The 144,179-nt window shown below is 36.3% G+C and overlaps 6 protein-coding genes across 13 annotated transcripts; 5 read left to right on the top strand and 1 right to left on the bottom strand.

Moving 5' to 3' along the window:
• The first annotated feature begins 2,528 nt into the window (after positions 1-2,528).
• On the top strand, positions 2,529-14,298 carry LOC114266423 (Tetratricopeptide repeat (TPR)-like superfamily protein). Of its 6 annotated transcripts, none has more exons than XM_028207312.2 (4): positions 2,529-4,841; positions 4,913-4,952; positions 5,693-5,813; positions 13,733-14,298. In XM_028207312.2, the coding sequence occupies exons 1-3, from the start codon at positions 2,679-2,681 to the stop codon at positions 5,782-5,784; spliced, it is 2,295 nt and encodes a 764-aa protein (XP_028063113.2). In that variant the 5' UTR covers positions 2,529-2,678; the 3' UTR covers positions 5,785-5,813; positions 13,733-14,298. The 6 variants fall into 6 exon arrangements, with proteins under 6 accessions (XP_028063113.2, XP_028063114.2, XP_028063115.2 ...); XM_028207313.2 differs by having other exon boundaries at positions 13,791-14,298; XM_028207314.2 differs by having other exon boundaries at positions 4,925-4,952.
• Positions 14,299-38,247: 23,949 nt separating this feature from the next.
• Positions 38,248-50,107, top strand: LOC114266422 (protein CLT1, chloroplastic). Its single transcript, XM_028207311.2, has 10 exons — positions 38,248-39,018; positions 44,779-44,924; positions 45,742-45,779; positions 46,236-46,351; positions 47,284-47,383; positions 47,474-47,509; positions 47,925-47,975; positions 48,141-48,264; positions 49,192-49,317; positions 49,563-50,107. The coding sequence occupies exons 1-10, from the start codon at positions 38,552-38,554 to the stop codon at positions 49,733-49,735; spliced, it is 1,377 nt and encodes a 458-aa protein (XP_028063112.2). The 5' UTR covers positions 38,248-38,551; the 3' UTR covers positions 49,736-50,107.
• A 765-nt stretch (positions 50,108-50,872) lies between these two features.
• On the top strand, positions 50,873-56,756 carry LOC114266421 (rhodanese-like domain-containing protein / PPIC-type PPIASE domain-containing protein). Its single transcript, XM_028207310.2, has 8 exons — positions 50,873-51,318; positions 52,241-52,357; positions 52,585-52,676; positions 53,156-53,256; positions 53,352-53,462; positions 54,766-54,874; positions 55,544-55,594; positions 56,412-56,756. Exons 1-8 carry the CDS (start codon positions 51,063-51,065, stop codon positions 56,490-56,492), a joined length of 918 nt encoding a protein of 305 aa, XP_028063111.2. The 5' UTR covers positions 50,873-51,062; the 3' UTR covers positions 56,493-56,756.
• Positions 56,757-75,632: 18,876 nt separating this feature from the next.
• CPK34 (calcium-dependent protein kinase 34) lies at positions 75,633-80,209 on the top strand. The gene is made up of 8 exons (XM_028207305.2): positions 75,633-76,676; positions 77,615-77,758; positions 77,917-78,069; positions 78,145-78,260; positions 78,584-78,751; positions 78,862-78,989; positions 79,087-79,186; positions 79,687-80,209. The coding sequence occupies exons 1-8, from the start codon at positions 75,968-75,970 to the stop codon at positions 79,783-79,785; spliced, it is 1,617 nt and encodes a 538-aa protein (XP_028063106.2). The 5' UTR covers positions 75,633-75,967; the 3' UTR covers positions 79,786-80,209.
• LOC114266420 (transcription factor TGA2.3) lies at positions 79,549-90,565 on the bottom strand. 3 transcript variants are annotated; one of them, XM_028207307.2, is made up of 10 exons: positions 90,067-90,535; positions 89,277-89,404; positions 89,052-89,117; positions 88,886-88,945; positions 86,523-86,600; positions 86,309-86,360; positions 84,577-84,738; positions 84,368-84,432; positions 82,226-82,471; positions 81,122-81,692 (listed from the first exon to the last, which is right to left on the bottom strand). In XM_028207307.2, exons 2-10 carry the CDS (start codon positions 89,340-89,342, stop codon positions 81,546-81,548), a joined length of 942 nt encoding a protein of 313 aa, XP_028063108.1. In that variant the 5' UTR covers positions 89,343-89,404; positions 90,067-90,535; the 3' UTR covers positions 81,122-81,545. The 3 variants fall into 3 exon arrangements, with proteins under 3 accessions (XP_028063109.1, XP_028063108.1, XP_028063107.1); XM_028207308.2 differs by lacking the exons at positions 81,122-81,692; positions 84,368-84,432 and adding an exon at positions 79,549-80,267 and having other exon boundaries at positions 84,467-84,738; XM_028207306.2 differs by lacking the exon at positions 84,368-84,432 and having other exon boundaries at positions 84,467-84,738; positions 90,067-90,565.
• Positions 90,566-90,856: 291 nt separating this feature from the next.
• Positions 90,857-92,603, top strand: LOC114301799 (PKS-NRPS hybrid synthetase cheA-like). Its single transcript, XM_082897250.1, has 3 exons — positions 90,857-90,919; positions 91,300-91,377; positions 91,461-92,603. Exons 1-3 carry the CDS (start codon positions 90,857-90,859, stop codon positions 92,601-92,603), a joined length of 1,284 nt encoding a protein of 427 aa, XP_082753376.1.
• Positions 92,604-144,179: the final 51,576 nt, after the last annotated feature.

A 144,179-nucleotide genomic window follows, 5' to 3' on the forward strand; every position in this document is an offset into this window, starting at 1 on the left:
ATGGCTTCCACATACTCCTTTGCGAACCTTATAAAAGGTCTTCAACCTGGCTAACTGTAGTCCGACCTTGTGTGTTTTCTTTTTTATCTTCTGGGATCTAAGATTTGCTCACTGAGCTCTTCTCTTTTCGGACTTAAGTGCCGAGATCTTGTTTGCTAGAATCTTGGATCTGCTCACTCAGGTTGAGCTCTTCTTTTCTCGGACCTACTCATCTAGGCCGAGATCATGTCTTCTAGGATCGGGGATCTGGAATCCGAAATCTACTCACTTAAGTTGAGCTCTCGTCTTCTTGGGCCTACTTGTCTAGGCTGAAATCATGTCTTCTCGGATCCGGGATCTGCTCATTTAGGTTGAGCTCTCGTCTTCTTGGGCCTACTTGTCTAAGCTAAGATCATGTTTTCTCGGATCTGGAATCCAAGATCTGGAATCCGGGATCTGCTCACTCAGGATGAGTTCTTCTATACTTGAATGTTATTTCCTTAGGAGCGCTCATGCCCCCTGTCTTTGCATCCCTTCTGGAAGGGTCTTCGTTCCTCCGCAAGTATCTATTCTTCTATACCTGGAGGTCATCTTCGTTGTAGTATCCGTTTCAATCTGTTGTCTTCAATGCGTCACCTTCCTGGCCGGTGTCTTTCACTCCGTGACTCTGGTCACGAGTTTCTGTGTTGCTATTGTTCCCTTCAACGTTGAGGTTGATAGATCCCTCATTCCCATCAGGAGCGTTGTCTGTAGTCTGATCCTTCTGTCCGTTATTAGCCATCTATTATTCTTTCTTTCCCACAGACGACGCCAAATCGTGTGAGTGATTTTCTGACCACATTGCCCGCCTAGTAATCAGCTGGAAAAGCACTGGCAGAATAGATGGCCTCTAGCTAACCTGCAACAGAAAGAAAAGTCTCCGGCGGTGGTTCAACCACCCGGGGACACTCCAACGATCAAGTCAGTATATCTCTCAAGGATAATCAAGTGCTAAACTTACAAGCTTAAGCATAAAAAGCACACCTTAGACCCATGGGGGTGCTCTCTTTTATAGCCAACATAAACCTAGTCCCAATAGAAGCCTAACTTTTATGGACTCAGGATTACTGCTAATCTTGGACTTCCAGTAAAATTAGGATAAACTCTCTAAGAGTCTTATCTTAATACAAACTGAAGTCTTCTCTCATTCTAGGACTCTTGTCCCTCATCCAGGTTGAGTTCCCTTTTCATTATAGGACTCTTGTCCCTTATCCACTTATCTCGGATTTCGATATCTTCGGAGATAACCTCGGCCTTGCCGAGATCACCTCGGCGTCACGACCAGGACACGTGGCACCTCGGCTGACACGTCGGCATCACCTTGCCACGTGCTGGTTCTCAGAAAATATATCCCCACAATATATTATATAATAATATATAATATAATTATTTTTTGTCTGAATATATTATATAATAACATATAATATAATATAACTATTTTTTGTCTGAATATAAATATTTATTAGGATTATCATTTGCTGATACTTTATCAAGGTTAACCTCACTGTACATAGCTCAAGCCCACATTTATACGGACAAATAATGAGCCCAAAAGTCCATACCAAAATAGGCCCAAAATAACTCAATTCGTATTCGGCACACTTAGCTTGGGTTGGCCCGCAACATTTACATATTCTTAAGCCTCGTTCGACATTTTTAAAAAGTCTTTTTAAAAAAAAAAAAAAAAAATTGTCTTTAACTTGTGTCTAACGATTTTATACTTTTTTCCGTCCATTTAATGTAAATTAATTTCACAATTACAAAAAATTTTAAAAGGCTAAAATATTTTTAAAAATCAATTATGTTTTACTTCTTACTTTTTTTAGTGATTTTTTTCAATATCTTTTGTACTTTTCTAACTCATCTTAGTCAAATATAATTTACAAGTATCAATTTTTTTAAAATGAAAAAAATATTTACTAAACATGAAAAAAATTTACTAAAAAAATAATCACAATCACCCACTTGACGATGATCAAATTATTAGGCAGAGTTTGATAATTATTTTTTATTTTTAATCTGAAAAGCTTACACGTGGCAATGGTTAATTTTTTTTAATTGAAAATTTGAGTGAGTTCTTAAATTTTTGGAAAATTTACATACTTTTTTATAAAATATTTATAGATCAGTAGACAATTTTATTAATTTAATTATTAATATTTATAAACCCTACTAATTATTTGATTTTTTTTAAAATAACTGAATTATAATTCTTTCTAAAATTTTCAGCCAAAAGTAAATTTTACTCGGTCCTCGTAGATTCAAACTGAATAATTTGATCATTATACTTTAAATTAAATTTTGAAATTGATTATTTTTTTTAACATTTGTTTTTCATGTGTACCTCTTAAGGGAGGTGTTCCAAAATCATTTAATTTTAATCTCTAACTTAAATGAAAAAAACAAAATTAAAAATATCTAAATTAAATTGTTTCATTTAAAAGTTAGTTAAAAGTTAGTTTTTCAAGTTTTTTTTTTAATCACACACCTCTCTACTTTTTTGTAGGTGAAAAAATAACAGTGAGTTTGCCAAACAGGGCCTTCGTGAGATTGTGTGGGCTGCGGAGGGAGGCGGGGAGGAAGGAGGCGTGTATCAAAAACACGCGCGCCGACACACACACAGAGGAGGTTGCAGAGGCATTGTTGTGTATCAAAAGACGATGATGAAGAAGTCTCTCTTCATTCCTCACCCTCAATCGTTCTCTCAAACTCAATCCCTTCACCGTAACACCTTCAACAATCTCTTCTCTTCAACCACTTCCACTTCACTTGCCATAACCGACATAGAAACCAAACTAAGGTCACTCTGCGAAGAACCCACTTCTCAATTCACCGATGCGGTCTCTCTTTTCACCCAATCCATCGATTCCAATCTCATCCCATCTGGGTCTACCTGCAATTTCCTAGTTACCCTCCTCACAAAGTCCAAACAGTTCAATTCAGCTCTCAAAGTCTATGCCTTGATGACCCGCGTTGAAGTTTCCTCCTCTTTTCTAACATTGACTGCTGTGATTGAGTGCTTTGTTCATGCCTACAAGCCTGAATTTGGTATTGGAGTTTTAGGGCTGTTAATTAAACGTGGGTTTAGTGCTAATACATACGTTGTTAATGTTTTATTGAAGGGTTTGTGTCGAAAAGGCGAGGTTTTTAAGGCAATGGAGCTTTTTCGCGAATTGGGTAGAAATTGTTTGTCACCTGATGTGGTTAGTTTTAACACTCTGATAAATGGGCTTTGCAAAGTGAAGAAATTGGAAGAAGCTATGGATTTGAGGGGTGAAATGGAGGGGGTGAATTGTATCCCCAGTTTGGTTACTTACAGTACTCTAATGGATGGTTTGTGTAAAGTGGGTAGAGTGAATGAAGCAATGGGATTGTTGGAGGAGATGAGAGTGAAGGGAATTGATGCAGATGTTGTCGTCTATGGTACATTGATTAGTGGGTTTTGCCACAAAGGGAATGATGATGATGATGATTATGTTATTAGAGGGAAAGAACTTTTTGATGAGATGTTGGGGAAAGGAATTTCACCCAATGTGATCACATATACTTGTTTGATTAATGGGCTTTGTAAGATAGGGCAATGGAAAGAGGCAACACAAGTGTTCGATGAAATGACTGAAAGAGGGATTCGTCCTGACGCGGTTACTTACACAGGTTTAATTGATGGGCTTTGTAAAGATGGGAGGGCCACAAAGGCTGTGGAGTTGTTCAATTTGATGCTAGAAAAGGGTGAAGAGCCGAGTATTATGACCTACAATGTTTTAATTTGTGGACTATGCAAGGCAGGGTTGGTAATGGATGGTTTTAGGATTTTGGAATTGATGATGGCAAAGGGCAAGAAACCTGATGTGGTTATTTACACCAATTTAGCTAGCGGATTTTATGCAAATGGGAAGGCTGATAAGGTGATGGTGTTTTTTGATTTGATGTTGCAGGACCAGAACATTGTTGAACTGGAGGGTTGGAAGTTGAGTGTGCTAATCCAAGGACTTTGCAAACAAGGCCGTCTCGATGAAGCTTTAGAGATTCATCGTAAGATGGTTGAGAGTAGGAGTATCACAAATATGGTACCTTATAACATGCTGATTGGGGCTTGTCTAAAGGCCGGAAATGTTGAAAAGGCTATGGGGCTTTGGAAACAGGTGCTCCAATTGGGATTGGTTCCGGATTCATTTACTTATAGTGTTACAATTAATGGGTTCTGCAAATTGCATTTGGTTAATATTGCAAAAGGCTTTTTTATTCAAATGAGAGCTTATGGGCATAACCCTACCTTGTTTGATTACAATACATTGATGGCAACTCTATGCAAGGACAGCAGTTTGGAGCAAGCGAAAAGGCTGTTTCACGAAATGAAGAGCACAAACTGTGAACCTGATGTTGCCTCATTTAATACAATAATTAATGGAACTCTCAAAGCAGGGGATATTCAATCTGCCAAACAATTACTCATGGATATGCATCAAAGGGGTTTGGCCCCCGATGCTCTGACCTTTTCCGTATTAATAAATCGGTTTTGCAAACTAGGCCAGTTGGAGGATGCGAAAAGTGTTTTTGAGAGAATGATTGCTTGCGGCTTTACTCCGGATGCCTTTGTATATGATTCTCTACTGAAGGGCTTTTGTTCGAGGGGAGAAAAAGAGGAATTCATTAACTTGCTTCATAAAATGGCTGCTAAGGGTGTTGTTCTTGACTCAGAAATAACTTCGACTATCTTGGAATGTATCTGTCATATCTCTGAAGATCTCAATATAATGGAGCTTTTACCAAGTTTTTCCCAACAACCTTCCGAAGGATTAAGCATTACATGCAATGAATTACTGGTAAAACTCCAAAAGTTACACCCTGAGCTTCAATTAAGTGCAGCTTGACATTCTTTCTTATTTATTGCAAGGAACGGTTGCAGATGCCTTTGTCATATGCTGCTTGCTTAAGTAAGTTTTGTATTTTATTTGAATTCTGCAAAACTTTCTCAAGGGGTATAGTATTACTTGTTTCTAATGAAATAGCCTATTAACCATGTAGAAAAGATCTCTTTTGGAACAGTCTATTACTTGGAAAGTTTTTCTTGCTTGTATCAAGTTTTGGAATAGGAAAAGAAACTTCTGCTTTGTTTGTTTCAGTAGAAAACATTTTTCGACGGAAAACATTATAAAAAAAATTTCTATGTTTGGTTGCGTCCCTAAAACTAATGTACCAGTAGTTGTATTAATGGTGGTGGGGTGATGCCGGCAGCGGCAGGTTAGTGGGAATGGTGGTGGTGGCATGGTGGAGGTGTTGTTGGGGTGGTGGCGGAGGTGTTGTTGGTGTTGGTGGGGTGGAGGTAGCAGCGGTGGTGGTGTGGTGGCATTGGTAAGACTTTAGTTCGAAAAAAATGTTTTCCTTCTTTCAAAATTGAAAAATAATTTTTGCCTAAATAAGCTTGTTTTTCTTGACCATGAAAAACATTTTTTGTCGACTTTCATTTTTTTTATTGTACCAAACACCAAAAAATGTGGAAAACATTTTTCAAAAAATGTTTTTCGCCCAAACAAACGGAGTGTTACTAACTCGCTCCTCTATCCATAGACTGATCCATAATGTGTTTGAAAGTTTAAGAACCGACTACCCCTTGCTATTGCAGAAGTTGACAGTATTGTACCTTAATCCATAGTTGTATCTATTTTCATGTCAGAACATAATTATCTGATTACTGCATGGCCTGTCTTCACATATGGGGAAGAAAGAGTACAGCATAGCCCTTGTCAACCAAGTACAATTGTATGACCAGCAAACGAAGTAACTATGGATCCCAGGTTTGTCTCCTGAAATTTATCTTAGCAGATTGATCTATCGAATAGCTTATAGACGATCAGCCACCTGCCAGAAAGTGACATCTTTGCTCTCTTTTTCTAGACTTTTTGAGAAAATTTAATTTTGATGTAGGACTATGTCTATGTCAAGAGTTTGATAATTTATTGTGAGACATGGCAATAAAAATGCTGTTCTTGTTCTGCATTAATGAAAATGTTGACTTTGGAGTCCAACAACATGTTTTACTGTTCATGTTTTAATTGTATGGGATGTGGGTTATGAAGGAGGAGTAGAAGGAGGATTGTAGAATTCCTGAATGTGTTAAGCGAACATTTCCACTTATTATAGAAAGGAAATTTATTTGCTTCATATATCACTACTAAAAACCGAACCTTTTGCGACGGTCTCAAACGTCGCAAAAGGTTCACATATCGTCGCAAAAGTCTTTTTGCGGCGGAATAGCGACGGAAAATGGGGGGTGGCGGAAGGGGACGTGACAAAAAGTATTTGCGACGGTTACAAACCGTCGCTTTCTTGTAGCGACGGGTAATCAATGGTTTTTGCGACGGTTTAACCTGACACAAAAAGGGAAAAAAAACTTCACTTTTAGTGACGATGTTGGTAGCCGTAGCCAAAACTTTTTTAGCAACAGTATTTAACGTCACGAAAAGTATTATTAGCGACGGTCTAAAATGTCGCCAAAAAAATATAGTTAAATTAATATCATATTTACGACAATTTAAACCGTCGCTAAAAATTTGAACTAATATGCATGTGCAATAGGTTAACCCGTCGCTAATAAAATGTAAGGAAATGATGATTACTTTAGCGACGGTTTATTATTGTCGCAATAAAATTATTTTCATGAATCAAATATATAATTTATTAATTAATTCCCTGTACAAATTATTAATATTTTCTAAAATAAAATACATCCACATTCACATTCACAAAATCATACCAAGAATAATATATATGTACCCTGTAACAATTGTCAACCAAATATTCTTTACAAAAATATATAAAACATCTTCCAACAATACTAATAATTTTTTATATTCAAGAACTCAAATTTTTGTATCTAAAACAAACAAAAGTATCGACAATACAAGTAAAAAAAAAACACATATATTATAGCTTGTTTTGATTCCATCAGTAAGCTCCAATATCGATATGCGAAGATATCATCGCGTGCTCAAAAGGATTGAATCTGCAAAAAGAAGCAAAAAAAAAAAAAATCATCATTTACAACATAATTAAGGGAAACTTCTATTTGTTTCAAGCTCCATTTGTTTTGACGTGAAATAATTTATTGCGAAAATAATTCCATGTAAAATAATTTACATTTATTTTGTTTTTCAATGTTTGGCTGCAACTCTAAAAACATTTTTTTCCAAACAGCAACATTTTTTATCTACATTTAGCAGAACTCTAACCATTTTCCCTTAGGCTCATGACACGCTTCTATTTCACCCAATCTGTCTCACATAGTTTTTGCTGTAACTTTTCGATTTGGAAGTCGGAAAATAACTATCGATTTGGAAGTCGGAAAATAACTATTGATTTGGAATCTAAGTTATTTTCAGCCATTTGATGCAAATATTTGGTAGTGTGGATACCCATTTATAGGAAAAAAATTGATCTCAAGTACCTCAAGGTTTTGGCTCTCGAGGAAGTTTTTTCGAATGAAACCCTCACCATTGCTTATAGAAGTATTTCGGAGTTTGTTAATTTATATTGCCAAAACAATGGTGAACTACCAAAATCACATTGATCCATAATAATTGATATAAAAAAAACATAAAATCCGAACCGGAGAATATATCAAGGACTACCAAACTCGTCAATATGAATCCTTGAAAGTAGAAAATATAAGTAAAAAGTAAAAGCAAAATACCTAAAAGTGGCTCAACAAATGCATAAACCAGATTTACTAATGCAATTGATATTTGCAGGACTAAGGACAAGATAGAAAATCAATTGTAACCATCTAAAATTTACAATTGTCAAAGCACCAAAAGAACTAACCTGGATGCGGAGATTCTGAAAATCATCCATAGCTGCAGCCAACACTACTAAAAACCGAACCATCGATGGATAAATTGAGCCAAGGAACTAAACAGAAAAGCAGCAACTAACAATCTACGAAAATGATATGCTTCCAATTAAATGTCATTTACTAGCCACTACACAGCATTCAACTCCACCCGCATTTCAGAACCTAGAATTTTAATAAGAACAAAAATATTTTTAAAAAATTATAAAAATAGAAATATAATATATATATATACATGTGTTGTACATTCCCTAGAATACTAACTCCCGTAACAAAATTGAAAAGGAAAAACAGAGTTAACGGCTGGTAGAAAGCTCTCAATTCCCAGACCATAATCAGTATAGAAAGCAAAATTTTACAAAAAAATAAATAAATTCAAAGATGGTAAATAAGATAAACAGCCTCTAATGTGATCAAAGCAAAAATTAGAAAAAAGCAAAAAACTAAAGATGGCACCGAGAAGAATTGGAGATTGGTCAACATCATAACTACCCTGTAAAACCATAAAAAATATGCTTTAGTACAAGTATCCATCAATCAAAAAATATATATATGTATATATAATGCTTCTAAATCGTTCAATTACAATGTCTGTGGAAGAAGACCATAAATAAATTAGATGGGCATTTGTCAATCAACATGAGAATCCTGCAATATGTGAGAAGAAAGACAGTGAGAATGCTCAATTTTATTTACAAACTCAAAGTATAGCATTAGAAAAATATAGCATACTCATTGGCTGTCATTGTGAAAAATATAGCATTAGAAAGCCAAAATGCAGCTACAGAACAATGAAGAAAAAGGTGATCCGCTGATTCCGAACTCCTCTTGCACATCACACACCATTGAGGGCAAAGATGGTGGTTTGGCCTTCTCCTTTGGAATAGATCGTTGGTCATAACACCTTTATGAGCTAAGGACCACATGAAAAACTTTACTTTATGAGGAACACCCGCTTTCCAAATTCTCATGTGAAGAGGAAACAGAGGAACGGATGACTTATCAATGAGATTGTCAAACAAGGATTTACAAGAAAAAACCCCTGAAGAGCTGATATTTGGTTTGTGTAGCTATTCAGTTATGGCAGTGTCTATTTGGTTTGTGTGATGTTAACTGGGTTGCTCCACGGGATTGCACACATATGCTTCTTGTTAAGTTTGACGGGTTCGGCGGTTCTAAGCGAGCCAAGTCATTGTGGTCTTGTATTGTTTGTGCTATTTTCTGGATCATATGGCTGGAGAGAAATGCACGGATCTTTGATGGAAAGGAGGCTGATGCAGATTCGTTGTGGGATAGGGCTGGATTTTTGGCATCTTTTTGGGCATTTGTGTCTCCTCCTTTTAGGGGAATCCCTCTTTTCTTGATTTCTAGGGATTGGGCTGCTATTTGTAACCCTTAGGGTTTGGGTTTGCTTGTTTTCTCTTTTTATGATGGCTGTGTTTTACTTTCATCATGTTCTTTTCTCTGTATGAGGATTTCTCGTCCTCCTTTCTTTCTTCTTTAATAAATTATATTTCGTTGTTGTTTCAAAAAAAAAAAAAAAAAAAAGAAAGCCAAAATGCAGAACTCCTCAATGCACTAATTATCAAAAGTGTTTGTTTGAAGAACCTGGTGCAATTAAAAGTTAGTCTAAACAGTTAAATGGGCCGGCAGAGTCCCTACAGTATATTATTTTATTAGAACAAAGAAGTATAAGAAACAAGCTCATCATAGAAATAACATCAAAGTAGGATACTGAACCCAGCTAGGCTTTAAAAAAAAATTCCTGGCCCTATCCCATTGGAAGAGGCATGGCCAAGAAACAAGTCCAGCAGCTATTGCCATACAGAAGTGAAAGGGAATATCATTGATAATTAAGCTCCACTAAATGCAATACAGAATCCAGGAAAATTTAACTTAAAGCTTATGCGTCCATAAGCTGCAATATTGACCATATATAATAAGCATGTGTCACGGAGTGATGCCTCATCAGATGCTTCAATAGCATATAAGCAAGGAAGTGGCTACATACAAAACAGGCACAATCATCATAAACAAAGTAGTTACGGTGAAATAAGGCTTTTCAGCAAACAAAGCAAATACATCATTCAATCCTAGGTCTGGGAAAAACCATCCTGTAGTTTCATCACATCAAGTGCATTATTTACCTGGCCAAGCATCGCTGTCTCTGCTTCAAAATATTCGTCGGTAGATATATATACCTTGGTTAGAATGACGTCAAGAAGCTCCATACCTGCTTTAGAGTCGGAAATCTCAGTTTGATGACTGGACTCTATTCAATAAAAACAATGAAATCAGAAGGCTTAGTCATAATAATAAAGCAAAAGCAAAACAATAATATCAATTAAATCGTTGTGATAAAGGTCAAAGAACAAGGAGCAAACCCTGATACAAAAATCAAAAAAGAAAAAGGCTGTTAAACAATTTATTCAAGTGATAACAAGTGAAATTTATAAGAAGCATGTATTCCCTAAATTGAATCAAATAAAAAACAGAACAAACATAAATCTGATTTATCAAAGAATGACTTGTGGAATTGAATGTGAATTGACTGAATTATTGAGTTTTTTATTTAAGTGCTATGGAGCTGGTCTGGTTGGCCCAAATTATCTCAGATTGTAAAGGTTGAGAATTCTCAAAAATGGGTAGACAAATAGGAAAGTTACTCTTCTATCATTTGAGCCAAAATATTTTATAATAAATAAAATAAATCCTTATCCCATTAGTTGACAGCACTTTCTTTTGTATCCCTTCAATATATTATAAAGACACTCTGCCCAATATATAGCTTCAATTTGTTTATTCAAGTAATCTGATCAGTAACTTTTTTTACTCTATAGTGGAAAATTGTAAATAACATAAGGGAACATTCAGGGAAAGAGTACTATATATCAATAAAATTATTTACCTTCGCTACAACATTAAGAAAAGTTGCATCTTGAAGATTACCTGTTTCAACCTGTTAAGAAAATACTACAGCTTAAGTGAATGCGGAGTTGGCAGCTCTGAATCATGATGTTTAGCATCCCTATTTCTCTCATGAAATAAAAAGAATGAGATAGTTGTGGTCACCACTAGATATAGAAGCAAAGAAAATGTTATCAACATAATTATACATCAAAAAAAGGATGCTGACCACCCTAAAGATTCTAATCACGAAAATAGGAAGCCAAAAGAGTAATAACATAAAAGTGATACAGCATGCTGTGTAAGAATGCAAAATATATCCACTATTACCCAAATTGCTCCAAAATTCAAGTCTCAAAAAGGCAAACCAATCGTTTATTGTACATAGAAATAAGCACATAAGTACCAGACCATTAGTGGCAAGGCTGCTGCCATTGTTGGGAACAAACCTCCAAGCTAGTGTCGCCGCCAGCTTTGCTGATGATTTGAGATCTTCAGATCTGCCTTCAAAACACAGTCACAAGAATAAAGCCTCCTGCAAAACACCATCAAATTTTGGGACCCAAAAAAAAAAACAAACAAACAAATTTGTGCTTACCAATTTGTCCATAAATCAACACCAATTGAATTAAAATCACTTCAAAGCAAACAAACCTCAATACATTCCTCAAAAGAATGGGAATCAATCCAAACACACATGAATAGCTTCAGATCAAATCTAAATTACAAACATACCAAGAATGTCACAAGCAACTGATCTATAAACCACCTCAAAACAACTTGTTACCGGATTCATCTACACTAATTATGATAATTAAACACTATTAAAACCCAACTAGAAGCACAATGTAGTGCCTTGATTGAATTTATGGAATAAAAACAAAAACCCAATAAATTCCTGTGGGATTCAACAGAATTCCTCAGAATTAGCTTAGCAAAACAGTAGATCAACATGTATTGATATCAAAGCTCCACTTCTACTCAAATTCAATAGAACTTGAAAGGCTACAAATGAGAAATTGAACTAGCAAAGGCACAAGCAGTAGTGACTAACATCAAAATCAATGAGAAATCATAACATTTTAGATACTCAAGGAGAACAGGATCTTAAGAAAAAACGAAAGAAATGTATGAATTTGTTTAATTAACTTTTGAGACGATCGAAGACAAAGAAGGAAGTTGAATAGACTGTGTGAAAACAATCTGCAATAAATGTAGAGAGAGAGAGGGAGAGATTGGGAAGATCGGAGACCTACTTCCCAATATATTTAGAGAGAGAGAGAGAGACTGTATAGACAATCACTCAATGTAAAGTAATTTAAGAAGAGCCGCAATGGCAGAAAGCTCAGGATTAGGCTGGTTTGTTAGTAGATCCTGTTCTATCCGTACTTACTATGCCGATGTAAATAGAGCATCCCTTCCCTTCCCTTCCCTCCACAATCAATTTGACAAAGGTGGAAAATCATCTTCATCCTTTAGACGGTACAATGATTTTGCCATAACCCTAATGTCCAAAACAGAAGGGCTCAAACACAATCCTAAACCCTAGGCACGAGAGAGAAGACTGATATATTAGGGGAAGGAGAGGAGAAGAGAAGAGGGTTACCTGGATGCCGGAGATTTGCCAATGTCGGTGCTATTATCGTTGCGAGAGAGAGAGAGAGAGTGAAGGCTGGGCGTGAGAGAGACACAGTGGAATTAGGGCTGGGCTCAAGAGAGAATTGAAATATTAGGGACAGGAGCTTAGGGAGAGGAGAGGAGGGTTACCTGGATGCCGGAGATTTGCCCATGCTGGTGCAGTTGTCGTTGCGAGAGAGAGAGAGAGAGAGAGTGAAGGTTGGGCGTGAGAGAGACACAGTGAAATTAGGGCTAGGCTCGAGAGAGAACTGAAATATTAGGGACATGCGCGATAGAGGGAGAGAGAGAGAGAGAGGCGCGAAAGTGGAAACTTAGGGGATTAAGTTTTTGCGATGGTTTGAAAGGCCGTCGCAAATTAACAAAAATGCAAAAAAAATAAAATCTTTTGCAACGGTTTTAGGTTATTCGTCTCTAATAATTGTATTTATCCAGTATCTTTTTTGGCAACAGTCACTTACCGTCGCAAAAGCCTATTTTTTTGCAACCATTTTTAAACCGTTGCAAAAAGTTCCGTGTCTAAAGCTCTCTTTTCTAGTAGTGCATGATGCTTTTTAGAGGAATCATAGGCTAAAGATTTTAACAAAGTGAAGTTTCAGAAGCAGGTTTGGGCATTGAGTTGCTTAAAAATAAACTATGAGCTTCTTGTAAATAAAAATAGAAAGAAAAAATAATCCTGAGCTTCAGTTAAATGTTTCTTGATATAGTTCATATGAAAAGTCCTTGTAGATTCCATATTGTGTCTTGTCTCCTATTTTCCATGCGTGAGTTTCTGTTTTAAGTGAATTTTAATTTACTTTTGTTGCAGTGTACTTTATTTACAAATTTCTGGTGGAATTTCCAACAGGTTTCTATTAAGGATCACTTTTGACGCACAAAATTAATCAAAGAAGAACAGCTTTGTCATTATTTACTATTATTTCATATGATTTTAGACCTTTTTTAAAAAATTAATCATAATAATAAATCTGAAAATATGGGATATTGCTGCCTATGATTGGATTTGTTGGCGGGTTTAGGGCAAGGAAAGGTTGTAGGTTTAGGTTTAGGGTTCAATAGGCTGGAAGGTTTGTAGACGAATAGATTTGAATTTGGTTTGATTTCTAAAGCAACAGATTGCTGAAATTGTAGAGAAGCTCGCTTGAGTTTTCTGGACAACAGCTATTAAAGTATTAAAGTTGAGGCCAAGCGGTACAGGAAAGGATTGTGTTGAGAATGAAAATCACAGTTACTATTTCACAGCGGTTTCAAGTTAAGATTCTAGTAAAACTGAACCCACAAAAAAATATTTGCTGCTTTTGACATTTATATCTAATTCTGCAGTTATATACACTGTGGTGTGTAAACAAATATGGTACTCACCCGACATGTGCTTCTTCAGAGATATGCTTATGATGATGCTTGCAAGGAACAAGATAGCAGATGAAGCAAAACAGGTGTGGGAAGATCTGAAGAGAAAAGTTCTTTATGACCAGCATACCTTTGGCGACATTATTAGGGCTTTCTTGGATAGTGGCTTGCCCTCAAAGGCAATGGACATATGCAATGAAATGAGACAATCTGGGAGCTTTTCCCAGAAATGGTTGTTTATGACCCCATTGAATGCCGGTTTGACGATCAATATTGGAAAAGGGAGAGTGAAGAGGAATGGAGAATGCTGCAAATTTACTGTCATTAGCTAACGCTGGAGTGTGGACTCTCCTGAAGGAATGAGCCATGACAAGGAGTCAACAGATAGGTAGTTCATGCGTTGTCTCAATCTTTTTGATCTGATCGACACACTATGATTGACGAGGAGTTATTTTGTTTTAATAATTTTGTATTTATTTGGAAAATGTTTTTTGACTACTTTTCCAATTTTGATAATTATTTTGATTGATCGTTTCTTTAACAGACTGTGTAGAGAGAAACTTGTTGGCTCATTTTATGCTCATTGTCATCCCCTGTTGTTATATAATTGTTATATTGATGCACAATTGTAGCACCTTAGAAATGAAAATGGCGTATGGTGGCTTCTTTGTTTTCTTTGACGAAGGCAATCTCTCGACTGGTGCGGATCACGAAATGCATACGTGAAATAATCCAATTAGCTTTAAGTTTGCTAATAATACAATACCCGAAATCACCTTAAAAAATAAAATGGGGGCATGGTGGCTTTTTTTAATTTGAGCTTGGCTGAAAATTGAAATAGGAATCTCACCTATTTATTTGCCTTTTCCATGGGATAAAATGGTTTTTACTTGAACAAATATCTGGCAAATTTATAAGCATCCTGTTGTCACCAAGAAAAATCCAATAACTGAAAGGGAAAAAGAAGAGAAACTGGTAGTATAAAATTATTCTAAGAGCATTTTTATGGTGGAGTTAAAAAAGTGTGTTGAAGTGTTATGTGATAAAAAATGTGAAAAATAGAATCTACTTGTGTGTTCGTTTAGGAGATCATGGTTTGGGCTTTTTTGATTATTTTAGTCACAAAAAATAAAATCGGCTATTTTAGTCATAACAAACAAAACATCACATCTAACCCATAATCATTACATTCTTCTCTCATAAAAAAACTCAAAAAAGTCAAAAAGTTAAAAAGTCCTTCCCAAACCAAGCTTTTAAGCCCAGGTTAAAATAGTCAAAAAAATCAAAAAGTCAAAAAATCAATCCACTTCCCAAACGGAAGCTTAGTTAGTTTAGAAAATATAAGGCTCCGTTTGGTAGAGTTTTGTAATTATGATTTGAGAATATGAGTTGTATTTTGAGTTTGTGTGTTTTAGAATAATGATTTGAGTGTAGAAAATTTGTTTGGTTATGGTTTTTGAATAAAGTGTTGAATTGAGTGTGGAATTGAGTGTAGAATTGAGTTTTGAAAGTTTGATTTGACATGTGAAGTAAGAAAATTTGTTTGGTTATGAGTTTTGAAAAGAGTTTTCAAAACTTAATTCAAATTGTTATAACTCATAACAAAATACATTACTTTCATATTATTGAAAATTTTGATCAACACTCATAACCAAACTCTTTTTAAAATTCAATTAAAAAAATTTATTATTAACAAAAAATAACATTAATCAATTTTTTAATTGAAAATACTACAAAGAAAATAATTTTTTTTCAAAATAAATATTCAAAAAATTTAAATCATAAATATTTAAATAATTTAAATAATCTAAAAAATTTAATAAGTAAAAAATTAAAATAAATATTCAAAAATTTTAAATCGTAAAAAATTAAATAATTTAAATATTTAAAAAATTAAAATAATTTAAAATTTTAAAATTTTAAATTTAAAAACAACTCTACACTCAAATCGTAACCAAACACATAAAACAAAACTCAATTAAAAAATTATTTTTAAAACTTATAACCAAACACATAACTCGAAACTCCATACTACTTTCACAACTCTACACTCAAATCGTAACCAAATACATAACAAAAAAATTAAAATATTTAAAAATATTTTTATAAAATAGAGTTTGAATTTATTTTTATAAAATATTTTAAAATTTAAAAAATTAAAATCGTAATATTTAAAAATATTCAAAAAATTAAAAAATTAAAAAAATCGTAACATATTTAAATATTAAAATATTTAAAATCTTAACAAAATTAAAATATTTTTAAAATATTGATTTGAATGGAGTTTTGAAAAGAGTTTTGAATTATGTGTTCGGTTATGAGTTTTGAAAAGTAATGATTATGTTTTGAATTGAGTTTTGAGAAATGAGTGTAGAATTATGATTTGAAAACCCTAAACAAACACCACACTCAAAAGTAAGTGTGGAACTAGATTTTGAAAACTCCACCAAACGGAGCCTAAGTGTGCGTTCTAATAGTATAATTAAAATGTATATATGTATGGATAGAATAAAAAGAAAATAAAAAAATAATTTGAAACCTCTTTCTTCTCTTTAATGTTGCTGGGACATTTCTGGGACAACTCTTGCTTGGCAAGCCATTCTGTCATTCTGTCTCTCTCCCTTGCTCTCTATCTCTTTCCTTCCTTTTTCTCTCTCCACTTTATTGTCTTGCTCTCCGGGCTATGTACAGATTGTGTTTATAATTATTTATATATATAAATTATGATTTAATTTTTTTAAAATATATTTTTTCTTTTTTTATATTATATTAAAATTTAATATTTTGATAATAATCATATGTGTTAGACTTTTCAAATTTTTTTTTATGTTTGTTCTTAATGCATTAAAGTATTATTATGAGGAATAATAATCATATGTGTTGGGACTTTTCAAAGGATTTATATGTGCTGGATTTCAAAAAAAAAAAAGAGTAATGTTAGAGACCCCAAATATTCTACCAAAAGTTTTACCAAATATCTCACATGGGTGTGGGACCCACACAATGTGGGTCCCATGTGGGTCCCACACCCATGTGAGACATTTGATAAAACTTTTAGTAGAATTTTTGGGGTCTTGAAAAAAAAAATTATGTCTGCTCTAAATGCATTAAAGTGTTAGTATGAGGGTAAGAGTTGGGGGTTGGGAGAAGTTAATAAATGCTAAGGTTTTTTTTTTTAAATCAAGAAATTTAGATTGAGATATTGAAACTCTCACAAAACTTGGGGTTAAAAACCCCATTTTACTTAATATATAACTAGCATATCACCTGTGCTATACACGGGATTGAATTTTAAAAAAATTATTTATAGGCATGTTAAACATATTTTTAAATTGTTAGAATAAAATATATGTAATTTTAAAAGAAAATGTTTTTTCCAAATGTGAGGGGGGAAACTGTAATAAACATAAATCTCAGGGGGTGTCAGTATAATTTAACCTAAAAAAATCTAAAACAAATATAAATATCTATAATTATTCCATGCACAACACGGGTGATAGGCTAGTTATCTATATATGTGAATTGTGATTTTTAAATGTCTTTTTTTTTAATGCATTCTTTTTTTTCTTTTTTTATATTATATTAAAGTTTAATACTTTGATAATAATCATATATGTTAGACTTTTTAAGGAATTAAATATTTTTTTATTATTATTATTATATTATATTAAAGTTTAATATTTTGATAATAATCATATGTGTTGGACTTTTCAATAAATTTTTTTTATGCTTGTTGTTAATGCATTAAAGTGTTATTATAAGGGATAATAATCATATGTGTTGGAACTTTTCAAGAAATTCATATGTGTTGGATTTCAAAGAATTTTTTTTTATACTTGTTCTTAATGCTGTTATTATGAGGGTAAGACTTGAGGGTTAGGAGAAGTTAATAAATGCTAAGTTTTTTTTTTTTTAAATACCCTAAAAAAATCTAAAACAAATATAAATATCTATAATTATTCAATGTATAGCACGGGTGATAGGCTAGTTATCTATATATGTGAATTGCAATTTTTAAATGCCTTCTTTTTTTTTCTTTTTTTATATTATATTAAAGTTTAATACTTTAATAATAATTATATGTGTTAGACTTTTCAAGGAATTAAATGTCTTTTTTTATTATTATTATATTATATTAAAGTTTAATATTTTGATAAAAATCATATGTGTTGGACTTTTCAATAAATTTTTTTTATGCTTGTTGTTAATACATTAAAGTGTTATTATAAGGGATAATAATCATATGTGTTGAAACTTTTCAAGAAATTCATATGTGTTGGATTTCAAAGAATTTTTTTTACACTTGTTCTTAATGCATTAAAGTGTTATTACGAGGGTAAGACTTGAGAGTTAGAAGAAGTTAATAAATGCTAACGTTTTTTTTTTTTTAAATCAAAAAATCAAGAAATTTAGATTGGGAGATTGGAGCTCCCACAAGGCTTGAGGTTAAAAACTCCCTTTTACTTAATATATAGTATAGATATAGATAGATAGATATATCTTTTTATTTTTATTTTTATTTTTGTGTGGTTTTTATTAGGGTATTTTTTTTTCAATTTATTTAAGATGGAGTTGTGTTTTTTTTTTTTTTAATTTAATTTATCTGTGGTTTCTATTTGTTTTTAATTATTATTATTTAGGTAAGTTATAATGTGAGTTAGATATGTGATAGATATGTGAGTTTTATTGATTTAAAGTTTATTTAGATAAACTTTAAAGATTTTTTTTTTAGTATTTTAGTTTTTTTTGTTATGTTATAATATAATATATAAAAGATAGGTAGATATCTACAACTTTAATAAAAAAATATTATCTAATTTTTTGGGGAAGAGAAAAGGAATGCAAGTTTTAATATTTTTTTTTTTTGAAAATTTGTGAGAGAGATTAGGAGTGAGAGATTATGAAATGTTTTTGTTATTAAATAAATAAATCAGTCAATAGTTTTTTTAATCTATTTTGTAAATTAAAAATCAATAATTTTGAAAATTTGATTAATTTGTCCTATTAAGTGATTTAAAATTTTGATAGATATACATAAAAAAAATATATAATTATATTATTAAATTATAATTCAAATTTAGATGTTATATCTTTTTGAGATCTATAGCTAAATTTTTATTTTTATTTTTATTTTTGTGTGTAACCATAGTGTATAGGAGAAATTAAAAAGGGTGTTGCAATAATTATGATAGAAGTCAAAAGGGATTGTGGGTTGGGAGAAGTTAATAAATGCTGAGGTTGGGTTGAGAGAAGTCAATAAATGCTGAGATTTTTTTTTTAAATCAAAAAATTAGAAAATTAGGATTTGGAGATTGGAGCTCCCACAGGCCTTAGGGTTAAAAACTCTCTTTTGCTTAATATATAGTATAGATATAGACTAGCCTATCACCTGTGTTATGCATAGAATAATTATAGATATTTATATTTGTTTTAATTTTTTTTAATATATAAATTATGTTTTTTTAAAATTTTTTAAAAAATAATTTAACAATCTTATCACTAACTATAATGTATAAAAGAAATTAAAAATGTAACTGCAGTAACTATGCAAGGGCTATATCTATAATTATTTATATGGGAGGATTTTAAATTTTGATCAGGAATTTTGACCAAATTAATAAATGTAGGCATGTGAAAAGACATGTGGATTGAAAAAGTTAATAAATGTTTATCAGAGATTTTAATCAAATCAATAAATGCTGAGTTTTTTTTTTTTTTAATAAAAAATTTAGAAGATTCAGATTGTGATATTTAAAATTCAGATTTTAAATTTTGATAAGAGATTTCTTTTTTTAAAATGTGAATTGTGATTTTTAAATGTTTTTTTTAATGTCTTTTTTTTTATATTATATTAAAATTTAATATTTTGATAATAATCATATGTGTTGGACTTTTAAAAAAAAAAATTATACTTGTTCTTAATGCATTAAAGTATTATTATGAGGGATAATAATCATATGTGTTGGGACTTTTTAAGGAATTCATGTGTTGGATTTATAAAAAAAAAAATTATACTTATTCTTAATGCATTAAAGTGTTATTATGAGGGTAAGACTTGGGAGTTGAAAAAAGTTAATAAATTGTAAGATTTTTTTTTTAAATCAAAAAATCAGAAAATTTAGATTGAGAGATTAAAACTCCCATAAGACTTGGGGTTAAAAATCCCTTTTTACTTAATATATAACTAGCATATCACCCGTGTTATGCACGAGATAATTATAGGTATTTATATTTGTTTTAGATTTTTTTTAATATATAAATTATGTTTTTTAAGCTTTTTTATAAAAGTAATTTAACAATCTTATCACTAATCATAGTGTGTGGGAGAAGTTAAAAAAGATACTGCCGTAACTATACACGGATTATATTTATAATTATTTGTATAAGGGAATTTTAAAAGCTGATCAGGAGATTTTGACCAAATCAATAAATGCAGGCATATAACAACCCAGATTTTTAATTATTCTGTAGAATTTATACTAATATTATTTAATCACAATTAGAAAAATATAAATTTATTATATATTATTATGTGTAATTTTGTAAAATAATATAATTATTAAAAATTTAGGGATCAAAATATAAATAAATAATTAATTTACGGCTGGTATATAATAAAGTATAATTTAATTATGAATTAATTAGCTTATATAATTATTTATAAAGAATTAGGGCCGAAAGGTAATTATAGGAAATTAATTAGATAACTATGGATCTAAAAGGATTTGAATCCAAATCTGAGGATGTTTTGCCGTGAGCACGTGGCACGCTTGGAGGACTCCATGTGTTGATAGTCACAGTTTTTCTTCTATAAGGCCAAGTTTGGAAACTTGTAAAAAAGTCAAAAAATTACTCAAAAAGTTAAAAAGTTAACACTATTCACCAAAAGTCAACAATTACGGCTGCACAACTCCCAATTTGAATTTTTCCTTACAAATCAATTTTTACAATTTTTTATTACATATTTTTCCATAAAAAGTCAAAAAGTTAACCCAAACATCTATATTTTCAACCTCAATTTTTTAGTCTAAAAAGACAAAAAGTGCACTTATTTAGGACACTCCAAAATATGGAGGATGTGCTCCGGGTTAGATAGAAAGAAAGAAAATAAGGAAAGAGAGAGGGCGGAAGAAGGAAAATGGTGGAAGGCAAAAGGATCTTTGATAGTGGAAAGTAAAAGTAAGGTATTATATTATATTTTGAATCACTAAAATGTATTTTATGGATCTTTTGACTTATAAAAATTTATTTTATAGAAGTTATGTTTTATTAGTATATTAATAAAAGTTATGTTTTATAAATGTTTCAGTGACATGGATTATTTTCTGAACCCTATTTGTTTAAAAATAATCTATGGATATGTTTGTTTATATTTTAAAGGATATTTGACTATGACTTTACAAACAATTATACTTTGTAAGTACCACTATGGAAGTCCCACGTCTTGAGGGACTTAAATAACCATTGACTTTTGTTTGATCACTTTGTGGTCCTTTGTTTGTCATGGATCCATTGACCTCTGTTCTGTGCGAACCAAAGTGCTGTGCGAAGCTAAGTGCTACACTATTGTGGGAGCCACCTCTTGAATCCGTACCTCTGTTCTGATTGTCACACCTGTGACCTCTGTTCTGTACTGTGGTTATGGTCATTTACTTACATAATTTCTGTATTTTAGTTTCTGCCACTTGAATTGGTGGTTATATATTTACATAATATATGTATTCCAGTTTATGCTACTTGAATGATTTGGTTACTTAAATGATTTATTTACCAAACTGAGTTATGTAAATGTTTTGACCTAACTAACTATTCATGGTTATTTCGTGTCCCTTATACTCTTGGTATAATATTTCTCACTCTGCCATGTGTTTGTAGTTGTTTACTAATTTTCAGGAAACAATGCAATTCAGAAATATCTTTTGGAAAGTCTTATATGCGATGTTGCGGAATAGACGCACACAGTGCTTTTATGATATTTTTCTATGTACATATCGGCTTTTTTGGTCAATATATTTTGTAATAAAAATAGAAACTCCAATGATTATTTTGGTACCCTTATTTAAATATTACTTCCGCTCGCGTTATTTGATTTGCTTAAGAATTGGCCGTAGGTAACCTCAGTTACTGGCCATCATGATGCTTAACCCTTGGGTACAGGGAGCGGGTCGTGACAAGGCATGTGGAAAGATATGTGGATTGAAAAAAGTTAATAAATGCTGATCAGAGAATTTTGATCAAATCAATAAATGCTTAGTTTTTTTTTTAAATAAAAAATTTAGAAAATTTAGATTGAGATATTGATGCTCCCACAGGTCTTAGGGATTAAAAACCTCATTTTACTTAATAGATACTAGCATATCACCCGTGCTATGCACGGATTGTGTTTACAATTATTTATATATGTGAATTGCGATTTTTAAATGTTTTTTTTTTTTAATGCCTTCTTTTTTTCCTTTTTTATATTATATTAAAGTTTAATATTTTGATAATAATCATTTGTGTTAGACTTTTCAAAGAATTAAATGTCTTTTTTTTTAATATTTTGATAATAATCATATGTGTTGGACTTTTCAAGAATTTTTTTTATACTTGTTCTTAATGCATTAAAGTGTTATTATGAGGGATAATAATCATATGTGTTGGAACTTTTCAAGGAATTCATGTGTTGGATTTTAAAGAATTTTTTTTATGCTTATTCTTATTGCATTAAAGTGTTATTATGAGGGTAAGACTTGGGAGTTGGGAGAAGTTAATAAATGCTAAGTTTTTTTTTTTTAAAAATCAAAAAATCAGAAAATTTAGATTGGGAGATTGGAGCTCCCACAAAGCTTGAGGTTAAAAATCCCCTTTTGCTTAATATATAGTATATATATATATATATATATATATATATATATTGGCTATTTAATCATTTAAAAATTTTATGTTTGATTTTGGTTGATTTAGGTGACAAGGGGGAAAGTAAAAAAATTATTTTAACAGAAACGGCCATTTGATAAATGAAAAAAAGAAAAAGAAAAAAGAGAGAGAGAGTTGCATTTTTGTGTTTACAATTATCTATATATGTGAATGGTGATTTTTAAATATTTTTTTTAAATGCCTTCTTTTTTTTCTTTTTTATATTATATTAAAGTTTAATATTTTGATAATACTTATATGCGTTAGACTTTTCAAGAAATTAAATATTTTTTTTTATTATATTATATTAAAGTTTAATATTTTGATAATAATCATATGTGTTGGACTTTTCAATAAATTTTTTTTATACATGTTCTTAATGCATTAAAGTGTTATCATGAGGGATAATAATCATACGTGTTGGGACTTTTCAAGGAATTCATATGTGTTGGATTTCAAAGAATTTTTTTATGCTTATTCCTAATGCATTAAAGTGTTGTCATGAGGGTAAGACTTAGGGGTTGAGAGAAGTTAATAAATGCTAAGGTTTTTTTTTTTAAAATAATAAAAACAGAAAATTTAAATTGGGAGATTGGAGCTCCCACAAAACTTAGGATTAAAAACCCCATTTTGCTTAATATATAGTATAGATATTAAAGTTTAATATTTTGATAATAATTATATGTGTTGGATTTTTCAAGAAATTTTTTTATGCTTGTTCTTAATGCATTAAAGTGTTATTATGAGGGATAATAATTATATGTGTTAGGATTTTTAAAGGAATTCATGTGTTAGATTTCAAAGAATTTTTTTTTATGCTTGTTTTTTATACATTAAAGTGTTATTATGATGGTAAGACTTAGGGGTTGTGAGAAGTTAATAAATGTTAAGTTTTTTTTTTGAAATCAAAAAATCAAGAAATTTAAATTGGGAGATTGGAGCTCTCACAAGGCTTGGGGTTAAAAACCTCATTTTGCTTGATATATAGTATAAAGTATAGATATAGATTATCTATATATGTGAATTGCGATTTTTAAATCTCTTTTTATTTTTATTTTTAAATGTCTTCTTTTTTTCTTTTTTTATATTATATTAAAGTTTAATATTTTAATAATAATCATATGCGTTGGACTTTTCAATGAATTAAATGTATTTTTTTTATTATATTATATTAAAGTTTAATATTTTGATAATAATCATATGTGTTGGATTTTTCAAGAATTTTTTTTATGCTTGTTCTTAATGCATTAAAGTGTTATTATGAGGGATAATAATTATATGTGATGAAACTTTTCAAGGAATTCATATGTGTTAAATTTCAAAGAATTTTTTTTATATTTGTTTTTAATGCATTAAAGTGTTATTATGAGGATAAGACTTATGGGTTCGGAGAAGTTAATAAATGTTAAGTCTTTTTTTTTTAAAAAATCAAAAAATCAGAAAATTTAGATTGGGAGATTATAGCTCCCACAAGGGTTGGAGTTAAAAACTCCCTTTTACTTAATATATAGTATTAGCATATCGCCCGTGCTATGCACGGATTGTATTTACAATTATCTATATATGTGAATTGGGATTTTTAAATATTTTTTTTAAATGTCTTTTTTTTTCTTTTTTTATATTATATTAAAGTTTAATATTTTGATAATAATCATATGTGTTAGACTTTTTAAGGAATTAAATGTCTTTTTTTTATTATATTATATTAAAGTTCAATATTTTGATAATAATCATATGCGTTGGTCTTTCTAAGAAATTTGTTTTATACTTGTTCTTAATGCATTAAAGTGTTATTATGAGGGATAATAATCATATGTATTAGGACTTTTTAAGGAATTCATATGTGTTGGATTTTAAAGAATTTTTTTTATGTTTGTTTTTAATGCATTAAAGTGTTATTATGAGGGTAAGACTTAGGAATTAGGAGAAGTTAATAAATGCTAAGATTTTTCTCTTTTTTTTAAATTAAAAAATCAGAAAATTTAGATTGGAAGATTGGAGCTCCCACAAGACTTGGAATTAAAAATCTCATTTTGCTTAATATATAGTGTAGATAGATATAAGGGGTTGTTTGGGTTGTCCTAAATAAGTGTACTTTTTATCTTTTCAGACTAAAAAGTTGAGGTTGAAAATATGAATGTTTTGGCTAATTTTTTTATTTTTTATGAAAATATGTGTATTAAAAAATTGTATAAATTAATGTGTAGGAAAAACTTAATATTGGGAGTTGTGCAGAATAGTGATAATTTTTTAACTTTTTAAATAATTTTTTTAATTTTTTGAATAACTTTTTGAAACGTCCCAAACTTGGCCTAAATTCTTGATTCGTTGGCTAAACTAATGTCTCCATTGAAGACCAAAAAAAAAAAAATACACCTAAGTTGGTTATTTGTCTCATGTCGGCTAATATTGACACCAAATTCATTGGAGATGCTTTAATGTTTAGGTTATATGAAGATAATAACAAGTGAAACCCAATTTTAATAAAAATGTGAAACATGCATATGCTTAGATAGATAGATGAAAAATTTGTTGATATGGCAGCTTAAAAGAGCTTCTTCCAACAATTTGAGCTTTCTTATGTTAATATAGTAAGAGTTAATTATGAGTGTTTTAAGGAGATACTTAAAGGTTTACTTTTTGACTTTTTAATTTATTTTTTTTAAGAGAAAAATGTTAGATAATGTCTCAATGAGACCACATAATTAAATGTGGTGTTATCATTTATAAGAAGCCTACAATTTAAGTGATTCAATTTAGTTAATAGACTTAAGGGTATATGTGTTATGGACCTAATGTGTAGATACTAGTTGTATAATTTCTATTTCTATGAGGGGCAGAAATAGAAATTAAAACATATTGGTTAAAGTTGGTTTTCATTCCTTTTGAACTTCCACAACCTTTCAGTTTTGAAAACCAATTACAACCTTTAAAAGGTTATGGTCCCTATTCCTTCCCAGGTGGAAATAAGAACACTGCCATTTTTCCTAAATCCTCTCAAGGAGAAACATAAGGCACCAAAGGGGAAAGGATTAGAAAGCAATAACATAATCAATAACAAAGAGTTCATTGATAATCACGCTTCCGTTTAACCGTTCATCAATGGATTCAGGTATGTCATTTTGTCTTGATTTCTTGATAATACACATGGTAAATGATCCAAAGTGTAAGGTTTATGTTCTGAAATTTATGTTGACAAAAAAGTGATTCAAAATTGAAAAGTAACTTTTAATTACTTTCCAAAATAGGCTTTGCATGAAAATTCCTCAACTATTACTTGGGCTCCATTTGGCTTCACGTAAATAAATAAATAATTAGATGAAAATTAAATAAATAAATAATTACATGAAAATTCCTCTAACTCTTTTGGTTGTTGTTTTTAACTTATGAAAAATGATCCGGACAACCTCTAGAGGTGACCTCTACGTCCCCCTTTGGCCTTTGATTGGTTAAATTTTTTTTTTTTTTTTTTTTCTTCTCCTCCTCTAATCACCAATCTCCCGCGTGCGTGCGTGTGTGTGGGTGGGGAGTTGGTGATCGAGGGGTCTCAATCAAAGTCCTCAATTGGGCTGATAATTGTGTGGGGAAAATTTAACAATAAATAAATAAGCATGTGATTTGAGGTGTTTGGTGGGGTGTGGTGCAAAATGTCCCCAACACAGAAAGGCGTAATTTATTTTGTATCATTACAACCAAGCTCAAAACCAAGAGAGAGATTATATTTAAAAAATAAAGTGGGTTCACTGTTGTTATGTGGCTCCAATTATTATGGAAAATGATTGGTGGCCCTAAAAAATTTGCCCCTAATGCCCCTAATTTCTATTTTTGGAAACTGTTTTCTTTTTTTCTTTCTTTTTTCCTTTTTTTTTTTTTTTTTTTTTACCAAAAGTGGAATTTCGGGGCATTCGAGCCCCGAAATTTAGGGCCCTCAAGCAGCGCTGAATTATTATAAGGTTTTTCTTATAAGACTGGACTGTTTTCAGTTCTGTCCAATCGGCTTATTTTTGAGTTTTATTTTGATAATTTAAATTATTTATATTTTAATATTCGTTAAGTATATTATTTTTGTAAAAAATTAAATCGATCGGATAATAAAAATCGAGTGTTTAAATTAATTTTGTATAAACCGTTTATTTTCTTATTGTCTTTTTTTTTTATACAAAATTAATCTAAATATATGATTGTTATTATCCGATCAACTTGAGTTTATTAACAAATTTTAAAATATAAATAATTTAAATTATTAAAATGAGATTTAAAAATAAACGCACGAGATCTAATGACACTTCTCAAATTCCATAGAGAAGCGGTAAGAAACGATAGCCTTTTCTTATTGTAGTTTGGATTCCAATATTTCTGCTAGGTTTTGGGTTTTTTAGCTTGAGAAAGGAAGTTGTGATTTGAATAGGGTCCCACAATAATCTTTGCCACATTTTGCATCTTGGTTCAACCATTTTTTTCATTAAAAAATTATTCTCCCAAGTCAATTATTTGTATTGATAGGTAATGTTTGGATTAAAATATTTAAAATCAAATCCAATTTTGATTTTTTATTTTTATTTTTATTGAAGAATGGAAACTGATTACATAAAAGGGCAGATTTGCGACAAGATTTTTAGAGTTTTATATAAATTTTTATATGGAGAACAAATGAAGAAAAAATTAATATGATATCTATTGTAAATATCTATATTTTTAAATTTTACTATGAAATGTATATCATATTTTAATACTAGAAGAGTTAAAATATAAAATCTATTTAAATATAATATTTTGATAAATTCAACCGGTGCAGTTGTTAGGAAAAATATGTGATTCTCCATAAATAAATCAATCAATGGGAATTAAAACTAATGTGGAAAAATTAAATCAAAAGCAACACAAGAATTTTACGTGGTTCCTTTAATATGTGGTACGTCCACGGAATCGAAATTCGATTTCACTATCAACCAAAAAAGTTTCCAAACGATTACAAACGAGACACGAATGGTCTCACAAACCACTCTTAGGTGAATTCCAAATAATCATAAATAAACAAGAGGAAAGATCTCACCAAATAAATGAACCAAAGTCTTCAAAACCAAAGTTGAAAAAAGACCCAAAATAATACTCCAAATCAACCCACACAAAGCAGCCGAAACGAAGCAAACTGACCCAAACTTTTTGATTCCACCGAATTGTTTTTTTCACCTAGCCAAACGGCTGCCTCTGTATATCGATCAAACAAAGCCAATATATATATTGTGAATCCAGGGTTTTTTTTATCAAACCCCTAGTTGTTACCAAACTGAATTAGCTCTCCACAAATTAGATATAATATATATAAAATTTATTATATCCAAACCAAACCAAACCAAACCAAATTAGAATTTTTTTAACAAACTAATTGGTCTCAAACTCCAATAAGAAGATATACCCCAACAATTCTCTCCCTATCAACTTAGGTGGAGACATCAACCTTATCCGCCAAAGTTCGACACTTTAAATGTTTGTCCCTCGACAAAGTCTTAGTCAACATATCTGAAATATTATCATCTCTATGAATCTTTTCGAGTTGTAACAATTTCGAATCTAACACATCATGAATCTAATGGTACCTCACATCAATGTGTTTCGATCTCAAATGAAAAGTAAAATTTTTGCTCAAATGAATATCATTTTGACTATCGCAATAAAGCACATACTTTTCTTGCTTCAAACCCAACTCTTGCAAAAAATTTCTTCAACCATAACTCTTCTTTGTAAGCTTCCGTAATGGCAATAAATTCAGCTTCGGTAGTTGAGAGAGCAACACATTTTTATAATTTAAATTGTCATGCCATAGCTCTCCTTGCAAAAGTTATCAAATACCCCGAAATGGATTTCCTAGAATCAACATCACCGGCCATGTTAGAATCCGTAAATCCATCAAGCATTGGCTTACCATCCCCAAAACACAAACGCACCTTCGAAGTCCCTCGAAGATATCCTAGAATCCATTTTACCGCTGGCCAATGTTTTTTACCCGGATTAGAGAGAAAACGACTCACTACACGAACGACGTGAGCAATATTCGGCCTTGTACAAACCATGGCGTACATCAAAGAACCAACTGCTGAAGCATAAGGAATTTTCAACATCTCTTCTTTGTCTTTCTCACTTGTAGGACATTGATTCGAACTAAACTTGAAGTGGACAACCAACCGGCTTTGCTTTATCCATGTTGAACCTCTCAAGAACTTTCTCAATGTAGCTTTCTTGAGACAACCAAACCAGTCCCTTTTTGCGATCACGAACAATTTTCATACCAAGTATTTATTTTGTCGGTCCCAAATCTTTCATAGCAAAAGATTTACCCAACTCTAACTTCAACTTGTTAATCATGATAGAATCTTGACCCACAATTAACATGTCATCAATATAAAGCAAAAGAATAATAAATTTATCGTCCGAAATTTTTTTCACAAACACACAATCGTCCGAAGTAGTTTTAGAAAAACCATTATTCATCATGAAAGAGTCAATTTTTTTGTACCATTGCCGCAGCTTGCTTGAGACCATATAAACTTTTCTTCAATTTGCAAACAATTTTCTCTTTCCCTTTTTTCACAAAACCTTCCGGTTGCTTCATGTAAATTTCTTTTTCAAGATCACCGTGAAAAAATGCGGTCTTCACATCAAGTTGCTCAACTTCAAGGTTCATACTTGCAGCTATGTCAAGTACAACCCGAATAGAAGACATTTCACAACTGGTGAAAAAATGTCATCAAAATCAATGCCTTTCTTTTGCCCAAAGCCTTTCACAACAAGACGTGCTTTGTATCTCAGATTCTTGCTATCATTCTTCAATTTGAAAACCCATTTATTTTTCAAAATTTTCCTCCATTTAAGCAACTTCACTAAATCATAAGTGTGATTTTCAAGTAAGGAATTCATCTCCTCTTCCATGGCCTTTTTTCAATCACATTTCTTTGCATGCTCAATTGCTTCTTGGCAGCTCTCGGGCTCCCCTTGATCATAAATCAACACAAACTCATTGGGAGGATACTTTTTCGAAGGTTGTCGGTCCCTTGTAGATTTCCTCAACTCAAGTTGTGGTGGCGGTTCTTGAGTTGGATGCGCTTCCTCGATTTCTAGCTCAATTTCATTAAGATTAGCATCATCCTCTACATCGTCAATAGGTGGCTGCACATCTTCCTCATTTTCATCATCAATTGAAGACGAAGAGGATAGATCCATGTCAATGAGATCACTAGTTTTTTGCTCCGGTTGATCACCTTTGCCAAAGTCTTCAATTGTTTGGTCTTCAAGAAACACAACATCACGACTTCGAATGACTTTCTTGTCGACTGGATCCCACAATCTATACCCGAATTCATCAAGTCCATAGCCAAGAAAAATACATTGTCTTGACTTACTATCAAGCTTGGACTTCTCATCATTTGGAATGTGAACAAAAGCTCGGCAACCAAACACTTTCAAGTATTCATAAGACACATCTTTACCGGTTCAAACTCTTTCTGGGACATCACTATTCAAAGGATAGGAATGAGACAAATTAATCACGTCAACCGCTGTTCTCATTGGCTCACCCCAAAAGGATCTTGGCAATTTAGCTTGTGAAAGTAAACACCTTGTTCTTTCCACAATGGTGTGGTTCATCCTCTCGGCAACGCCATTTTGTTGAGGAGTCTTCTTAACTGTCTTTTGGTGCCGAATACCTTGGCTGCGACAATACTCATCAAATGGTCCAATGTATTCACTACCATTGTTTGATCGGATACACTTTAATTTCTGTCATGTTTCTCTTTCAGCCATGGGCTGAAAATACTTAAATACTTATAGAACTTGATCTTTAGTTTTTAGTAGAAAAGCCCAAACTTTCCTTGAATAATCATCAATGAAAGTAACGAAATAAAGTGCACCACTATGTGTTCTAATTTTTAAACGACCACAAACATCTGAATGAATCTATTATGGGAATTGAATAATAATCAACTTAAATCAATTTTATAGAATAAAATTGAAAGCAAAACAGATTCTGAAAAACCAGGTTTTACATTCAACAAAACTATATATACACATATATAACAGAATAAGTAAAAGATGAAGATAAGGGTTCAGAAAATAACCTGTGTGATTGTGAGAGGCACGTCGAAAATGCTGTCCTAAAGTTGTTATGCGCTCCCTCCGTGCAGGTTTTAACGATCACAAACGACTCCAAGATACAACCCAAAAAATTTACAGGATCTGATACAATGCATAGTTGCACCAGAAAAATTTGTCAAGTATGTATCAATTGCCCAAAAATATGAAATATAAAATACTGTAAAGAGAAGAAGGAGAGAGAGAGAGAAAACAGAGTACGTTGTACATCTTTCCTGAGTAAGAGTCCTATTTAAATAGGCTCTTTGGTGTCTGTTTGGAATAGACGCACCCTTTGTTTTGAAACCAAATACTTATTTAAAATTCAAACAAATAAGATGTTGAAAGAAATATATAAATAAATAAATACAAATAAAAATAATATAAAATAAAATACAAATAAATACAAATAAAGTTTTGAAACTTTTAGGAAATTTCCAACAGAATCAACTCCAAAACATTTTCTTTTCTAGAAGCAACATTTTTATGAAAATAAACTTTATGTTGTTTACCTGCTAAACAATGAACACAAGTTTTAAGATGTGTACCTTTCAAATCGAGTAGAAGTTCTTTCTTGAACAAAACTTGTAACCCCTTTTCACTCATATGGCCAAGCGACTTGTGCCACAATTGGGTAGAAGTATCATCTACAAGTGCATTAACAACACCTTCACAAATTTTTTCTTGCATCGAATAAAGTGTATGAGTCTTCTTGCATTTAGCCACCACCAAAGAACCCTTTGTGAGCTTCCATATTCCATCACCAAATTTGTTGTTGAAGCCTTCATCATCTAGCTTCCCAGTAGAGATCAAATTGAGGCGAATGTCGGGAACATGCCTCACATCTTTAAGCAACAACTTGCAGCCCAAATTTGTTTCCAAGCAAACATCACCCATGCCGATAATCTTGGACAAACCTTCATTACCGATTTGAACAGAACCATAATCTCCTTTGGTGTAGGTAGTGAAGAAATCAACTCGAGAAGTCACATGAAAATAAGCACCGGAATTAATCACCTAATTGCTCTCTTGGCCCATAAAATTGATACAATCATCTTCGCAAATGACCATGAGATCATCAGTAGTAACTGCCGTTGTGTCTTTTTGCTTCTTATCCACATTTTTATCACGCCTTTTCTCCTTGTTCTTGAGCTTTCGGCATTCTCGCTTCATATGCCATTTCTTATGGAAATAATAGCACTCAATGTTTTTCTTTGAAAAAGAACTATTTTTTGATTTGTCATGGCTTTGATCACGACCATAAGGAGTCTTACTCCACCCTCTTGTTTTGCTTCGGCCTCTCACAACAAATGCTTCCGAATGAGAGGAACCTGCTGATTTTGTTCTAGTTTCTTCATTCAATAAGTTACTAGTGACATGGCCCATTGTGACAACTCCATCAGGTGTCGAATTACTAATTGTCGCGACTAAAGTCTCCCAACTTTCTGGCAAAGAACTAAGTAGCATCAAAGTCTGCAACTCCTCATCAAAAATAATTTTCATAGAAGCAAGTTGGTTAATAATACTCTATATTTCATTCAAATGTTTCTGGAATGGGGCTGCTATCTTTCTATTTTAAATTAACCAACTTACGAAATAGAAAGGCTTTATTTGTGGTTGATTTTCTATCATAAAGACTCTCTAATTTTTTTCATAAATTATATGTCGAAGTTTCAGTAGTAACATGATGAAACACACTGTTATCAATCCATTGACGGATAACATCAACGGATTTTTGATTAAGCCTATTATATTCATCATCTTTCATACATTCGGGTTTGCTATTATCACCCTCAATGGGTTCATATAAATCTTTACAAAATAATAGGTCCTCAATTTTAGTTTTCCAAGTTACCCAATTGCTTCCATTGAAGTTAGACATATGACCCACATTCCCCTCCATTGATTTACACAAATAAATAAACCTAAATAAACTGTAAGCTCTGATACCAGTTGTTAGGGAAAATATGTGATTCCCCACAAGTAAATCAATCAATGGGAATAAAAACTAATGTAGAAAAATTAAATCAAAAGTAACACAAGAATTTTACGTGGTTCCCTCAATGTGAGGTACGTCCACGGGATCGAAATCCGATTCCACTATCAATCAAAAAAGTTTCCAAACGATTACAAACGAGACACGAATGGTCTCACAAACCACTCTTAGGTGAATTCCAAATAATCACAAATAAACAAGAAGAAAGATTTCACCAAATAGATTAACCAAAATCTTCAAAATCAGAGTTGAAAAAAGACCCAAAATAATACTCCAAATCAACCCACACAAAGCAGCCGAAACGAAGCAAATTGACCCAAACTTTTTGATTCCACGGAATTGTTTTTTTCACCCAGCCAAACAGCTGCCTTTGTATATCGGTCAAACAAAGCTAATATATATATATATATATATATATTGTGAATCTAAACCCCTAGTTGTTATTAAACTGAATTAGGTATCAAATTAGAATTCTTTTAACAAATCAATTGGGTCTCAAACTCCAATAAGAAGATATATCCCAACGTATAAATGTTTCTAAATTGAAACAAATTGTACTTTTTGGAAAACTAATCGAATCTCATACGGTGGTTCGGTAAGTTCAATTTTTTTTTAATATATATTTTTTTATTCCTATACCCGACTTTGATGTATAGAGTTATTCATTTTTGTAAATTTCATTGCGTAGATCATATATGAAAAATTAAATAAATTATTTGAAAACAAATAGGATAAAGTTACACGACGTTGGTTTGTTTGGGATGTGGGTTGACTTTTTAGTTTTTTAGTTTTTTCACTATTTTAGTTTGGGTTAAAAAATCTTGCTTTGGATGGGCGTTTTGACTTTTTAAATTTTTGTGAGAGAAAAAATTAAATGATTATAATTTGAATGTGATATTTTGTCTTATTAGACTAAAAGATCTATTTTGTCTTTTTGTTGTTATTTTTACAAAAAAAAATCCCATTTTAATTTATGTCAAACGAATGCTCTAGTTATTGAATCAAACTGATTTTTGTATAAATAAACTAGAACTATGATTATTAAATAAAATTAATAAATGATTCATATATAAGACTTATAAAATAAATAATTTATATTATTAATGTGACTCGTTTTTTGTTTTTTTTTGATACATCGGGCAGCAACATGGGCCAGCAATTTAATGTGAAATATGGGCCACCCATCAATAATGCAAAATGGTTCAATAGTGGACAAATGACGCCTCAAATCGACATGGAAAACATTTTTATAGAAGCAAATATTAAAAAAAAAGAAAAAGAAGAATAACTGCATAATCTTCATCCATTTATCATAAATCTTTGACAGCTTGAATTGAGTTGTTTTGAATGGCCTAAATTTATGTTTATCGGTTGACTTTTTCGATGACAATCCAGACAATCAGGTAAAATACTTGTTTATTGTGATTGTTATTTTGTTGACTACGACTGTCAGCCTTTTCGTTAGATAATTGACAATATAAAATTCGAGTAATTCAGACAAGTTCAAATTCAAGCTACACAACATTGCTCTCTATTTATTATGAAGAAATACAAAGAAAGACCCATATGATAGTAGGACGTTAGGGGCAATGGTGGTGCTGATAGAATGGTCGTGATAGTGGATGGCAGCGAAAACAGTAACAATAGTGACAATAGTTTGAGGGTGTTTAATAGTTAAGTTTGTTTTGAGTATGACTTATTATTTGATTTTTTTTATTTATTATGGAAATATGTATAAAAAAAAGAAAGAGATGACCGTTTGGGAAGTGGGTTGGCTTTTTGACTTTTTGGTTTTTTTTGACTATTTGAGCATGGGCTCAAAAGCTTGGTTTGGGAATGATTTTTTGGCTTTTTGACTTTTTTGACTTTTTTTGTGAGAGAAGAGTATAATGATTATGGGTTGGATGTGATGTTTTGTTTGTTGTGGCTCAAATAGCCTATTCTGTCTTTTGTGGCTCAAAGAGTCAAAAGAGCCCAAATGAGCCATTCCCAAACGACACCCTAGCTGCTTATTTTTTGTTTACCTAAAATAGGTCATAGTAAAATGCTTTTAGTTTATTGGAACAAGTATGGGAATCCTGACTTATCTATCTAGCTTTTCTGGGTGTGTGATTGTATGATGCAGATTAAATTTGTGTAGTGTGAGATTTATATGTAGAATAAATCTAAATAAAAAAACAATAATTTTAAATAATTTATGAGTAATTAAGTTTAGGTTCTTAGTATTGTGGTTTATTATTGTGTATTGAAAAATATATTTTATTCAATTTTTTTTTTTTACAAAAATCAATCACAAATGAGACACAATTCTATTAGATGTTTGTGATTTGTGGTGCTTGAAGTTGATTTTTGGTGAAAATATAAAAAATTAAAAATTACAATTTGACCGTTGTAACAAAATAAATCTAAATATTTTAATTTTTCAATTTAAATCTTAATTTTTTGATTTGTTTTCTAAACTACTTGCCTATTTCGTTAATTAAAATTGATAAAAAAAATTTAATAATTAAACTCAATGTAAATGTACATAAAAATATCTAAAATACCATTAAGCTTATTTTGTTTGATTTTTCAGGATTTATTTTTCAAAAAATTAATTTATTTTTTTTTCATATATTTTTTTTATTTTCACTGATTTTTGTAAATATTCTAAGCATTTTTTTTAATTTCTAAATACACCTAACATAAATATACTTAAAAAGTAGGGGAATTGACCCATAAATCCTAAAAGGTAGAATTGTAATCTAATTAGTCCCATATTTTATTTTGTACACCCAAAGATCCCATTATTTGGGGGTGGACAGTTTTACCCATGAATGTATTGTTTTTGGTTTAGTGATACTATGTTTGATTGATGTGGGTGTATGTGACGTTTGGGAAAAACTTATTATAACTTTTTTAGAGTTTAGTAGCGTATGTAGAGGTGTCCACGTTTTTGATGACCCACACAGTGGTGGCCCACATCATTTCTTGAAGTCCACATTTGAAGACAACCCATTTTTTTTTTTTTTTGAAGAAAACACAACTTGGTGGACCACATCAAGTTGATCAAATAGAAGTTGATGGCCCACTTCAATTTCGCGAACCACATTTGGGTCGCCCACATCATAACGCAAGGCCCCATTGGTAATCAAACATACAGACTAGCAAACCACACCGGAACAGGTAATGAGTGACGATGAAAAAGTCTTCCCGTCGTTGGATGATCGATGAACACATTCCACACCAAAGCCAAGCGACAACCCCCCCATATCGCGAGTTCCACACCAAAGCCAAGCGATAGTCCCCCAGCCCCCTCCACATCACAGAAACAGTGTGCAACGCACTGTTCACCATCCCACTTCACACGCCATACTCTCTCTCTAAACATTTTTTCTTGAAGAGTATATGTGTATGTATAGTGTATCTCTCTCTAGATTGAGCAAAGATTGCTGGGAAAATCAAACAGAGATCGAGATAGAGATTCTTTTCTGCGACTTTTCAGCCTCTGGTTTTGTTTATTCCTGCGGTGAAATGGAGTTTTCATCCATCAGCTGAAATACACGTAACTTTCACCCAAATCATCACCTTTGTCTTCATCCCCTCTATATCAGATAGTTTCTCTTTCTCCAGATATCTAGTTACAGTGGTTGAGAATCGCAAAACAGACTTGTCTCTGTATCCCACTTCACAAATCGAGAAGGTGTGGGAGTTGTGGCCGTTGGTGGCGGACTCCGAGCAGAAGCTTGACATTTTCAACAATGGATGTTAAGGTTCCTGCTGCGGTCGTCGTCGGTAGCAGAGTCCGCAACATTGATCTCCAGTGGACCTCCCCATGGATCTCGACCGTACATGCACCTATGCCAAATCTAATCAGAACCAAGATCTGAATAGGAAGATAATTCCCCACACTAACCTAATTTCCCAAAAATATAATATAGATTGTAAAATATCGTAGTTGATTTGGTTTGAAATCTCATATGTGAGTATTGGTATGGAAACCACATAGGCGACCCAAATTTGGAGATTTGTTCTCAATTTGTTTCCGGATTTGCAGGGATTCAGTTGGCGGTGAATGGTAATATGAGCGGTTTCATAACCCACGGTGATTAGAAAGGAATAGTTCTGCTAGTGTTGCTGTGTGAAGGTGTGAACACCCTTAATCTGATGATGATGCCGAGAACGATGAGTATATGTATCTGGGTGATGGTGTGGGGTGTGGTGAATGAGGAGAGGAGGTATGATGTTGGGGATTGGGATGGGTTTGGAAGTGTGATTGTGTTTGAACTTTTTTTTCTGTTTTGGGGATGGTGTAATGTGGTTGTGTTTGAACATTACAACACGCACATATACTTCAAACACACACAGAAGCCTGCTCCCCACAAATTGTCTTTTCACAAAACAGAATCGTAATTAATGGGATTGCCATACCAGACAAATAAGTTACCACACAGAACCAAGGGCAAACCAGCCACATAATCCACCCCAAATAAGCCAAATGGGATCTTTCGGATAACATTACCAACAAAATAGGACTTCCAAGAGTATTAAAAATAAAGAAGGATCTCACGATCCAAAACCCTCCCAAATGGGATTTTCCAATAATTTTCCCTAAAAAGTATAATATTTGTGAAAAAAATATTTAAAAATTCATTAAATACCAAAAATACAATAAAGAAGAAGGAGAATTCATTACATTTTTCACATTCTTGAGTATTTATTTATTTTTTAAAATATTTTTTATAAATATTTTACTTTTTAAATATATCTAAGTAAGATGTATCTAAAAAAGTAAAAAAATTATTTAAAATTTTAAAACTATTCATTAAAAAAAAATACAAAAAATAAAAAATTAAATTTTTAAAAAATTGAATTTAGAAAATTGAAATCAACCATAGTAATTGTTGTTGAGTTAAATACTATTTTGAAATCATGAGTTAAATACAATTTTTTGTTTTATTTAAAAAAAGACAAATAATTTAAATTAATTTATTATTATTTTTAATTTTTATTTCAAATGTGTTTGAAAAGTAGGATTTAACATTTGAATTAAAAAAAAAAAATTACTATAGGTACCAATAACTACATTAACAAGGTATTAATCGAAGATGGGACACAATTTAAGAATTTTTTTGGTATTTATAATATGATTAATGAGTGATGTTAATAATAATGTCATAGAATAATGTTATATGCACTAATTAATGTATTGATTAGTATACCAATTGATGATGTGACATAATTTAAAAGGTTTTTGAGATTTGTAATCTAATTAATGAGTAAGGTCAATAATAATAGAATAATACTATATGTACTAATTAGTGTAAATATTAGTGTACCAATAGATGATGTGGTATAATTTTAAAAGTTTTAAGTATTTATAATTTTTATAGTAAATAAGATCGTTAATGATACTATAATACTAATTAGTACACTATATTAATTGGTACATGTATCATCACTAATAATAATATTATAATTAATATTGACACACTAATTAATATATTAATTAATGTATTAAAAAAAAATCCGATGCCATCATCCTCAACAGTCACTACTAGCATCGGAGAAAGCAAAAAGGGCAAAAGTTATTCCGACGGCGACAGTCCCCAAACAAGCACAATTATCCCCTCTCTCTCTCTCTCTATATATATAAAATATATATTCAAAACTCTATTCCACCGTGCACAAATTCGCTACTCCGTCTTTCCTCCATTTCTCGATCACCATTTACATTTCTTCTCATGCTTTATTTATAATTAACCCGATCTATATATATATACAAATAAGTTACTATGTCGGCATGTTGCCGCCGGATAATCGCCGGCACCGCCGCATCGACGGCGGCGATGAGCCAGATTCAGCTCCGCCGCGCGGAAGTCCTGCAGCTCCCTCGGGAGTTTGTTGTTACAGATCGACGGAGAGGGATCGTCCTGCGATCGTCGTCCCGGCGGCGGTGGGTGATGGAGGCGGTAGGTCTGAGATCGGACGGTGGCGGTGGAGTGGAGGAGGAGAAGAAGATCAGGCCTTGCCCGTACGCAGTTGGAGATCAGAGGGCGGTGGGAAATTTGGTGGGAGGAGGAGGAAGTGGTGAGGTGGTGGCGGAGGCGGGAGGTGGAGTGGAGGGAGATCGGACGGTGGAGGTGTTGGTTGCAGCGGGGGTTACGGTGGTGCTTGGAGTAGGGAATCGGGTGCTATATAAATTGGCCTTGGTGCCCTTAAAGCACTACCCTTTCTTTCTAGCTCAGCTCGCTACTTTCGGGTACTCCACTCCTCTTCTTCTTTCTTTTCTTACATTTCCTCCTATAATCGAAGCTAAATTACACTCTAATTAATGAAGAATTATAATTAGAATTCGCGTAGAAATTAACTATTTTATTGTTATTATTTTTAATTGTTTTTTATGAAAAAATGTTAAGAAAGTAAGAGGAGGGATGATGACTCCATGACTTTTGTTTTTGTTTTTGTTTTTGTTTTGTTTTGTTTTTTTTACTATTTTAAGCTATTGACAAAATTGTATTCATGATTTAGCCGAAATTGTATTGAACTCTCTTACAAAAACATAAGAAAATAATATATAAACAGAATTTAGGACAAATTGCAAGTACACCCTTTTAAATTGGTTTAAAATATGAAATGGGTTTGTTATTCTCAAAATTACATCTTGCATTTTTAATTTTGTAAATCATTAAATTAAATAACTAATTTTATTTATAAATCATTAAATTAATTAATAATTTTTAATGACGTCAAAAATATATTTTAAATAGAAATTCTGATAATTTTATTATTGTAAGTGAGTAGTGAAGAATTTTTCTGTTGACTAAAAAATTCTAAGAATGGGATATTTGTAATTTTTAAAGCTATATGGATAATTTATATTTTAACAAATTTCAAGAGTTGTATTTATAATTTACTATAAAATTCAAAATCATAAAATATTTTTAAAATTACGTGAATTATGATTGACAAAATTAAATGGTTTGATTTGAAATTAAAGAACCATAAAAAACTTTATAATTTTGTATGAAAAATTTATATAAGTTTTTGTTTGTTTGTTTGTATTGTATTATGCTGGTTATAATTTTGATGTTTTGCAGGTGAAAATTGTTATAGGTATTATTATCCTTAAATATTTTGTATTTAAATATGTATAGGTATCAAATGACATAATTATTATTTTTAAAAAAATTTATGTAATAATCTTAAATTTTCAAATAATATTTAAACATGGAACAGGGATATGGGATATATAGATGCTAGATTAATGAAAGATAAATGTTTCAATATTTTGAAAACTATATTTTAAAAGAATAAAGTTGGTTGTAATTTGTTCATTACTCATTGGCGTACTTATAGCTTATGCCTCAACAGCTTATGGCTTATAACTTTCAGCTTAAGTTGGTTTTCAGCTTATTCTTAAAGCATCTCCTGTCCCACTCAAAGAATAAGTTGATTTTTGACTTCCAAAAAGCTATAAGCTAAACTAAACACATCAAAATAGCTTAAATTAAGCTGAAAGCTGAAATAAGCTGTAATTAAGCTCTTATTTAGTGTAATTTATCTTTCTTTCTTTCTTGTTTTTTTTTTTTTACTAAATTAAATTACATGGTGCCCAAAATTTTAAAATATAATCCCACACATCATTCAGCTTGTTTGGTTCCTATTTTTAAGATTCACTTTTTAAAAAATTAAAATTTTTTATTTTTCATATTTTTTTGTTTTCACTGAATTTTTTAATATTCTAAGCAATTTTTTTAATTTTTAAATACACCTAATATAAATACACTTAAAAAATATAATATTTGTGAAAAAAATCTTTAGAAAATTTATCAAATAACAAAAAAAATGAAAAAATACGAGAATTCAATACATATTTTGTATTTTTGTGTATTTATTGATTTTTTAAAATATCTTTTTACAAATATTTTACTTTTTAGATACATCTAAGTAAGATGCATTTCAAAAAGTAAAAAAGTTGCTTGAAAATTTTAAAATATTCACTGAAAACAAAAAAAATGCGAAAAATAAAAAATTTAATTTCTAAAAAATTGAATTCAAAAAATTAATATTTAACACACTGATTAGTTTTGACAAAAAAATTATTTGGAAATTTTCAAAAGCTAATTTTTAAAAACAAAACATTAAAAAAATATTTATACTTTTTTTTTATTTAAAATTTTCAAATTATTGTGAAATTAGTGATATTTAAATTTTTACAAAAAAATATAAAAAAAAATAAAGAGATAACTTATATTAACAAATAAGTTGCTTATTAAGAGTTTGTTTGGGATGTGAGTTACATTTCTAGATATTTTAGCCTGAGATTAAAAAAATGTTTGTGATAGGTTTTTTGATTATTTTAATTTTTGTGAGAGAAAAAATAAAATAATTATTGTTTGTATGTGATGTTTTGTTTTATTAAATTAAAAAATTTATTTTGTTTTTTTTTTCTTTTTTTTAGTAAAATAGTAAAAAAATAAAAATAAAAATAAAAATAAAAAGTCAAAAAAAACCTGACATGCCAAGGTTAAGTCACTAGTGGTTAAATTTTATATCGACAAAATTGTTTTTACATGGTCCCATCTATTAAGACCATTGCCGAGCGTTCTGATAGGTAGGGTATATTTTTCATGGACCTTGCTGGAGACCCTCCAGCTGGGGCAGACCCCAGCACCCCCCCACCTCCACGTGGAGGGCTGTGGGAGGAAGGCTTAAAAAAAAAAATATATATATATATATATATATTTTGCACCAATCAAAAAATAGTAGGGGTGGTGGGGTCACCCCGCTGGAGGTCCAAGCCACTTTCTATTTTTCATTATGACTTTTCCACTTGGATTAAAATACCTGCATTAAATTAGATTGTAATGATGCCAAACAGATACAATTATTAGTTTAAATTTCTAATATTTTAATTAAAATTAAGAGTATAGCAGTTTAGTCCGAAATTACATGAGCATATTTTGACAATATTTGAATTATAGAAAGCTTAAATGCTCCAACTTTAAACCACGAAAGATTAAAATGAATTCTGTTCTTTCGACAATAAAGATCATGAAATGGGTCTACATCAGTGGTCTCAGGTCCACTTTGAAGATTCAAGCCTGCCTTTGTGTGTAGATTAATTATGAAAAAATCATCTTGATCTGATGATAGTAAGAACGTGCTTTCATCATTATGTAGCTGTTGAAAAGGATGTCAAAACTAAAATTTGACAATTATACAGAGGAAATTAATAAATAAATAAAAAAGACATTTATTGTATTGGAATCAAAGTTAAATTTTTATACTTTCACACGATAATATTACCAAAATTTGATTTTGTCAATTCTGTTGAATGCTGAATGGCGTACTTACTTGCACCAAAGTGCTTCCTTTTTTTTTTTTTTTTTTGGCCTATTGTGGATTTAATTGTGGGAAAAAATTGAATATTTGTAAAGATAAAGCAACATTGAGAGAACAAGACTGGTCCAAAGGACGGAGCGAGCCCGCAAATGTAAATGGTCAGTCATGTCATGGGCCCAATTCGATTTGCTTAGAGCCTCACAGAATCTTTTTAATCATCTTCTAATTAAAGTTAGTAAAATGCTGCTGTATAGTAGAATTGATTCACACCTGCGGGTCCTTTAAATTTCTGCCTGCCCACATGTTTATTTGTTGACGGGGGTATGCAGCCCCCACCACAAATGCAATCTTCTGTGACTTCCTTTTTTTGGCTTGTAGTAGGGAAAGAAAGGTGCTGCTTTGCACATTCCACATGTGGGATACTTACCCAAATTACGTTTTCATTCCCTGAATAAATCAGAGAAATTTTTTATAATACACACTCCATTTATTTATGCTCAGTTACGTCCTTTCCTTTTGTGATATTTGGTTATAAGTTAAATGGTGCGTAGTTATGACTCATTGTGGCTACGGAGCCCATTTTTTTTAATTTTTTAATGATTCATTATAGTATTGATTGTGATCTTAGTTATAACTAATTGTGATTGTTATTTTGGTTGAGGAAAGTTGTTTTTGGTTGTACCTGAAGTGATGTTTGGTTATGATCTTGTGGCTATGATCGAAAATGACTTGGTTATAAGACAAAGTGGGTATCAAGATTAGAAAATATCATAAATCATTGCAAACTCATGCAGTTATTTGATCTGCGACAATGTGATCCCATTTAATGTGTTTGGTTTTAGTTTGCTAAATTCGGTTTTCTGAAAACTGAGTTTTTTGTTTTTCGTATTTTTTTTTTGTTTTTAGTGAATATTTTTAAAATTTTAAGTTTTTTTTTTTTTTTAGATGTACCTTACTTTTTTTTTTTTGGTGAAATATTTAGATGTATCTAAAAAGTAAAATATTTGTGAAAAAATATTTTAAAAAATTAATAAATACACAACCATTTTGTTATTAGAATTGTACAATTCACGATTCGAATCGTACGATTCGATGTAGATAATCGATTCGAATAGTTTGTGTGAATTGCAAATAGTTATGAATCGTAGGTGAATCGGCGAACTGAATCGGTGAATCGTGAATTGATTCGATTCGCTAAAATCGATATTTGGTTTTCTTTTTTGGGTTTTTATTGTTGGAAAAGGGTTCATACAGTCTTTTTAAAGTCTTTAGGATACCTATATGCCATCTTTTGACTTTCTCTTCCTCCCTATTTACTCTCAACGGTAATGATACATCCTACTAAAAGTGGTGCTCTAAAGCACCACTAATGAGTTGGCAAGCACTTTAAATAAAAAAAAAAAAAAAAAAACAAGACACAAGCAGTGGGTCCCATCCACTGCCACATCATTAGTGGTGCTTTTAGAGCACCACTTTTAGTGGTCTCAAGCATTATTGTTACTCTCAAATACTCAAACTTTAGCCCCAAAAAAAAAGAAGAACTTTCTCTCTGTACAATATTCTAAGCTTACATATTCAATTTTATCTAAATACTTGCATTTATAAAATGAATTTTTTGAAGACATCAAGTGAGATTCTTGAAAAGTTTGAAAATTTTGGTTTTTTAACTAGGTAAAAAGTTAAAGACATTGTTTTTGAGTTATTATTACTTGGAAATTGAAAGTTTGTCTTCGTTTGCTGTCTTCGTTTGCTTTCTTCATTAAGAACGGTTGATAATAAATAGTATCTAAAAGGGAAAAGGTAAAGTGGTAAACATGGGAATCAATGTTAACTTCTTACCTAGACCACATGATCATCATTTAGTGATTTATGTCTAAATATTTCATATTTATTAGATATATTTAATATTTAAGTGTGTAGATATATTTTCTATGTAATTAAAAAAAGGTGACCGAATCTTTACGATTCACGATTCGATTCGCGATTCGACTCAATACCATTTCAATTCACGATTCGAATCCCGATTTGACAACTATGCACAAACATATGAAAAATATACTGAATTTTCGTTTTTTTTTGTATTTTTAATATTTAGTGAATTTTTTGAAGATTTTTTTCACGAAAATTATACTTTTTAAGTGTATTTATATTAGGTGTGTCTAAAAATTAGAAAAAAAAATTCAATAAAAAAAAATATGGAAAACAAGAAAATAGAATTTTTTGAAAAGTGTTTTCAGAAAATTGGAAACAAACATAGTGATTAATTTTTGAAGTGTTGTCTTCCTTTCAGTCTATGAACTTCTGGAATGCAACTTGTTTGTTGGCAAGGCATTTTCTTCAACAGAAATTTTGGACATGTTTTATTTTATTTTATAGTGGCTGAATGTCTTTTATGTTAATATCTGATAGAACGAAATTAGCGAGGTACACTAGTTCTAGCCACTAGGTTAACCCTAGTGATTGGAGAATAATTTTTCTTGGTTGAGCTAAGTGCTTCATTATCAGAAACCAAAAGAATATAAAACATAATAACAATTAAGACCATTGATCTTTACTCGGTTTCTGATACAAGCAAAAATAGAATTAGAGCATTCCTATACAGGACGGAACAATCTGTGGCCTACAATTTCGTGGAATAAACTAACTTCAATATTTCCTTTTGCATCTTTTCCAGATATGTAATTGTATACTTCTCAATCTTGTATCTCCGCTATCATGCTGGCATCGTAACAGATGAAATGCTTTCCTTGCCAAAAGCTCCATTTCTTGCGGTTGGTCTCTTGGAGGCTCTTGGTGCTGCTGCTGGAATGGCAGCTGGAGGTAACATCTCTTCCACTTTTTATCTCTTTCTATTTTGTTTTTTATTTCACAACACAAATATCTCTGGAGAAAAGTTGACTTTCTGATGTAAGTGTATCATTTTGTATCACATTCACTTATTTATATTTCTTATTCTGTATTTTGACTTGTTTCCATCAAAACTAAGCTGGTAGTATTCATATTCTTGTCAAAATTTCTCCCTTAACCAGGAGGTTTGGCATCTTAAGAAGAGATGCTAACATGTGAAAATGATATGGAAAAGTATATTTCTTTTGTTTTAAGTATTTAATTTATTGTATGTTGCTTGTTGACTAGTAAATTTAGTTAGTCAAGCTGTAACTTGGATATGGATGGAACCATCAAATTTAAAGGCTTTAAGTTGAGTAAAATAGAAAATTAAAGAGTGATTTTTGTAAAAAATAGGAGTGAAGATGAAGGTATAGAGAGAATTTAATAGCCTAGAGACGTATTTTATTCATCATAGAAGAACTTGCCATGTCCAATGGATTCTATTATGAAATGAGCACATAGTCAATGTTTCTTTATAGTACAAGTAATAGGAAATTAATTAATGAAAATTTCAAAAAATTGGTGAAAATCATAAGATGGATGAGTGGGAATTTTAAGTTAGAAAACAAAAGTATACGTGAAAAATATTTGTTGATAGCTTTATTTCTTTCATTTTTTTTTTTTCGTCTGTAGCAGATCCCAGATTGGAATGGTATATTAATATAACTTGATCACGTAATAATTTCTAGTTATACAGGTTTTAACCATGACCTAATGTATTATATTTGTTATTCTCTTCCCGAAACAGCAATCCTTTCTGGTGCAGCAATTCCCATTTTGTCTCAGGTAAGAACAGCCATAATCCTCAATTAATTTGCACCTCTTATTATGGAAACCCTTTTTTTATTGCCCTTCTTGTTTTTGTAGTTCCTAAGAATATTATTCTAAAACCATGATTCCTGAATTGCCAAAGCTTTATTCATGTACAAAATCGAAGTTTCAAGAACCTAGAGATCTGGGTGAATAAGGTCATTGCCCTGTCCAGGGTGTTAATTTTGTACATGAGATTTTTAAGAAGTATGACTACAGAGGCTAATGTGATTAAAGAGCTTTCAAAATGGATTTTCCAAGCAAGAACCATTTCATTAGTACCAAATTTTATAATATGTAAATAAATACCAAATTTATTATCAATACATTGTTACAACGCTTGTGGGCTTGGGCCATCTGATGATGTTTTTCTTCTAATTTACTTCATTGAAATTTGAGACTTAATTTGGTCACCTGTTTCATTGTTTGCAGAGCTTTCTAGTTTGGCAACTTCTACTTTCATATATATTCCTTGGGAGGAGGTATAGATTCAATCAATTACTTGGGTGCTTTCTGGTGGCCGTTGGTGTAATCATAACAGTAGCAAGGTAAGCAAGATTGGATTCTTAAATATCAGTCTCAATTTGAGCAAGTTTATGTGTATGTGGATATGTAAATTGATCTCAATGATGATTTATTTTAAAACATATGCACCCAATTGAAAATCACTTCAAAAAATCTGTCCCTCCAAAGATCTTGAAGCTTCAAGGATGTAGGACTTATAATAGGACTAGAACCTTGAGGCAGGTAAGTTTAAGCTTGAAGCTCCAACATTTCTTTTCTTTACTTACTAGATTCTCAATGAAGTAAAATCAGAAGCAATGTTGATTTTCTTTTTACATTTTTTTGTTTTTGTTTTTTCTCCCTTGATTCTCTTTCAAAGTGCTGTGACCTTTGGTAAAGCATCACTGTATGTTGGAATTATGCTCAATAATTTCAAGATGCCAATGATCTTCTGTCATGTATTTACGTCAATTGAATATTATTTGAAGCATCACTGTATGTTGGAATTATGCTCGATAATTTCAAGATGCCAATGATCTTCTGTCATGTATTTACGTCAATTGAATATTATTTGACTAGTGCTTGGGCTGAAATTTGGACAAGGACAGTACAACCATGTGTGAAAGTTGCTTGCGCTAGCAGTATGTCAGGCCACCATGGTGAATGACTAGTCCATTTAGTTAGATTTTCTGAAGGGGATTGGTGAGACTTTACTAGAAAGTTCTCTAGTCATGAGTTTGCAAATTTCTGAGCCAATACTGCATTATTATGTTGGAGAATTTCATGCACTTACATGATTTATCTCATAAAAGAAATATTTCACTATTTTTGTCAACACAATATAATTTTATTAACCAATCTAGCAAGAACAAACTTCAAGTTTTCTCTTTGTTTTGTTTTGTTTTTTCACCCACCAGACATAATTACGGGAATGGCTATTGTGATCTTTTCTTCATAACTACAGTTACTTTTGCAGTGGATCTAGTGCTGCTGGTTCATTGATGCAAGGTGGTGTATTCTGGAGTCTCTTGATGATAGTTTCTTTTTTGTTTCAAGCTGCTGACACAGTATTGAAGGTTGAAGCTTCCTCAATGAGTTGCTTACTTTCCTCATTTTCCCATCTTGTCATACTTTTTATCTTACAGTCGGCAATTTTTCATCTGTAGGAAGTAATTTTCTTGAATGCTGCTCAGCAATTGAAGGTATTTTTTCTACTGGATTTGTTCCCTTAAAATGTTTCTAGGATCCGTTAATGTTGTGACATCCAAAGGCCATGCTTTGGATGTTGGTGCCATAACAAAATTAGATAATTCAATCTTAGTGCATCTGACAAAACAGTTTGATCTGCTAGATTGGATTCAATTAGGTTGTTAAAAAAGTGGTATGATCACAAAAAATGATTTAGAAAAGACAAAAAAATGATATCACAGTTCATGGTTTTGAACTTTGTCTGGCACACTGAAGGACTATCAAATGGAAATGGAATAGAATATAACTCATGCTTGTCAAAATATATGACGTTAAAAGTGTACTGTATAAAGTTTGTTAATTTGTTTTCCTCTTTATATTTAAAGATCTGACGATAACATTATCATAATTCTATTGCATTAATCACAGGGTCGTACGGTGGATCTATTTGTTGTAAATTCCTATGGATCTGCTTTCCAGGTAAGGCTCATCACTGTGTTCATAATTTTCTTTTCCTTTTACTTGCTGGGAAAAAAAAAAAAAAAATCCCCTTTTGGAGGATCATTTCTAATTTTAGCTCATCCATGTGTTCTGTTTTATGTTGCAAATTGGAATGAAATCCTGACAATTTTATGTTTTGTGCAGGCACTCTTTATATTCCTTCTCCTACCTTTTTTGTCAAAGTTATGGGGTATCCCATTTTATCAACTGCCAAACTATCTAAAAGATGGTGCGGCCTGCTTTCTGAACAATGGCACTATCTCAAGTGGTAAGCTTTATTGTCCACAGTTCAACTTCTTTTGTGAAGATTTAGTTGAAATTGAAAGAAAAGAAAAAAAGAGTAGAGAGAATAGAAAGAAGATATATGTTGTTGGAGAAAAACAAAGGAGAGATCAAAATTAGGGTTCTTTCCCTTTAAACCTTGTATTAATAGTGGTTTGGTACATATTACAAAAATACTCACTTGACTACTACATGAAATCAAGAAAACCCAGTACTCAAACAACAATAGCAAAACCAACAAAAACTAGAAATAGCCCCCAAAAATTGCTTTGCTAGTGGACTGTCCGAGGGCAGAGCAATGAAACAAAAGAGATCCTTCAACCAAGAAAGGTCATCCTCCGAATATCTGATGTAGGGGAGAATATTAAATACGAGTACTCAACAGTTTGCATGATTTCTCATAAGTGCAGCACCTCCTCAAGATACAATAATTAGTTCTTACCCAGCAAATTTGGTAATGACAATTAATAACCCCCTTGAGCCCTTCAAAATAAGACAATTACTAATAAGTTGATCGCATTAGTTTCTAGTTGAAATTGTGTAGCTAAGCTACATTGCCAATCTCTGCAAATGCCAGAAATTAGCAGGATTACTACTAGTAGTATGAAATGGGTTTATGGTAGAAGAGACAAAAAATTATAGAAAACATAAAGATTAAGAGATACTTCAGGATTTGATGGCATTGCAGTTGATGTTTCGATCCTGTATTGGTATTGTTGGTAATATCAACCGAATGAACATGTAAGACCATATGAATAATATATGAGAATGGAAGAGATAGTTCAACTTGGTATGGTGGGAATCCAGATTTTACCATTTTTTGTCATATTATATTTACCTTTCTACTCTCATCGCATTGCATTGAATTGGAGGAGTAATTGATTTAATTTCTTTTGGTATCTTGTGGGAACAGGATGTAATGGTGCACCACTGCTACCGTTGCTGTTTGTTATTGTAAACATGGGTTTCAACATATCATTGTTGCATCTGATCAAGATATCTTCTGCTGTGGTATCTTGTCTTGCATCCACTGTTTCAGGTTTGTCAATTCAACCCACATCCTTGGAAGTATTTCTGGATTGATTGAGTCATGCTTTGTTATCTGAAAAGGTCCCGACTTGCACAAAAGTTTGGCCAATTAATTGTTACTAAAATAAGAAGAAAAAAAATGAAAGAAAGAAACTAGGTGATGCAAAATCTGTTGACAAATTTGGATTCTGTTAGACAGTGCAACACTACTCTTACATATACATTGGTTTGTTCTTTTGAATTTTTGCATGGCAGTGCCAATATCTGTGTTTCTCTTCACACTGCCACTACCGTACCTTGGCGTTGCATCCTCCTTACCACCAGGCTTTGTGGCAGGCGCAGTCGTTCTCCTAGTGGGCATGCTTATTTATGGTTCGACGCCATTATTGACTCCCTCCTCTACTGACCCTCAGCCATCAGTCGACTAAACTACACGAACGATCATGATCGTGATCGTATTCGTCATCGTCAAGCTAGCTCAATTATTATTTGGTGAATAATTTTGCAATACACTACACTTGCCATGTTTCTATACCATATTGGTGTAATGGATCCCACAACTTATCCAATGCAGTGCTGACTAGTACTGACACATCATATGGTAAAAAATAAGATGGTAGAGATTGTAACATTATTACTCATAATGTTGTTATTGTAATAGCTGTGTTTGTTTTAATAATTTAAAATGTTCCATATTGGGGACTTGTATTTTTAGCTATCAAACACATGGGTATTTCACAAAGGTGGCCCTGTTCTCATTTCTCACTCCTCTTTTGATCAATAAATAAATGTATTCTATATTTTGCCTTTATTATTATTATAACTTTTATACAAATAACAAACAGTCTGTTTAGTTTTAATTTTCTGAATTTAAATTTTTTTTAAAAATTGAGTCTTTTATTTTTGTTTATTTTAGTGAATATTTTTAAAATTTTAAGTAATTTTTTTACTTTTTTAAATTCACCTTAAAAAGTAAAATATTTATGAAATAATATTTAAAAAAATTAATAATTACATAAGATTTGCAAAAGAATTATAATTACAAATAAAAAGAAAGTTTTTTAAAATTTGCAAAAGAATTATAATTTAAAAAAAGAAAAATTACAAATAGATGGAATGGAGTAACTACTTTTTATAGATAAGATTATTCCTTTTATAATGAATATGTCCTCTCTTCTTCCTTTCTTCTGAAAATGTTTGGTAACTTGAATTTTTGTGACTCGAATGACTTAAATGTATCAAAACTTTTCAACCATTCTGTGCCCAATCCAACCCCTTTCTTACTTATCCTTATTCTCGATTGGATTGAACCGAGCCGAATTGTTTATACCATTAATCATGGACCTCATTTTAATCGTTCATTTCTTTAAATTCTTATTTGTAAATTATTTATGAAAAAAAAAAACTAGATTGATTCTATAATTTTAATTACATGATTTTATCAATTTTTTTATTTAAAAAAAAATATTTTTTTGTAAAGACAATCAATCTAATGAATTTATATAATTGCGAACAAAGGTCTAAAAAATAAATAAATATATAGTTTTGGATCATTAGTAAAGTATAGGTATGAGCTGTAATGGACCCACGGCCCAACTAAACCCAACTGGACTAGTTTCCAAGAGAGAATTTAGGGCACGGTCGCCCCTAGGTCCATCCTGTGCATCCAAGCCCCTCTCCTTCTCTCTCTCTCTCTCTCTCTCTTCTCTCAGTGTGGGCAAGGCAACAAATTGAAGGAATTCAAAAGAGAGAGCAATGGTGAGAGGTTCTCATCTCCCACCCGTTGCAACTCCAGTTCTATTTGCTATTAGACCATCTCTTTTTCCATCTCTCAACTTTTTTTCATCATCATCATTGTTATCACCATCTTCTTCTTCTTCGACAACCCTAACTAGACTCTCTTCTACCTTTGCTCCCTCACACTCACGCTTACCCAATTCCTCCCATCTTCCCCTTTTCGGCTTTAACCGTGTCCCACCTATGGTGGGTCATCTCTCTCCCAAAACCACAGGTTCTGCCCTCATTTCTGTTCATTTTTTCTTCTTTTTTTATTCTCTCTACTGTTTGGTTGTTGAGAAAACATCGACACTAGATTTTCCTTTTCCTTTTCTTTTTCTCGGCAGGAAAACATAGGGTATTGTTTTTACTTGCTCATATGACGTTCTGATTGATAATTAATCAATTTTCAGTTTTATGTGTTTTGCTGTTGTTATTAGGCCATCTCTTCCAGCTTTTACTAATATTTTTTTTACTTGAGATTTCAGAAAGGGAAAAAAAATTTTTTTTGAGTAAGAAGCGTTCATTTGATATATAGAGTACTTGAATGGGTCAAATCCAGATTTTAGTGTAAATTTGAATAAAAGTTTGGTTAGTGGTGGAGTTTCACCCATTTGTACAAGTGTTACTCCATGAAGCACAAGGCTTACAATGCATTATGTGGGTGTTATTAGAAGCTCCTCACAAAGTAGTCTTTAGAAATTTGCGGGAAAAAAAAGTCTCCTTTGATTTGATTACAAATTTGAGTAAAACTCAGTTTGATATGAGTTTGAATAAAGGATTGGAGAGAATTTTTTAGGCTTTTTACTAAAATTTAAATTTGATATGGGTAAAAGGTACAACAGTGGTAGGAGCACGGTTGAAATTCATATAACAGAATGGGCCACAGATGTGAGACAGAGGGACCCTTCATGAATTCCGTTAGAAAATGAAGACTTATATTTTACCTGTGTCTTTGTTGGATCATTCCAAATTTTGAAGCTCATATGTTACCGTGAGAAACTTTACCTTTTATTGTTGTTTTGCCTCCCATTTCCGTCCCCATTATTACTAGAGCATAACAAAGCACTGAGACTTTCTGGTGAATTATTCTTGTAACTATTTACTCTGCTTGATTTTTGTTTTTGTTAACACATGTAGAGTATATTCTCTTTCAGCTTCATTTAGTGGTGACAGCACCTCTGGAGGCAGTAAGGAAATACTTGTGCAGCATTTGCTTGTTAAAGATGATGACCTGAAGCTTTTGGTGGAACTTCAGAAAAAAATTTCAGAAGGTTGGTGTTTATAACTTTGGTATCTGAAGAAGGGAGACAATAGCTAATTTATACCATAGTATAACTAATGAAGATGCATATGTTGCTCGATCTAAAGAACTGAATTTATTGAACTGAGATTTTAATTTCAAAAGATATGGACTCAATATACTAGATGTGCCTTTTTGAAACTGAAAGTTTTCTTGATTTGTCTTTTATGATTAGCTGATATTATTTGTTACATCCAGGAGAGGATCTTAGTGACTTGGCTGTAGAATACTCAATTTGTCCATCAAAAGAGGAGGGTGGAATGCTTGGTTGGGTGAGAAAGGGTCAAATGGTATGCTGGTCAGATATATTATTGTCTTATCTTTTAACAGATTTGGGGTTTTTGAAGATTAAAATGAATTTTTGGGAGCCTTTATAATCCATTTGGATCTTGTGATTTAGTGAGAAATGAAGTGGAACAGAACTCTTTTATCATGTTTGGTATTCAAAGTTAGGTGAGAAATGGAGGGAAAGAGAACTCTCTTATTATTATAGGTTTTATTTCTCACCAAAAGTGGTGAGATTTGGTGAGAAACAAGCTGATTGGTGGTGTATCTTGCCCATTAAAATAAGAAGAAAAAGATGAAATATCACCCATCCATATTCCTATATCACATACTTTGCTTTCTTACACATCCAAACATGATAGTGAGAAAATACAATCATTTTTTTTCCCTTCTCACCCAACAATCCAAACGAAGTGTTAGATAAGGTTCCATTACTAAACTTTCCCTTGTAACTAATGGCTACTTTTGTGGTGAAATGTCCCAGGTACCAGAGTTTGAGGAGGCTGCTTTTAATGCATCTGTAAATAAAGTTGTGAGATGTAAAACTAAATTTGGATGGCATTTATTGCAAGTTCTTTCTGAGAGGTAGTCTCGAGAACCTATTTTTTGAGTTGAATATCGTTCTTGATCAAGTAATGCAGGTGCTGACTTTCACTTTTGTGTGTACTTATATCTCCAAGGGAAGAATCTGTACTTCAAGACATTCAGCCTGATGAACTGCATGGAAAAATGCAAGATCCATGTTTCATTGAAGCGGCTCAATTGATAGATGTTCGAGAACCTGATGAAGTGTATGCTGCCCTATTTTTTTCTGCTGCTTCTTAGTAACTAGCCAGAGAAACTTTAATATAAATCTTCTGCTTTGTGAGTATTATAAATGACTAAGATGGTTGTATGCTTATTAGTGTTGTGTGCAAGTTTCATTATCTAAGTTTTTGCTTGCAATATTATGCAGCTTTTGACTTAGTGAAATAAAAATGATTATGGCTGTGTGGTTAGGGAGTAGTTCAGCAACATAGTTGTCCAATCGATAATTGAATTATGAATTGAAATTATCTTGATTAAAATTTCTAAAATACATAACAATATATATAAATAATTGGATATTAAAGATGCATTATAAATATGGAAAATTAGATATAAATCAATGAAAGCTTGTTTTAAATGACAGGCACATGGTGTAATAGGTAAGAGATGTGGGTTTGATACGTGACTTGATCTATGATCCTATATTACATTATTGATTGTGCTATTGATGACTATCTATATCCATAGATTTATGTGCTTACATGAATTAGAGGAAACAAGTATATCCAAGATCCATCATTGAGAAATCAAAATTTTCAAAATTTCAAATCACCGTAGTGAGATAAATTTAACACAATGTGTTTTTGTATATAATATTATACCCATCACAAGATTCACAAGTTCCAATTCTAGCATTTTATTTTGAATGGTCTCTTTTGTATCCCAATTTTTTGTTTTGGAATGGTCTCTTTTGTATCCAAACTTTTGTTTTAGAATGGGTTCTTCCTTACACATGTACCTATTTATACTTTAAATGAAGTTGACCTTTTTTTGATACTAGATCTTAGTAGCAGGAAATTCCTATAGGGGCCTCGTTCCTTGCTCGGGAATCTCGTTCCTGCCTCCTTCCCCGATGCAACTAATTGCAAAGTTTTACTAATTTGCAATTAGTTTCCCATTTCCCATTTATTTGATATTCCCCCTTCAATAAAATAGGTTGTTTCTCTATAGCAGAGACTTATAAATGATATCAATATCCATTTTCGTTTCTCTTCTCTCTCAGCATAGTGGTCACTAGCAATGCACTTGTTTGCATGAAAATGAATGCACATAAAGAGGCTGATATTATTTTCGAAACCAAGGTTAATGCATGAGGATAAAAAGTCCATTGTTTATTTATTTTTTAGGAAGGGCAGTATATGTAGCCTCCTATTTTCTTGTAGCATCCTCTCCTGGTTTTAAGAAACTATTTGTTTTGGCTTGTGTGCTTTGTTATTTGCTAGTAATCTTTGTTTTTTTTTTTTTTTGTCTGTGCTGTTAATGCTTTGATTGTTTCTTGTATGACAGGGCTCAGGCATCTTTGCCAGGTTTTCATGTTCTTCCTCTCCGTCAATTTGGAAGCTGGGGACCAGAAATTACTACCAAGTTTGATCCCCAGAAAGATACTTATGTCCTGGTTTGTACACGCATTCTTGTTTAGCACAAGATTGCACTTGTTTACCCCTTACAATGACTAGCGTCTTTGTGTTCAAAAGGAATATGCATTTCTTGAAAGTATAAAGTATAAAACATGTTATCCAAGCTTGTTTGATTGCTTTTAAATGCAGAAGAACTAGTCTTGCATTTAGGTTTGTATTCTTAGTCTAATATCAAAAGCTGTGTTACATGAACTCTTCTAAATTTGTGAAGTACCCTTGAGGGTATACGATGTGTCTGATATGCCTAGTTAGATGCACCAAACAAGTATGTATAATTAGTCGATTGTACCATATAAGTTATAACTATGCATCAGACTTCCATTTTATTTGTAAAATGCTTTCTTTTAGTTTGTAAACATCATTTTACTTCAAAAATAAAATAATATAGTTTTATGGAAATCTGGCCAACGTTTGGGTGTCCTTGGACATACAATTTAGGTGAATCCGATACATAGATGTGTTGTGGAAGCAACAGTAGTGACTTTGGCTGTATCATTTGCATTTATATCTCCGATAATCCAAATTATTATTTCTTGCCTATAGTGATGTCTCCTGTTGTACACAGAATCTGAAATTTATATCTATTTAGTTGTCTCTTTTGTTACACTCTTTGCCAATAGTACTAACAAGATTATCTGTGAATCCAGTGTCATCATGGCACGCGGTCATTACAAGTTGCCAAGTGGTTGCAGACACAGGTAAAAAACCTTTCCTATTTGTTTTCATTTAGAAATGCAATTTCAGAAGTTGAACTCTCGTTGAGGTGTATGCACACCATTTGGAAGTGTACTTTATCCATTCATTATTGTTTTTCTCTGTATCTTAGCATTTGAACTTCGAAGGTTTATGTGCAACGATTTATGGTGTTAAGAAAAAATTCAACATATTTTAATTGCAATTACTTGGGTCGAAACTACATGAATCCATCTCTCTATGGATTTAGTAGAAAACTTTTACATTGTACACCTCGCACCAAGTCACCTCGAGTACATGAGTTAGTTATCTGCAAGATTGACAATATAAATAAAAAATTGAGACTATAATAAACTAGAATATTTTGTTTTTGGTTGCAGTAAGACCCTCCTACTAGTTAGTTCTTCATTTAACATTTGATTATGTGTTCTTTTTTCTTTGCAATAATTATTATACAGATCATGTTTTCATAGTGAAACATGTTGCTCATCGACTCAGTTGTTCTTTTCGGGCGCTCACTCCCACTGCACACACACACACACACACACACACACACACACACGTGCATGAATTGAAAAAGAAAATAAAAAATAAAAAAGAGTAAAGAAAATCAAAATCCTTCATTAAGTAGGTTCTGTTTCTATATTGTCTGTTCTGGAAGATACTAGAATGTGCAGTCTCTGGAAAACAACATTATATTGATTCTGGTAATGGTTTTGTAGTTGAAGACTCTTTTCCACCTTCTCATTGAAAGATCTTGTATTGATATGTTAGGGCATGCTAGGCTTATTCTTTCGGCTGACATGAATTAAAACTTTTCAGGGTTTTTCAAGAGTATTCAATGTGTCGGGGGGAATTCATGCGTATGCTGTGAAGGCTGATCCAGCAATTCCAACTTACTGAGCAATGAGTTTCTTTCACCAACGGAGTGTGGCCTTCTGTTTTCTGATTTCTTGTCCAGCCTAAAATTTTCTACTGTGTTGGCTCTACATTGTTCAAAGTCCTCTTTGATTTTTATCAAATAATTGAGAAACAAATCCGAGTGTTGGTGCGCGTAAACTGTTGCATGGAAAGGAAAAGATTCCATTTTATTATAAAAGTTTGGAGGCGTGAATAGTTAGTATTAACTTTGCTTTAAATTTTGAAATGAGAAAGTGGTGTTTTCCTTGTTTTGGTTTTATTATAATTACGTACATTTTTGTTTTTGTTTTTGTTTTTTTAATTTTCTTTTAGCATGTGCATTTATTAGTGGAATATTCCCTCTTGTGGTATCTGAGATTTTTATTTTCAAATTTTTTTTATTTTGGTTTTTATTTTTATTTTTATAGTGGGTAAAGATTATCCACATCTTATTTAAACTTTTAAAGCAATAGACTCTAATAAAAGAAATGTGTAACGTTTTACTCTTCACAATAACGTCAATGCCATCTTTTAGTAATGAAAACATTGTAGGTATATATATATATATGAAAATTCTAACCATATATAAAATTAGTGCCGTTTTGGCAACCTTACAAAAACACAGCGTTCTCAGCCCAAAAACAAAACGCTGAAGTGTTGAAAAAAGTTGAACCACCATTTGGGAAGAGCTGGAAACGCAACTTTTTTGTTTACCAATCTACCCTCATATCTCATAAATTGGGGCCTAGGGCAAAACGAAGCAACATTTGTCTCCTTTAGCTACTTCATTTTGTGAACTCCTTCTTCAAGCGGCACCGTGTAACTCCCTCGAACAACCGATGACCTTGTTGTCCCCCGCCGAAGCTGCCGTCGGATTCGTTGTCCACGTCCTCGCCTTCGCCGGATCTGCACCATCAGGTACGCTGAAAACCGTCTTCCATTTACTATCGCAAGTAGTGACGGACCCAAAACCATGGATGAACGAGTTCTTCATCTTGTCGACGACCTGCACATTAGATCTGAAACACCAAGGTATTCTGTACTTGGAACAATGACACTTTTAAAAATTAAGAATTCGATTTATTTCCCATTAACTGAAGTGTAGTATATATATATAAAACATATATGTAATATAGTGAGAGATATCATCTAGACAGAGAACAAACCGCTGGAATTTGCTTCCATTGTTTGTCATTGAGGTACAATTTTTGTTTTTTTGTTTTTGTTTTGAAATATTTCAATTTGATTATATGAAACTCATTTGATAACTCTTTCAGCACATCCTTCTAATCTTTGTGGCTCGTCGGTGAAGTTTTTTTCTGTGGTTTATGACTCAGGTGTATAGAAAAATCTATTGTTGTTGTTGTTCTCTCAGAGACGTTTTATCGAACACCTGATATGCAAGTGGAAATGTTGAGCTATGTATGAATGGCACGATAAACAATTTATGTAGCATTCTTCAAATCGTTTTAAATGTTATCATTAGTTTTTTTTTTTTTTTCTAATTGAGAAACCCATTGTTGTCAATGTAATAATTATTTATCCATCACACAAAAAACTATACCATTGCAATGAAAATCTAACACAAATTTCATTCAAAGATAAAAATAATTACGGAATATCAAAGCGCAAAAATATACTCTAAAACATAAAAGATCAGGTGCCAAAATATATTCTACATATCAATAAAACATAAAAGATGAGGTCCCAAATGAATCATGTACAAGTAAAAATGACCAATTCATTCCATCCTTCAAATTGCTTCTGTAGTGAGTCTGGTCCCTCTTATTCCAAAGCCAACTAGCCTGTAAAAATAGTTATTAAGCTTTTCATTCTTCAAAGTTGCTTCTCTAGCGAGTTTGGTCCCTCTTGTTCCAAAGTCAACAACTGCAAAAATAATTATTAAATTCCCCAATGAGTAGAAGCATTTACAAGAAAATGGATGAACAATTAAATCATCCATTGATGCAAAAAAATAAAATAAATACGCAATCCATAAACCTAAGAGATTCAATTAAGGTTTAATATGAATTTCATCTAGTTATTGGGTTCATATCAAATTGAAGTCATGAATGCCACCAGTTCAATAAATAATACATGGACCATAAATCCCCAAAATATCATTGTTTGTCTTGTATAGAAAAGATCACCACAATTATCTGTTGCTCTGATAGGTTTATTTCAATAAATAATAAATTCAATCACAACTCTTGTTAGTAAATTCACTTATTAGAACCATTTTGCTATCAAATAATATTATACGATTTTTTTTCCTGTTACTAATGAAGGTTATAAGATCAAAGGATTATCTTAGTGGACTATCAGGTGTGATGTTTGGGTCTTACCACTACAGTCAACAGTATAATGCCACTTATTTTGTATTAACAGTCAGTTCATTTCACAAGAAAGCTATAAAAAAGATATTTATACTACTAAACTAACGATAAGTAAGCAAGCAAGCATAATTATCATTTTTTAGAATATATAAAAACAGAGGTATGTAGAAGTCCATCTTAAATAAATAATTAAACAACATGTTTGAGACTCGTAAACTACCCTTAATAATGACTAATAATATCAAATACATATATATTTAACAGTGTTAATCTAACAAAAAATAACTAACATTTGCCAATTAAAAACAATATATATAGATATTATCTCTTCTCTTTCACTATGACAGTGGAGTTCTAGTGTCATAAATAAATTGAGTCAAACCGAGTAGTAGATAGAGAATAGAAACAAACTCCTTTCCCATTAGTTCATTACCTAACCGTTGTGCCTTTCTTCTGTCAGTGATCTTGTGGAGGTTCCATGATCTATCACAGTGCATTCATAAACAAATACAAATTCCTAAATTCATAGTGCAGGTTGTTCACGTATTAACCTAAATTCGAAATGAACTTCTTTCAGTTATTGTCTTTCATTCCGCACAGCAGATTATATTAGTTCAATTTATAACATGAACAAAAAAAATAAATGAGTATACAGATGGCGTCCTCCACGTCAAGTGCCACTTCATCATGGCCACCAAGGATGTGTGATTGTGGGTTTGGACATTGTGTCGTAAAGATATCAAGATCTGCCAAAAACCCTGGTCGTGCGTTCTACGTTTGCCCTAGAACTACGGTTCGTTTGTGTTGCCACTCTCTTATGCACTTAGTCACAAAACTCGTCGTTCATTTGTGGTTGTGTCGTATAGTATGCATGCTAACTATCTACTGTAATTTTGTCCAGCAGAGATGTGCGTCGTGGGTTGGTTGGTGTGACGAGTTTCGCAGCACCAGCTTGTGTACTGACCAGCCACATAATGATGTCGATCAGGAGTTACGAGCGGACGTTGCGCGCATAGATTAGAGCCTACGTATGCTTAGAACCGTCTTCGGTTTTTTGTGCGTCATTGTTTTGGTGTTGTTGTTTCGGATGTGATGTATTGACATGGATATGAACTGCGTAGTTACTTTCTGTATCACATATGTATGTTGCTGTCAGTTAGATGTTTTGGTCCTGTTACATAAGATTTCCCCAACGTGTAGTACAAACGGACTTTGTCTTTCGGAAAGTGTTGTACTGCTTTGTGCTTATTACTGCAGTAACCGTGTTTACAGTTTTATTTCACTTTTGGCCATGCAAACAATATGTACTGTACTTTATTTCTTTCTGATATTGCATTGTAAATGTTACAAGCAGGACAACACTACTCATGGCAACAAACCGAACATTACCTCGTGTAGGAATGGCAACGGGGCGGGGCGGGGCGGGTTCGGGGACCACCCTCCCCGTCCCCGATCCCCCGTCCCCGATCCCCGACGGGGAACCTGTAGTCCCCATCCCCGTCCCCAACGGGGATCGGGTTTCCCCGACCCCGAAAAGTCCCCGATCCAACTCTGTTTCAACATTCAACACCATAAAAAAAAAAAGAATAACAGATCATCAAAAAAAATAGATCTGTTTCAACATTCAACACCATCAACTCTGTTTCAACACTCAACATCATCAACATAGATCAACAAAAAAAATAATAGATCAAAAAAAAAAAAAAAAATTACAGATCAACAGATCAAAATTTTTTTACAGATTATCAGATCAAAAAATCAATAACAAATAAAAAAAAGTATAACAGATCTTACAGATCTGAGCTGATGAGGGCGGCGGAGGAGGATATCGACGGAGGAGGGCGGAGGTGGAGATCGGCGAAGGAGATCGGCGGTGGAGATCGACGATGTGCTACACTCCATCAGATCTGCCGTGGCGACGGAGGAGGAGGCTGCAGTGGCCTGGAGGAGGAGGAGGAGAAGGAGAATGAGGTGGTGGTGGCTTGGAGGAGGCTCTGCGTTTGTGTCTGTGTGAAGAGAAGAGAAGAGAGAGTGTGAGAGAAGAGAAGAGAGTGTGAGTGAGATAGAGTTGCTGCGCTGAGTTATTAAACTGAGGTTGAAATATATGTAATATAATATATAAATATAATAGAAAGTGTGAGATTGAGCATGTAAAGTGTAGCATATATATAATATATATATATATATATATATATAAATCGGGGGGCTAACTGGGGCGGGGGGCGGGGCCGGGGCCGGGGATGAAATATATATCACCGTCCCCGGCCCGAATGTCATCAGGGATTTATTTTTTAATACCATCCCCGGCCCGTCGGGAGTATTTTTCGGGGAAAAACCACTTTTATCGGGGACGGGGGGTCGGGTCCCCGTCGGGCCGGGTTCAAATTGCCATCCCTAACACCGTGCCCCTTCAAAGTATCGAGGTAACGCTGTCACAGCAATCCAACCCCAGCTAGTCCACAAATGCCAATTCGACAGCGACAATACAAAGTTGTTTCTTCAATTCATCATTGCTAAAATGGAAAGTGGTAATCGATAACCGTGCGGATTGTCCATGGCAGGGTATAAGAACGTAGCAAACATATTCCTAGAGAAAACCGGCCTACAATATTCAGCTAAACAAATGAAAAACGAGTTTGACAACTTGAAGAAAGATTGGGTCGCCTGGAAGAAGTTGGAGAATGCCAGCCACGGCTTGACAGGGATTGGGTACGACCATGAGACAGGCTTGATCACTGCACTTGACCATTGGTGGGCGAAAATGCAAGCAGTATGTTTTCACTAAACTTTTATGGTACGAGTTACATTTATTGTTTTCTAATTACATTTCAAGCTGTAGTAAAACTTATGTGTTTTCTCCTTTACAGATGAACAACCGATGTGCTAAATTCAGGAGTAAGCCTGTAGAGCACGTGGATCTCATGGAGCGGGTGTACTCTGGTGTCACGACCCAAACCCGCCCCTATAGGTTTAGCATCATAACCGGCCAATAATCCTTGGATTACCGAAGGCCTCTGAATAGATTAACAAAATTAAGGGGGCTAGCGGAAGCAAATACATAATATAATTGTTCAATGAGCTGTGCTGACTTATATGAAACGGAATAATTAAAACTTTATATACATATCCGATAGCCAACCATACGTTATACCCACACACATTACAGTATTTTAAGTACAGCCAACAACAACAAATCAAGTCTTATACATATACAGAACCCAAAGGACTGAACATAGGACACTTCGGGAACCTCCACGTGAGGCGCAGTGGTTGGCTGACAACAGAAACACAGTACCAGACCAAAGCCTTCGGGCTTGAACTCCAGAACGTTCACCTATATACATATATATACAAACAGTGAGCTAAAGCCCAGTGAATAACATTAAGGTAAAGGGGTTAGTAAACGAAATCTGAACATATCATAAGCGGAAAATAGATAAGAGCATAATCATTCTCATATCAGAACATAATAATGGTACATCCCATAGAACATTTTACAGAACGTCTTCCGACTAGAGTAATTGGTTCCGGATACCGATTAAACACATATCACCACAATGAAGTGGCTAACGAGATCTCGTAATTACTTGTATGTCATGGACCTGCATTTTCATGCCGTCTCCTATGACTTGGGACTATCTATGGATGCCATAATAGATTTCAAACTTAGGATGCTCGTTCACGTAAACAGATATTATTTCAGAAATCATAGCTTATCACATTTCATTTGGAACATAATTCATATCAACATATCTTTACAGAAATGTTACTCACAGTGGTTCTTGCAAACGGTCAATCAATCCTCGGACATTGACCTACAAACACAAAGACACATAACACCAACAGATCTTATCATTACACAAGTACTTGGCAAACACGGCTTAGCTTACATTACGCTGGTCTTTGTTAATTCTTAGCTCATTGCTTAAAACACACCTACTTGCCTTCCATTAACTTAGTACATTCATTCCTTAGTGTTTTTCTAATCCATAACCTCATTATCAAAGCTTAATTAGGTCTTAGGAATGCCTAAGATGCAATGAGGATGCCAAAACATGAGTTGGAACACTTAGGCAAATTTTCTGAAAATAAGGTCCCCGCTCGAGCGTAGACTTCCTCACTGAGCGGACATGCAAAATGAGAGGGGTCGCTCGAGTGTGACTTCCTCCGCTTGAGCGACCTACAAACTTGGAAAGAGTACTGGTTGGTCGAAATCCACGCTCAAGCTACAACTCCCACGCTCGAGCGTATCGACAACATGCAAAAGGGTTCGCTTGAGCATCCAAGTGGTCGCTCGAGCGGAGAGCTCATGACTGCAAAAAAATACTGAGAGCTCGCATTCTCCGCTCGAGCGCAGGTTTCCTCGCTCGAGCGGACTATGAAATTCTGGGTTTCCAAAAACAGGGCTTGAGCTTCAAAATGCGATTTCAATGGCTACACTCATGCATGGCTTGTTTTTAATGCTCGAAAACCTTTCTAAAACATGAACACTTGGTTGTTTACAAATTCTTTTGCTCAAGGCTCATGAATTTGCCAATTTTAAACTCAAAAACTCTTGCATGAAAGATCTTCAAACTGTGTTCTTGATTTTCTCAAAACATGCAAACGTTGATCAACAAACTCATGAATTCTGAAACCATGGACATGATTAAAGCTCACATGCATGCAAGGACTTTAAAACTCAATTCAAAATGATAAAATCAAAGATGGTCTACCATGAATACACATGTGAGTAATCTACATGTTCAAAGACCCATTTCTTGCACTCTCATGAAAGTAGCTTAAAGCTTGATAAAATCATGATGCATGGAGGAATAGCTACAGAAATTAGACATAGAATCCTTACCCAAGGCTTAAATTTCAGAAATGTGAGATGAATTTCCTAATTTTTTTCTTCTTCTTCAAACTTGTGAGCTCTCTCTCACTAAAGCCAAACTCTCTCTCTTAAGCTTGAACTCTCAACTTAATGAAGTATAAAGGGCCAAAGAATGTTGCCTACATTCTCTCATATCTCATCAGAAATTACGCAACACACACTCTCACATTTGAATACACTACACGTGCACATACATGCACTACTCCAACACACCCACAAGGATTTATCCTCTACACTCAACACCACCAAATGCCTCAACAGATGATGCACTCAAATACATTCTTGGATCATTAATAGGATTAGATTAGGTACCAATCATGCATCATTTAAATCAAACACAAGTAACCTTAATTAGTCAAGGTTAGCACAAAATTTAATTATTCAAAAATAGTTCTAATTAAGGCTTAATTTAATCACATGCGATTGTACTAAACTGAATCAGTTTTTTTTTTTAAAAAAAAAAACTTTTCAGATGGTTCTAAAAATTCTAATTAGTCAACCCATGAACTCAAATTCGGTTTCTAAAAGTATTTAGGCTAACAACTTTAGATTCTAAGTAGAAACCATAATAGATAATTCTATGAATAACAGATAGAAAGCCAAATCATGAAGAATTATGTAATAAACTCAAAATCCATTCTATTTACTTAATTAGCATCCTTAATTACTGATTAGTAGCCAATTACGGGTCGGGGTTATTACATCTAGCGCAACAGCGACTGGGAAACATGTATGGACTCCAACAGAAGTGCAAGATGCTGCTGCTGCTGCGACCAATGCCATGGACGTGGATAGCGGGATGGGACCTCTCAGTGCAGGCACACCACCACAGCCGGGCCATGACACTGTCGGGGAGAACGTGGTTGATAGTAGCCTATTTGAGGATGCTCTCCTCCAGTCAGCTGTGGAAGGATCAGCCAATCCAAAATGGCACAAGTGGGCAACGCCTGGTACTGTTGCTAGCAACATGGACAATCTCGTGGAATTAGTGAGCAAACAAAGCAGGGAGCTGAAAATCACGCAATATGTTGTCACGGGTAAAGGTGACAACACAGTGGGGGACTATCTTGCACGGCTTATGAGCACGCCTGGATTAGAGACAGGCGGTAAGTTGTTTTCATTCGCATGCGGCATAATGGATTCACCCGATAATGGGGACATCATCATGGCCCTCTCCCAGAATTGCATTGTCAACTGGTTGACAGAGAAGCGTGCCTACACGCCGGCCAATGTTGGCAGGGATCGTGAAGGGGGGACACGGCTGTTCGGGAGTGGTGGTGCTGTTGACTTGGACTAGGCCTTTGTGGTTGGATTGTCACGCTACCATTTGCTTATCATGAGATTGTAGTATATTATGTTTGTTTGTATGGTGTTTGTTTTTTTTTTTTTTTTGGGCTGGTGAAGTCTCGAGACAGTTTGCATTTCTTTTATTTTTGTGTAGACATGTATGTATGCTTCTGCAGGACTTTGCAGGCTTATTTCGGTTTGTTGTGCTTCTATTTTGGTGTGGACGTGTATGTATGATTCTGCAGGACTTTGCAGCCGATATGCGAGTATACACGCCGCAAGGTGGCATTATTTTGGTGTCACATGCTTGTTATGTTATGCACAACTTGTGTCCAGGGAATGTACATGCAACTCTTTGCAGGCTTTTTTTGACTCCTTTGTTGTGTTATTATTTAGGGAATGTACATGCAACTCTTTGCATGCTTTTTTTCGTAAATTTTTTAAAGTTTTTTGGTTTGTCCAGGGAATGTACATGCAACTCTTTGCAGGCTTTTTTTGTTTCATAATTGACACAACGAACATTGGTCTTACAAAAACAAGTTTGAAATTTTATACGCCGTTAGAAAGTTACATTTGTAATCCCCATGACGGTTAAAACAACATTGAAAATTATGGGTATCTTTAAAAACAATATTGAAATTAATTTTTGTGACAAAAAAAAAAAAAGATGAAAAGTAGTTACATTTCTTTAATTGACTTATTTATTATTTATTAGTTTTATTTATTGTGTAAACTTATTTATTCAAATTATTGAGGGTAAATTATTGATAAATCCCATTTAAAAGTGTTTTAACCTAAGAAGACCATGAAGAAATTTTTTAACCCATTTAGTCCCATGTATGTATAGTTTTATTCCATAAAGTCCTTTTTCTTGATTTACACTATTTTCTTGGACACTTATGCCCTTATATTTAATTTTGATATCCTTATAAATATTTTTTGAATGGTTAGCAATTTTATGATGCGAACATTCATATTTTAAAATTCACACTGGTAGGAATGTAAAATTGGCCCATAGGCGGCCCGAAACCCGCCTGCGAGCCGGGGCGGCCCGAAACCCGCCCGCGAGCCGAGGCGGGCCCGGCCCGTTGACAATGTGAATATTCACATTGACATGTTAACATTCACATTAATAGGAGTGTAAAATTGGCCCTCGTTCCGTGGTGGCGCGAAATACGCTTGCGGCCCATTGACGGCTCGGGGCGAGCCCGGTCTGGCCCGTTGACAATGTGAATATTTACATTGACATGTTAACATTCACATTGATAAGAGTATAAAATTAGCCTGCGACCTATGGCTCGCCAAAAGCCCGCTCGCCGCCCGGAGCGGGCCCGGCCCAGCCCGTTGACAATATGAATATTCACATTGACATGTTAACATTCACATTGATAGAAGTGTAAAATTAACCTGTGCCTCGTGGCTGCTCGAAACCCGCTCACGGCCTATGGGCGGCCCGAGGCGGGCCCGGCCCGGCCTGTTGGCAATGTGAATATTCACATTGACATGTTAACATTCACATTGATAAAAGTATAAAATTGGCCAGCGGCCTAGGGGGACCCGACCCGGCCCGTTGACATGTTAACATTCACATTGACATGTTAACATTCACATTGATAGGAGTATAAAATTGACGAGCGGCCTAGGGCAGGCCCGACCCGGCCCGTTGACAATGCGAATATTCACATTGACATGTTAACATTCACATTGATAAGAGTATAAAATTGGCCAGCGGCCTAAGGCGGGCCCGACCTGGTCCGTTGACAATGTGAATATTCACATTGACATGTAAACATTCACATTGATAGGAGTATAAGATTAGCCCGTGCCTCGTGGCAGCCCGAAACCCGCCCACGGCCCATGGGCGGCCCAGGGCGAACCCAGCCCGGCCTGTTGACAATGTGAATATTCACATTGACATGTTAACATTCACATTGATAAGAGTATAAAATTGGTTCGCGGTCTATGGGCGGCCAAAAGCCCGCTCGCCGCTCGATGCGGGCCCGGCCCATTGACAATGTGAATATTCACATTGACATGTTAATATTCACATTGATAGGAGTGTAAAATTAGCCCTTGGCTCGTGGCTACCCGAAACCCGCCCACGGCCCATGGACGGCCCGGGGCGGGCCCGGCCCGGCCTGTTGACAATGTGAATATTCATATTGACAAGAGTATAAAATTAGCCAGCGGCCCAGGGCGGGCCCAACCCGGCCCGTTGACAATGTGAATATTCACATTGACATGTTAACATTCACATTGATAAGAGTGTAAAATTGGCCTGCAGCTCGTAGGCGGCCCAAAGCCCGACCGCAGCCCGAGGCGGGCTTGGCCCAACCCGTGACAATGTGAATATTCACATTCAACATTAACATTGATAGGAGTGTAAAATTTGCCCGCTGCCCGAGGTAGGCCCGGCCCGGTCCGGTCCGTTGACAATGTGAATATTCACATTGACATATTAAAATGCACATTGATAGAAATGTAGAATTGGCTCGCGGCCCGTGGGCTACCCGAAGCCCGCCCATGGCCCGGGGCAGGCTCGTTTCGGTCCGGGCCCAAGCATGTCCGAGACCCTAGGTTAGGGCCTAGGTCATCACTTTGAAGTCCAGCCCGGCTCATCGGCTCGCTTAAGGCCCATTCAAGGCTCGGTCCGATGCCCAGCCCGCCAGAGGCGCAATGTATTTTTTTGTGAAAAATAATAAAATTTTGGTAGAAAAAATTTAAAAGAATTAAAAAAAAAATGGCCAGGCCAGCCCAAGCCCGACCTAAGCTCGAGGCTAGGCCCAGGCCCACCGGCCCGACCCGAGGCTCGATCATCGGCCCGTCCAAAGCCCGAATACCCTTGTGCTAGGGCTAGGGCCTGGCCCTAATTTTTTGGCGCATGGGCCGGCCCAGGAAAGGCTCGTTTGGGCCCAAGCTCGAGCCTAGTCCGAGACCCTAGGCTAGGGCCTGGGCCATCACTTTGAAGCCCGGCCTGGCCCATCGGCCAGGTTAAGGCCCATTCAAGGCTCGGTCTGAGGCCCGGTCCGCGCTGAGGCCTAGTGTCTTTTTTTGTGGAAAATAATAAAATTTTGGTAGAAAAAATTAAAAAGAATTAAAGAAAAATGGCCAGGCCCGCCCCGGGCCAACCACGGGCCATGGGCGGGTTTCGGGCAGCCACGAGGCACGGGCTAATTTTACACTCCTATCAATGTGAATGTTAACATGTCAATGTGAATATTCACATTGTCAACGGGCCGAGCCAGTCCCGCCCTGGGCCGCTGGCCAATTTTATACTCTTATCAATGTGAATGTTAACATGTCAATGTGAATATTCACATTGTCAACAGGCCATGCCGGGCCTGCCCCGGGCCGCCTACGGGCCGTGGACAGGTTTCGGACAGCCACGAGGAGCAGGCTAATTTTACACTTCTATCAATGTGAATCTTAACATGTCAATGTGAATATTCACATTGTCAATAGGCCGGGCCGGGTCGGGCCCGCCCCGCCCCGGGCCGTGGGCGGGCTTTTGGCCGCATATGGGTCGCGGGCCAATTTTATACTCTTATCAATGTGAATGTTAATATGTCAATGTGAATATTCACATTGTCAACGGGCTGGACCAGGCCCGCCCCGGGCCGTCCATAGGCCGCGGACGGGTTTCACGCCGCCACGGGACGCGGGTCAATTTTACACTCCTATTAATGTGAATGTTAATATGTCAATGTGAATATTCACATTGTCAATGGGCCGGGCCCGCCCCGGCCAGACTCGAATTTTTTCGGGCACCCACGAGGATCGACATGGGACGGGCCACTACACATTGACGATATGAACATTCACATTGACGGTGTGAACATTCACATTAGAGATATTTTGGTAATTATGTTACCCATAAGACTTATTGAAACATAAGAAAATAATGTGAACTAAATGGAACATAAGTAGATGAAAATTGTATTTTGGTCTTCTTATCTCAAATAGGACCTAATGGAATAGTCAAAAAGAATATAGGTTGGATGTAATAAAACTCTTAGAAAGTGGATTTATCAAAAAAGCTCCCAATTATTGAATATAGGCAGAAAAATACTTACATTTCAATAAATAAAAAAATTATTTAGTTATTGGGTGCTTCTTATTTATTTAATGCAAAAAAAAAAAGGATGAAAAGTAGTTACATTTCTTCAATTGACTTATTTATTCTTTATTAATTTGATTTATTGTGTACACTTATTTATTCAAATTATTTCATAGTACCAGAATAGTACTTAAATTTCAATAAATAAAAAAAATATTTATTTATTTGGTGCTTTTTATTTATTTAATGCAAAAACATTTTACTAGTTTCATTATCTTATTTATTTATAGTTATCTTCATGTACATTATTTGATTCCAAAACAGTTCACATCAAATATTCAAAAAGTGGATGTGATATACGTCCAAAAGCCAACAATCCTAAAGTTAGATGGTTATATGCAAGCATGCAAATACAAATTGAACAAACTTGCAAATGTAGTAGCATTCACATGGTTTTGTTTGGTGTACTAGGCTTTGGACAATCACATGCCCACAGTAGCCTACGTTGATTTGCTCATTGCTTATGCTTCTGCAGGAGTGTTATATATCATGGAGTTGTGCAACTCATTTTGGCAATTAAAAGTTACAACTGGTAGTTCTTCTTTCATATAATTTGCAACGTCTATGGATGCACAAGAGGGTACTGGCTCGGGAGTCATACGCAATGGCCAAATAAATGCTTGGATACGAGAGACGATCGGAGAAATGGAGTCGACGACATCAATGATTTGGATGAAAATTGTTCGCGTTGCCAACGAGTGCGCGTATGTTGACAGGACTCCGTTTTACACATCCGCATTGACTGGTAGCATGTGGATGCAGGAGATACTTAGAGGAAGGAATGAAGCATTTTAGTGAAATTTTCGGATGTCACAGGAGGTGTTCTTGATGTTGTGCAAGACATTAGTTGAGGATTGCGGCCTTCCAGTACCACAGCGTCCCCATGGTATAGATGTAGTTAAGAGTGTCGGCATGTTCATATTCGTGTTACGGGGCTTCACGAGTTGGGACATAGAAGACCGTTTTCAACACTCGGGAGAAACAGTCTGGCGTCATGTAATGCGAGTTCTTAAAGCGACGAAGTTGTTCACGAGAGCACACTGCCGACCGACAAGGTCATAACACAATAGACATCCGTACTTGGAGTCCCGACGAAAATATTTCCCATTCAAAGTGAGGGTATTTAGTTTTGGCCCATTTCATTATGAGTAGTAGGGGTGTTCGCGGATCGGTTTTGTACGGTTTGCGGTTCGGTTTTGACCCGCCCGCATCTATGCGGTTTGGGAAAAAGTCAACCCGCAACCGCCCGCAGTGCGGTTTGCGATTTGTGCGGATAGGGTTTGCAAATGTGCGGGCGGTTGCGGGCGGTTTGCGGTTTACACTTTTTTTCTTTAAAAATTAATTTTCGAGTTTTTTTCCCAGCGAATTTAGGCATCAAATTTATTTTATATATTTGTCATAACAATTTTTTGATGAGTTTACAAATAAAAGTTGAATATCAATGCATTAAATGAAAGTACCCAAAATAAAGAGACCCTACACTAGCATTTTTGCTATGAAAAAAATGTATATCAATGCATTAAAGGTTGTACTCAATTAGAATTGGCAGTTCAGTAATCAATAATCAAACTATAAGTTCCATCGACCATTAGAAGGAAAATTTTATTAGGAAAAAGTGGATGGATCACCAATGAAAATCATATAAGAAACCAAGTTTAGGACTTGATAATTCTACGGCATTAAGAAAGTTGAGAAATACTTAAAAATAAGGATCCTATAGTGTCATAGATAATATAATGGTGCTCCTGTAAAAGTTATAAAGTTGATATATAAAAAGTAAAAATAATAATAATAATAATAATAATAATAATAATAATTAAAGTGTGGGCGGTTTTTGCGGGTTGCGGGTTTAAACTGCGACCCGCCCGCAACCCGCAAATTTGTCATATTTCAAACCGCATCCGCCCGCATTATGTTTGCGAAACCGCCCATTTATATGCGAGTTGGGCGGATTGGGCGGTTTGAGCGGTTCGGATAAACCGTTGCCCACCCCTAATGAGTAGTACCCACTTTCGGAAAGTAAGGCAAACTTATTTTGGGTAGTAGCATTAAAACATATTTATGATAATGTGTGAAATTTCAGGACTGTATTGGCGCGCTTGACGGCACACATGTGGAGACACATCTCCCGCCTCAGGAGGCATCTCCATATTTTGGCCGTTAAGGACGGCACACGCAAAACATACTCGCAGCGCGTGATTTCGATTTATGTTTTACTTTTATATCTTGCGGATGGGAGGGAAGTATGCATGACAGTAGAGTTTTTAACGAAGTAACACAGAACCCAGCCAAACAATTCCCCATGCCAGAGGATGGTAGAATGAACGACACATTTTTTTTTGTCTGTATTAGTTGTGTGCATTTGATATTTCTAATCGACCACCGTACTAATGCGAAATTATCAACATGCAACCAAGAAAATATTACCTTGTTGACGCGGGGTACAAGAACCAAAAAGGGTTTTTGGCGCCGTTTAAGGGATGTCGGTACCACCAGGAAGTGTTTCGCGCAACAGGGCGGCCAAAAAATGCAAACGAAATTTTCAACACGGTGCACTCCTCCTTACGGAGTGCAATTGAACGTACATTCGGCGTATGGAAAGTGCGATGGGGATTCGTACATAACATGCCGCAATATGATTTCAAGAAAGTGCAGGTGCCATTGGTTGGGGCTTTAATGGCGATACATAATTTTATACGCCGCAACTAGAACGACGATGAAGCATTCAACAAGGTTGCGAATACAGAGAATTTTACATTCAACGACATGCCAAATGTTGACGGTCTTGGTGACGATGATGATGGTGAACCATAAGGCGACGATGACGTATATATGAACGAAGTGAGGAAATCAATACGAAATGAATTAGTGCGACATCGACGTGAACTTGGGTTGTAAATCCTGTTCGGTCTGTACGAGGTGATGGCAAATGAAATGAATGTGTAAAACCGTTGAATGTGTCAAAAAAAATGTACGATTTTGTTGGTAAGTTGCAAGTTCTAAACGGCATTTACCAAATTGTAATGTAGAAATTAATTCATGTAAGAGCGCAATTTGTTGGGAAAAATTAAGAAAATAAATATGCCATTCAATAATAATAATAAAAATAATTAACAAAACTGTCATAATAATTTGAAAAAAGTTGCTACTGGTATTTTGGTCTTTTGCAATAATTGTTTGGATAATTTGGTAATTGTTAGTATTAAAAAAATAATACATTTACTAATAAACTTGTAATAATAATAAAAAAAATCGTAAAAAAGAGAATAATAAATTTGTAATAATTAAAAGTATTTGGTAAAATTTGAAAATTGTAGAATATATAAAAAATAATACATTTAGTAATAAACTTGTAATAAAAAAAAAATCGTAAAAAAGAGAATAATAAATTTTTAATAATTACAAGGGTTTGGTAAAATTTGGGAATTGTAGAATATATAAAAAATAATACATTTAGTAATAAACTTGTAATAATAATAAAAAATCGTAAAAAAGAGAATAATAAATTTGTAATAATTAAAAGTATTTGGTAATTTTTGGAAATTGTAGAATATATAAAAAAAAATAATACATTTACTAATAAACTTGTAATAATAATAAAAAAATCATAAAAAAGAGAATAATAAATTTGTAATAATTAAAAGTATTTGGTAAAATTTGGAAATTGTAGAATATGTAAAAAATAATACATTTAGTAATAAACTTGTAATAATAATAAAAAAAATCGTAAAAAAGAGAATAATAAATTTGTAATAATTAAAAGTATTTGGTAGAATTTGGAAATTGTAGAATTTATAAAAAAAATAATACATTTAGTAATAAACTTGTTAAAAAAAAATTCGTAACAAAAAAATAAAATAAAATTGTAATAAGTAAAAGTATTAGGTCAAATTTGGAAATGGTAGAATATATAAAAAAAGAGTAAAATTTGTTTCAAATTCCTGGTGGCAGTTACGTTGGAAACACTGTTCACGTACTAAAGGGTATAATCGTAATTTCCAAAACAAGCATAAGGGTATTTTTGTCATTGTGCAGTGATTTGACACTTTTAAAAAATATTAAACCAAAAATCCAAAAAGTCAGTTTTTTACCAACTTCCCAAATCATATCCAAAAAAGCCAAAAAATTTAATAAAAAGTCAAAAGCCAGCTTTTTACCAACTTACCAAAACAACCCTTAATTAAAAAAACTTGGCAAAAATAATGTGGCAATATCATTGTTGTAAATAAATATATTTTTAATGATATTTTATTTTGAAGTAAAAGGTCTATAATGAGTCAATAAAAATTATGTATAAATTTTTATTTATATAATATTACTCATATATATATATATATATATATATATATATATATATATATGTATTAAATTCAAAATATGGGGAAGGAGAATCGATGAGCGGTTGTGAGCAAACTCGTAACAAGTGACATAGATAAGGATTAATAAAACTTTTTGGTTATGTTTGTTTAACGGATTAGATTGAATGATATTATTAGTGAAGGGATGGTTAGTGAAAAGATTATTAATGTGGAGATTGTTAGTGAGGAGATTAAATAAAATGTGTTTGTTTTGATAATAGTGAGAAAGATAGTTAGTGATGAGATTGTTAAATTATTTTTATATAAAATAAAAATATATATTTCTATATTTAAAGAAAATTTTAAAACAAACATATATATATATATATATATTACAAATAATAGGTTGCATTGGATAAAAAAAAATAAACTTAGTTTTTCAATCTCCTCGTTACTTTTCCAATCCCATGCTTTTCCGGGGACAACTAAGTCCATTGTCCTACATCATTGACAATCTTATTAGACTAATAATTCAGTAGATTATAAGGCTTACCAAACAAGCCATAAGTGAGGTCTCACTAGAAATCCAATCCTCTCAATGAGGCAGCCAAACAAAATTACCCTTTCATCAGTGTTCTCAAAATGAGAAAACATAACACTTCTGATCTTTTTGAGAAGCAAAATGTCGAGCATGGAGTTGATGTAAGTTTTCTGGAAAATTATATTTTGGTTTTAGAGCAAATTTATGTGGTGTTTCAATTTTTTTATTATTGATTGAAATAAAAGGGTCCATAATTTTTATATTAATTTTGAAAAGATAAAAAAGACAAACCGTATGTTTTGGAAAGTTGGTAAAAAGATGATTTTTTGACTTTTTGACTTTTTTAGTATTTTTTTGGCAAAAAACTGAGTTGTTTTGAGTAAAAAAATTAAGGTAGCGTTTGGTAGAGTTTTGTAAATGTGATTTGAGAGTATGAGTTGTATTTTGAGTTTGTGTGTTGTGAAATTATGATTTGAGTGTAAAAAATTTGTTTAGTAAAGAGTTTTGAAAATAATTTTGAAAAGTGTTTTGATTTGAGTGAGAAATTATTGATGTAACATTTGATATGTGATACAAAAATTTACAACTCATAACTAAACATACAACTCAAAATTATTTTAAAGCATATAAAAAATTTTAAAAATTTCAAAAAATATTTTTTTCGATTATATAAATCAATTGCAAAAAAAAAAAAAAAAAAAAAAAAAAATTCACTATTCCGGTCAATCGGCAGGACGTCCCGTCAGGCAAAATTTTTAAAAAAAAACACTGAAATGCGCGACTGAGACAGAGCAGAGACAGAGCTCTTTGAAGAGCGTTTGAAACGTGATTCCAAAACACTAAACAAACATCATACTCAAATTATGGTGTAGAATCACGTTTTGAAATCACAATCAAACACAACCTAACTTTTTTAGCTAAAAAAACTAAAAAACCAAAAAATTAACTTTTTTTTTGCAACTTCCAAGACTACCTAATAACCTCTCAAGTTTTTCCTTCAATATTCCAATAAAAGGTAGGCCGGCAATGTAATATAGGGCTTCCTTTTGATAAACATCCATTGAACAGTTTTTTATATTTAGATTATGTATTTAAGTAAGAGAAGATAAGAGACAAGATAACAAGCTAAAACATGTATAATTTAGTTAAGTTTTTTTTTTTTTTTTTAATCCTTCGAAAGATTTAAATTTCATTTTCCCATTTTAGAAACACATGTGGTGTAGGATAAAATAGGATAGAGGGACAACTCAATTCTATCACATTCATAAATAAGAAAATTTTATAAAATTAAGGGTAAATTAATTTTTTTTATCCTTATAATTTGACTTAAATTTTAATTTCATCCTTATATTTAAGTCAAGTTTTAATTTCGTCATTATGTCAAAGTTTCCATTAATTGTTTGTAGGTGTACACCATTTTAACTCCCGACTTGAATAAAGGATTAAATTGAAAATAGACTTAGACCTAGTTTGAAAAAGTGAAATTTTAGCAAAAACAATATGAAAAAAAAAAAAAACATTATTTTCTCTATTTTTTTATATATCTTTTCATAAAAAATAAAAAATAACTAAAAAAGTCAATTCCCAAACACCCTCTTGAAATATAGGTATTAAATTATTCAATTTAAAATAATAGAGATCAAAAGTAAAAAAAAAATTAGATAAAAAAATATAGAGGTTGAAAGTGTAATTTAGCCTTTACCAAACTCATACCTCAGTCAACTGAAAGATCCAACGGTCGTCATACACCTATCTGTCATGATCACATCTCCAATTGGCTCAAATCAAAAAACCGTTTGTTTCCCGGGAAATCCTCTGAACCCATTGTCCCGGAAAAAAAAACACAAAAAGCAACATTCTCCCCCCTACAATTCCTCCCCAATCCAACCTGTATCATCTCTCTCTCTCTCTATACATGGATTTTTCTCTCTAACCTATATTTCTTCAGCCCCGATTGCTCTGCTCCTCTACCTCTCCTTCCTCTCCGTGGGGCACCACTACCCTCCTCCGCCCTCCTCTCCAAATGGGTAACTGTTGCTCTCGCGGCAACAACGACTCCGATCCAATGAACACCGACAACACCACATCCAAGAAGGAGGGTTCTGCAAACCCTAACCCTGACCCCAACAACCCAGAAACCGCCGGAGCCACCGATCATCCCAAAACCACTCCTCCTTCCGCCTCCCCGAACCCCTCCACCAAACCCTCAAAGGCCGCGGCGATAGGACCGGTTCTAGGCCGTCCGATGGAAGACGTGAAATCGATCTACAGTGTTGGAAAGGAGCTGGGAAGGGGACAATTCGGAGTCACCCATTTGTGCACGAACAAGAGCACAGGTGAGCAATTCGCGTGCAAAACGATTGCGAAGAGGAAGCTGGTGAACAAGGAGGACATTGAGGATGTTAGGAGGGAGGTTCAGATTATGCATCACTTGACAGGACAACCCAATATTGTGGAATTGAAAGGGGCTTATGAGGATAAGCATTCTGTGCATTTGGTGATGGAATTGTGCGCCGGAGGAGAGCTTTTCGATCGGATTATTGCAAAGGGGCATTATACTGAACAGGCGGCTGCTTCGCTGTTGAGGACGATTGTGCAGATTGTGCATACTTGTCATTCAATGGGAGTCATTCATAGAGATCTTAAGCCTGAGAATTTCCTTTTGTTGAACAAGGATGAGAATTCGCCTCTCAAAGCTACCGATTTCGGGCTGTCTGTCTTCTATAAGCAAGGTCGGTTTTGGGTTTTGATTCTGATTCATTCATTCCCCTGTTTTGAAAGTGATTTTGTTTTCAATTTTATGTTTTTGTTTGAAACCAGTCATATATATGTGCAAATGAAATCGTTAGAAAAGTTGGGTTTGAAACATGATTTCTTGATCATCTTTGAGTTTTGTAAGTTTACAATTTCTGTCTAATTTTGATTCATTCCCCTGTTTTGGAAGTGTTTTTGTTTTCAATTTATGTTTTTCTATGAACCATATATATATATGTGTGTGTGTGTGTGCGCGCGCATATGAAATTGTTAGAAAAATGGTTATGAAACAGGATTTTTTGATTGCCTCTGAGTTTCGTAAGTATACAGTTTCTGTCCGTCTGTATTCTACAAGCAAGGTCTGTTCATGATTTTGATTCATTCCCCTGTTTTGAAAGTGTTTTTATTTTCAATATTTATGTTTTTCTATGAACCAATTATATATACATATGAAATTGTTAGAAAAAAGGGTTTTGAAACTTATTTTTTTGATCATCTCCGAGTTTTGTAAGTTTACATTTTTGTCTATGTTCTACAAACAAGGTCTGGTTATGATTTTGATTCATTTCCCTGTTTTGAAAATGTTTTTGTTTTCAATTTATGTTTTTTCTATGAACCATAAATTTAATATATTAACACACTACAATGAATTTTGTTCTCAATAGTTGCAGAAGAATGTATAGATTAATGTGCTATGAAAAACAATATAAGCTTATTTCTGAGCTCAAATTATGCTTTTTTCTCACCGAAACTTGTGTTTCTCTCCAACAATCCCTCAATCTTTTGTTCGAGAAAAGACGGAAATGATGTAACTTTTCTTAGCTAAATTTCCCTTTTTCTTTTCAACCTTAAAGTTGAAGACTTTCTTACCCATCTTATCTAACATTAACAAATGATCTGTTTACCCTTCTGACAGGAGAGGTATTTAAAGATATTGTGGGTAGTGCATATTATATCGCACCTGAGGTCTTGAAGAGAAAATATGGACCAGAAGTCGATATATGGAGCGTTGGGGTCATGTTATATATTCTTCTCTGTGGAGTTCCTCCCTTCTGGGCAGGTAATTTTTATTTTTATTTTTCTTTTCTTTTCTTTCACTAGACTTTTCTCCATTTTTGACCCCTTTCCCAATTTTTTTTATGCACCTATGTATTTTTTTTTTTTCAATTTTACTTTAACAGAATATGGATAAATGATTGATGACATAAAATTTGACAGAATCGGAGCAAGGCATTTTCAATGCAATCTTGCGTGGCCACATCGATTTTACAAGTGATCCATGGCCTTCGATTTCAGCAGGAGCAAAGGATCTTGTAAGAAAGATGTTGAACTCAGACCCCAAGCAGCGACTAACAGCATTCCAAGTTCTTGGTAAGTATCATTACATTTCTAAATAAACATAAATTTCTTAGTTTTCTAAATAAACATAAAATTCTCGATTTTTAGATCATCCTTGGATCAAGGAGGACGGAGAAGCACCTGATACACCACTTGATAATGCGGTCTTGGGAAGACTCAAGCAGTTCAGAGCAATGAATAAGTTCAAGAAAGTCGCTCTTCGGGTACTTAAATCTATCCAAATTAAGTTGTCATGTTTGTTAGTTTACATTGAACATTCCTATAGTTTTAGAAGTAGTTGAAAAATCTCTTCATAAAACATCAAGACAATCATAATGATGGACTACATTCATTAGTTTCAATAAATAGATCATAACAAAGCAATGGATAAACTTGACATCCGTGTTTGACTTGGACTAGGTAGCGTGGTAGGCCATCATAGCACTGGCCAATCCAAGCAAAACACGTTTCCCCTTGGATTTCAGATAACAAATCAAATTTTTTTTTTTTTCTTTCTCTTATTGTTTACTTTTCTTACAACGGAAAGGTTATCGCCGGCTGCCTATCAGAGGAAGAAATCATGGGACTGAAGCAGATGTTCAAAGGAATCGACACTGATAACAGTGGGACAATAACACTTGAGGAGCTAAAGCAAGGACTCGCCAAGCAAGGGACGAAGTTATCAGAATATGAAGTTAAACAGTTAATGGAAGCTGTAAGTTCCCCCAAAAAAATTTTAAGTGTTGATTAATGACACTTGGGGGCTAAGTTTTGAATCTGATCATGTTTTGTAATCATTTTGATGCTTTTGCTTTTCAAAAACAGGCTGATGCAGATGGAAATGGAACCATAGACTACGACGAGTTCATTACAGCAACAATGCACTTGAATAGAATGGACAGAGAAGAGCATCTTTACACCGCATTCCAGTACTTTGATAAAGACAACAGCGGGTAGTTATAATGATGACGATGATGAAGACGACAATATCAAGAACAATCTTGATATTCTTATGGTTACTTGCTGACAATATAATTTTTGTTTTATCAGGTACATTACCATAGAAGAACTAGAGCAAGCACTAGTCGAGTTTGGAATGAACGATGGGAGAGACATTAAGGAAATCATTTCTGAAGTTGATGCTGATAATGTAAGAAACAAAATCAAAACAGAAACAGAAATGTGTTTTTTACTTTGCAGATGGGGTGACATGAGGTGATATAGAAACAGTTTTTAACAAGTAGTTCCAACTGCATTTTTTTCATGACTGTGGCACTCCACAATTATTTATTTATTTTGGTAAATACACCAACAAAAACCTTCATGACAAATGTCTGCACATATAGATATATCTGTACAAAATCCATTTATTCTATATCATAACAGATATATCTATCTGTTAAGATTAAAACCATAGAACTTTTCTCTGACAGAATACATTTGTTTTGTATTTGAACAGATAGATATATCTGTGCAGAGATTTGTTGTGGTTTCTAAGTGGAGATTTAGATATTTGCATTCAGATTACAAGAAAATGCATTAAGATTTATCTTTCTGTTCATACATTTGTTATACAAGAAATGAAACTTGTACAGATGGATATATCTCTTATGGGGGGCAAAGTAATGAATGAAGAGTGAATGTTTGCAGGATGGTCGGATCAATTACGATGAATTTGTAGCCATGATGAAAAAGGGCAACCCAGATGCAGGACAAAATCCGAAGAAACGACGCGATGTGTTTGTTTGATTCTGCTTCGCTGTTGATAGCAGGGAAGAGCAAAGAGCATTATCTCTATGTCACCTCTGAGCTTTTCAATGGTGGGAGCTGGGAAGGTGAATTGAATTGGTGAGCATTTTTCGGATTTGGAAATTTCATGAATTTTTTCAAGTTCATGGACTACCCCTTGTTGTGTACATTACATCTTTCAATGAAAACATTGGCAGATTATAGGTCAGACTTAACAAAGAATTTATTCAAAAGTTGTTTGAGGATTCTGATTTCTGACCGTTCGATGGGTGGTTGGGTTTGTTAGATCATCCTCAGTCGTCTACATTTTAAGCAGTTGTGGCTTGTTGCTATAATGCTTAGGATTCAATGAGGGGTTGGTTGTTCAAATGTATCTACTCTTGTTCAATATTAGAAATAGAATTGTTGCATCTTCTTCTTGTTAGTATAATCTTTCTCAAGCATCTTGTACCTCAACTTTGAAGGGCCTCTCTTCATATTCCCTGCAGTTGTTTGTAAAACACATAATTGTCAGGTGTATAGAATCATAACACAAAAAGTACATTTCGTGGCTCAAATTCAGCCCAAGTATGGTGTTGGTCACACTAAAACAGTAATGATGCAGACCACTAATTTTGGTGCTCTAATAGAGCACTAATGACATGACAATGAACAAAAAAAATAAAATAAAAACAAACCAAGACCAAAGCATCACATCATTGTGGGTGGAGCCCACTGCTAACTCATTAGAGCTACCTTTAGAGCTCAAAAATTAAAACTCCAAAGCATTTTTCCACTAAAAAATAGGGATTGAATTCTTTTTGATTGGATGTCACGATGGACTTGGATAGGCCTATCTCAACGATTTAAACCATTCATCCTGGAGGGTTTGTTAATCATAACATTCATGCTCAAAACAAAAATCAATGTAACATACATTAGTAACGCAATCAAATCACATTTAAAAAATAAATAAAACTTAAATAATCTATTATCAAAATCATACTATTCATTTTTTAAGACCAGATATGTTCCGATAGTTATATCAATATAATTTTTTGCGTTAATGACCTTCTTAGTGGACTATATAAAATGAATGGTTTAACTCACCAAGTTGAGCCCGCCCAACTCAACAAGACCTCTCCAGTTGATACCCAACAAGAGAGAATCCACATAATAAAAATAAATCTCAATAGCATAACGCAATTTCTGCGTTTTAATGTTGCGCACCAAGAATTTTTGAAATTGGTTTCCTGATTCATGTATTTCAAGGAATTGACAATAAAGACCCATGTGGTGATGTGGATGTACAGTCCAAGAACAAGAATAAACAAGAAAATAGATCAATACAACGTTGTAGGTCTACTGTTCCAAATCCAATTCCATTAAACTTCAACTGCATTCCTGTTGATTAAAATAATATCCAGAGTAAATTACTTACTAACCCACAAAGAAAAAAGAAAAGAAAAAAAGAAAAGAAAAGAAAAAGACATAAAGTACTGCCTACGTTGATCTCAGGAGAACATAACACAAACCCTAAAGGGATCATACAAGGTGGAGAGAGGGGTAGGACTTAGTAACCATTGTAACAGCTATGAAATCATTGAACCAAAGAGAATCCGACGAAGTCATGCTATTGCAGATGAAAACACTGCCTCTAACTTGAATTTGGAACAATAATCCCAGCAGTTGCACATTCAGGATTCTCGAGTCACATTTGGTACCAAGAACACAGGCAAAGGCATCTTCCAAACAAATATCAGAATTGATTATCATGGTTCTCATTCCCGGGGACGAGCAACCCATAGGGAGCTAAGCGCTCGGAGCCGAGTGAAATAGTCATTTATAGCTAGCAGGGCACGAGCTGATTGGCGGGTTGTTAGTACACGGTGCAACTGTTGCAATGTTTGTTGCCGTAGATTGTCAGCCTGATATTGACATTTAGCCTTACATCACTAAAATATTTTTGACGAAGAACAATAGGAAATATGTGGAGAAAGAGAGGGAGAGTGATAGAGAGGATAAGAATAAGAAGCACGGATCTAGGGGACACACAGTTGTCCCACGTGACAGACATGAACACACTCCGAAGGAAGCGTTGCATTTTTTTTTATTATTTTCCAGTTCAACACGCTGGGACACAAAATGGACATGTTGGGGACACTTCGTGTCTCATTATATTTATTTAATTTTTTTCAACAGAGTAGAATACCCTAGGTTTAATGGACTTGATGAGAATAAATATATATACATATATATATATAATATTCAAATATATAACATAATATGTAAAATTATATGTTTTGCACACATCCCTCACGTGTTGTATCCATGCTTCTTCAGGATAAGAATACAAAGAGCGATGACAATATGCAGGTTGTACATCCTGAGGCCCCTAGTGAACATACAGAAAAACAGAAGATGAGCTTTCCTAGAATGGGTTTGTCTGTTAAGAAATTACCTGTCGAATGAAGCCCTCAAGAGTTCCTAGCTTTCCCATAGCCATAGCCATTTGACCCATGTAGTTTGCTACATTCCCTGATGAACCTGAGGACCCAGGAGGTCCAGCCAACGTCTCAGCCAAGGATTGCTGCAATGCATCCATTCCCTGGGACAATGCATCTTCCGCCTGTTGGGATGATTGCTGCAAGTTGGTGATGTCTGACAACTGCTGCTCGGTTAAAGGCTCCAACTGATGTATAAGCAACTGCAACCATGTAGGTTTGAATTTAGAAAAATAAAATACAATATGCAACGAAGTATTAGCAACGGGAAATAATAGAACCACAATGCAAATATGCCCAAAAAAGGTGTTAAAGCAGGTTGACACACAAAAAAAAAAAAAAAAACAAAAAAAAAAAAAAAAAAAAAAAGAAAAAGAAAAGAAAAAGAAGAAGAAGAAAGGTTCAAATTCATGTAATCCCCTTTTTATCAAGTGAAAATAGTTGGAAAGAAACAATCCCAACTTACCTAGTGAAAGTGTGTCCTCAAGGGGGGCACTCAAATTTTCTTTTAATTCACTCTATTTCTTTATGCTTGTTTACATTCAACAATCTTTAGGAGTCCGGATAAATATTTTAGTTATCCGTTAATCAAATTGTTATCATACTTATTTACCACCCCCTAAGTGATCTTCCCATTTATGAACCAAGACCAAATTCTGTCTCATCAGACTGTTCCTTTTAAATCACCCAAGGCCCTAACTATGCCTCCACATTTACAATTCAACTTATATTAAGCATACAACAAGTTCATCATTCATTCAATTAAAAAATCATCACATTCATCTCAATATAAAATCAACATAAATAATCAAATCAGAGAGCAAGTAATAAAGAGATGAACACCACAATTTGTAGTGGTTCAACAACTAGCCTACATCCACCGCAGGCCTCCCTGCCTGCATTTATCCACCAAACGAGTGAGTTTCCACTAGGGAGCTTAAAACCTTTACAACCACTCCAAGGGTTTTCACTAGGATATCCCCCCCAACCTTTACCACAATCATACAACACTCATACAATGGATCTAAGCTCACCCAAAATCACAATCTTGGCATTGTTTTGAAGCAATTAGAATGAGGAATAGATAATCTTTAGGATCATTAGGAATATAAAATCTATCATTTGGCCCATTTGGAAACTTCACCCAAGAAACATTTGTAAAATAATCTGTGATTTCTGCAACCTAGGAAGCGCAGCAAAATTGTAACTGGAAAAGAAGAAAGAAGGAAAAGAGGAGGAAGCAAAAGCAAACTTTTACGAGTTTCTGATGTCAGAGAAGACAAATTGGGATAGAGATGAGTGAAGAGAGAGAAACAAGAATGAGCAAAGATAGGCAAAGAGCTTAAAGCTCTTTCAAAACTCGTTAACCTATCTCCAAAGTCATATCTCACTTTTATGCCATGAGGTCTATCAAAGGCTTTCAAAAACCCCCAGAAAGTTGAAATATGGGGGAAAAAATCCTACACGATAAACTAACATGCAATGGCCACACAAATTCCTCTCCAAAACCAAAAACCTTTTAAAGAATAGAGGGATTCCTCAAGTTTACTAATGTAACATAGTTTTCTAAAATAAATCCATTGAGTGTCATATCAGGGATAACCATAACAACTAAAAAGGATCAGAACATACGGTTATCCACCAAATTGTGTTAGAGAGAGAGAGAGAGAGAGAGAGCGAGAGAGAGTTTCACAATATTTCAAAATTTAATATTATCAAGCCAAATGCAAAGTTCAAGCCAGGTGCCTTATTTAAAGGTTTTACGAAACACTAAAAACACATGCTAACCATCGGGAATTAATCCTAGCCAAAACAGCAACATATTTTTTTTTTAATGAATCCAACATAATAACAATATAAAATCTGTATTCCATTTTAAAAACCAACAAAAAAAGAAAGAAAGAAAACACAGCTCCAGATATCACTCAATTAAATAAAACAAAATTGAAATATCAAGTGGGGTCCAGATGACCATAGAGCAATGTTATCAGAACGCATTTTCAGGGATATTTTCACATTCCACTAATAGATCTCTATAGATATTTTCACTGACAGATCTCTACAATTTTATAAGGGAAATGTAAAATGTGACGCTATACCAATTTATCTGGAGAGAGAGAGGGGGAGACACTTTGTATACCACGGGGTCCTCCAGAATCACTTGCTGAAAAAAATTAAACAAAATATGTCATTCTTACCTTGAGTATTTCAGATGAACGGAACCCACCAAGCCACAAAAAACACCTCTCTGCTTGTGTTTTCCACATGCCTGACAAAATATGGAAGACATCAGCCTTGGCTGCATCACCTTTAATCCTAAAAATGTCATCATAGTGAGCCAATACGCCATCCACAATGATGCGAAGTTCACCATCACCCGCATGGGAGTTCACGGCTCCCCGCAGCTCATTGATTCGTCGGATGTGCTCTTCCAGCCACCGAGCATATTCTACATCAAATGCCAAGGCTCCTACAAAATAATGGGATCAACACTTTGATCTTTATTTTGGGGTGACAATACAAAAGGCGAAGCAAGAATGCTTCTAATGCTCAGGCTTTAATTTGACATGTCCTAGATGATGTAGGGCCCATTTGGGATCTAGGATAGTCACATTTTGGTTATTCAGATTTATTGGTTGCTAGTTTAGTTTAATATCTTTTCTAGCCATTTTAGAGGTCAAGGGTTATTTTTTTAATTCCATATTTTATGGACATGGGCAGTAGAGGTTGCCCGTGGGTTGTGCTATGGATTAGATTATGTAATTGGATTTTATTTATCGATCTTATTTGGTCTCAAATAAATTCTACAAGTCAAAAGTTCAGTTTCCTAGTTAAAAGTTTTAGTCCTAGTTAGTGTAAGAGAATCTTCACAGTTGATATAAAGCAGTGAAATGTCTCTAACATAACGGAAATAAGTTTTTCATAGAATTATTCGGACCATTGAAGCCTCTTTCGGTGTGTTTGATGCAATCCTAACCCTAGGTGTGATGCATAAAGGGATCTAGGAGCACATTCATTGGAGTGTGTGCAAAATATGTATGCAGTCTCTCCCTCATGTCAGTCATATGATTTGCCCTAATGTCCTGAATCAACTTTTTTATTTTTTAAAATCACAATACCAATCAAAACGATTTGTATATGAAAATCTTATAAATATACTTGTATAGAGTGCTATCATTAAAAATACATTTTCAATACATTGTAGATCCATCCATGTTTTAGCAAGCTTACCAAGAGAATAGTTTTCATAAAGGAAAGCATCCAAAAGTCCTAATTATAAATGTCTTTGGTGAAACGATGACAAACTAGAGATTAAATGGTAGATTTGATGAAGGAACAATTAATGCCATAATATCGGATGTGTTTAGAGTTCCCATATCAAAAGTTGTTGAAGTATACAGGTTCCCAACCTAATATTTTGGAAATTAATATGACCATGATATGTAACAATGTCATGCATACAGAAATTTTTTAAGTTAAAATCATATCTTTATTGCTCGGTCAACAGGTCTTCACACATGTTAGAGCTTTCAAATTGGTAAGATTTATCTGGAAAAAGGCACAATATGCATAACCCAATCTTTTCTCCACTCAGATAATAATTCAGCCCTAGCACAAACCTCCGTTAAAAAAACATGGGAAAGAAGCTGTACAAATCTAAAACTAATCACAAATATAACACCAATTTCCTTTTTCAACAGTGAACAAGTCGCATTCTATACTGTTACAGGGCTATTGTTAGGGACACCCTTGACAAGATAGATTGTTTGAGTACATCAAAGCCACAAGGCAAAAAATGACAATGACCGTTACTGAATTAAAAGTATAAGTGGATCAGATTCTGATATAAAGTCAGAAGGAATTGATTAAACATCAGATATCAAATCTGCTGTCTACACATCAGATGGTCATATACTCCCATATTTTACTATATCAGAGAACTTAAATAGAACAAAAGTTCATTGTAAAATAAAAAAGTTCTCATTAGAAACATAAACATGTTATAAGCAGATTGAATGTTCCAAGGAGATAGTATATACCATTTCCACTCATTGATTGAGATTGGTCCGCTGAACTTGAAATGAAGATGCCCTTCAGCAAATGGAAACAAAAAAAAAGAAAAAAAGAAAAAAAACAGCAGACAGTTGAATAAGGTTTTAGCACTGGACCTGAAAGGGGGGGAAAAGAAACAAAAAACGGATACCAATAAGTAGTCAAACAGAAAACAGACACCAATAAGTAGTCAAATCAAACCTGCTGCCTAGCTCGTTGGAGTTCTTGTTCAAGTTGGGTCAGCTTCATTCTGCTGCTCTCTAGTTGTTGAACATAAGCCTAAAAAATGACAAAGGCACAATTTAATGCAAAAATTAGACATAACTTTCCAAAGAAAACGTCACATAAGGCAGACCAACACAAGATGAAGTATATAAACATGCACAAGCACACTGAACCTTTTTATTTTCTCCATTTTCTTAGCTAGCTTTGTTTGGGCCCTTTGCGGGTTATTTCTTTTTTGTGTTCGTCGCATCGTCTTGATACTTTTCTAATAAAGTTTGATTATTTATCCAAAAAAAATAATAAATAATTCTCCATTTTCTTTTCTTTTCTTTTCTTTTTTCTATATTTGTTCCCAAACACAGCCCATCGACTGTTCTCTTGCCCCCCACACCAGTTCCCCTTGCAAGAGTTGAGCCCTGCCATGTCGTATGCAGATTCGAAAAAAGATCCAATTACGCTAACTAGCAAAGAAAATAAAAAGGAAAACTACGGGAAAAAAATACACCTACATATCTATGTATCCTAAATTTATATTCATATATATAGAAAATAAAAATATATAAAAGTTTTTTTTTTTTTTTTGCCGTATCCCCGCAATGTCAGTGTCCTTGTCCTATTTTTTGAGAATCCCCATGTCACGTGTATGTGCTTCTGAGCTAACTAGCTTGTCGTACAGAATCATATTTCCTGGGTATGCATCGTGTACCACACCAGCTAGTTAGCCTAGAAAAATAATGTATCCATGCCTATATCATATTTATTACTACTCAGTTCGCATATTCTTTGCTTCACAGATATATTATCTTCTTTTTGTTTAGTTTTAAAATAAAAAAATATATATATAAAAAAAAGTAAACTGAGAGAAAAGATCTGGCACTTGTAGATGTGCTCATCCTATTTCAAGGATGCTGCACATATGTTGTTGAGAAGTGCCAACCAAGTGTCTACATCTATGAATTTATGTTGTAGCATTATCGTGTATTGTTTCGGCTTGCATTAATGCAAGTACTTAGGTCAAAGAAAAACCCAAAAAATATCTCTTTGCATGTTGAAATGTTAAGGTGAGTTTTAATTTGGAGTTATCTAGATAAAGAAACAATGAGTTTCTAATCTTTTAACTGAGTATTATCGATCTCCCATAGCAGGAAAAGTGAAGAGGCAACAAGTACTATATATTAAGCTTAAAACTTTAGAAAGTTTCTGGAATGCTTGATAGAAACGGGGGAAGGGGCAAGTTATACTATATTTAAGCCCATTATGTTTTTATTTATTTATTTATTTATTTATTATTATTATTATTATTATTATAACGTATCATATTACAATGAAAACTGATGAATTACAATCATAATGAAGTCGAATACAACTTATCATTATTACAAAGAAACTGCCAAAGTAAGAGAGTAAAACCCCAAACAAATACAAAAGAAAGGGAGATTCGAACTCTTGACCTCCTAGTGAAGGGTTTTTGCCAAGCTAGCAAGGAAAAAGTTAAAAATAAAGATAAAAAAAAGTTATTAGAGCTATTGAATTTGAAATACTACCAAACTGCACGAATCGGAAGATTTGCATACGATTTGGATAGATTCATTAAAATTAGTTAGATTTGAGTCGCCTGGGGTCCGATTGAATCAAATAGTAAGATACAAATTGTGAATCCTAAGATTCTCACAACTATGCTTCCCCATGCAATTATGTATTGAAAACTATATTCTTTAAATAGAATAAAGAGAAAACCTAGTCTAAAACAGTAAACTGATCTATTATTGCTATCTGTTCTTTAATTATATAGAGCACTCATACCAGCGGATGTAAAGATAAATAAAATTTTTAGAAATTCATCTCTTGAATTTGAATAATTATTTATATAATATATGTTAATTCCTCAAAATATAAAAAGATAGAGGAAAGCAGAGAACATCATTGTACATATTACAAAGAAACTGATCTAAATGATAAATTTTTTGCATAATTTATATCTTCCAAAATAGTTTGCGACATGCCTGGCCTGCACAAAGAAAGATCAAGAGAATCACTAACTTTTAGATTCAGAGGATATTGCACGGGAGAAATACACTGCAATGTTTGTAGTATCTTGCAATAAATTGCACTGTGGCTTAAATTGCAACGCATCCACATTAATCGTGATGCCATATCAGGTTCGTGGATGTCAAAATAATATGCATTATATGTGTAAACCATTCAAGGAAATTTTGGTTGATTCTTGAATATGTACTACATAGAATGACAATCATAACATGTCCAATAATGTCTTGGGATACTGCAAATCAATAAAACCCTGCATTAAATAAATAAAATCACATGACAAGGTAACCTACTTTTTTCCTTAAACGACTCTTTCTAGCAGCTTCGCGATTTTGAGCTAGCCTACGAAGCGTCTGCAAAATAATTTTTTTAGCAAGCAAATTAGAAAGAAGACAAGAAACAACTCAGATGTTATACATATTATACATTGAAAAAAAAATAGTTATAGATAAATATAACCTTTTGATCCCTTGACTTGTCACTGGTGTCGGAACCCAACATTGCTAGGGATTGATCACTTTGAAACTGTACCCATGAATGTCGAATATCAGTATGATATCAAAACATATATCAGTGAGTTATCATAATTCCCAACAAAGAGGGTTCAAACTGAAGTTTAGAACAAACATTTAGGTACAAATTTGCAACAAACTTTTGAAAAAAAGAAGAGGTTAGAGAAATCACCCTCATATTTTTATCATCAGTGTCCGCATCTGTTGAAGTATCAGTCCTAGGACTGATATCTGCCATCTTGGACTCTCCTTAATCCTTAAAACAACCACTATTCAAACCAGATTTGGTTGCTGACTCTTCTGTGACAAAAAAACACTTACTGAGATACTTATGCTTAGCTTTGACTGGGTTGAGGGTAATCATAAACAGAAGAGTATATGTATGTCAGTCTAACATGGAAAAAAAAAAATGAAACTTGAGCTTAAGCTTAAACTTGGAATTAATTTTTGAAGCAAAACATATACAAAGAATTATGCATATAATAACCCAAAACTATATACAGAGAATTATGAATTTGAGACAAAACCCTTTTAAAGGAATCCTTGAACATTAAAATTTCTTCCACTATGCAAATATAAACATATATGTGTAAATACATGGGGTTGGGAAGTAAATGAATCAAACCCCAGTTCAATTGCAACTAAAAAACACTTACTGAGATACTTATACTTAGCTTTGACTTGGTTGAGTATAATCATATATATATGTATGTATGTATGTCAGTCCAAAATGGAAAAAATCAAATAAAACTTGAAGCTTAAGCTTGCAATTAATTTTGAAGCAAAACAGATACAGAGAATTATGCATATATATAATAACCCAAAAGTAAATACAGAGAATTACAAATTTGAGAGACTAACCCTTTCAAAGAAAACCTTTGAACATTGGAATTTCACACACACACACACATATATATATATGTATCAAATCATGGGGTTGGGGAAGGAATTGAAGAACTTACAGTGAATAAGAAAAGGGTAATCGAGAACCAAAGCAATGAAACAAGCCCTCAACTTTCAACAAATATTTTTTTTTCCTGTACCATACCAACACAACTTTCGCTTCACTGTTCTGTTCGGTTGAAGAATCCAGAAACGAGTGAGTAATCAATCACAGCCACAAACAAGCTTCAAGAACTCACACACACACACACACACACACACACACACACCAAACACAGCAAGCAATTCGAAGGGAAATAGGGGTTTGAAACGCGGATGACTCCCTTCCTCAGTTCGACACACAAAAAAACCCTATTTTGACTTTTTGCTCAACCGATATTCCCTACGGTTCGTGCAGTTAGTAACGTATTATCCACTACGGGTAAGGCTTGATTTGGGTAGGCGATTATAAGCAGCGTTTTAGCGTTTTGTCTAAAGCCAAACGTGGCTTTTTTTTTTCATAAACTCATTTGGAAAGCTGTTGAAAACGCCATATCATAGTTGGGAGCTTCTATATACACACACCTAATCCCCTCAATACATGTATTTAATGATATTTAATTTTATTATAATTTTATTCTTAAGTGAAATTATTATTTTAGACACCATTGTTAATTGAAAACATCTCAATGCACACCTCAGATGTGAATTCACATCTATTGCATCGTGTGTGTAGCTTGTGGATGCTCATTCATAGCTTCTTCCATCAATTTCTGTATATGATGTTCATTGAGGTAGAAGTGAAACCAAAGGGCTTTGGCATTTCCAAGTTCATCAACCTTCGTCATTCGTAGGGAAAACATCATTGTTATGGAGGATTTGCCTTCTGAAAATCAACAAATAAATGTTCATGTGAAGCAGAGCGAAGGAAATGTGAGTTTAAATTTTTTTTTTTTCCCAGCGTCGTTCGGATAACCAGAGCCAAATTGTGTTATTTGGTTCGGAAATCTACTACCGAAATAATTATGTATTTTCGGAAGTTGATGTCCGAACAAAGTAATAAATTTTCGGAAGTTGTTGTCCGAACAACATATTTAAATTCGGAAGTTGTTGCCCGAACAAAGGTAACTTTTACAACATTCAACTTCCGAAATTTTAAAAAAAATTCGGACAACTACTTCCGAATGAAGTAAATTTTTTTTTTCCATTTTATATTCCAAATTTGCAAACTGCATACCAAATTTACAGTTTCAAATTGCAAATTAATCTTTATAATGCCATTAAAAATTTGTAATGTTATACAAAACATGCAGGAATATGTGTCAACTCAAGGAAGTCAGGTTTGCGCGGATTTTGTGTTAGATTACACCACTCAATTCACAACTGAACAGGTTCAGTCTACGAAATTATAACGATTATGTTTCGAATTGCTCACCAAATGTAAATGTTTGATAATATTTATTTAACTTTGTAGGTATTCAAAAGTAAGGATGAATTGCTCAACTGGGTATGTGAAGTTGGAAAGAGAAATGGTTTGGTCATTGTAATCAAAGCATCAGACTATGGTGGAGGGAAAAAAAGACCCAGGATGTATCTTGCTTGTGAGAGGAGTGGCCAATATAGAGCAACAAAGAAGTTAAAACATGATGGCAACAATACATCAAGAATAACCGGTACGAAGAAGTGTGGTTGCCCTTTTGATATGAGGGCTCACAGGTTTACCACACATGATGAATGGACATTGACCGTAGTATGCGGATTGCATAATCATCCACCTGCGGAGCACCTCGAGGGACATTCATATGCGGAGAGGCTATCAAAGGATGAGAAAGCATTGTTAATGGATATGTCAAAGAGCATGGTTCGGCCAAAAGAAATCCTAGTAACCTTGAAACAGCGAGATGCCTTCAATATAGGCACACTTAAAACCATTTACAGTGTACGCCATCGAAACAGGGTGGTACAGAGAGTTGGAAGATCACAGATGCAACACTTATTGGGTGAATTGGCCAAGTATAATTACATTGAGCGCCATCGGTCTGAAGAGTCCACGATGACTATGACAGACTTGTTTTGGGCACATCCTACCAGTTTGGACTTATTTCGGTCTTTCCCACGTATATTAATTATGGATTGCACATATAAAACCAACAGATATCGGCTTCCTCTTCTTGAAATTGTGGGAGTGACATCAACTGAAATGACATTCTCTGTAGCTTTTGCATACTTACAGTATGAGAGGGTCGATAACTATACGTGGGTGTTAGCTACATTGCGTGATGTCATGGATAGGTTTGTTGTGCCAACAATTATTATTACTGACAGAGAGCTAGCCTTGATGAATGCTATACAGAAGATATTCCTGAGTGCCAGACATTTATTATGTCGTTGGCATATCAGTAAGAATGTGTTGACCAAATGCAAGAAAATGTTTGAGACACAGCAAAAATGGGAGAAGTTCAACCATGAGTGGAACTCTGTTATCGACCATTGTTACCATTGCATTGTAATAAGAAAATATCATTTAGAAAATCAACGACCATTATTACCATTCCATTCTAATAATAAAATGTCATTACAATGTCATTACAATACCATTGTTGCCATTCAATTCTAATAAGAAAATATTAACCATTGTTACCATTACAACAATGTCATCTTACAAAAAACACCAAAAAAGATTCATCAACTAACAAAATAACATGTAACAAAATAACATGTCACGAATTAGCTGTATGCCTACACCTAGGCCTACGACTGTATGTCAATGTCGAAGATGGAAAGCGACCTCCAGCAGAACTAGGTCCAGCTTCGTCAATGTGCTGACCTTCAAGAACATGTGTCATATTCTCGATAGCCTGGTAAAGTCGATAAGGATGGCGAATCCCCTCCTGATAACCAGCGTTAATAATAGGATGTGAAATCTGCAGTGCAAGTGCAATACGCTGCATTTGAAAAGAATATCACATTTTAGGGAACATATCAGAAAAAAAAAGAAGAAGTTACATATGCATAAGAGAGGATAATAGATTACATCCGCATGTTCGCTGAAATCCTGATGGTCATGGACACGCGGTTCATCAGTGTGCTCGACATATAGGTGCGTGATATTCTTATACCAATCCATATAACCCGGTACACATTCCCAAGGCTGACGAACTGGTGTGCTCCTCCGTTGCTCAGATAACACGTGGTTATCCCAAGCCTCCCAGATCCTATCCAAGTATCTGTACATGACTGTATATCGTGCAGATATGTTGCCTCGCGCACCACGACTGGGAGCTAGCGGTGCATCTAGAATGGTTTGAACCCTGCCAAACTGCCTCAAAACTCCATCTGGATGATAGGGTTCGACAACGTCTAAGCACTTTAAGCACCCATGGTAGAACGTAACCGGGTTACATGGATGCCGGTCTCTGCAGCTGTGGTATGGATCCCAAATAATCTGTAAACGTAAAGTGTTTTTGCATTAAAGTACATAAAGGGTAAGATAAATTGAAGTGTTAAAATTATCGCAGGATAAGTAAACTTACATCAGTAGCTACTAAACTGTCAAGCTTGGCTCGAAAAGATTTCAAATGGTCAATGGAGGAACCCGCCTCTCTCCTAGATGCCCAATGGTACACGTGTGGCATGTCTTCATTGTAGCCCATGTTCTGATGAGGTCGGAATGCTCGGAGTGCTCATAAATCCACGCCTCCAAAAGAGTCATATAACCACCCATCTGCTTAACCCCAGACCGGCTACCAAACCCCAACTGTCTATATAAAAATGCTAATGCAGCAGCACCCCAGGCATAAGTATGTATGGAGCCCAAATCCATCAACAAGCTGAGGTAAACAACGGGAACCCTGCCGCCACTCTTGTCACTGAAGAGTGTACATCCCAACAGAAACAACAAATAAGCTCTTGCAGCGCACTGTATAGCCTCATCGGGGTCTGAATCTGTGACACCAGCAAACTGACTTTGCAACCATTCAAGCCTGATTGAATTGCCACCAGTAGAAGAAACCTCTTCATGTGCTGCACGTTCAGTAATCCCCAAGCCATAAACGAGTAATGTAACTCCATGATGATCTGTCACATCTGGTATGCTGACTGATTTGCCTACAATGGGAAGGCCAAGAATAGTGCCAACATTATCCAGGGTCAAGGTCATCTCACCAACTGTCATGTGAAATGCGTTCGTCTCAGGTTTCCATCTCTTAACAAAACTAGAAATTAGAAGCTTGTTGACGAACCGATAAGTGCAATGAGCTAACTGTGATAGTCCAGACTGCTCAATAATGGCTTTGAATATGGTGTTGTTCTCTACTAACCACCATGGCCATGCAAGGATCTTGGAAGAGTGATTATGACACTTTAGGGGCCCTCGTTCCTACAACACAAATGATATCTCATTACAAACTACCATATAACACACACACACAAAAAAAAAAATCATATACAAATGAATTTCAGTTTACTGAGGAATGTTTACCTCCCCGTGCCAAATAGCTGCAGCCACATGACTATTGAAACTCCGCAGTATTGACAGATCAGTCGGTCCACCTGGAAAAGCATGAGTAAGGTACTCTTCCTGGACAGGAGGAGAATCAGGTAAAGAGGTATCCTCCACAGCAATGTCAGGCATATCATAACCTTCAACTCGTCTTTGGCTTCGGCCACCACTTTGACTGGCACTGGGAATATCATATTCTACCGAAACTGGATCACGACCTCGACCACGACCTTGACCTCGTCCTCGCCCACGCCCTCGTCCCCGTTCATGGTCTACATCCAATTCACGACGTTGTCTATTTGAAGCAGTAGGTGGGACACGTTGTTGATATTCAGAATCCATATTATCTGCAAAAAATACTAAGTGTAAATAAATAGAGTGTGTGTAAAATTAATGAGAGTGTTTTAAATTATAAGTGTGTGTGCAATGAGTGTGTGTGTAAAATTAATGAGAGTGTGTAATGAGTGTGTGCGTAAATAATAAATGTTTTAAATTATAATGAGAGAGTGTGTGTAAAATTAATGAGAGTGTGTGTAATGAGTGTGTGTGTAAATAATAAGTGTTTTAAATTATAATAACTGTTATAATTAAGTGTTTTAATTAAGAAGGAAAAAAAAAAAAAAAAAAACCTGTTCGGAAGTTCACAACTGAAAATACCTATTCTGTTCGGAAGTTGTTGTCCGAAATTAAAGCTACTATTCGGAAGTTGAAAACCGAAAAAAAAAATTATTTTCGGCACTTGAAAGCCGAACCAAGTAAATATTTTCGGAACTATAGTGCCGAATAGAAGCAGAAAATTCGGAACTCTAATGCCGAATATTATTCTTGTTTTCGAAACTAGATTGCCGAACAAAAATAAAAAATTCGACTAACCAGTTCCGAATGAGGAAACACGGCAATCACTTGCAATGGTGGACGGAAAATGGTAAAAATTAACCCTACATTACAAATAAAATAGGAATGAGAAGATTCTAATCTGTGTAAACTAACCTAAAATGTGAAGATTTCAATGCTCTTCAATGCCAATACTTCAATGACACAGATGGATGGATGAAGCTTTTGGGGAGGAACGGTGGAGAGTGTGAGAGATGGGTGTGTGTGTGAGAGGGGTTCTCAGATGGGTGTGTGTGAGAGAGGGGTGACAGACGGGTGTGTGTGTGAGAGGGGGTGTGTGTGTGTATGATTTACATTTGGGGGTATATGTGGAATGATAGGTGTGTGTAGTGAGTCAAATATATTAGGATTTATTTTTTTAGTGTGTGTATTGAGAAGGATTTGTATAGAGAGGAAATGGTGTGTGTATATAGAAGCTCCCATCATAGTTTTGTCTAAAAGCTGCTGAAATTACAAGACTGTCCTCCATGTTTACAACTTGAGGGTAGGAATGGCAACGGGGCAGGGTAAGGCAGGGCCGGGGACTACACTCTCCGTTCCTGATCTCCGATGGTGAGAAATTTCCTGTCCTCGGCCCTGATCCCCGACGGGGACCCCATCGCCCCCCTAGCCCTGCCTCCGATCGGGAATCGGGTATCCCCGACCTCGCAAATTCCCCGATTTACAATTTTTTTATTTTTTTTTTCCAAAAAAAATTTTAAACATCCTTTTAAAAGAATCTGTACATATTTCAAATAATCAATACTTATTTTAAAATTAAAAAATGTTGTACATATTTTCAATAACATAGCATAATTTGTAATCTTAACAATACAACCATTAAGAGATTCTATCAAGCTAATTTGTAAATATGAACTCAATAGCATAGCAAAATCTATACATATTCAATAGCATAGCATATCTGTACTCAACAAGTTATCTGTCAATAACATAGCATAATCTGTACATATTTTCATGCTATTTGTCAATATGAACTTAATAGCAACATAATCTGTACATAGCATAATCTGTCAATATGAACTCAATATAATCTGTCAACATAATCTGTCCAACATATTCAAATAGGATAGGCTACCCAAAAAATTCAACATGTTGACAGATTCATCCAGCAGCAATAATCTGTCAACTGAAATAGCATTTTCAGTCCAGCAGCCCACAGGAAGAAAAATTCAACAAGTTGCAAACATAATAATTAGTCCCAAGCACAGCCCGTATGGGATAGGCTACCCAAAAAATAAAATTAAAAAAAAATAAAAAAATCCATTACAATATAAAAAATAAGATTGTCCAATACAACTTTCATCATCTTTCAAACCATATTACAACTTTCATCATCTTTTTTAACTTGAATTCCTATTAAATAACAAAAAGGAAAAAAAACAAATAATCAATACTATTAATAAGTTATAAAAAATGTTAACAATTAAAACAAAAAAAATGACAACTAACACAAAAGTGGCGCACGACTCATCCGACTCCATCTCATCATCATCATATATAGTCACGTAACCCACCGATTCCAATGTTGAATTTCCTAAAAAGTAAAGAATATAAATTCAATATTAAAATTATTCCATAGTAATAAAAAGGTGAAATAATAATATATAGATTTGATGAAATAATAATATTAGTACCTTTCATCTCTACACTTCATAACCAACTTTGTACACACATTAATGCTTCTAATGTGTTTGGATGAAGTCTGCTACGATGTGGACTCACCAACCTTCCACTAGTACTAAATGTTGACTCAGAAGTAACAGTGGATACAAGAATAACTAAAATATCCCTAGCTATTGCCTGTAAAGTCGGATACTTTGATCCATTGGCTTTCCACCAATTCAAAACATCAAAACCTGAAGTTCTTGGTAAAACTTCATCTTCTAGACAATGGTCAAACTCTGATCTTACATTCTTCATTTTTTTTACTTCTCTTCCTACTAATAAACAAGTCATAATCTAAAAGGGTCTCTGTAACAATTTCTGGATAACTAGAAGAGTCACCAACAACATCAGTCTCCTTACCAACTCGGTGCTGCTACTCTTGCAACAAATCATAACAAATCTGATGAACCTTATCAACTTCATCTTCAGCTTTGTCTCCATAAAGTTTTTCAAAATAAAACTCCAATACACTCATCTTATACCTAGGATTAAGTACAACAGCAACTCCAATAACACCATATATCACTAACCAATATTTATCAAAATTTTCCACCATTTTTTATGCCATTGTTATAATCACTTCAATTTCACAAGAGAGCTATTGAGACAATGTTATCCTAATCTCACATAAAGCTGGGAAACAAACATTGGTAGTGGGATACTTAGTACCAGAAAATAACTCTGTGATAAAAAAAAATATCTTAAACCTCTCACTAATCTCTCTAGCAAACTCTCATTCTTCCTCACTTGGCACGGTCTTATATTGGGGCTCTCTATTTTTCAACCGAAAAAAAATATCCTTATACAATAAGACAGTCTGAAGCATCAAATAGGTTGAATTCCACCTAGTTGCACAATCAAGTCCTAATTTCTTAGTATGTGGATTACGCAATTGATTGACTGTTTCTTCAAATTTTTCTTGCCGTTTTGGTGCTGCTGTCCAATAAACTACACTCTCTCAAATTTTCTCCACACCCACTCGTATGACATCCAATCCATCTTTGACAATCAAATTCAAAATATGCGCACAACAACACATATGAAACAAATTACCACCCAACAAAAGTGAGGTATTACTCAACTTATCCATCAACATAGTAATCATGGCATCATTTGTGGAGCAATTATCAACAGTAACAGTAGAGATTTTTCTATCAATATTCCACTCCATCATACATGCAAGCAAAGTATCACAAAGAACTTCTTTTGTGTGTGGACATGGAACATAAATAAACCTAAAATATAATATTCATGAACAAGCATTAATAATATGCAAATTGAACCAAATAAGATAGAACTGTTAAAAGATTTGCAAATTTACAAACTCAATGCAAATTTACCTTAAATTGCGACTTTGCAATGTCCATAAATTATCAATAGAGTGTGCGGTGACAACCATGAATCATTTCTTTTGATTGCTAGCAATCCACATATTAGTTGTGATTGTCACCCTACTTTTAATATGCTCTACCAAACTCAATGTCTTCACCCTCTCATAATCATAAAATTTTAAAATATCACTCTTTATCGTATTTCAAGAAGGTACTTTAAACAATGGTTGAAGTGCTGCTGAATATCGTTTAAAACCAACATGATCTACGCTAGAGATGGGGTATTTATGCAATATTATGACATGTGACAACTCTTTCCTAGCAAAATCTTGATAAAAAATATAAGAATTCATTTTTGGACTCTCTCTATTAAAGTTGTTCGTTAAAACTTTTTGCCTCATGTCCAACACTTTTTTCCTAGTACAACTCTTAAAGTGATCATGCAAATGTCTAGTTCTATTTTTTGAATCACCTCCAAGATGCTTATTACAATAATTACATATTGCCTTCCACACCCCATTGACTTGTTGTCACGACCCAAACCCGCCCATATGGGTTTAGTACCGTAATCGGCCAGTAATCCGAGATTACCGAAGGCCTGCTTAACAGTCAAACAATAATACAGAGTACAGGGGCATGGCGGAAGCCAAAACAGTAAATAGACAATGTCCAATGAGCTGTGACAGTCTGTATGCAAAAAGACTTTTCATACATACATACATACAATCAGTACAAACAGTAAGCACAACATTTACAATCATCCAGATCAGGGACTCAATCCCTATTAAGACAGTACAGTACAAAAACTTTCAGTCTACAGAACAGTGACAGTTGGGTGAAATTGGGACACCCCAAAAGCAGCCTGAGCTTGATTACACTTGGAATCTCGCAGTGAGGCACAGTGGTTGGCTGACAAAACAAAAGTTTGCCTGACGCCCCTAGCAGCGGTCCGGTGCCTGAACACCTACATATATATATGAGCAGTGAGCTAAGCCCAGTGAATAACATAATGGGTAAAGAGGTTAAGAATGAATGTCCTTCATTATTGAAAACAGTCAATTGATTCAGTATATTAGTCATTCAGTCATAACAGTCATATGTAGCACATCCATTAGCATAGCAGTACAGTAAACAGTAGGTCTTAAAAGACCGAACAGTCAATGATGGCTATCATAACAGTAAACAGAAGTTCCAAGATAGGAACTGACAGAGATCTCTGTAACGGTAGCAGTAACAGTAACAGTAGTTGCTATGGATGCCACAATACAGTTCAGAATATAGGACATACATTCATTCAATTAACAGTATCAATTCAGAAACAGTACAGTTTAACCATTCAGAAGATATTCATATTTGAACATATCTTTACACAGTTGTTACTCACAGAGTTCTGGGCTACAGATAAGCTAGTACGCGCCTCCGGATGCCAACCCTACACAGTTGCAGAATGAACACACACTAAGCTACACAGTTGGAAAAATAACAACTTAATCCCTAACTCGACTCGGTGTGGTCCTACATCAAATCCTCATTAAGATGCCTTCAACTAGGCCTATGAATGCCTAGGATGGAATGAGGATGCAAAGATGCACTTAAAAAAACATTTTCAGAAAACAGAAGTCCCGCTCGAGCTTAGGTTACTTCGCTCGAGCGGACATGCAGATAAAGGTTTCCGCTCGAGCGTAGACTTACTCGCTCGAGCGTACTGCAAAACAGTCAAAAGTGCTAGATATGTGAAATTCAAGCTCGATTGGGCGCTCGACACCCGCTCGAGCGTAAGACACAATGTCCCGCTCAAGCAGACTGCAAAACACAACAAAATGCTGGGAGAACGATTTTCACGCTCGAGCGTCAGTCACCCCGCTCGAGCGTGAGTTCAAAATCAGGAATTTCCAAATTTGAACTTCAAGCTCAAAACCAAGTTTCAATGTACCAAATTAGATTCCCTTGGGCTAATTTTCTGGAAAACACTTCAAAACCCATAATATTACATGTTTCAAAGATCAATTTAGGAAATCAAAGCACAAGGGTAGTTCAATTAAATCCAATTTCAAACCAATTTCATAAACATGACTTCAAATGGACATGCATAACTTTAAACAACTTTCAAGCCTCAAATTCATGCTCTATTGAGCCAATTCTTTCAAAAACAAGATGAAATCATGAAATTTAACATAAACATGAACATGCATGCAAGATTTCTATGGAATCAAACCCAAATGCAAGGATGTAAACATGTATGCAAAGATTAAGTTTCCATTCAACAATTTAGCACCAATTCTAGACTCCACCCTCAAATGGACCATGAACCATGCAAGAACAATCTTAAATACATCAATAAAAGGTTGAATTTTCTACCTTGGGTCCCCTAAGTACAAGTCTAGAAGCTCAATCAAGCAAGAACTCCTTTAATCTTCCTAATTTCCAAGCAAAACAAAATGAAAACCAACTCTTCTAGGTCCCTCTCTCTCTAGTCGGTTTATGTCTCTCAAATAGCTGATGAAATGTGTTAAGGCTCACATATGTGAATCAACTAAAGGCTTAAGACTTGGCCCACTAAGTGGTAGTTTGGTAATTAGAGCCAACTATGCAATTTAGCTTATTTTAATCTAATTCAATCATACTAAATCACATTTCAGATAAATATGCCATAAAATCTTATAAATTCTAATGATCATAAAACATCAATCGATTTCAGATTCGGCCGCCAATAAGGCCTTCAATTCGCAATTTAAAACATAAAACATGAACAGATAAGTTTAACAGTCAACAGATAGATATGCATTTAAACTATCACATTCAATCAGTCAGTTCAGTATTTCAGTCGATTCAATTACTTATCATAATCAGTCTCAGTTTAGCAGTAATCAGTAGGGTTATCAGTAAACAGTGGTGAGGGTTATTACACTTGTTGTTTCTTAAAGTGTTCCCACTCAACACTAGTTTTCCTTTTAGTTCCTCCACAAGTATTAGACTCTTCTTCTAAGTCAATAACATTTTGATTAGAGAGGGGAGAAGATGAGTTAGTAGGTGGCAATAATTGTTGTGATGCCTCGCTTTCAAATGGTACTTGTGAGTTAACTGGTACTTGAGAGTTAACTTCTGACATTTTTAACCTTTACAAAAATAACATGAAATGAATAACCAAAGGCAGCCCATTATAATGTAAACACTAATCACATCCAAATATCCTAAGAATTCTAATCTTTCAGTGCCTCGAATTGCCAAGACAACCATTAGGTAATGGCAGTTTAATTAAAATGATTCTTTGACAATCTATCTAGACATCAACCTCATAATAATAACCCACATCCAATGAACAAAGCTTTAGAAGTTCACAATGAAGACCATATAATACAACAATCACAATGGCATTCTTTAAAATAAATCAGATTATTTTTTAACACAGATCAGATCATTTTTAAAACAACAATCAGAACACTGATTCCCAAATACAGATCATATTATTTTTAAAACAACAATAAGAACAACAATCAAAACACCAATTTCCAATCAGAACAACAATCAGACCAAATGATCTGTTTTGTAAACAGATATAAACAGATTTACAGAGTGACATTATTTTTCTAAATAGATATACAAAGTGACATTCCCAATCATAGTGACATTCTTTTTATAAACAAATATACAGATTAACAATAAAAAGATATACATTAATGATTTGTTTTGTAAACAGATAAACACAAAAATAACAAATCAATAATAAAACTGCCACTACAGATAAATAAATAAACAGATATATTAACGATCTGCTTCCTGATAAATAATAGATCTATTATTTATCAATAGATCAACAGATATATTAATGATTTGCTTCAATAATATATAAAATAAACAGATCTATAAAATGAATATTAACGCTAGACAGATATATAAATGATCTGCTTCATGATAAAATAAATGATCTAATTCATAATAAATAAACATATAAACAGATATTATATATATATATATAAAATAAATAAATTTAGAGGAAAAAAAAAGAAAAAAAAAACAGAGATTGAAGAAAATATATATACACTCAGATATATATATATATATAAAATTGTGCGGGGAGCAAATATTCGGGCAAGCCCGCACTCCTTTCTTCCAAACTCCTGTCTGTCCAATCGACCTGCGAGCACAACGGAGGTGAGCTACCCGGTGGTGTGTGGCTGGAAAATCCCTCCGACGATCAAGTTAGAACACACACACAGGGGATAGATCGAGAGAAGGGAGAGTGTTGAGTGTTTAGTGTATGTCTCACAAAATGTTCATTTGTCTTAGCATGGGGGGCGCAGACTTACTTATATACCTTCTGCGCGCCAAATCCACTCCCATTCGTCTCTCGACACGTGGTGCTACTATTCCATTTGTCAGCACAAATCTTGCTGAACATCACCTAACCCGACTGCCAGCCCACTCTTCTGGAAGCTCGGCAGCCGGGCTGCATCTTCTCGGCTGTAGATGGCCGTGTTGTATAGCTGGCCAGAACGCTCCGCTCGCCGCACACCGCTTCAACCGAGCTCTGGCATATCCCGGCATCGTCGAGCTCAGGACAGCCACGCTTGTTTGCAATGGGCCTTACTGCCGAGCAAACAAATGTAGCTCGGTCCAACTTTATCTTTTCGGGCGCCGGACAACCCATTTGACAGGCTTCGATACCAAGAAGCTATGTAGCTCGGTCGAACCACGCCTTGCATTAACCGAGCAGGATCTTTCAAGACATGGCCGTACTACCTCGGCCCAACCCTTGTTCGGCCTAAACCCGTCTGGCCCAATTCCAGATCATAAATCTCTCTCTCAATTGCCCCTTAATTCCATCCGCGCAAGCGTGACTGGGATTACCCGTTCTGACCGGGGTTACATCTCTTGACTTGCTCGGTCATCGCCTCATCTGACCTTCCTGTCTGTTCAACTCTGACGCTGCCATTAAGGTGGACACGTGTCAACCTCCCATTGGTCCTCGAGCGGCCAACTCAGCTGCCTGTTGGCATTCAAATTTTTGGCAGTTTTTTGTTCTTTATCTGCATGCCCAGCTTCCTTCATTTCATTCCTCTTGCTTCTCATTTCTCTTCGACGACCCAGAGCTTGTGCCATTCCTCCCTCGCCATTCCTCAGCTTGTGTTCAAAGAAGCAGCCACTACCCTTCAAAGGTATGTCCCCCAACTCCTCTTTTCCTGTTATTTCACTTAGAATTTCACACATTAGGGCACTAAACACGCAGTTTTCAGGACATAGGTACCCAAACTCGTCCCAAACCCTTAACTGTTCATGGTGTTCTTCACTTTCTCTGATGAACATTGAAGATCTGGGGCAGACCGGGCTCCAGGTCTTCTTTTGATCCGAAAAATCACTCCAACCGAACAAATAGCTTGTTTGCCTCAACCTTCGTAGAGACCGGGGTAGCAGAAGGACTTGGCCGCTCGACTGGGCCATTCTCTGGTTCGCTTGAGCGACCGAGCTCCTTAGCTAGCTTTTACGACCGAGGTGGTTTGGCACAATCCATGACCGAGCTCAAGTCCAGCTCGTTTTGCGCGACCGTGCTTCCATTTACAATTACCCTCCGTTTTCCTACAGAGTCCAAGGGGACCAAAGACCAATCCTGAGGCTCTCAAGGACCGAGCAGCCATTAATTCCCAGCCTGTGCCAAACCACCTCAGCCGAGCTAGATTAGTCAGTCAAACATGGGGAAATTCCGCTTCCTTATAGACACCCTTGCTGCCTTGGCTGCCTTCAGGGAAGAATACGGTATCACGGCAGACATCCACATAGAGCTCGCCGAGATGGAAACAACCCCTTGGGGCAGGCTTGACCAATGCCCCTTTACCGTGCTGTTAGTAATTGAAGGAGGCCTCCGCTTCCCGGTCAACCCTCTGATGACCGAATTTCTACACCGCACCGGGCTAGCACCCACTCAGGTTTCGACCAACACCTACCGAATAATCAATGGCGTGCACGAGCTAAACAACCGGTTAGGAACAAACTTAAGTTTGGCCGAGATACTGAGACAATACACACTTGGGCACACCGGCGATGGCCTGGCCTACTATTTAAAAATAAGACTAGGCAAAGAGAAAATAGTGACTGGCACCCCAGACAAAGACTTGTATGATGATGACTTCTTCTGGGTGTTTGGCAATTATGAAACAGCCGACGTACCGGGCTGGTTCATCAGCAAGAACTTCGGTTCCACATGTAAGCCACGCTAATTTGCTCGGTTAATACCCCGCCTTCAACATTCTGTACTTAACAATTTTTCCTGTTTCTTTTGCAGCAATTCAGGCCTTGCAATCCAACTACCAATATCCTAACGTTGAAGCCATCCGAACCGTGCTCCGTTACAGTCATCGGGATTGTAACGAGTTGCTCAGCTACACACCAACCTACAGATACTCAGCTCCATGCCGGAGCAAAGTTACAGACTTTCTCCGTGCTCCAACGCCTCCTCCAGACCCAACTTTACCGGACGTGCCCCTAATCCGGCTGACCGAAGAACAAGAGATGGCAAAACAGAGCCGTATCAAGAGCCTCCTAACAGCCACCTCAGCCGAGATACCGAGCATCACCACACACTCCCAAGCTGCCGGACAATCCAGCAGCCCCGTGGTCGCCTTGGCATCTCCTGGCGCAGGGCAATCTAGACCAGAAGCTCGTCGGACTGGCAAAAGGCCACATGCAGACCCATTCGCCGAGCTAACCACCGAGCAACCCACTGTCACTGTCGACCCAACACCCTCGTGGCGACCGCAGCTGAAGCACCGGGGAAAGGACATCCCGACTAATGCTTCCGTCAAGGGCGACAAGGAGCACTTGCTCGCCTTCGATCTTTTAAAAGCCCTTCTGCTGCCGAGCGACGTGGTTGGCAGTGACCACGTCCCCGACACCCGGTTGGTGAAATCAGCCGTGAAGTCCATGACCAGGGTAAGAATCTTAATCTTCTACTGAAAATTTATAAGTGTTTGCACGGTCTCTCCTCTAATCAGACTTTCTTTTTGCAGGCCATCCAGAAGCAACACTTGGTCATGGAGCGAATCCATCGGCTGCGGCAGAAGGTGAATGACACTGCCGACCAAGTCCAAGGTCTGCAGACCGAGCTCGGCCGAGCAAAGTCCTCACTTCAAATGGCCAATGCTGACAACAACAGGTTACTCGGCCAGCTTGAGGAGGCCAAGAAGAAGAGAGAGGAGCTCCAGGCTGAGCTGGATGCACTCAAGGCGTCCAGGGAAAAGGACTGCGAAGATGCCAACAATGCCGGCTTCCAAGAAGCTGAGGACAGCTACAAGAAGCAGGTCTTTGCAACTCAAGACATTTATTTCAAAGCGGGCCGGAAGTCAGCCTGCGAACATCTCAGTCAAGGTTCCGACACCGACGTGTTTGCTTCTCCCCCGGCTGCCTTCCTACCGGTCTACCTCGTGCCGTATGCCAACGACGTCTTCAGCGCGTTGCAAGCTGAGGCCGAGGAAGAGCTTGCTAAAGAAACCGAGGTCAATGCCGAGGAGCGAAGCGCCCAGGAGCAGCCCGGAAAAATTGAGGCCGGTGTCCAAGAGCGAACTATGGTCGACTTGGAAGCAGCTGATGACGAGTTCTCCGGTCTTTCCCCCCTTGTGTATTTTTATTTCATTTTTCGCTTTGCAAATGTAACCGGGCTCTCTGTCCCCCCTTTTGTACTACTTTTACATCAATGAAAAAAAAAAACTTTAATTTCATCAAGTGTTTGTGCGGTTTTTAAGCCTCATAACTTCAGCCGAACAAGATATCTCGGCGGGCAAACCACTTTAATTAACTGATCTAACCGGAATAAATATCTCGGTTGAGAAGAGCTAAATTGAGCAAACCATCAATACTTTCAACCGGAATAAACATCTCGGTTGAGAAGAACTGAGTTGAACAAACCATCAACTCTCTCAACCGGAATAAACATCTCGGTTGAGAATAACGGAGTTGAGCAAACCATCAACTCCTTCAACCGGAATAAACCATCTCGGTTGAGAAGAACAGAGTTGAACAAACCATTAACTCTTTCAACCGGAATAAACATCTCAGTTGAGAATAACAAAGTTGAGCAAACCATTAACTCTTTCAATCGAAATAAACATCTCGGTTGAGAATAACAAAGTTGAGCAAACCATCAACTCTTTCAACCGGAATAAACATCTCGATTGAGAAGAACTAAGTTGACCAAACCATCAACTCTTTCAACCGGAGTAAACCATCTCGGTTGAGAAGAACTAAGTTGACCAAACCATCAACTCTTTCGACCGGAGTAAACCATCTCGGTTGAGAATCTCAAAACTTAAAGCAACATTAAAAAATGCTAAGGCAAAGATGAGTTCCATAGATTTGACACAAATGAATATTACATGTAAGGCAAAAAATTCCTTTGCTCAAAAAGAAAGCTAAAGCTTTACACAAAAAGAGAGCTAAAGCTAGAAATAATACAGCTTGAGGTTGGCTGCATTCCATGGCCGGGGTATTCTTCTACCATCCAAGTCCTCCAGGTGATATGCCCCCTTGCCCGCCAGACTGGTGATCTTGTAGGGTCCTTCCCAATTTGCCCCTAGTTTGCCTTCACCTGGCACCAGGGTATTGCCCATGACCTTCCTCAAGACCCAATCGCCTACTTTAAACGGTCTGGGGTGCACCGTTTTATTGTATTTCCTTGAGAGTTCTTGTTGGTAGGCAGCCACATGGATGAGAGTCTTTTCCCGACGCTCTTCCACTAGATCTAGTTCAAGAGCAATGGCTTCAGCGTTTAGCTCGGGTTCAAAACCTTCATGTCTGAGGGTGGGCATGCCGACTTCCAAAGGTATGACTACCTCCATGCCATAAGCCAAAGCGAATGGAGTTTTCCCAGTAGATCGCCGCGGGGTTGTTCGGTATGCCCAAAGGACGCTGGGGAGCTCCTCAGCCCACTTTCCCTTGGCTTTTTCCAGCCGTTTCTTCAACCCATCAAGTATGATCTTGTTCGACGCCTCGGCTTGTCCATTGGACTGTGGGTAAGCCGGAGTAGAGTTGTAGAATTCAATCTCTAGATCTTCACAGAACCCCCTAAACAGGCGGCTGTCAAATTGAGTGCCGTTATCAGAGATCAGAATTTTGGGGACGCCAAGCCACGTGACAACATTCTGCCAGACAAACCAGTTCACGTCTTTCTCCTTGATTGTTGCCAAGGGCTCCGTTTCAACCCATTTGGTGAAGTAGTCCGTGGCCGCGATGAAGAACTTCCTGTTACCTGGTGCGGTTGGTAGCGGCCCCACTATATCTAGCCCCCACATCGCGAAGGACCAAGGGCTGGTGAGGGGAAGAAGTTCCCTAGCCGGCTGGTGTATCTGGTGGGCAAACTTCTGGCATTTCTCACACTTGCGAACATATTTCTGGGCATCGACTTGCATGCACGGCCACCAATAACCCTGCGAAATAGCCCGGTAGGCCAAGGACCTGCCCCCTATATGACTGCCACAGATGCCTTCGTGAATTTCGTAAAGGAAGGCTTCCACACTGCTCGGGTGCACACACTTCAAGTAGGGACCGGCGAAAGACTTCTTGTATAAAGCGCCGGATGGAGAGAGCCAAAACCACTCAGACTTTACCCGCACTTTATGTGCTTTCTTCTTGTCGGTTGGAAGGGTCCGTTTTCTGAGAAAGAGGATTATGGGGTCTGACATGGACAGGCCCACGAGGCATACAGCCCACGGCAAACCACCCCGAACCCATCGCTTTGGACCCATAGCATAACTTGGTTGGCAAAGCCCAGGACAGCTGGAGGCCACCTGGACGTGGAGGGCCAAGGGCATTCGGACACATGACAGATGAGACACAGGCCACATCAGCAGAAAAAGATCTGCAGAGTTATTGCCACAACACATCACCATTAATGCAGCCCATCACAGCATTTATTACGACAACACCTCCCCGTCGGAACAGAGCCCCCTCACCCTGAACAAGGTAAGCTATGACACAGGCTTTCGGCGGAAAGGGGGCACGTCACAAGGAACAGTGAAATGATTACCAAAGGATATAAGCAACAAGAGAAGCACAAGAAAAAGGTTAAGCTTTTTATCTCTCCATCTTCTTCCTTACATTTTCCTGTTTTTCCTCTACTAATTCTCTCGCCGGAGGGTTCACTGGGGGACTGCCCCGTTCCCCTTTGGACTTGCTTGCATGTCATTTGACGGAATCACCACCCGAAACCGGAACCTGAAGAACCTGGGCTAGCCTGACCCATCCACCTGGGACGGACTGTATCATCAGTTGGCGCCGTCTGTGGGAACCTTTGTGGTTTATTCGTGCGCTAGTTGTGTTCACTATCGCCGGAGCCCTCTCTTCTCACCGTTACCTTTTCCTCTCACCCGTCCAGGTGTATGGTCACGACTAGATCCATGGCTTCTCACCATAATACCACCGATCACCAAACAGACCCTTCCCATCCAAACAACCCACCACAATACATCATCGAACTTACTAACAGCATTAACCGCATGGCCGAGCAAAACCAGGCCCTGATCAGCGCCTTACTCCAAAGAAACCTAACCACCCCACCTCCAGACATTCCACCCAACCAAGAAAGAACCCCGGGCCACACTGCTCCACAACCCCCTTCGCCCAACCCAGAAGGTTTACAACCCCCTCTTCCTCCACATATGAGCCTACCACCTCCACCTCCACCTCCACCTCCACCTCCACCTCCACCTCCACGACCGTCAGTCGTGGCACTCGCCCCTGAGGAGGAAGCCAGCAGTGTCCAGCCTCCATTGACCGACCATGGCGACAACATTCCCCTCTGGGACGCTGAACTCCGAGCTATGAAGCTCCAACTACAAGGGGTCATGCAGAAGATTCAGTACAAACCCTCAGTCACCGCCAACTCTCCTTTTGTTGCCTCCATCCGCGACAAACCATTGCCTGCCAAGTTCAAAATGCCCACCATTGACTCATTTGATGGCACAACGGACCCAGTCGACCATCTGGAAACCTACCGCACCCTCATGATCCTCCACGCTTTTCCTGACGAGATCATGTGCCGAGCTTTTCCAGTGACACTGAAGGGATCAACTCGGTTGTGGTTTAGCCAGTTACCGGCGGACTCCGTCTCCACCTTTCAACACCTCAGTGACTCTTTCCTGAGCCATTTTATCGGAGCCCAGTGTCAGAGACGCCCAGCCACCCAACTCCTTAACATTCGTCAGACTGAGGGGGAGTCGCTCCGCAGCTTCGTCACCCGCTTCAACACCGAAGCCCTTCAAGTAGCTGAAAATGACGACAAGGTCGTTCTCACGACTTTCATAGCCGGCTTGCGGTCGTCCGATTTTCTTTTTTCCCTCTCCAAAAACCCTCCAACCACCATGGCAGCCCTACTATCCAAAGCCCAGAGATACATGAATGCTGAAGACTCCCTGGCCGCTCGGCAAGAGCCGACCCCTAAAAATCCAACCCCCAGAGACAAGCGGAAAGACCCAGAACCAAGGCCCCCCAGTATAATAACCAAACACCCCAATATAATGACCGACCCCTCCGAGCCGACCGGTCGGCTCCGACCCGGCCGCCCGGTCGGTTTGAGCGATACACACCTCTCAACTCCCCTATGGAGCACGTCCTCAATCAGATCCAACGGGATTACCCCCTCAAGTGGCCCCTACCTTCACGAAACCCTTCCACTCGCAAAGATCAGTCCAAAAACTGCCGTTTCCACCAAGACCATGGTCATACCACCGACGAGTGTATTAACCTCAAAGATCAGATCGAGACCTTCATACGCCAGGGCCGTCTCAGCCGATTCACAGATAACCGCCCTCCATAGAGGCAAAGAACCGACCTCACCAGGAACAATCGCCGACAAACGCCACCCCGCAATCAAGGCCCACCTAACCAAGGCCACGATCGCCCACCACCACAGCCTCGGCCTCCTGGTAATCCCCCTCCACCAGTTGGAGAAATCCGAGTTATTTCAGGCGGTCTTGCTTGCGGGGGACCATCCCGCTCGGCTCAGAAGGCAGAACTCAGAAAAATTAGGCAGGGCTCAGACAAAGCAGTGGCGACGGTGGACCGACCTCCCAAACAGTCCAAACAATGGATCGAGCCTATCACCTTCACCAACATTGACTGTGCGGGAGTCCGTTACCCACATGATGAGCCCCTTGTCATTTCCACCATCCTCTCTAACTACAAAGTCAGACGAGTCCTCGTAGACAACGGCAGCTCTTCAGACATTATCTTCCTCAATTGCTTCCGCCAGCTCAAGATTGGGGAAGAAAGCTTGTCTCCTCTCCAAACCCCTCTGGTCAGCTTCACCGGTGACCGTGTGACCTCCATCGGCTCCATCGATCTGCCCATCACCATTGGCGAGCACCCGCGGCAGACCACTAAGTTGCTCACCTTTCTTGTGGTCGACTGCCCCTCTGCCTACAACATTATCCTTGGCCGCACAGCCCTCAACGCCTTCCAAGCCATCACATCTACATATCATCTTGCCATCAAATTTCCTACCGATCTCGGTGTCGGAACTGTCAAAGGAGAACAGACCATGGCCAGGGAGTGTTATGTCGCCTCACTCAAAGAAGTCAAGCTAAAAGAGGCCATGATCATTGAAGGGCTTGACGTCCGAGACGAGGACGAGCTCGTCAGAGGTGAACCTGTAGAGGAACTTGTTGAAGTTAACATCGATCCCACCAACCCAATCAAAACCGCCAAGATTGGCAGCCAATTACCTTCCCAAGTCAAGGCCGACCTTACTGCTCTCCTGACCGAGCACAGAGATGTATTCACCTGGACCCATTCTGACATGCCAGGCATCGACCCCTCCTTCATAACCCATCGCCTCAGCATCGAACCCCACTTTCGACCCCACCGCCAGAAGCAACGCATTTTCCATCTGGAGCGCAACACCCTCATAGCCGCCGAAGTTGATAAACTCCTCGAGGCCCAATTCATAAAAAATGTGGACTATCCTAGGTGGTTGTCCAACGTGGTCCTCGTCCGCAAACACAATGGCAAATGGCGGCTCTGTGTCGACTACTCTGACCTGAACCGAGCTTGTCCCAAAGACAGCTACCCCCTTCCCCGCATAGATCTGCTGGTCGACGCCACGGCTGGTCATCAAATGCTCAGCTTCATGGATGCCTTCTCTGGGTACAACCATATCCTGATGCACACATCCGACCAGGAGCACACATCATTTATTACCGACCGAGGTACCTACCACTACTGTGTAATGCCGTTCGGATTGAAGAATGCTGGGGCCACTTATCAGCGGCTAGTTAACACCGTTTTCCATCACCAAATAGGTCAGAATATGGAAGTCTACGTCGACGACATGCTAGTCAAAAGCAAATACTCCTCCGATCACCTTGCTGACTTACGTGAGACCTTCGCCACCTTGCGCAAGTACCAGATGAAGCTCAACCCAGAGAAGTGCGCCTTTGGCGTAGGGTCTGGAAAATTTTTGGGCTTTATGGTCAGTCAGCGCGGCATCGAAGCTAACCCTGAGAAGATCAAGGCCTTGGTTGAGATGCAGTCGCCTAGGACGGTCAAAGAAGTTCAAAGACTCACGGGCCGAGTGGCGGCCCTCAACCGGTTCATCTCCCGTGCGACAGATAAGTGCTTGCCCTTCTTCAAAGTTCTTCGGCAGACTTTTGAATGGACAGCTGAATCCGAAGAGGCCTTCCAACAGTTAAAGCAATGCATGGCCAACCCCCCCTTCTCTCCCAAGCAATCACGGGCGAACCCCTCTTCCTCTACCTAGCAGTATCGGGGACCGCAGTCAGTGCAACTCTCCTCAGAGAAGATGGCTCAATCCAACGGCCGGTCTATTACATCAGTCGGGCTCTCAGGGGCGGAGCAGAACTACCCCTTGCTGGAAAAACTGTCCCTGGCCTTGGTCATTGCCTCCAGACGACTCCGCCCATACTTCCAAGCTCACTCCATTGTGGTCCTCACCGACCAGCCCCTGAAGAAGGTCATGCAGCAACCAGAACTCTCAGGTAGACTGATGCAGTGGTCTGTAGAACTCAACCAGTTCGACATCTCTTACCGCCCTCGGACAGCAATTAAGGGGCAAGCTGTAGCTAACTTCATCATGGAGTTCACCAAGCCGACCCCGACCACAACACCTTCGCCCCTACCAACTCCAACAGAGCCAGAAGATCCTCATTCTTGGACTCTTAATGTCGACAGGTCGTCCTGAAGAGAAGGAAGCGGTGCCGGCCTCATCCTCACCTCTCCTGAGGGCGGCTACTTCAAATGTGCCCTCCGTTTCTTGTTTGAAGCAAACAACAATGAAGCCGAGTACGAGGCATTAATAGCAGGACTCCACCTCGCCAAGGACATAGGGGTCAGCCACCTCCGAGTATTCAGCGACTCCCAACTCGTCGTCGGTCAGATGACGGGGGACTTCGATGCCAAGGACGACACGATGCGAGCTTACAGAGACCTAGCACTCCCCCTTGCTCGCCTCTTCAATACCTTCCACATCAGGCATATTCCTCGGGCAGAAAACTCCAAAGCAGATGAGATGGCTCAGTTGGCTTCTGCTGACCATCCTACTCTCAGCCATGATGTCCGCGTTGAATATCTACACCACCCGGCCGTTTCACCCGATCTACAAGCTGTACAATACATTCAAAATGAACCTATCCCTTGGGCATCCGACATCCTCCTATTCTTGACCACAGGAGCACTCCCAGATGACCAGCAGCAGGCTTCCAAAGTCCGATCCCGAGCGTCCAATTACGTCATTGTCGACGATATATTGTACAAACGCGGCTTCTCCCAGCCATATTTACGGTGCCTCAATCCAGCGCAAGCAACTTACGTAATGCAGGAGATCCATGAGGGGATTTGTGGTAATCACTCAAGAGGCAGGTCCCTTGCCCAGAAGATACTCCGTACTGGGTACTTTTGGCCAACTCTCAATCAGGATGCGACCGACTTCGTGCTCAAATGCGATAAATGTCAACGCTTCGCCAACATCCCTCATGCTCCTCCTACAGAGTTAATCACACTCTGCAGCCCTTATCCGTTTGCCAAGTGGGGGATCGACCTGGTCGGTCCGCTTCCCACCGGTTGAGGTCAGACCAAGCTCGCGATCGTTGCCATTGATTACTTCATCAAGTGGGTCGAGGCTGAACCCCTTGCCACAATCACCGAGCGGAACACCACCAGGTTTATCTGGCAATCGATCATTTGCCGATTTGGCATCCCTCAGGCCATCATCTCTGACAATGGCAAACAATTCGGTAACGCGAAGTACAGAAAATTTTGTGCAGATCTCCAGATTCAACCGTGCTTCTCCTCCCCCGGTCACCCCCAAGCAAACGGCCAAGTTTAGGTCACCAACCGTTCCCTTCTGAAAATCATCAAAACTAAGCTCGAAGCTGCTAAAGGCCTTTGGGCTGAAGAACTACCAAATGTACTCTGGGTTTACCGAACCACTGCTCGCACTCCCACTAGTGAAACCCCTTTTCGCTTAACATATGGCGCTGAGGCGGTTATTCCGGTAGAAGTCGGTTTGCCCACTCCAAGGATTTTACATCCGGATCTGGCCACAGCCGAAGAACTCCACCGAACAGACTTGGACCTCGTCGAAGAGCTCAGAGAGACCGCTGCTGTCAGATTGGCTTCGTACCAGCAGAAAATGAGAACACACTACAACCGCCGAGTTCGACCACGAGAGTTCTTCGTAGGGGACCTTGTCTTACGAGAAGTGACTCTTGCCACAAAGAATCCAACTGAGGGCAAACTGGCAGCCAAATGGGAGGGGCCCTACGTTGTGAAAGCCCGACCACGACCAGGCACTTACCGACTTCAAGACATGGAAGGCCGAGACCTGCCCCATCCCTGGAATGCAGAACATTTGAAGCGTTACTACCAATAAGTCCATACTTTTGTGTTGTCAACATTGTTGTATTCCCCTTTCTATACATAATGTAAATTCCGACTGGTGACCTCGGTTTTCGTAATTCAACTGTCTCTATGTGGCCCTAATAACTTTTCCACTTGCAGCACTTCAAAAGCCTCAACCAGACTGAGCACTTCAAAAGCCTCAGCCAGTCTGAGCACTTCCAAGCCTCGGCCAGACCGAGCACTTCACAAGCCTCAGCCAGACTGAGCACTTCAAAAGCCTCGGCCAGACCGAGCACTTCAAAGCCTCGGCCAGACCGAGCACTTCACAAGCCTCAGCCAGACTGAGCACTTCAAAAGCCTTAGCCAGACTGAGCACTTCAAAAGCCTCGGCCAGACCGAGCACTTCAAAAGCCTCGGCCAGACCGAGCACTTCAAAAGCCTCAGCCAGACCGAGCACTTTAAAAGCCTCAGCCAGTCGGAGCACTTCCAAGCCTCGGCCAGACCGAGCACTTCACAAGCCTCAACCAGACTGAGCACTTCAAAAGCCTCGGCCAGACCGAGCACTTCAAAAGCCTCAGCCAGACCGAGCACTTCAAAAGCCTCAGCCAGACCGAGCACTTCAAAAGCCTCAGCCAGACTGAGCACTTCAAGAGTCTCGGCCAGACCGAGCACTTCACAAGCCCCAGCCAAACTGAGCACTTCAAGAGCCTCGGCCAGACCGAGCACTTTAAAAGCCTCAGCCTAACTGCGCTTCACGGTTAAGCAGAACCACATTGTTAACACTTAGTCACATTTTTAAGTTTCTTCATAATTCCAGGACCACGTTTTTACCTACCTAAATTCCAAACATACTCTCACGTATTTCATTTACTAATCAGATTATTTTCCACCTCACCCAGTTTACAATTAACTGTTTAGGTACAATTTGCAATTAAATGTTTAGTCTTCATCCGTGCTTAATATTATGCTCTACAATTCGCTCCTCCAATTGTTCAATCAAACCCCATCACCCTTTCAATTTTCATATAACTCCAATCACACTCCGCAGAAAGGAACCTTTAACTTTAGCTTTACACGATATCTTTATTAACCCAATCTCTATGACCAGTTTTATAACAACACTTCATTTATCCTGGCAGCATAAACAAAATAAACAAAATTCAACTGACAATATAAACGAAATAACCTTTGTGCACAAATTCATTACAAACAAATTCTTCATACATTTATCCATGCGCTCATTCCTTTACATTGTGTTCACAAGTACATTACAAAAAAAAAAAAAAACAAACAAACAAACAAAAAAAAAAAAACAGACACAGAGCACGCCCAGTTTTTTTTCTCCCTGGCTACTCCTCCTCACTAGACGCCAGATCTCCTTCTTCAATGCCTTCGTCCAGGGGGGTCTGGCCCACATCATCTTCCCCTATCGTCACACTACTAAGGTCCAAGTGTGGGAACAGCTCTTCAGCTCTGCGCTTGAACATCTTCCAACCGCTGTCCCAGAACTCGACCATTTCGTGCTTGTAGAAGTTTGACTGTTGGAACCTTTCAATCACCTCTGCCTCTGTCCTACCTCCAGCAGTCTTCCTTGATGGGCCCACTCCCCCAGACTCTTGCCCAGCCAGACTCCTGGCGACAGCGGCGTCTACCACCATCTGAAATTCGGGGGACCCTTTATATTGCTCCACTGCTGCGACGCAAAGATCAGGGTAGGCCGCATTTTCGGACGCCGCCTTCGCCCTCTCCTCGTCCAGCTCTCTTCGCAGGGCCCCCCTTTCAGCAGCTGCCGTCGCCCTCTCCTCTTCCACCCCCTTCTTCAGACTCTCCAGCTCCGCCACCACCTTCACCTTCTCTACCTCCCACTCCCTCAGAAGCCTCCCCTTCTTCTCTTCTGCTCTGACGCGTTCCTCCCCCAACTCCTTCAACAGCTCTCCAACTCTGGAATCTGCTTCATCCTTTTGCCTGACCAGCTCTTCATTGCTGGTCATCGCCTCCTCATGCCGCTCGACTGCCACGGCGCAGGCCCTCTCAGACTCTTCCAACTTTTTCTGTTCACCATCCAGTTGGAACTCGAGCGACACGACCCTACGGCGTATGTCCTCCAGCTCCAACTTGACTACTGGCAGCTCGTCATGGACAGTTTTCCAGTCAGCACTGTCCTTCTTCAATTTAGCCAACTGGACCCTGGCCTCCTCAGCCTTCAACTTGGCAGCCCCTGCCTTCCTAAGGAGGGCCCCTGCCAAGGTAGTCACCTCCATTTGGGCGGAGCATAACCCCCTCAGCAGGTCAGCCTCATTATATCCTGATGCCGCGCGCAGAGCCGTCTCCTCCACGATCTTCACCAGCCGGTCTGCCCCCGCCCTGGCTGGGCCTTCTTCTCCCTCCAACCTTCCAGCTACCGCGAGCGCATGATAGATCGCCGTAGCCAGACGAACCCCTCCTTCCTGGGGGTCAGGCCTCTTCTGGACCTGTTCCATTCCGCTCGGCACTGCCTCGATCGACCCAGCCTCTACTTGCACTGATGGAGCAATCTCCACAACCTCCACCGTTGGGATGATCTCCACCACCTTTGGGGCGTCCTTGGCCACGGGGACCTCCACCTCAGTTGGGGTCGCCCTAGCCCTCTTGGCCCCAAACGCATCTGCTGCTTCCTCTGGGGCACTCCTCTTCTTCTTCTTCTTTTTTAGAGCCTCCACCGCCTTTCCAGCCTTTTCCTTTATAGGGTCTACAAGCGGCGGTCGCGGCTCAAAACTGCTTAAATCTTTTTCACCCAACGGCCTTGGGCGCGGTCGGATTCTCTCCCGCGCGATCGGTTGAGGCGGACGGTCCCTCTGCGCCTCCTTGAACTTCGCGGCCTTTGCCAGAATGGCCCGATCCTCTATCTCCTGAGCTTTTCTCCTCGCCTCCAATTCCGCCCGGCCGAGGTCTCCACCTTTCGGCTGCGGTCCCAGCCCCGCCTCAAACAGTGTAGACGGTTGGACAAGCTCGTCCCATCTGGCCTTCTCTCTCTGTCTCCACTCCTTCACCCGCTTCACCCTCTCTTCCGCCATCGCCCCCAGTCTCGACTCCATCGACCTGGTTGGCACCTTCCAGATGGTGCGCACCCCCATCCCCCCATTAACAGTCACGTAGAACCACCGTGGCCGCCACCCCTTGATCGACGTGGGCAGCCCCGCCACCAATCCCTTCCCCATCACCGCCTGTAAGGTGACCCAAGTTTCTTGCTGCCCCGACGCCTTGTAACACGAAAAGAACTCGTCTACCGTCATGGCCTCCCCCCCATTCGCCTTAGGCCACGCACTCGCACAGGCCAGCAGAATCTTCCAGGCATTGGGCATCAATTGCCCCGGCGCTACCTCCAGGCGATTCAGCACGTCAACCACCACTTGAGGCAGTGGCAACCTCAGCCTCCCTTTTAGCGCCTCCTCGTACAGGGAAAACTCCCCTGGCCTCGCAGTAGACGGCCTTTCCCCTGATGTTGGCAGCAGTAACTCTACCTCCGCCGGAATCTGGTACCGCTCCCTAATCACCTCCAAATCCGCCACCGTGAGTGTGGATTTGTCCGCCTTAGTGTGCCACTACTCTGGCTCCACCTGGCTTAGTGGCTTTGGGGCCAATATCAGGGCCGACGCCTGCGATTCTCCCACCGTCTCACCCACCCCCGCCCCCACCATCCGTGCCTCCGTCCTGTATTGCGCTGCTTACTCCTCCCCATCATCATCCCCCAACGGGTCCACCCTCACATTAACTCCTTCTTCTTGTGCCATTTCTAGGGTTTGCTTGCAACTCACTTCTGACGCAGGAACGAGGAAGTTCAGAAAATGCTACACAGGTATGTCGTATGCAGTGAAGGAATTAACACTTGGATATTTTGGGTTTTTGTACACAGGTAGTTGAAACGCATTATACCAACAACCCACGGTATACCCGTATTCCATGGATCCGCATAAATTTTCGCTGGTTTCAAAACCTTTCAAATCAACCGCCAAAGCCGCCTTTTCAAAACCCCACTCGTGCCCTATCGTTTCATTTCTGCTCCAACGCTTCACTTCCCCCACGATATTACCACGTGTATGGCCACGATGCACTGTCCCCTCCCCTTCCCATGTCCTTTCCATTTCAAATCATCACATGGCCCCACCCTACCCCCTCTCTTTTCGAGCCCCGCGCCGTCCTGGTCGGCAAGCCCCACAGCCGACCCCTCTCACTCGGCCACCCTCGCGGTCGGCACGGCTCTCGGTTGACCCCTCTCACTCGGCCACCCTCGCGGTCGGCACGCCTCTTGGTCGACCCCTCTCACTCGGCCACCCTCGCGGTCGGCACGCCTCTCGGCCGACGCCTCCCGCTCGGCCACCCTCACGGTCAGCTTCTCCCGATTCAATCACCCTGGCGATCGGCACGGCTTCCCGTAGACCTCTCCACTCGGTTCGAACTTCTCTTCCTTATTACTATTCCCTTCGTTGGACTAAAGCTGCACTCGGAAATGGGGGACTACTAACATGGACAGGCCCATGAGGCATACAGCCCACGGCAAACCACCCCGAACCCATCGCTTTGGACCCATAGCATAACTTGGTTGGCAAAGCCCAGGACAGCTGGAGGCCACCTGGACGTGGAGGGCCAAGGGCATTCAGACACATGACAGATGAGACACAGGCCACATCAGCAGACAAAGATCTGCAGAGTTATTGCCACAACACATCACCATTAATGCAGCCCATCACAGCATTTATTACGACAACACCTCCCCGTCGGAACAGAGCCCCCTCACCCTGAACAAGGTAAGCTACGGCACCGGCTTTCGGCGGAAAGGGGGCACGTCACAAGGGACAGTGAAATGATTACCAAAGCATATAAGCAACAAGAGAAGCACAAGAAAAAGGTTAAGCTTTTTATCTCTCCATCTTCTTCCCTACATTTTCCTATTTTTCCTCTACTAATTCTCTCGCCGGAGGGTTCACTGGGGGACTGCCCCATTCCCCTTTGGACTTGCTTGCAGGTCATTTGACGGAATCACCACCCGAAACTAGAACCTGAAGAACCTGGGCTAGCCTGACCCATCCACCCGGGACGGACTGTATCATCAGGGTCCTTCCAAGAAGGACTTAGCTCGGCGCAGAGTACTTCTATCTGCCCGGCACCCTCAATGCTGGGCCGTGGAAGGAATTCGATCAGAAGAGGGTTGGGAGATGTGCTGTCGACCATAGAAGCAAGGCCGGCCAACTCATCTGCTCGGCCGTTGTCTTCTCGGCCAATCTGTTGGACCCTGATCGCTTGAAATCACTTGATGAGGTCTCTGACCAGAGCTTGGTACTTCATCATTCTATCATCCTTTGCTTCGTAAACCCCAGAAACTTGGTTAACTACAAGTTGGGAGTCATTGTAAACTATTAGTTCGGATGCTTGCATCTGAAGCGCGCTCTTGAGACCGGCCAATAGCGCCTCGTACTCGGCCTCATTGTTGGATGCTGGGAAGCCAAGGGTGATAGAATGTTCAATAGTCAGTCCGTCGGGCGAAATCAGGACTATACCCAGCCCGGCACCGTGACGGTTCGAGGCTCCATCAATAAAAAGTTTCCACATTTCGCCAACAAAGAGCTTCCAACACTCTGAGGGGTCCTAAGAAGCTTGAAGGTTGATAAGATCACGGTTGCTCGGCTGTTCGACTTCCAGTCCCGTGCTGAGCGGTTCCACTTCAGGCCCCCTTGGTGATTCGGCGCCGGACTCGGCATGTTGCTCCATAATGCTTAAGTTCGTAGGCGAATCGCCAGGTTGCGGTATTAAGCCGGCCGCAGGCTCTGTGCTGAGTGGTGCCATTTCGATCCTCCTCGATGATAGGGTGTCGGACAAAACGGATTGGTCGATGATGGCCAACTCGGCCATCGCATCACCGGGTTGTAGTACCGTATTAACTGAAGGGGCTTCGGCGGGGCGCGCAAGCTCCGCGTCGCCAATGTCGCCAAGCGACCGGGCAAGCCGGATGAGTTCCAGGTGAGAACTCAGCAACGAAATCGGCTAGAGTCTGGGCTTTTATGGCTGTGCGCGGCTGGAATTTCACATCAAACTGTCCCAATTCGACCGCCCACTTAAGAATCCGACCGGAGAAGTCTGTCCGTTCGAACAAAGCTTTGAGAGGGAACTCAGTCAAGACGATGATGGTATGGGCATGAAAATAGTATGCCAACTTCCTTGAAGCCATCATCAATGCTAACGCAAGTTTTTCCAGCGGCAAGAAAATATATATACACTCAGATATATATATATATATATATAAATGAAAAAAAAAGAAAAAAAAAGCAGAGGTTGAAGAAAATATATATACACTCAGATATATATATATATATAATATATACATATATGTAAACCCTAGATCGAAATCCCTAGAGAGAGAGAGAGAGAGACCTAAACAGAGAGAGCAACGACGGAGGAGCGGCGATGAGGGAGAGAGAGCAGCAGCCCCGTCGTGTATGAGAGAGAGAGAGGGGGAGGGGAATGCGAAACGATAAACGGCAAAGGCGGTAAGGGAGGATCGGTGGTGACGGAGGATTGCCGGTGAGGAGAGAGGCGCGGCGGTGAGAAAGAGAGAGAGAGAGAGACCAAACCAGTGGCGAGCAAGAGAGAGAGAGGAGCGGAGCAAAGCAGTGTCGTGTGTGAGTGAAAGGCTGAGTGTGCGTGTGTGTGTCAAACCCTAAACAAACACAAGCATATTATATATACCCAGGGACAAAACGGTACATTTACCTCGGGGACTAAATGGGGCCGGGTCCGGGGTTCAAACATCTATCCCCGTCCCCGGTCCGGATGTCATCGAGGATGAAATTTTGAATACCATCCTTGGCCCATCGGGGTAATTTTTCGGTGAATAACCACTGAATTCGGGATCGGGGGATCGGGGGGTCGGGTCCCCGTTGGGCCAGGTTCAGATTGCCATCCCTACTTGAGGGTAAATTTCTTAATTTGGGTAGAGGTATTTTAGTCATTTTATTATGATGTGACATCATAAATAAATATTAACTCAAAAGGTCAAAAAGTAACATTTTACCAACTTTCTAAATTACTTTTCAAAAAAGTCAAAAAGTTTTGTTAAAGGCCAAAAACTAACTTTTAACTATCTTCTCAAAATACCCTGGAGTGTATAACAAGGATTTGGCGACTAGGATTGTGGTATGAGATTAAAATTTAAATTAAGGTTTTATTGGCTTATTTAAGTTATATAGCATCTCTTTTATTTTGGGAGATTTATTAGAAAATCTTTTTTTATGTGTTTGTATTCTAATTAATTCATAAGATATTCTTATACTCTAATAAATCCTATTATTTAAACATTTGATCTGTAAAATCCTAATTTTCATATTTAAAGTATTTTATGAATATTTCTATCCTTATAAATATTTTTTGAACGGTTAGGGTGTGTTTGGTAACGTTTACGTTTTCAGTTTATATTTACAAAAATTTTATAAACTGGTTTTTGTTTATTTTTTGTTTATTTTTAGAAAAACATAAACTGCAAACGCGTTTGGTAATTAACAAAATGTTTAAAAAAATTAAAAAATATAAAAAAAGTGAGAAATGACAAGTAGTGGCAAGTGGCGGCGAAAGATGGCGGTGGAAAGTGGTGACGATGGGTGGTGGTGGTGGGTGGGTAGGTGGGTGGGTGACGGTGGTGGGTGGTAGCGAGTGGGTGGTGGTGGCAGGTGGGTGGCGAATGGCGGGTGGTAGCAAGTGGCTGGTGGTGGCGGGTAGTGGTGGTGGGTGGGTGGGTAACGGTGGTGGGTGGTGGTGGTGATGGCAGGTGGGTGGCGGATGGCGAGTGGTGGTGGGTGGTGGCGAGTCAGTGGTGATGGTGAGTGGGTGGGTGGGTGGGTGACGGTGGCGGGTGGTGGGTGGTAGCGAGTAGGTGGTGGTGGTGGTGGTGGTGGTGGTGGTGGTGGTGGTGATGGGTGGTGGGTGGTGGTGGCAGGTAGGTGGAGGATGGCAGGTAGGTGGCGGGTGATGGTGGTAGTGTGTCACGACCCAAACCCGGCCCTATGGGTTTAGCACCGTAACCGGCCAGTAATCCGAGATTACCGAAGGCCTGCTGAACAGTAATACAGTGAAACAGAGTACAGGGCCTGGCGGAAGCCAATACAGTAAATAAATAGTGTCCATTGAGCTGTGACAGTCTGTATGCAAAAAGGCTTTCATACATTATACAAAGACAGTACAGAACAGTATACACAATATTCACATCCATTTAACTAGGGACTCAACCCCACAACAGTACAGAAAACATTCCGTCTGTACAACACAGTATACAAAATTAACAGTCACACAGTACAGGGACCTAATCCCTGTATAACAGTACAGTAAACAGTCAGTCTATACAAAACAGTGAAACAGTACAAAAAGGGGGAAATTCTAAAACACCCCTAAGCCTTAACAGTAGGCTCGGAACCTCGCAGTGAGGCACAAAGGCTGGCTTGACAAAACTGGAGTAACCCCGACGCCTCTAGCTGCGGTCTGGTGCCTGTACACCTACATATATATATGAGCAGTGAGCTAAAGCCCAGTGAATAACATAAAGCGTAAAGGGGTTTAGAATGAATGTCCTTACAGTAATGAAAACAGTTCAGTTCAATCAGTAATTCAGTTGCTCAGTACCGTAAACAGTCATATGTGGTACATCCATTAGCATAACAGTAACAGTAGGTCTTAAAAGACCGAACAGTAATGATGGCCATCAGTCAGTAAACAGTAGTGGTTCCACAAGGAAACCGACAGAGATCTCTGTGACAGTAACAGTAACAGTAAACCGTAGATACTAAGGATGCCACAGTACAGTTCAGAAATAAAGGACATACATTCATTCAGTAAATAATACCAGTTCAGTAAACAGTTCAGTTCAGTATTCAGAAGATAATCAGTTGAACATATCTTTACACAATTGTTACTCACAGAGTTCTGGGCTACAGTATGCTAGAGCGTGTCTCCCTAGTCGCCAACCCTACACAGTTAACAGATTGAACACACACTAAGCTACACAGTTGGGAAATCTCATAACTTAATCCCTAATTTGCCTTGGTGTGTTCTACAATGATATCCTCATCAAGATGCCTTAAACTAGGCCTAAGAATGCCTAGGATGGGATGAGGATGCAAAAATACACTTAGAAAATATTTCGTAAAGTTTGCTGAAAATAGGAGCCTCGCTCGAGCGAGACTTTCTACGCTCGAGCGTAAGTCCAAAATCAAAGGCTTCGCTCGAGCGAGTAATCCTTCGCTCGAGCGGTCTGCAAAACAGTAAAAGTACTGGATGCTGAAATTTTACGCGCGATGGTCGCTCGATGGTCGCTCGAGCGGAGCCCTGGACAAAGGTGCTCGCTCGAGCGGGGAATCCTTCGCTCGAGCGAGGAAGCCAAATCTGGAATTTCCAGATCTGCCTCCCAAGCTCAAACCAAGCATTCTACCACTCCAAACTCGACCTCTTGGGCCCAAATTCTGGAAAACATAACTAAATTCAATGTATAACAAGTTTCAAAACTCAATTTATGAATTCAAGCCCCAAAGGTGAGTCAATTAAAACCACATTCAAACCCATTTTCAAGAATATGAAGGACATGCAAACATGCAAGGATTTAAACCAAATCAAAGCTTCAAAGCTTGCTCAAATGAGCTCATTCTTTTCAAAACAAGATGAAAACATGGTCTACTCTTACAACATGGACATGCATGTAACCATTTACCATGAATTCAACTCAAAACTCATTAATTCAACCATGCATGCAAGAAATGAGCTTCAATTCACCATTAATGACCCAAATCATGACTTAGTTCTACAATGAAGCATGAACCATGCAAGAACTAGTTCAATAGCATCAATAAGAAGATAAGATCCTTACCTAGAGCTTGAACTAGAAGACTAGGAGCTCAAATATGCAATCTATACTTCAATTCCTTCAATTCTCCAAGCAAAACCCAAGGTAGAATTCAATTCCTCTCACTCTCTCTCCTCTCTTCCCTCTTGGTCGGCAATGAGAAGGAAAATGGCTGAGGAAATGTTGTTCTTGGCTCAAGTATGTGTGTGAGATAGTGGCCCACTCAATGGCAAAACGGTAATTAAGTCCAACTCTTCAATTGGCTTATTTTAATCTAATTTAATCATACCTAATCAGTTTTCAGATAAATATACCATAAAATCGCATTAATTATGAGGGTCACGGAACATCAATCGGTTTCTAGTTCGGCCGCCGATAAGGCCTTCAATTAGCAGTTTAAACATATAAGCATGAACAGATAATCAGACAATCAAACAGATAGAATGCAATTAACTAACATATACTCAGTCAATTCAGTCTCAATTTCAGTCAGTCGGTTCAGTATTTCATTCAGTTCGATTATCAGTTAGTCATCAGTCATTATCAGTTTCGTTTAACAGTAATCGGTGATTAACGGTAATCAATCGGTCATAAATCAGTAAACAGTACGAGGGTTGTTACAGTCTCCCCTCCTTAAAAAGAGTTTAGTCCTCTAAACTCGAGTTACCTTCATTCTGGAAGAAAACAGGATTCAGTGGAAACAGTTCAGGATATCGTTTAGCCATGTCATCTTCCCTTTCCCAAGTGGCATACACGCCACCGTGGTTCTGCCAGTCAACTTTTACTAGTGGGATCTCTTTGTTCCTCAGTTTTTTGATTCGTCTGTTTACAATCTGTATAGGCCGTTCCTCGTAAGTGTAGTCATCACTCAACACTACGTGGGTAGGCTCTATTACATGGAAGGGATCCCGGAGATAGTCTCTCAACATAGAAATGTGGAAGACGTTATGCATGTGCTCCATTTCAGGAGGAAGCGCAACTTGATACGCCACCGGATTGATTTTCTCAATAATCTCATAAGGTCCGACGTATCTCGGTGCTAACTTGCCTTTGACTCCAAAACGAGTCTGGCCTTTCATTGGTGTCACTTTCACAAAAACGTGATCACCCACTTCATACTCTCTGTCCCGTCTTCTGACATCTGCATAACTTTTCTGTCTACTCTGTGCAGTTTTTAGTCTTTGCTGTATCAGTTTCACTTTCTCAGTTGTTTCATACACAATCTCGGGCCCAAGCAAAGGCCCATCTCCAACTTCTGCCCAGCAAATTGGAGATCTACATTTTCTGCCATACAATGCCTCAAAAGGCGCCATACCAATACTCGAATGGTAACTGTTGTTGTAGGCGAATTCAGCTAAGGGCAAGTGACTTTCCCAGTTTCCCTGAAAATCAAGGACACACATTCTCAGTAAATCCTCCAGAGTTTGGATGGTCCTTTCTGATTGGCCATCTGTCTGAGGATGATAGGCACTACTCAGTCTCAGTTCAGTACCCAGTGCAGTTTGTAGGCTTTGCCAAAACCTCGATGTAAACTTCGAATCCCTGTCAGAAACAATAGACACAGGCACTCCATGCAGTCTAACAATTTCATCAATATAGATAACAGCCAATTTGTCCGCATTATAAATTGTCTTGACAGGTAAGAAGTGAGCAGATTTGGTTAGTCTATCAACAATAACCCAAATTGAATCCATACCTTTTCTGGAGCGAGGTAATCCAACGATAAAATCCATCGTGATATGCTCCCATTTCCATTCCGGTATGGGTAAGGGTTGCAGTAATCCGACAGGTCGTTGATGTTCAGCTTTGACCTGTTGGCAATGAAGACATTTGGATACAAAATCAGCAATTTCTTTCTTCATTCCCGGCCACCAGAAATTCTGTTTCAGATCTTGGTACATTTTCGTATTCCCCGGATGGATAGACAATTTCGAATTGTGGCCTTCTTGCAGAACTCTTCTTTTCAGTTCAGTATCATTCGGTACACACAGTCTTTCTTGAAATTTCAGTACATTATTCTCAAATTTGAATCCCGGTCTCGGTTTGGATTCTCTTTCCTCGATGATCTTCTTCAAGAAATCATCCAGTTGCTGTTTTTCTTTAACCTCTTCAATCAGTGCCGGTTGAGCAGAAATAGCAGCTAAGATTCCACCTTGTTCTCTCAAAACAATTTCGATTTCAGATTTTTCAAGGTCACAAAGCAACTCTTTCTGTCCTGTAAGCAAATAGGCTAAGTTTCCAATCGATTTCCGGCTCAATGCATCGGCAACGGTATTGGCTTTTCCCGGATGGTACAATATCTGTAGGTCATAGTCTTTAATCAGTTCCAGCCATCTCCGCTGTCTCATATTCAGTTCTTTCTGTGTGAAGAAATACTTTAAGCTCTTGTGGTCGGTGTATACTTCACATGTCACCCCATACAGATAGTGACGCCAGATTTTCAGTGCAAATACTACTGCAGCAAGTTCCAGATCATGGGTCGGGTAGTTCTTTTCATGTGGTCTCAGTTGACGGGAAGCATAAGCAATGACCTTCCCATTCTGCATTAAAACGCATCCCAAACCCTTATGAGAAGCATCACTAAATACAGTATAACCATCCGTACCTGAAGGTAAGGTAAGAACCGGTGCAGTCACTAATCGAGTTTTCAACTCCTGGAAGGCAGATTCTCTTTGGTCAGTCCAGTCAAATGATGTCCCCTTCTGAGTTAACTGAGTCAATGGTAGGGCAATTTTGGAGAAATCTTTGACAAATCTTCTGTAATATCCAGCCAGTCCCAAAAAGCTTCGGACTTCAGTCACATTTGTTGGTCTAGGCCAGTTCACTACAGCTTCAATTTTCTGCGGATCAACAGAAATTCCATTTTTGCTAACAACATGCCCCAAAAACATAACATGGTCAAGCCAAAATTCACATTTAGACAGTTTAGCATACAGTTTCTGTTCTCTTAAGGTTTGTAGGGCAAGTCTCAGATGATGTTCATGCTGTTCTATGCTTTTGGAGTAAATCAATATGTCATCGATAAATACAACAATGAAGTCATCAAGGTACGGTTTAAAAATTCTGTTCATGAGGTCCATAAAAGCAGCTGGTGCGTTCGTGACTCCAAAAGGCATAACTAGAAATTCATAATGTCCATACCTTGTTCTAAAAGCAGTTTTATCAATGTCTTCCGGTTTAACCTTCAGTTGATGATACCCCGATCTGAGATCAATCTTAGAAAACACTTGTGCACCCTGTAACTGATCAAATAAATCATCAATGCGTGGCAATGGGTATTTGTTCTTTACAGTTACCTTATTCAGTTCACGGTAGTCGATGCACAGTCTCAGTGAGCCATCTTTCTTCTTGACAAACAAAACAGGAGCACCCCATGGCGAAGTGCTAGGTCTGATAAACTTTTTGTCTAACAGTTCTTGCAGTTGCACTTTCAGTTCTTTCAGTTCAGTTGGAGCCATTCGGTAGGGAGCTTTAGAAACTGGTTGTGTTCCGGGAATCACATCAACGGTAAATTCAATCTCCCTGTCAGTCAAATCTCCTGGAAGATTATCTGGGAAAACATCTGGAAATTCTCTGACTATAGGAATGCAATTCACATCAGTTTTAACGCTATCATCAGTAGACACAGTCAGTACAGAACACAGATATCCTTTACACCCCTTTCTAATTAATTTAACAGCTTTTACTGACGAAATCAAATACGGAGGAGGTACTACTCCACTCCCATTAAACACAAATTCAGGTAGACCAGGTGGACGGAAAACAACTTGCTTGGTCACACAGTCAATAGTGGCATGATATTTTTGTAACCAATCCATCCCCAATATTACGTCAAAATGATCAATGTTCAATGGCAGTAAATCAATAAACAGATGCATATCCCCAACAATGATTTCACATGCGGGGTACATATAAGCACATGTCATAGATCCCCCTATGGGTGATGATACGGCTAGCAGATAGTTCATAGGTTCTAAGGGTCTATTCAATTTCCGTGAGAAAGCATGCGATACATAAGAATGCGTAGACCCCGAATCAATTAATACATATGCATTTTGTGCACAAATAGAGAGAATACCTGACACAACGGTCTCGGTATTCTGCACATCTCCCGGTACTAGTGCGAACACTCGGCCTTGCCTCACAGGCTCTTTCCCGGTAGCTCTGGGGTTAGGCTTTGGTGGAGCATTTGATGCTGCTGCGCTTGGTGCAGCTTTACCACTGGCTTGTGGAGCAGAGGGGCAGTCTTTAACCATGTGGCCCACCTTGCCACACCTGTAACAGGCTCCAGATATTCTGTAGCAGACTCCCTTGTGCTTCTTGCCACACTCAGGACAGGGTGGTATGAATCCACTCCCTTGACTGGGGCTAGTTGTCGACCCCGTATTCTGTTTCTTGTTGGCTGGGTTGTGCTTGCCTTTCTTAAATTTGAAACTCTGCCTTTTTCCATGCCATTCAGTCGTTGGTGTTTCAGATTGTTTCACTGCTGCAATGTTCGACTCGGCCATCAATGCCCGGTCGAGAACACCCACAAAAGTCGGTAATTTCAAAACATTTATCCGGTCAAGTATTGCCACATTAAGGCCACCTTCAAATTTTCTGGCCTTCTTATATTCAGTATCCACCATATGCGGTGCATATCTAGCAAGCTCAGTAAATTTCGTCTCATATTCCGCAACAGTCATTGTGCCCTGCTTCAGCTGTTCAAATTCAGTCACCTTTCTATCCCTAACACACTGAGGGAAGTACTTTTCAAAGAAGGACTCCTTGAACTGAGCCCAAGTCATAACAGTATTTGTGTCACGGGTCAACATCCACCACCTTCTAGCCTCTTCTTGTAGGGTGAAGGTAGCTAACAATACTTTGTTTGCTTCTGAGCACGGAAACACTTCGAACAATTTTTCCGTTTCCAGAACCCAAGCTTCAGCTTTTAACGGTTCAAGGCCTCCCTGAAAGGATGGCGGTTTCATCTTGCTGAATTTATGGGTGAGAGCAATAATATCCCCATCATCCACATTAACATTAGGTTCCGGCTGTACCGGAGGAGGAGGAGGTGGGGGCGGTTGGTTCTGCTGTTGCTCAAGTCTAGCAGTTATCAGTTCTATCATTCTTTCCATTCTTTCCATTCTTGCCTCGGTAGACGAGGATTCGGGTTCATTTGTATTGTCCATTTCACTATAAGCAGTTATAACAGTTTTAAACATAAGCAGTCATTTGTTTGCCAGTTTAACACATTGGCAGATATTCAGTCATAACGTAATCACTCACTTAACATGCTCATGAGATGCCCTAATCACTTTCTAGGACACCCTATAGCTCATTTGGACACGTGTGTGCGGTATAACTCGTGGTTAAGTATCGCTCTGATACCACTCTGTCACGACCCAAACCCGGCCCTATGGGTTTAGCACCGTAACCGGCCAGTAATCCGAGATTACCGAAGGCCTGCTGAACAGTAATACAGTGAAACAGAGTACAGGGCCTGGCGGAAGCCAATACAGTAAATAAATAGTGTCCATTGAGCTGTGACAGTCTGTATGCAAAAAGGCTTTCATACATTATACAAAGACAGTACAGAACAGTATACACAATATTCACATCCATTTAACTAGGGACTCAACCCCACAACAGTACAGAAAACATTCCGTCTGTACAACACAGTATACAAAATTAACAGTCACACAGTACAGGGACCTAATCCCTGTATAACAGTACAGTAAACAGTCAGTCTATACAAAACAGTGAAACAGTACAAAAAGGGGGAAATTCTAAAACACCCCTAAGCCTTAACAGTAGGCTCGGAACCTCGCAGTGAGGCACAAAGGCTGGCTTGACAAAACTGGAGTAACCCCGACGCCTCTAGCTGCGGTCTGGTGCCTGTACACCTACATATATATATGAGCAGTGAGCTAAAGCCCAGTGAATAACATAAAGCGTAAAGGGGTTTAGAATGAATGTCCTTACAGTAATGAAAACAGTTCAGTTCAATCAGTAATTCAGTTGCTCAGTACCGTAAACAGTCATATGTGGTACATCCATTAGCATAACAGTAACAGTAGGTCTTAAAAGACCGAACAGTAATGATGGCCATCAGTCAGTAAACAGTAGTGGTTCCACAAGGAAACCGACAGAGATCTCTGTGACAGTAACAGTAACAGTAAACCGTAGATACTAAGGATGCCACAGTACAGTTCAGAAATAAAGGACATACATTCATTCAGTAAATAATACCAGTTCAGTAAACAGTTCAGTTCAGTATTCAGAAGATAATCAGTTGAACATATCTTTACACAATTGTTACTCACAGAGTTCTGGGCTACAGTATGCTAGAGCGTGTCTCCCTAGTCGCCAACCCTACACAGTTAACAGATTGAACACACACTAAGCTACACAGTTGGGAAATCTCATAACTTAATCCCTAATTTGCCTTGGTGTGTTCTACAATGATATCCTCATCAAGATGCCTTAAACTAGGCCTAAGAATGCCTAGGATGGGATGAGGATGCAAAAATACACTTAGAAAATATTTCGTAAAGTTTGCTGAAAATAGGAGCCTCGCTCGAGCGAGACTTTCTACGCTCGAGCGTAAGTCCAAAATCAAAGGCTTCGCTCGAGCGAGTAATCCTTCGCTCGAGCGGTCTGCAAAACAGTAAAAGTACTGGATGCTGAAATTTTACGCGCGATGGTCGCTCGATGGTCGCTCGAGCGGAGCCCTGGACAAAGGTGCTCGCTCGAGCGGGGAATCCTTCGCTCGAGCGAGGAAGCCAAATCTGGAATTTCCAGATCTGCCTCCCAAGCTCAAACCAAGCATTCTACCACTCCAAACTCGACCTCTTGGGCCCAAATTCTGGAAAACATAACTAAATTCAATGTATAACAAGTTTCAAAACTCAATTTATGAATTCAAGCCCCAAAGGTGAGTCAATTAAAACCACATTCAAACCCATTTTCAAGAATATGAAGGACATGCAAACATGCAAGGATTTAAACCAAATCAAAGCTTCAAAGCTTGCTCAAATGAGCTCATTCTTTTCAAAACAAGATGAAAACATGGTCTACTCTTACAACATGGACATGCATGTAACCATTTACCATGAATTCAACTCAAAACTCATTAATTCAACCATGCATGCAAGAAATGAGCTTCAATTCACCATTAATGACCCAAATCATGACTTAGTTCTACAATGAAGCATGAACCATGCAAGAACTAGTTCAATAGCATCAATAAGAAGATAAGATCCTTACCTAGAGCTTGAACTAGAAGACTAGGAGCTCAAATATGCAATCTATACTTCAATTCCTTCAATTCTCCAAGCAAAACCCAAGGTAGAATTCAATTCCTCTCACTCTCTCTCCTCTCTTCCCTCTTGGTCGGCAATGAGAAGGAAAATGGCTGAGGAAATGTTGTTCTTGGCTCAAGTATGTGTGTGAGATAGTGGCCCACTCAATGGCAAAACGGTAATTAAGTCCAACTCTTCAATTGGCTTATTTTAATCTAATTTAATCATACCTAATCAGTTTTCAGATAAATATACCATAAAATCGCATTAATTATGAGGGTCACGGAACATCAATCGGTTTCTAGTTCGGCCGCCGATAAGGCCTTCAATTAGCAGTTTAAACATATAAGCATGAACAGATAATCAGACAATCAAACAGATAGAATGCAATTAACTAACATATACTCAGTCAATTCAGTCTCAATTTCAGTCAGTCGGTTCAGTATTTCATTCAGTTCGATTATCAGTTAGTCATCAGTCATTATCAATTTCGTTTAACAGTAATCGGTGATTAACGGTAATCAATCGGTCATAAATCAGTAAACAGTACGAGGGTTGTTACATAGTGGGTGGGTGGGTTGGTGGTAGGTAGTAGCGAGTGGGTGGTGGTGGCAGGTGGGTGGCGGTGGCAGGTGGGTGGCCGGTGGGTAATTGTGGTGGTGGTGGGTGATGAGTGATGGTGGCGGGTGGCTGGTGGTGGTGGGTGGCTGGTGGTGGCAGGTGGCTGGTGAGTGGTGGTGGCAAGTAGGTGGCAGGTGGTAGTGGCGGGCGGTGGATGGTAGTGGCGGGTGGTGGGTGGTGGTGGCGAGGAGTGGATGGTGGTGGCGAGTGGGTGGCAGGTGGGTGGTGACTGGTGGGTGGTGGTGGCAGGCGGTGGGGGGGTGGGGGTGGTGGCGGAAGACGGTGGTGGAAAATGGTGGCGGGTGGTGGCTAGTGTTGGGTGGTAAAAAAAAAAAAAAAACTCAAAACTCAAAACGGAAACACATTTTTTGTGTTTTCATTTTTTAGCCAAATTTATAAACTGAGACCACTGATTTATAAATCAAAAATTTTACCAAACAAGTTTTTATTTCAATTTTTAAAATTTTTGTAAATATAAACAGAAAACTGAAAACATAAGTGTTACCAAACGGCACCTTAGCAATTTGCTAATATGAACATTCATATTTTACAATGTCAATATTCACATTGACGTGTGAATGTTCACAATGCTCACACTATCAATGTGAATGTTCACATGATAGTGTGAATACTCACATCACGGAACATTCACACTGTAAATGTGATATTATTAAGGGTATTTTGGTAATTATATCACTCATATGTGGAATAAATAGAATATAAGTAGGTGAAAAGAGATTTATGAAAAAATACTCCTTTTATTTTTACATTTTTTTAAAAAAAATGTAAAAAAATTAAATTAATTTTTTTGTTTCTAATTCTTAAAACAAGCCTAACTTGTGGATGATAAATTAATAAATTGATAAATTTGATATTTTTAGTTACAATAATGTTCGAGAACTCTAATTTGAGAGCTCTAATGCAACTCTAATGATGTGGAGAATACCCATGTGTAGGTGGGATCCACACTCCTCTCTCTATCTGTCTCTACTCTCTTCCATCTCACTAGAGCTCTATTTAGAACTCTCAAATTAGAGCTATGTATCATTACTCTTTTAGTTAAACGCAGTTTCAGTGATTTTAATCAATTAGTTGCTTGAAGAATAATTTTAAATAATTAATAAATATTTACATAATGTATAATGTTAATTTACATAATACTTTTCATATATATAACATCAACCGATTTTTACATAATATTTTTTTGTCTATATGACACTAATTTGCACCGAATTTCACATATCAAATCTCTTTCACACTGATTTTTATTTTGATATTTTATTGAAAGTATAAATATATATTTATTAACTATGACAGGATGAGAAAATTTTGAAAATAAATTTTAAATTTTAAATTACAAATCAAACCAACCTGCGATTAGCGAATGAATTGGTGTAAATTGGACAATTTTAAAAGATTATGTGGCATTTTGCACAACTAAGGCCTCGTTTGGCAAGTGACTTTTTTAGCTAAAAAGTTAAAAAATTACTAAAAAAATCAAAAAGCCAACAACCCATACCAAAAAGTCAAATATTTCATTTTCTCTTTACTTTTTGCACATCTTTTCGTAAAAAGTCAAAAAGTCATCACAAACATATTAGTTTTTTCATATCACATTTTAGCCAAAAATCTAAAAAATTACTAAAAAAGTCTGTTCCCAAACGAGGCCTAAGCACGCGTATGACAAAGGATTTGGCTTGGTGGCTGAAGGTTTTGTTTGGATGATTCAACTATTTATTTTATCGGATTTTTGTGTGTTTATTATTCATGTAAAAAATTTGATTTTGAAAAATACGCTTACGTCTAATTTTAATAGAGATAAATTGAATACATTATCATTATCAGATTCACTAATATATACAAGGACGATATATATAAAAAGACTCAAAATAAATAAATTATTTAAATAAAATTTGTTGTGAACCCTACCAGTCCGAACAATGCTTCCAAAAAATTATCAAAACGGAAACCCAAATATATTCGCTGTTTGCAATACTGTTATACTCACTGAATTTAAAGGGTAAATTAGGGTTCATCATCTATATGTTTGGCTATTTTTTTCAGTTTAATTCTTAATTTTTTTTATTTTTTTTTCATTTTGACCTTTTATACTTTAAATTTTTTCTTTTTTAAAGTTAACTTATATTTAAAATTAGACCAAAAAAAATATCAAATTAATAGTTACGTTGTATAAAAATATTTTATTCTGTATAACTCATATTTTTTATACAAACCAAATATCAATATAATAATATTTTTTATTATAATTACATTATTGAATATATTTACGTATGCTAACTTAAGGTCGGGCAATTTTTTTTTTTTTTTTGCTTTTTGGGTTAAAAAAAAGATTAAATAAGTTAAAATAATTAATAAGATAAAATGTCACATCAAATTAATAATTATTTCACTTTTTTTCTCATAAACATCACATCTAATTATAAAAAAATCTAACCATCTTTCCAAACACAAATATTTTAGCCTATTAAAATAGTTAAAAATTAAAATAACCTACTGAAATAGTCAACTTTCCAAACGAGACCTAAATGTTGCAATATACTCAACTTAAATTATAAAATATTTTGATGTCTTAAGCCAAATAAATAACGAAAATCATAATCATTTACAATTTGGGTCAAGAGGTAGTTTGGGATGTTTAAGTGTACTTTTTGACTTTTTATAAAAAAAAAAATTGTGTAGAAAAGTAGAGAAAGTTGATAGAAAAGTAGAGAAGAGATGTTGAATGATGTAACCCAAATAAGTGTACACATGCAAAAAAAAAAATATATATATATATATATATAATTTTTTTATTGCATTTATGTTGACTCACCAAAATTAAAAAGAGTTTTTTAGCAAAAAGATTTTCAAACTTACAATGTGCTTTTTATTAAACATTTTTTTTATAAATAAATTCAAACACTGACATTTTAGGTTCATTTGGGATGTGCGTTGGCTTTTTACTATTTTTTTTAGGTTAAAAAGTATCATTTGAGATGAACTTTTTGACTTTTTGTTATTTTCCTGAGACTAAAAAGTATCGTTTGGGATGAATTTTTTGACTTTTTTGACTTTTATAAGAATAAAAATGAAATAATTATTATTTGAATGTGATATTTTATCTTATTGAACTAAAAACCTTATTTTATCTTTTTGTTTGTAAAATAGTCACAACCTCATCCAAACCTACATACCAAACGGGCACTTTATTAATAGCCCGTGGCAACTAATAATTTGTATGAGAGAATAATTTATAAAAACTAATAATTTATAAATAGATAAATTATAATAATACTAGTGTATACCAGTGCCTGAAGGTACGGTGTAAATAATATTAAGATTATAATATAATTGTAATCCCAAAACTATTTAAATTTATTTTTATTTTGATAAAATCACAAATTCATTATAAAATTTTAGAGTTTTCACAAAACTTCTCACAAAAACTCGCTTTTACTTATATAATATATAGCTAGATAGATAATTGTGCCTAGCATACATACAATTTCCACGGATATACATACAATATTGCTTTTGCTTATATAATTATATGAAAATTGTATGTATGCATGTAATGTTCTAGTGTATTATGGGCATACAAACATTATATGGAAATATGTGTAAAATATATTGAACAAAAAGAAGAAAATAAAAAACAAAAAAAAAAAACAAATAGAGTGAAAAATAAAAAGGGAGACTTATTTATAAGTCTTTTTTCAAACACTTATGGTAGGTTAAGTCCTGTGTAATTTCTTATAGAGTCTCAAGTTCTATTTAGATAGGAATGTATTCTACAAGATCCTACATAAACGTAACGTGACGTGACACTTACATAAATGTAACGTAACGTGACACCTATATAAACGTAACGTAACGTGACACCTACATAAATGTAACGTGACGCCTACATAAACGTAACGTAATGTGTCACGTTACGTTTCGCAAGAGTTTTTATTTTTTTAAATTGAATGTGAAAATGTTGCTGGTTTATGTTGGTGTCACGTTACGTTTCATATAAATATGATTTATGGCAACGTTCAATTTCCTAATTGAATGTTGCCATAGATCATAGGTGTTACGTTACGTTTATGTAGGTGTCATGTTACGTTACGTTACGTTTATGTAGATATGATCTATGGTAACATTCAATTTCATATATAGGAAATTGAATGTTGCCATAGGTGTCACGTTACGTTACGTTTATGTAGATATGATCTATGGTAACATGCAATTAGAAATTGCATGTTACCATAGATCATATGTGTCACATTACGTTTATGTAGGTCTCACGTTACATATAGGTGTCACGTTACGTTTATGTAGGTGTCACGTTACGTTATGTTTATATAGATATGATCTATGGTAACATTCAATTTCCTATATATGGTTTTACTATTATTTATGATATTAACAACTAATATTGAGGGTAAATGTGTCAACAAACTTCCCACAAGACTTATGGGTACATAAGTTTTTTAGTAGGACCATATGTAGCATAAGTCTCCCTAATAGGACTTATAAATAATTTTCCCAAATAAAAACTAGAGAAAATAAAAAAAAATAAAAAGAAAAGAGAGAGGAAGGTGGGATCATGGGATCATGGAAGGATGAGTGAGAAAAAGAAAATACAAGTGAGAGATAAGTGGGAAAGTAGAAAATATATATGTAGGATTTTTTTAGAAAATATATCTCAACCATTATTTTATAATTTGAACAAATCTGAGCCATCCAAATGCTTTAATAGGACAAAAATATGTTGAAGATTCAAAAACCGTCATGTTTTATTAAAATACTAGCGTATACTCGTGTCTGAAGACACAGTTTAAATAATGTTAATATTAGAATATAACTGTAATCCCAACACTATTTAAATTTATTTTTTATTTTGATAAAATCACAAATTCATTATAAAATTTTGGAGTTCTCACAAAACTTATCACAAAAATTCGCTTTTCCTTACATAATATATAGCTAGATAGATAATTGTGCATCGCATAGATACAATTTTCACGGGCATACATACAATACTGCTTTTGCTTATATAATTATATGAAAATTGTATGTATGCCCGTAATATCCTAGTGTATTATGGACATACAAACATTATATGGAAACATGTGTAAAATATATTGAACAAAAAGAAGAAAATAAAAAAAATAGAGAGAAAAATAAAAACGAGAGAAAATTAAAAAAAATAAAAAGAAAAGAGAGAGGAAGGTGGGATCATGAGATCATGGAAGGATGGGTGAGAAAAAGAAAAAGTAAGAGAGACAGAAGTGGGAAAGTAGAAAATGTATATATAGGATATTTTAAAAAAAATATATCTCAGCCATTGTTTTTTAATTTGAACAAATCTAAACCATCCAAATGTTGTAATAGGACAAAAGTATGTTGAAGATTAAAAAACGTCATGCTTTATTAAAATATGTTAAAGATTCATATGATGTCTAAATTTATGAAATCTATCAGGTATTCAATATGTTTAAAAATAATAATTAATTGTTCAAATTCATTTAATTTGTGGACTATACAATTTATTAATTTAATCTCCACTACACACGGTAAAATCTGGCTCATAATTCTGGAATCATAGACTTTTTCATATAATATGAATAAAAATGAGAAAATAAAAAAATAGAGAGAAAAATAAAAATAGGAGAAAATAAAAAAAAAAAGAAAAAAAAAGAGAGATGAAGGTGAGATCATGAGATCATAGCAGGATAGATGAGAAAAAGAAAAAGTAAGAGAGAGAAGCGGAAAAATAAAAAATGTACATATAGGATATTTTTTAAAAAATATATCTCAGCCGTTGTTTTATAATTTGAATTGATCTGAGCCGTCAAAAGGTCCTAATAGGACAAATGTGTGTAGAACAAATTCAAAAACCATTATCCTTTATTATATAGATGTTGAAGATTTATATGATATCTAAATTTATGAAGTCTATCAGGTATTCAATATATTTAAAAATAATAATTAATTTTTCAAATTCATTTAATTTGTAGACTATAAAATTTATTAATTTAATTTCCACTACACACAGTAAAATTTGGCTCCTAATTATGGGATTCCAAACTAATTCATATAATATGAATAGAAATAAGTGAACAAAAATGAGAAAATAATAACTAAATAAAAAAATAAAGGGAAAAATAAAAATGAGAGAAAATCAAAAGATTGAAAGAAAAAAGAGATGAATGTGGGATCATTGGATCATACAATGATAGGTGAGAAAAAGAAAAAGTAAGAAAGAGAAACGGGAAAATATAAAATGTACATATAGGATATTTTTTGAAAAATATACCTCAGCCGTTATTTTATAATTTGAATAGATCTGAGCCGTTCAAATGTCATAGTAGGATTAATGTGTGTAAAACAAATTTAAAAATCATCCTACTTTATTATATAGATGTTGAAGATTCATATGATGTCTAAATTTATGAAGTCTATCAGGTATTCAATATATTTAAAAATAATAATTAATTGTTCAAATTCATTTAATTTGTGGACTATACAATTCATTAATTTAATCTCCACTACACACAGTAAAATCTGGCTCCTAATTCTGGGATTGCAGACTTTTCCATATAATATGAATAAAAATAAGTGAACAAAAATGAGAAAATAAAAAAATATAGAGAAGAATAAAAATGGGAGAAAATAAAAAAAATAAAAAGAAAAGAGGGATGGAGGTGGGATCATGGGATTATAGAAGGATGGATAGAGAAAAAGAAAAAGTAAGCGAGAGAAACGGAAAAATAGAAAATGTATAAGTAAGATATTTTTTGAAAAATATATCTCAGCCATTATTTTATAATTTAAATAGATATGAGCTGTCAAAATGTCCTAATAGGACAAATGTGTATAGAACAAATTCAAAAACTATCCTACTTTATTATATAGATGTTGAAGATTCATATGAGGTCTAAATTTATAAAGTTTATCATGTATTCAATATATTTAAAAATAATAATTAATTGTTCAAATTCATTTAATTTGTGGACTGTACAATTCATTAATTTAATTTCCACTACACACAGTAAAATCTGGCTTTTAATTCTGAGATCGTAGATTTTTCCATATAATATGAATAAAAATAAGTGAACAAAAATGAGAAAACAAAAAAAATAAAAAAACAAATAGAGAGAAAATTAAAAATGGGAGAAAATAAAAAAGAAAAAGAAAAAAGAGATGAAGGTAGGATCATGGGATTATAGAAGGATGCGTGAGAAAAAGAAAAAGTAAGAGAAAGAAGCAGGAAAATAGAAAATGCACATGTAAGAGCATCTCCAACGGTGAACCTAATGTTTCACCAAATTTGAGTAAAAAAATGGCAATTTTCTCAATTTGATACTTCATGCTCCAACGGTTCATCAAATCTTGTATCAAATCCTGTGGGTCAACCGGTTGGTCGACCGGTAAGTATAAATATATATATATATATATATATTTTTTGTAGCTTTAAACGCTATGTGAATAATTTCTGAAGAGTCTTTGGACCGGAGTGGTTTTGTGGTTTACATGGATTTCACCATCAGCACGTAGCATGCGGCTTGCATTCCTGAAGAATTCATGCACAAGCATGGATTTCACTCTTCAGTACCCAATTCATCAATTGTGTTTGCAGGTGGGTGACCGGTTGGTTGACCGGCCGGTCAACCGGTAAGACAAAATTTTTTTTTTTAATCTGTTTGAATGTTTTTTACCGGTTTGAACCTACCTTTTTTTAAAGGAAACCGGTCGACCGGTTGGTCAACAGGCCGGGCAATCGGCTGGTTGACCAGTGTATCTCTTTCAACGGTCAGTAACAGTGATTTGGTAAAATCTATATCTTGTTCTCAGTTTGATGTTTTTTTTGCTGAATTCTCATTTTGATATCAATTTGGTGCAACGGTTGGAGCATAAAAAAGAGCCTTTTTCATCAAAATTTAAATCTGATGCCAACTTTGGTTCACCGTTGGAGATGGTCTAAGATATTTTTTGAAAAATATATCTCGGTCGTTATTTTATAATTTGAATAGATCTGAACCGTTTAAATGTCTTAATAGGACAAATGTGTGTAGGATAAATTCAAAAATCATCCAACTTTATTATATAGATGACAATAATATTTTTAAAATTATAAATTATATTAACAAATATTTTTAATTTAAAGTAAAAATCTCATAAAAAGATACAACATTGATTACATATAAAACCAATGGGCTAGCTTAGTGGTGGAGACTTTAGCGTGCGGTTTCAATCCCCACCAAACAACATCCCCACTGGTTAAAATCTTTCTGCTGTATCACGTGATATATTAAGTGAATTAAATTGAAGTAATTACGGTAGGGTGGTATTTTTAAAAGTTAATTATTAATGAAAAAAATTATAATTTTGTAATTAAGAGATCGTTTGGGATGTGAGTTGATTTTTTGGCTATTTTAGTCTAGGGTTACAAAGTCTCATTTGGGATAGATTTTTAATTTTTTTGACTTTTGTGAGAAAAAAATAAAATGATTATGGATTAGATGTGACATTTTATCCTATTTAATTAAAATAATCTATTTTGTCTTATATGACTATTTTAGTCCCAAGAGGCATGCTAAACGAACCCTTAATATATAAAGTTTATAATTAATTTGAAAATAATTTTTACAAATTCACACTAAAGTAATATTTCTCCAATTAAATTTGAACAATTTAAAATGCAATCACAAATTTTTTTGGTCATTGTGTTATAAAAAATAGAGTGCAAAAAAATACAATTAGTTAAAAAACGCAAGTATATTTTTTTCCTCACCATCAGATCAAAGTGGAATGTAAGAAAATATAATCAATTAAAAAAATAAGCATATATTTTTTCTCACTACCAAATCAAAAGGGAGTATATAAAAGCACAATCAATATTGTAAAATGATCGTTCTATTAAGAATGTCATTTAAAATGTGAGTTAAAAAAATACAATCATATGCTCATTTTTCAAAAAATATAATGAGTTAAAAAACACAATCACAATTTATTTTTCTCACCGTGTGATCAAAATAGAGTGTAAAATGTCAAACAAATGCTTTCAAATATATTAGGCAAAGGATTTCTAGGGGTTTTCTTTAATATATATATATATATATATAACAGATACTCTACAATCTAACATCTAGCATTTTAATACTGTGTTTGGTTGGTAGATTTGGAAGGAATTTGGAAAATGAAAGGAAAAATATATGTGAAATTATGTGAGATGTAAGTATATTTTATTCACATTTTACTATTTTTTTTCCTGTAGCGATCCTAATTTTTTTGTAAGTCATTATTTATTATTATTACTTTTTTTTTTTGGCAGCACTCTTATGATAACCTAATTAACTATTATATAATATTATATAAATACAACATAAATATAAGATCAATATACTATATACAACATAAATATACTATATATAAATATAAATATAAGATCAATATATAAAATATAAAAATATATAAATATTCAAATTAATTATATATAATTAAGCATCAAATTAAATTAATTAAATATCACATTAAATTCTCATGTATCCACACAATTAATAAAGTCAAAAATAAAATAAATTAATAATTCGGACAATTAAATATTAAATTAGGACTAAACCCTAATCAATATTCTATCATTCAAATCCTAGGGGTGAAACAATTTGGTATCAAAGCTCTAGGTTATCGTAGACTTGTGAGAGTTTAGGTAATCTTCGGATTGTGAAAACATGGGTTAGCTGGTTTAGTTTGGTGGTTGAATTTATTCTAAGTATTTATGAATCTATGATGAATAGTTTGGTTGGCGTTTATTAATTATTTTTTTAATCTCTTGTAATCTTTTGAACATGGAAATTTGCTTAAACCTTATAGAGACGAGAACGTTTAGATTTTGTTTCACCCCTAGGATTTGGAACCCCAATCAATGTTCCATCATCCAAATCCTAGGGGTGAAACAAAATCTAAACGTTCTTGTCTCCATAATGTTTAAGCAAATTCAATGCTCAGAAAAAAAAATACAAGGGATAAAAAAATAATAATAATAAACGCTAACCAAACTATCCATCATAAATTCATAACTATCTAATACCTCAAACATTAAAATAACAACAATTAGTCAAAACAACTTAAATAATATAAAGTTGAAAAATAACCCGCAATGCTAAATTGTCAAAATACTAAGGTCATAAAAAAATAATAAATAAATAAACTAATATCAATCCCTAAACCTTGCATACACAACTAATCAAAAGAATTAAAATCAATTCATCGTCTTCATGTAAGCACAAAATTAAATTAACATCAAATAAATAAAAATAACGAATTAAACATAAATCAAAGAAAATAAATTTTATACTCATAATTATTTTTAAAGATCAAAAAAATATTTGAAGAACTAATCAAGTCACCAAAACGAAACCCTAACCCTTTTTTTTCTTCAATACTACTCTATACATCAGTCCCCTCCCTTTTTTTTTCTTTTCTTTCTGTGGCTGTTTCAAAACCCAAATCATAAGGTCTCTCTCTCTCACATGGCTGCACACAGCCCTCTTTTCTTTTTTTTGGCAGCACTCCTATGATAACTTAATTAACTATTATATAATATTATAAAAATACAATATAAATATACCATATATAAATATAATTATAAGTTCAATATACACTACTGGAAAAAGTAGATATAATTACATTTTTTTTGTGAGGTTTTTTGTAAATGTCGCTAAATCTGTTAATCAATCTTTTAAATTCCTGGTGACTGTGGGATAACCGCGTACGGAGCGGAATATGTGTAAAACGACACAGTTTTGTGTGTTAAAATAGGAGTTTTTTTTTCCCTCCTCTTTTTATAAAGGCATCTGTACCTAGGAAATCCAAATCTATCTAGAGATATTTCGATTTCGGTTGATTGAGCAGAGACGCGACTTGAAAGAGAGAGAGAGAGAGAGATTGAGGTCTGATTCTTTGATTTCCATCGATTTCCATCGATTTTTGATTATTTTGATCTGGAAAATCTTGTTCTCCCTCTTGACTTGAGCATATCTTCGAGATTGTTCGAATCCCTCTGATCTAAATCGATCTAAGGCTCAAGGTAAGGGTTTTCTGATCTAGATTTGCTAAGTTCACTCAAGATCTGTAAAATCTTATGGCTAAAACAATGATTTGGAGTATATTTAAGTTGATGTTTGGAAATTCATATGCATTTTTCCCCCGATCTAGCTTATTTCTGGATTTTTTGCTTTTGTTTTGTGTTCTTTCTCTTCATTTGTGGTCTCTTGCTCTTTCTAGTCCATGCAATGGGATACATGGAAAGCTCTTGTCATTCATGGCGATGTACTTTGTCTGGGGTTTCGAGTGTGGTGTCAGTGTCTCCGGACAAACAGCGGCTAATATAATCGAGATGGGTCATAAGTAGAAGTTAAAGATCTAGTGACCTAGATCTTATTCTCAAATCTGCTATCTCTCCGATCAGATCTGCAAATATCAGGTCTAAATTCTATTTGTTACTCTCTTCTAGTTTTGATTGGATTTATGTTTAAGCCACAACACTATTTTGAGCAGTACGAAACAATTGAACACACACTTCGGTACAGGAAGCATATTTTGATACCGGACTAGTTATATACTACAGAGAGGAGTGCCATTTATGGTTAATCTTATTTGAACTATATATTGTCTTTAAATAAGCTCATATCAATAAGTTGTAAGGATAATATCATAATATATATATAGCTGGCTATGGAAAATGAGAGAATCATTCCTTTCATTAGCATCACTTTTGTTATGATATTTCTTTCTTTCAATTGCTGATTAGTTTTAGAATTATTCATCTTCTTTTGGGTAATGAGTTACTAATATGTTTGGATTTTAATATATGCTTCAACTTTTTTATCCTGTTGTAATCCATCCAATAACTTGAACTAGAAGATTTACCCGTAATTATTGAACTTAACTTAGTTGATGAAATTTGAAATTACGGTGCCCCACCCGTCATATGGGATGGCAATTGTTTCGTACTTCTCTTTCTTGATTTGTACCGAAGTGTTTGTTCAATGATGAAACTTTGAGATGACTGTAGACACCCCATTTTTGACCGTCCTCAAGACTTGGACGTCACCGCTTGAACACTCGGTGATCATCCATGTTTTGTGTTCGTCTTGAGTTCCCGGAGGCCTCGGCTACGCGCCTTGCCTCAGGATCTCTCGACTCGACCGTT

This window comes from Camellia sinensis, chromosome 12 (genome assembly GCF_055761805.1).
Source record: "Camellia sinensis isolate YWXY chromosome 12, ASM5576180v1, whole genome shotgun sequence".
NCBI lineage: Eukaryota > Viridiplantae > Streptophyta > Magnoliopsida > Ericales > Theaceae > Camellia > Camellia sinensis.

What these genes read in the sequence shown, in the direction of transcription:
- LOC114266423 (XM_028207312.2), top strand. Translation starts at nt 2,679, where the DNA reads ATGATGAAGAAGTCTCTCTTCATTCCTCACCCTCAATCGTTCTCTCAA. An exon ending in TTACATGCAATGAATTACTG is followed by an intron (nt 4,842 to 4,912) that starts GTAAAACTCCAA and finishes ATTTATTGCAAG; the next exon opens with GAACGGTTGCAGATGCCTTT. An exon ending in GTCATATGCTGCTTGCTTAA is followed by an intron (nt 4,953 to 5,692) that starts GTAAGTTTTGTA and finishes TTTTCATGTCAG; the next exon opens with AACATAATTATCTGATTACT.
- LOC114266422 (XM_028207311.2), top strand. Translation starts at nt 38,552, where the DNA reads ATGTCGGCATGTTGCCGCCGGATAATCGCCGGCACCGCCGCATCGACG. An exon ending in CTGCTGACACAGTATTGAAG is followed by an intron (nt 47,384 to 47,473) that starts GTTGAAGCTTCC and finishes TTTCATCTGTAG; the next exon opens with GAAGTAATTTTCTTGAATGC. An exon ending in CCTATGGATCTGCTTTCCAG is followed by an intron (nt 47,976 to 48,140) that starts GTAAGGCTCATC and finishes TGTTTTGTGCAG; the next exon opens with GCACTCTTTATATTCCTTCT.
- LOC114266421 (XM_028207310.2), top strand. Translation starts at nt 51,063, where the DNA reads ATGGTGAGAGGTTCTCATCTCCCACCCGTTGCAACTCCAGTTCTATTT. An exon ending in TCAGAAAAAAATTTCAGAAG is followed by an intron (nt 52,358 to 52,584) that starts GTTGGTGTTTAT and finishes TGTTACATCCAG; the next exon opens with GAGAGGATCTTAGTGACTTG. An exon ending in CCAAGTGGTTGCAGACACAG is followed by an intron (nt 55,595 to 56,411) that starts GTAAAAAACCTT and finishes AAAACTTTTCAG; the next exon opens with GGTTTTTCAAGAGTATTCAA.
- CPK34 (XM_028207305.2), top strand. Translation starts at nt 75,968, where the DNA reads ATGGGTAACTGTTGCTCTCGCGGCAACAACGACTCCGATCCAATGAAC. An exon ending in AACAGCATTCCAAGTTCTTG is followed by an intron (nt 78,070 to 78,144) that starts GTAAGTATCATT and finishes CTCGATTTTTAG; the next exon opens with ATCATCCTTGGATCAAGGAG. An exon ending in CTGAAGTTGATGCTGATAAT is followed by an intron (nt 79,187 to 79,686) that starts GTAAGAAACAAA and finishes GAATGTTTGCAG; the next exon opens with GATGGTCGGATCAATTACGA.
- LOC114266420 (XM_028207306.2), bottom strand. Translation starts at nt 89,342, where the DNA reads ATGGCAGATATCAGTCCTAGGACTGATACTTCAACAGATGCGGACACT. An exon ending in GTTCATCTGAAATACTCAAG is followed by an intron (nt 82,472 to 84,466) that starts GTAAGAATGACA and finishes ACATGGTTGCAG; the next exon opens with TTGCTTATACATCAGTTGGA. An exon ending in TTGAGGGCTTCATTCGACAG is followed by an intron (nt 81,693 to 82,225) that starts GTAATTTCTTAA and finishes TGTCAATATCAG; the next exon opens with GCTGACAATCTACGGCAACA.
- LOC114301799 (XM_082897250.1), top strand. Translation starts at nt 90,857, where the DNA reads ATGGAGGATTTGCCTTCTGAAAATCAACAAATAAATGTTCATGTGAAG. An exon ending in TGAAGCAGAGCGAAGGAAAT is followed by an intron (nt 90,920 to 91,299) that starts GTGAGTTTAAAT and finishes CAAAACATGCAG; the next exon opens with GAATATGTGTCAACTCAAGG. An exon ending in CTCAATTCACAACTGAACAG is followed by an intron (nt 91,378 to 91,460) that starts GTTCAGTCTACG and finishes TTAACTTTGTAG; the next exon opens with GTATTCAAAAGTAAGGATGA.